Source organism: Salmo trutta, chromosome 9 (assembly GCF_901001165.1).
Source record: "Salmo trutta chromosome 9, fSalTru1.1, whole genome shotgun sequence".
Lineage (NCBI taxonomy): Eukaryota > Metazoa > Chordata > Actinopteri > Salmoniformes > Salmonidae > Salmo > Salmo trutta.
In genome coordinates, this window is record NC_042965.1 from 1,349,893 (window position 1) to 1,484,969 (window position 135,077).

General features: G+C 43.1%; 3 protein-coding genes across 19 annotated transcripts; 1 reads left to right on the plus strand and 2 right to left on the minus strand.

The window, feature by feature from the left end:
• Positions 1-17,550: 17,550 nt before the first annotated feature.
• On the plus strand, positions 17,551-49,465 carry LOC115199715 (ataxin-2). Of its 15 annotated transcripts, XM_029762068.1 has the most exons (27): positions 17,551-18,094; positions 22,189-22,327; positions 23,341-23,374; positions 23,651-23,710; positions 29,004-29,138; positions 29,418-29,489; positions 30,636-30,786; positions 31,954-31,968; positions 32,883-33,013; positions 33,158-33,249; positions 33,425-33,631; positions 35,276-35,442; positions 36,753-36,968; positions 39,139-39,318; positions 39,523-39,699; positions 39,916-40,023; positions 40,146-40,216; positions 42,174-42,487; positions 42,707-42,773; positions 42,942-43,088; positions 43,968-43,985; positions 44,569-44,641; positions 46,784-46,977; positions 47,143-47,272; positions 47,542-47,933; positions 48,048-48,204; positions 48,849-49,159. In XM_029762068.1, the coding sequence occupies exons 2-27, from the start codon at positions 22,302-22,304 to the stop codon at positions 48,866-48,868; spliced, it is 3,354 nt and encodes a 1,117-aa protein (XP_029617928.1). In that variant the 5' UTR covers positions 17,551-18,094; positions 22,189-22,301; the 3' UTR covers positions 48,869-49,159. The 15 variants fall into 15 exon arrangements, with proteins under 15 accessions (XP_029617928.1, XP_029617921.1, XP_029617923.1 ...); XM_029762061.1 differs by lacking the exon at positions 22,189-22,327; XM_029762063.1 differs by lacking the exon at positions 22,189-22,327 and having other exon boundaries at positions 44,569-44,635.
• A 946-nt stretch (positions 49,466-50,411) lies between these two features.
• LOC115199718 (SH2B adapter protein 3) lies at positions 50,412-111,824 on the minus strand. Of its 3 annotated transcripts, XM_029762079.1 has the most exons (9): positions 111,670-111,824; positions 95,107-95,199; positions 92,422-93,402; positions 58,949-59,050; positions 58,520-58,611; positions 54,303-54,394; positions 53,602-53,816; positions 53,292-53,457; positions 50,412-53,030 (listed from the first exon to the last, which is right to left on the minus strand). In XM_029762079.1, the coding sequence occupies exons 3-9, from the start codon at positions 93,373-93,375 to the stop codon at positions 52,690-52,692; spliced, it is 1,962 nt and encodes a 653-aa protein (XP_029617939.1). In that variant the 5' UTR covers positions 93,376-93,402; positions 95,107-95,199; positions 111,670-111,824; the 3' UTR covers positions 50,412-52,689. The 3 variants fall into 3 exon arrangements, with proteins under 3 accessions (XP_029617939.1, XP_029617938.1, XP_029617937.1); XM_029762078.1 differs by lacking the exon at positions 95,107-95,199 and having other exon boundaries at positions 111,670-111,823; XM_029762077.1 differs by lacking the exon at positions 95,107-95,199 and having other exon boundaries at positions 111,524-111,823.
• A 19,009-nt stretch (positions 111,825-130,833) lies between these two features.
• LOC115199561 (sesquipedalian-1-like) lies at positions 130,834-131,615 on the minus strand. The gene has a single exon (XM_029761903.1). The coding sequence runs from the start codon at positions 131,557-131,559 to the stop codon at positions 130,834-130,836; it is 726 nt and encodes a 241-aa protein (XP_029617763.1). The 5' UTR covers positions 131,560-131,615.
• Between the last annotated feature and the right edge of the window lie 3,462 nt (positions 131,616-135,077).

Consider the following 135,077-nt stretch of genomic DNA (forward strand, 5'->3'; position numbering starts at 1 on the left):
CAGCATACAATGACAACTTTGTTTTTAAGCAGTGGATTTCTAATCCATTAATATTATTGTTGGATCTAATATTAACAGCTAACATTTCGATGGCAATAATATATAGACATGCCAATAGTGGACAACCTTGTTTAACTCCTTTTGACAGTTTAAAACTCTGAGATGTAGCCATTATTTACTATTTGAAATATTCCATATATATAAACTCCAGCCGTACTTTATCAAAAGCCTTTTCAAAGTCAGCTATGAAAACCAGGCCTGGTTTCTCAGATATTTCATGGTGTTCTATTGTTTCCAGTACTTGTCTTATATTATCTCCAATGTATTGTCCATGTAAAAAAAAAACAGTCTAATTAGGATGAATAATATCCGACAAAACTTTTTTAATTCTATGAGCTAAGCATTTAGATATAATTTTTGCATCACAACGGTAAAGTGTAAGAAGCCTCCAATTTTTAAAATGGACTGGATCTTTATAAATATACCACTTGGATCCTGTCTCAGGAATAATGAAATCAGACCTTCTTGTTGAGTGTCCGATAATCTACCATTTATATAGGAGTAGTTTAAACACTAGCCAGCAGCATACCACCCTGCATCCCACTGCTGGCTTGCTTCTGAAGCTAAGCAGGGTTGGTCCTGGATGGGAGACCAGATGCTGCTGGAAGTGGTGTTGGAGGGCCAGTAGGAGGCACTCTTTCCTCTGGTCTAAAAAATATCCCAATACCCCAGGGCACTGCCCTGTGTAGGGTGCTGTCTTTTGGATGGGACGTTAAACGGATGTCCTGACTCTCTGAGGTCATTAAAGATCCCATTGCACTTATTGTAAGAGCAGGGGTGTTAAACGGGTGTCCTGACTCTCTGAGGTCATTAAAGATCCCATTGCACTTATTGTAAGAGTAGGGGTGTTAAACCTGGTGTCCTGGCTAAAATTCCCAATTGTTACTTCTTACCAGTTTTGCCATTACAAAAATTACATTTTGGCAAGAAATTATTATTTTAGCAAACAATTATTGTGATTCATCCTATATTGTCCCTAACATCTTTTACTCCCTCGCAACAGTTGTGACACACACAACCCCTTTCCCCCACAAGCAACCATACACTCAGATGCTCAACAGTTGCACCACCCCAGAGCCCAACTCAGATCCACCCAACCTTTTTTATTTATTTATTTCACCTTTATTTAACCAGGTAGGCAAGTTGAGAACAAGTTCTCATTTACAATTGCGACCTGGCCAAGATAAAGCAAAGCAGTTCGACAACATACAACAACACAGAGTTACACATGGAGTAAAACAACATACAATCAATGATGCAGTAGAAAAAAATAAGACTATATACAATGTGAGCAAATGATGTGAGATAAGGGAGGTAAAGGCAAAAAAATGCCATGGTGGCAAAGTAAATAAAGTATAGCAAGAAAAACACTGGAATGGTAGATTTGTAGTTTGAAGAAAGTTCAAAGTTAAAATATAAATAATATGGTGCAAAGGAGCAAAATAAATAAAATAAATAAATACAGTAGGGGAAGAGGTAGTAGTTTGGGCTAAATTATAGATGGGCTATGTACAGGTGCAGTGATCTGTGAGCTGCTCTGACAGCTGGTGCTTAAAGCTAGTGAGGGAGATAAGTGTTTCCAGTTTCAGAGATTTTTGTAGTTCGTTCCAGTCATTGGCAGCAGAGAACTGGAAGGAGAGACGACCAAAGGAGGAGTTGGCTTTAGGGGTGACCAGAGAGATATACCTGCTGGAGCGCGTGCTACAGGTGGGTGCTGCTATGGTGACCAGTGAGCGGAGATAAGGGGGGACTTTACCTAGCAGGGTCTTGTAGATGACCTGGAGCCAATGTGTTTGGCGACGATTATGAAGCGAAGGCCAGCCAACGAGAGCGTACAGGTCGCAGTGGTGGGTAGTATATGGGGCTTTGGTGACAAAACGGATGGCACTGTGATAGACTGCATCCAGCTTGTTGAGTAGGGTATTGGAGGCTATTTTGTAAATGACATCGCCGAAGTCGAGGATTGGTAGGATGGTCAGTTTTACGAGGGTATGTTTGGCAGCATGAGTGAAGGATGCTTTGTTGCGAAATAGGAAGCCAATTCTAGATTTCACTTTGGATTGGAGATGATTGATGTGAGTCTGGAAGGAGAGTTTACAGTCCAACCAGACACCTAGGTATTTGTAGTTGTCCACAAATTCTAAGTTTGAACCGTCCAGAGAAGTTATGCTGGACGGGCGGGCAGGTGCAGGCAGCGATCGGTTGAAGAGCATGCATTTAGTTTTACTTGTGTTTAGGAGCAGTTGGAGACCACGGAAGGAGAGTTGAATGGCATTGAAGCTCGTCTGGAGGGTTGTTAACACAGTGTCCAAAGAAGGGCCAGAAGTATACAGAATGGTGTCGTCTGCGTAGAGGTGGATCAGAGATTCACCAGCAGCAAGAGCGACATCATTTATGTATGCAGAGAAAAGAGTTGGCCCAAGAATTGAACCCTGTGGTACCCCCATAGAGACTGCCAGAGGTCCAGACAGTAGGCCCTCCGATTTGACACACTGAACTCTGTCAGAGAAGTAGTTGGTGAACCAGGCGACGCAATCGTTTGAGAAAGCAAGGCTACTGAGTCTGCCGATGAGGATGTGGTGATTAACAGAGTCAAAAGCTTTGGCCAGGTCAATGAATACGGCAGCACAGTATTGTTTCTTATCGATGGCGGTTACGATGTCGTTTAGGACCTTGAGCGTGGCTGAGGTGCACCCATGACCAGCTCTGAAACCAGATTGCATAGCGGAGAGGGTGCGGTGGGATTCGAAATAGTCGGTAATCTGTTTGTTGACTTGGCTTTCGAAGACCTTAGAAAGGCAGGGTAGGATGGATATAGGTCGGTAGCAATTTGGGTCAAGAGTGTCACCTCCTTTGAAGAGGGGGATGACAGCAGCTGCTTTCCAATCTATGGGAATCTCAGACGACACGAAAGAGAGGTTGAACAGGCTAGTAATAGGGGTTGCAATAATTTCGGCAGATAATTTTAGAAAGAAAGGGTCCAGATTGTCAAGCCCAGCTGATTTGTAGGGGTCCAGATTTTGCAGCTCTTTCAGAACATCAGCTGAATGGATTTGGGAGAAGGAGAAATGGGGGAGGCTTGGGCGAGTAGCTGTGGGGGGTGCAGTGCTGTTGAATGCAGTAGGGGTAGTTAGGTGGAAAGCATGGCCAGCCGTAGAAAAATGCTTATTGAAATTCTCAATTATAGTGGGCTTATCGGTGGTGACAGAGTTTCCTATCCTCAGTGCAGTGGGCAGTTGGGAGGAGGTGTTCTTATTCTCCATGGACTTTACAATGTCCCAGAACTTTTTAGAGTTGGAGTTGCACGAAGCAAATTTCTCTTTGAAAAATCTAGCCTTGGCGTTTCTAACTGCCTGTGTGTATTGGTTTCTAACTTCCCTAAAAAGTTGCATATCGCGGGGGCAGTTCGATGCTAATGCAGAACGCCGTAGGATATTTTTGTGTTGGTTAAGGGCAGTCAGGTCTGGGGAGAACCAAGGGCTATATCTGTTCCTGGTTCTAAATTTCTTGAAAGGGGCATGCTTATTTAAGATGGAGAGGAAGGCATTTTTTAAAAATAACCAGGCATCCTCTACTGACGGGATGAGGTCAATATCCTTCCAGGATACCAGGGCCAGGTCGATTAGAAAGGCTTGCTCGTTGAAATGTTTCAGGGAGCGTTTGACAGTGATGAGTGGAGGTCGTTTGACCGCTGACCCATTACGGGTGCAGGCAATGAGGCAGTGATCGCTGAGATCTTGGTTGAAAACAGCAGAGGTGTATTTAGAGGGCACGTTGGTTAGGATGATATCTATGAGGGTGCCAGTGTTTGCGGCTGTGGGGTTGTACCTGGTGGGTTCATTAATAATTTGTGTGAGATTGAGGGCATCAAGCTTGGATTGTAGAATGGCTGGGGTGTTAAGCATGTCCCAGTTTAGGTCACCTAGTAGCACGAGCTCTGAAGATAGATGGGGGGCAATCAGTTCACATATGGTGTCCAGAGCACAGCTAGGGGCTATAGCAGGCGGCAACGGTGAGAGACTTGTTTTTGGAGAGGTGGATTTTTAAAAGTAGAAGTTCAAATTGTTTGGGTACAGACCTGGATACCTTGAGGGAGGATATACACAGCTGGCTGTGTGTTGGGGTAACACCGTCAAGGATTCTGGTACTTGAACAGAATTGGGCCAAGTCACAAGGGAAAAGTGACTGGAGTACTTTGTGACTCCAGGGGACATACAAAACTGTCACAACGTCCACAGGTGGCGCCTCTCCCCGTTCGGGCGGCGCTCGGCGGTCGTCGTCGCCGGCCTACTAGCTGCCACTGATTTCCTTTTCTGTTTTCGTTTAGTAATGTCTGGTTAGGGTAGCACCTGTTTTGTGTTTAGTAATTAGTGGGGTATTTAGTCTGTCTGTTTTGTGTTTGGGGTTGTGCAGGATTGTTTCGTGTCTGCTATTGTAGGTTGGGGGATTTTTATTTTTTTGTCCATTTATAATATTTAAGCGTTGGGCATTAGGGTTGCGTCCCGATATATGTCAGAAGACTGTGTTAGTCTTCCTTTATTGGAATATTTTTCTCTGCCTTTTCGGCTTGTTATTTTTGGACTGGTTTTTCATTCATTAAAATAACTACGTGTTTCACGTACCTGAGTCTCCTGCGCCTGACTTCACCCCTCCTGCAGAACTATTATTCTGACAAAAACATCCGGAAAACCATGATGCAGAGACAACAAATGGACAAAACTTATGCCATCGGTGTCTCGGAAATCGTTAGGAAACACACAGCGAAACTGGAATTTATCAACAATACATCCACAACAAACACCTTGTCCTTATGCTGATGACAAAATAGATTAGGAAAAATGTAATGTCCTATTATAAGGCCATGGTCTTCATGGATGTCAACGTCTGTTAATATTTTGAATGTACAACGATACAGGATGGCTTAAAGCGACAGCTACCCTGGGTAAACTTTGATTTGACCCATCTACAGTGAAGCATGACAGATGTGCTTCTTTGTTGGAGATGCGGAATTATACAACGGGTGGGTCTAATCCTGAATGTTGATAGTTAAAACCGCATTCCAGCCGTTGTCTATTCCACAAGTTACCACCGGCTAAACCTATGATATTGAAAAGCATATTTACTCTGTTCAATCTCACTGCGCAATCCACTGTCTCATCAACCCTGCCAGGAAATGTATAAACTTGATCTCCACTATAATTGATCTCCACTATAATTGATCTCCACTATAAAAAGCATGTAGACATTATCTCCCATTTCTTTTAGACTAGCATTTGGTTTTCAATAGCAGAGATTTGTATAAACCATTCTGTCTCTCAGACCTTTTCAATATTGAATTGCGATCTCCACCGTCCCATATAAAGTGAATGTGTCCGAACGACACTGACAGCAAATTGAACTGGTTGTCAAAGCAACATACAAAACTGTTTTCAGTTCACACTAAAATGGATGAGTGGAACATTTATTTTGATATTTTTGGCGGTATGACTATGGATGAATGGGGAAAAGAGATGGCAATAATACCCAGGCATGCATATTTGGAGGATAGTGCATTGAATGACCTAGACCGCAACGGAAAAAAACACATTTAACAATACAAACTGGGCTGTGCGTTGCTTCGAGGGCTGGCTAGCAGGAATGAAAAATTGTTGACTTTAAAACTGTCACTAAGGAAGAGTTTGACCCATCAATCGGTCGCAGCTGGTGCGTTGTGAAGGAAACAAAAATGTCCACCTCGTATCATGTATTTATGGTGAACATCAAACAGCTAAGAAGGCAAGGAAAATATATCACAAACAGCCCACCCTCCCATCACCGATAAGGACATGGCCCAGCTCCAAAACTCCCAGGCTCTGAATCCCGGTACACCAAAGGGTCTGGTCCAGAAAGTGTGGTTCGACCTCCAGTTACATCTGGGTCCAGTTACATCATGTGCTACAGGAAAACAATATTATAACGCATTCTCTCTCTCTCAGATACGCCACTCGAATATAACAAGGCCACAAAGAATCATCTAGACCCAAGGGAGAGGGGCACAGAGTCAAAGAGGGGATTCATGTTCGAGCAGCCAGGGAACCCACTATGCCCGGTGACATCACTGGAGAAATATCTATCGAAATGTCCGGAGAACGCCCTTGCATTATACACTGCTCAAAAAAATAAAGGGAACACTTAAACAACACAATGTAACTCCAAGTCAATCACACTTCTGTGAAATCCAACTGTCCACTTAGGAAGCAACACTGATTGACAATAAATTTCACATGCTGTTGTGCAAATGGAATAGACAACAGGTGGAAATTATAGACAATAAACAAGACACCCCCAATAAAGGAGTGGTTCAGCAGGTGGTGACCACAGACCACTTCTCAGTTCCTATGCTTCCCTGCTGATGTTTTGGTCACTTTTGAATGCTGGCGGTGCTTTCACTCTAGTGGTAGCATGAGACGGAGTCTACAACCCACACAAGTGGCTCAGGTAGTGCAGCTCATCCAGGATGGCACATCAATGCGAGCTGTGGCAAGAAGGTTTGCTGTGTCTGTCAGCGTAGTGTCCAGAGCATGGAGGCGCTACCAGGAGACAGGCCAGTACATCAGGAGACGTGGAGGAGGCCGTAGGAGGGCAACAACCCAGCAGCAGGACTGCTACCTCCGCATTTGTGCAAGGAGGAGCAGGAGGAGCACTGCCAGAGCCCTGCAAAATGACCTCCAGCAGGCCACAAATGTGCATGTGTCTGCTCAAACGGTCAGAAACAGACTCCATGAGGGTGGTATGAGGGCCCGACGTCCACAGGTGGGGCTTGTGCTTACAGCCCAACACCGTGCAGGACGTTTGGCATTTGCCAGAGAACACCAAGATTGGCAAATTCGCTACAGGCGCCCTGTGCTCTTCACAGATGAAAGCAGGTTCACACTGAGCACCTGACAGACGTGACAGAGTCTGGAGATGCCGTGGAGAACGTTCTGCTACCTGCAACATCCTCCAGCATGACCAGTTTGGCGGTGGGTCAGTCATGGTGTGGGGTGGCATTTCTTTGGGGGGCCGCACAGCCCTCCATGTGCTCGCCAGAGGTAGCCTGACTGCCATTAGGTACCGAGATGAGATCCTCAGACCCCTTGTGAGACCATATGCTGGTGCGGTTGGCCCTGGGTTCCTCCTAATGCAAGACAATGCTTGACCTCATGTGGCTGGAGTGTGTCAGCAGTTCCTGCAAGAGGAAGGCATTGATGCTATGGACTGGCCCGCCCGTTCCCCAGACCTGAATCCAATTGAGCACATCTGGGACATCATGTCTCGCTCCATCCACCAACGCCACGTTGCACCACAGACTGTCCAGGAGTTGGCGGATGCTTTAGTCCAGGTCTGGGAGGAGATCCCTCAGGAGACCATCCGCCACCTCATCAGGAGCATGCCCAGGCGTTGTAGGGAGGTCATACAGGCATGTGGAGGCCACACACACTACTGAGCCTCATTTTGACTTGTTTTAAGGACATTACATCAAAGTTGGATCAGCCTGTAGTGTGGTTTTCCACTTTAATTTTGAGTGTGACTCCAAATCCAGACCTCCATGGGTTGATAAATTGGATTTCCATTGATTATTTTTGTGTGATTTTGTTGTCAGCACATTCAACTATGTAAAGAAAAAAGTATTTAATAAGATTATTTATTTCATTCAGATCTAGGATGTGTTGTTTAAGTGTTCCCTTAATTTTTTTGAGCAGTGTATCTCCACCCAAGGAGAGGAGAGCGTATCGGGACTCGATCTTGTACAAGTCAGAGCCGATGGGCGTGCATTATCTGGCAGAGATCTGCAGGCCAGCGGAATATGGAACGCCGTTTGGGTCTTAAAGCGCGTGGTCAAAACGCAATCTTTTTAATGGTACTGTGTAAAGTAAACAGGTGCAGGCGTTAAATTAACGCCTACACGAGTAAAATAAGCGTGTGCAAATGTGCTTGCAGGCGGTTCAACATGTGCTAAATAACTGGCTGCAAGCGGTCCTGCACACGTCAAGTTAACGCCTACAGCTGCTAAATATATACCTACACACGCTAACTTAAAGCGTTCTTTAATATGCTGATTTTACTAGCCAATTTCCCTAGCTCCAGATTTCACAGTTTGAAGGAACTTCCTTTTCCACTGCAAGCAGAGTTTGAACCTTTACAAGGTAACGGTTTTGTCTTTGAAATGAGGTTTTCACTGAATCGTAAAGTTTATCAGCTAGTTTACAGTGGAAAGATCTGTTTCTCATCACTGGCTATAAAATGCAGCTAACATTAATCTAGCACCAGGATCAGCAGTGCTTAGCATAAGCTAAGTCAGATACTTGCTAGGTAATTTAGCTAACGTTAGTAGCCTCAAACCCCGGCCATATTATATCATATAGTTAGCCTCAAACTTTGCCCGGTCATACTGCTAGCCGCAGTGAATGGTACTGTCTTGTGTTTTATTAAAAGCCCTGCTGAAAAAAACATGTAAACTATAACAGCCACGGAAACACATTGGACTGTGTTAATACTATCAAGGTAAATTACATACTAGCAAGATTGTTGCTTGAATGCAGGGCCAGGCATACATTGAATGCAGGGCCAGACAACGGAGATGCTCAAAATCTTGGTAGTTCTCGATTTTTGGACTATTGACTTTATATTGCTTTATCATTGACTTAAGGTAGACAAGCTACCTAAATGTCACTTATCTGCTAGTACTGAAGCAGGTCATGTTTTTGAGTTATGTTTTTAGCCCAAATCCTTGTATTTAAACAAAACAACAACTTAAGGTAGGCAACTTCTTCAGCCTGACAGGCTTTCATTTAAATGCAAGCATTAGCCGCGCTAGCTCGCGATTAGCATGAACACACAGAAAAGCTCACAAAGCAAATTTGGCTAGTGACAACCTTGTAAAACCTTTGCTAACGTCTAACGTTACATGTCAGCTTTCAAACAGAGTAGACTTTAATGTGGATGTTGACTTTTTTAATATTTATATTCCATTGAAGCTTATTAGGGTAAAATAACATCAGGCATATACCCAGTACTGGTTCAAAGGAATAGGGTTCCCATTCCTTCCGCTTTATTTTCACACAATTGTGTCTTGCAGAAGGGAACCACGAAGAGGAGCTTGGAGTGGGCAAGGGGGAGGCTGACAAAGCAGCAGAAAAGACCTGATTCATCAAGTATCAATTAATGTTGGTGATTCTCACCTGGTTGGCATGCATGCACAACATAACAAGGTATGCAACATTAAGCCCAATCAAATATCCAATGTTATTAAAACATGTATCCCATTTTACAGTCAAGCAACATTTGTCAGTTGTGTTAATGTTATGAACTACAAACAAGCTATGGTTCTTGGAGTCAATGAATCAATTGAAAGGGACAATTAGACATTTTTAAACTGTGCCAGTAAAGATGACAAAGTAATCTGCTCTTATGGTTTTGTTTACATTTTTTCCAGACACTTCAATCTGACACTCTTGTTAATGTTTGACGTCAGGCAAAACGTCTTTAGCCACCGTGGGACGGAGAGCCGCTGGTTGGCATTTGACTGCAGTGTCTGTACCAGTGAAGAACGTTAGACGTTAGGTCCCCATGATATCGAAGCTTCTTCCCATCTCCACTGCAGCCAGTCGATATCGATTTAAAAAAAACTGGAACAATAGATAGTGTAGCACAATGTACAACTCCAGTTTGCCTATTGTCCCAACAAATGTCAATTATACATTTTTACATAAGTCAGAGTGCATTTTATAGCTCTGCTTTCAACGCCATCCTGACCCACAAACTGGTTAACAGACTCAGGGCTCTGGGTGTAAATCCTGTAATAACAAATTAGATTTTTTACATTATTATAAAGTGTATCCCCAGAATGGACCCGACACTCCCATGGTACACATGACTACATGAAGGAGCTGTGGGACTTGACATAATGGTGATAGGACAACAGTCTCAGCGTAAACAAAACAAAGTAGATGGTGATACTTGACCATTCTCCCATCTACTGTACATTGACATGGAGATGATCAGCAGCTTCAAGTTCCTGGGCACCCTGATATCCTTTTCTGTCCTCAGTTACTTCACTCAAAGTCCCACTTGTGCTTCTCCACTACCCTCAAACTTGCTGCACCACGACCTATGTACCAAATACAGTGTCTTTTATTGCCATTACGTCCATATTTATGGTAAGATTTATTTATGGTAACATTGCACATATCGTAACAGTCCCTTGACATACATGACTTAACTACTTTGCATAATGCTCAGTTTACCCACTAAGAAATCATACATTTATTAAAGCAGCATTATTTATTACTGTGTCCAATTGATTCTGATTGGTTGTAACGTTTTTGAAAACTTTCACTACACAACTTTGTTTGCTGATGGACAGTCCTGTTGGAAACTTTCATAATATCAATTATTTTGGGACACATCACCAATTAGCATTGGCTACAGTATTCCGAACTTACTAGGTAGTCATGCAATAAACGTTTTGGATAATTCCCGTTACATGAATTCTTCAAATCAAATTGTATTTGTCACGTGCCAAATACAACAGTGAAATGCTTACTTACAAGCCCTTAACCAACAATGCAGTTAAAAAAAATCAAAATAAATAAGTAAATTATTAAAGAGCATCATTAAAAATAACAATAGCGAGGCTATATACAGGGGATACTGGTACAGAGAATGTGCAGGCACCGGTTAGTCAAGTTAATATATACATGTAGGTAGAGATATTAAAGTGACTATGCATAGATAGTAGCAGCAAATAGTCTGGGTAGCCATTTGATTAGATGTTCAGTAGTCTTATGGCTTGGGGGTAGAATCTGTTTAGAAGCCTCTTGGACCTAGAATTGGCGCTCCGGTACCACTTGCCGTGCGGTAGTAGAGAGAACTGTAGCTGTGGCTCCACTGGCAATCCCAGCCTAGGAATGCTGAAGCCCCTGAAGTAAAAATGAAAACCCTTCTTCATGGTTAAAGGGTATTAGATTCCGTCTCTCACAGTTGAAGTGTACCTATGATAAAAATTACAGACCTCTACATGCTTTGTAAGTAGAAAAACCTGCTAAATCGGCAGTGTATCAAATACTTGTTCTCCCCACTGTATATGGAAACTCACTACTCAAGAGCATCCCGTATCCTGCTTTCTAAGTAGAACTTTGTGGCTGACTCCACTAGGACATCCCTCTCCAATGTATGAATGTATCGCACTGGACCCAACATGACCGCTTCCTGTGCCTCGTCAACAGTTTGTGCTAACTGGATCTTAGATTGTTTATTGAACTGTGTTTTGGGACAAATAAGCAAAACAATAAACTGATTATCACTACCCTTAAAAGGATTGACTGCCAACAAAAGGAAACCAAATCCACATGGAAAAGTATTCATGAACTACAACCCAATTTTTTTTCAAACTTAGTGCAAATTAACAGTGACATAACATCCATCACAGTATAAAGTCACTTACCTTCTCCAACTTCTCTCTGAAGTCATACTCCACAATTTCTTTCAGTTCTGGCACAGGAGGTTGTAGGCCACACACTTGCCTGTATAGCCTCTGAAGAAATGTGGCTCTACACCCCCATGTACCAGACAGCAATCATACGGCCCACCTGCTTGTATATGCCATCATAGAGTGCTGTCACACAGAAGACAAGCAGTAAATAAAGGACACATTACATACAAAAATCAAATATCTTACTCAAGTCATATACATTGCCATAAACAAACGTGTCTTTGTTGGTGTAAAAGTGTAACATCTTGAGAGTTGCAAGAAAGGCAAAAAATGCCTATCAGGTCCCTCAAATATTGCAGAGGAATGGATGGCACTCATTAGCAGCCAGAGAAATTCGAGGGACCACCCTCAGCAGCTGCCCCTTTTCCGTCAGCATCCCTAAACCATGTCTATTTTTGCCTCAGGATTAAAGCGGGCTCACTTAAAGCCTCTCATTGCACAATCATAAATGTTGTCCCTCATCACGTTAATTCGGTTGGCATCTCATTAACTTCAGCAGTGTTTGGAGGTCAACACTAAAAGAGACATTCAGAATAACAAAGCTCAGATACTTCCCACAATTCATCTGTAATAACAAGACAATTATTTACAGGGATGATTTACTCATTGTCATTGTACCAATATCAATAGAAGAGTGTGGTGAAGGTGGACGATAAGCCTCAGGGAATGGTGGAGGGGAGGCCACAAGAAGTGGTGCAGAAGATGGGGGGTCACAGGAATAGGTGCTGCCACAAGTGTAGCCAAGTTTGTAGAAGTAGTCTGTAAAAGGTCATTTAAAGGCTTATACATTTTAAAAACATGGAGAAAGCAATAAAGCTGTTAAACATAATGTGATTACGTTCTGAATATGATTTACAGGAGAAATAAATGTAGCCGCATGCATCACTCACTATAAAATGTAATCAATGTATAGGTCAAGAAGACATTTTAAGGATACATGTAGCTCTATTTTTTTTAATAATATCTTCAATATGTATTACATTCAACAAGCAGACAGTGTTGTTTTCTCCTCCATGGTCCGTCCTAACTCTGGAGGGAACGCCATATCTGGAGACAGCATTCATGAAGCAATCCATTACAGTTCTGCTGTGATTGTTCCTGGAAGCACGGAGAAACAACAAGACGGCTGTACCCATCAATGCCACCATGTATGACTATCCTCCACCTAAATCAGAAAATACAGCACTGGTTGATACAAAAGCTGAAGACACATTAAATATACAAACATCACCATCCTCCTTTACCACTTAAATGCTGCATCAGGTTCCTGCCGTATATAACAAAGCATCAGACAAAATATTAAATTAACATCCAAAATGTGGAACAATGTTAATGAACAGTCTACCGCAGATCACAACTATAAGTACTTCCGTTAGCCCTCTAAAGGCTACAACAAGGGTTTGTTGTAGACTGTTTCCTGCAGCAGAAGATGTGTGATTACAATATCTCCTTAATTGGAAAAATAACCACGTTTATCTTGATGAGTCAAGAGGACAGACTCTCTTGTTGTTCACAATTAGGCACAAATACTTTGCTCCAACTGTTTTTGCCTCCGTATGTCCTCAATGTAAGCATGTTTGTTAATTTCATGGTGCAGATATTCTATCAATCACTGAAGTAGCAGAAACAATTATCCACATGAGTAACATATGGTATCAAGGGCCATTGCTTACTGAACTGTTAGTTGTTGATGAACAAGTTGATGATGAACAATTTGAGATGTTACAATGTACAACTTCTCAGTGATATAGATAATTGTGTCTATAACAAAAATACATCTACCTTATCAGTTTGTGGTTTCCATCAAGGTGCCATAACGAGTTTGGTCCAGCAACACGGTATGACCTTCTATGCAGCCTCTGCGACATGGCTCGGAGGGCAGCCGCCCTCGGGTTAACACAAAGCATGCTGTCCTGCTCCTGCTGACTCCATGACGACTGGTGTGTGTTTCTGTCAGGCGGTGGGTGTAGCTGGTGCATGAAGTCAGGCGCAGGAGAGCAGAGATGAGTGAACAATGCACTTTACTAGAGAAAATAGTACAAAGTAACAAAACAAGGAGAGGAACCAACTTCGGCGGAAGTTGTGACACCTTCACTCTGCGTCTCTGCACCCAGAGCCCTTAATTGTGATCGAACAGCCTCCGATCCACGTTTATCATTCCCAGCCTCCAAGTCCTTAATCTTTTCATCCAGAGCCAAGTCTGACATGTCAGAATATAACGGTGACAGATTGAAGTGTCTGGGGAAAAAAGTAACAATGGACAGGGATGAGGTAATGCATATCATCATAATCATTTTAAAGTCCTGTCTTGATTGTAGTCATTCTAAAATTGTTTGATTGGTAAGAAACTGGAAACCATGCATCTAAAGTCTGTAGTTTAAAGCATTACTCCCAAGCACAACTGACCTTAGACGACATTTGACTGTCGATCGGGACGCATGTAGAATATCTGCCATCTGAGACACACTGAAAGCACAGGACATCAGAAACCTCAGTTGCTCTTGAGCGATGGCATAACAAGGCGCACCTCTAGCTCCTCTCCAAGTCCGAGGAGCCCAGTAACTGGAAATGGCTGTGACAATAATACACTGTGTTTAGGCTACTTAATGTACTGTAACACAGCCCACCCCCCTCGATCCAAAAACACTTAAATTATAGTAACTGTCACAGATTGTGGCCAAGTAATATTTTTATAAAATTGGATTTTAAAGCCAAGACATAAATAGAAATGTTGACCAAAAACGAATAAAAAAATGGGGAGCAGGAGAACGAAGAGTGAAAAAACAACAACAAAACAACAGTAAACTTAACCACACCCAACATTTTTCATCCTCCCCTAGCCCACTCAAGGCTCCTCTGCATGGTTTCCATTCTGCTAAGATGTTAGTTTTGTGAAAATAGAGACCGTTAAAGGGACTGTGATTCCTGTTCAAACAGTGCCATAGTACTAACGTTAACGTTCCTGGTTTATGTCTGAAGTTTTTAATTTCTACATAGGCTTAGATTAAATATTCATATTGTTGTTATTTTGCCTAAAAATACAAAAACATGTTTGACGTCAGTACTCCTCGATCAAGCCAACTACCGTAATTTCCGGACTATTAAGCGCACCTGAATATAAGCCGCACCCACTGAATTAAAAAAAAATATATATTTTGAACATAAATAAGCCGCACGTCTATAAGCCGCAGGTGCCTACCGGTACATTGAAACAAAGGAACTTTACACAGGCTTTAACGAAACACGGCTTGTAACAAAAATAAATAGGCTTTAACGAAACACGGCTTGTAACAAAAAATAAAAAAATAGCAGTAAACAGTAGCCTACCAAGAAAGTCATTGCTCCAGACCAAGCTCCCATGCAGCAGCTCTATTTCCTTTTCCAACAGCCAGATCAATCGCCTTCAACTTGAAAGCTGCATCATATGCATTTCTCCGTGTCTTTGCCATGATGAGGGTGACAAAATGACTACCGTAATCAGAATGATGAAGTTTGAGCGTGCTCGATTTAATCTAAACAGTAAACAAAAAAGTTGTTTGACCTTAACCCGTTCGGCAATTTCATTGGTCTAATGAAAGCTTCATGCCGCCAAAAAACTGAGCACGTCACAGAATGTGTTTTTTTAAAATTTATTTTTATTTGAAAGCGGGAAAAATCCCTATACTAGCCACGTCATTGTTTAAGCCGCGAGGTTCAAAGCGTGGGAAAAAGTAGCGGCTTATAGTCCGGAAATTACGGTAGTAACTAATTTAGCATTCCAGCCATTTAAATACCAGCATTCATTACAACTATATATATATATATATTCTACATATACTAGCTAAATATAAAATACTCCCTTGGCCTAATCAGACTTACAATATTAGCAACACATAGGCCTAAGTTACTTGCACTGCTGTCTCAGTGTCTGAGCCTCCAACATAGCTGCATAGCCATACACAGATCCGTCCTTGTTAGCTAGCAGATCAACTTTATGATTTTAAGTAATAATAGTATTTAAAAAGAATCAACCTTGTTAACGTGGACTGAAGGGCATCAAGTCCAGGATTATCGGAGAGCAGAAGCCGAGTGCAGCCATTTAGGGTCTGTTTGCAGCAGATATGTAAGTTCCTTCTCGCCATCTTCAATTGTGGTGTTGTTGCATTAAACTGACTGTACACCGATTTAATGAAAGGAGGATTCAATTGTGGTGTTGTTGCATTAAACTGACTGTACACCGATTTAATGAAAGGAGGATTCAATTGTGGTGTTGTTGCATTAAACTGACTGTACACCGATTTAATGAAAGGAGGAGCTAGGGAAATTGGCTGGTAAAATTAGCATATTAAAGAATGTGTTAAATTAGCATGTGTAGGTGTATTTTTAGCAGCTGTAGGCATTAATTTGACTTATTTAGCACATTTGCACGCGCTTATTTGACGCGTATAGACATTAATTTAGCTCGTGAAGATGTTAATTTAACACGTGCAGGCGTTAATCTAGCGCCTGCACCTGCATGCAGCATTAAAAATATTGCGTTTTGACCACGTGCTTTAAGACCCAAACGGCGTTCCATAGCGGAAATAACTACATATACAAATCACAGCATCAGGACCACACAGTCCAGAAACTGGCCAATGCCTGTACCCACGCACATTGACCCGGTACCGCCTGACAGAATCCCCCGGTCTTCATTGCTGCGACTTACTTGCTAGTTGAGATGTCTGCTCTTCACTCCGTTATCAGTTTAGCCTACATTTCACTGATCTTAGTAGCAGAAAGCATTTTTGTCTGCAGTTGTCGGTTTGGCTATTTGTTTCAAGTGTATGTGGCGGTTCTAGCTTGTCTGGCGCCCTGGGCGAACCCCCCCTTCAGCACCCGCGCCCGCAGCAACCGGGGGCGCCCCATGCCGGCCCCGGCAAAATGCTGTCCTACTCCCTCTGTTTAATATAACACACATACATTAATTATTAATTTCGGTTGCCTATCCTGACGTGAAGTTTGTTCTTTATAAAGTATTTGACTCTGATGTGTGCCACACAAAGTATTTGACTAGCCACAAAATTAAGGAAATTAGAAGGGGGGATTCTGTCGGGGAGATTTTCGGCACAACACCCAAAAGGCTGAAGCAAGGCAGCAGAAGTAGTTGCAGATATTTCAACCAATACACAATCCAGGGGAATGTACAGATAAATGTGACACAATAAGTAGCTATAGCTACGTCAGCTGTGGTGGATAACAACGCGATTGTATGGTTTCATTTATTAAAATCAGCTCAAATGAACGTCATGGATTGTCTTTATTTTGTCTGAACAGTGTCCTGACAAGAGAGCAATTTTTTTTCTGCCATACAAAGTCGCACATCATAAGCTCATTGTTATGGATGTATCCAAATAAATCTTAACTAGAAAACAGCTTAAACAAATGCGCCTACTTTGCTGTTATTCTGGCTGCACTTTTTGACATGACTGTAAATTAGCCGTAGTTGGCTAGTTAGCAAGCAAGGGATAAGAACGTTATGTCAGTATGGCAATGGAACATTTAGAACGAACGACTGGGTCGCGTCTCTATTTATCAAACCTTTATTTTTAACTAGGCAAGTCAGTTAATAACAACTTCTTATTTAGAATGACGGCCTACGTCCCTAGCATCCCTAGATGTGTGATTTCGGGACTATATGTTTTGGAAGGATGAAATAGTACGAATAAATTGAGCAAAATAACGTTTAATGAAAATATGTCGATCATCATTTGAATATGTTGGTAACCCGTTGTATAAAAGTGATAATGCCCTCGAAGCCAGTGTTTGTTGGATATATTGCCACTGTTTGCCCCGTAACAATATATCCAACAAACACCGTCTTCAAGGGCATGATCAGTTAATCATGACATGTGCAAGCAGATTGCGTACGTCGTGTTTGGTTTAACAGGTTGTGCCAGGAAAGTAGGTGAATGACATCTTTTGTTTTGGGATGTTTTACAACCCCGTACAGTAGGTGGCGGCAATACACTGAGCGGATTCTGCCAATAAACCTCAAAGAAGAAGAAGCCGGCGTACGTTATACCTGCTCCTTTCGCTGTTAGCAACGAAGAGAGAATCCCCTTTGAGCAAATCGAAAAATAAATTGACCCGAGGTTCAAGTCACTAATGTATTACTTAAGTGTAATCGGCGCATATTGTATTTATTTTTAAAGAGGATAGCTAACTGTTCTGTTTTAATAGGCATTACACATACGTTAGCTAGCCTGCTATTTGCTAAGTAAGCTAATAGCTATCAAGGTTCTCTAAGGTTTTGAATCACATGCGCGAGTAGCTGAACTAGCAAGTTGGCGTTAGCGGTCATTAAAAAAAAGCTATCTAGCTCGCTAACTCAGCCTAATATTATATTTTCATCATTTGGTTGCAGTGGATAGTGTTTTTGAGATATTAGGAATACACCGCAAACGTTGTCGTTTATGGGATAATGTCAATGAAGCAGGCCGGTGGTAATCGCAAACCCGGCGGTGGTGCTGCCGCTGGGGCCGGACGACAGAATTTGGGCAGGTCGGTGATTTATTCAGTCGACATTTTAGTTAGCAAATATAATGCAAACATTTGAAAATTTACCTAAGCTAATTATGCTCTTAGTTACAGGAACTGACATTTCCGCGATAAACGTCAAAACGTGTGTTATGTGAATGCACATTTCAGTGGGGCCTGATTGCTTACTACGTCGTTGGTGGTGGTCAAGTTTTTAGCCAGCCAGCTAGCACGTTAGGCCTACGAATCATGCTGACACACAATCCAGCAGTATTGCGGTACTTAGTTATTTTGATAGCTCCATCTGTTAGTAGCTAACGAGTATTGAGAACATTAGTAAACTAGCAGTGGTTGCTGGTTTGTGTCCTTCGTCAATTCCTTCACAGGATAACCCTGTGACAAGAGGATGCATATACAGCAACGAATTAAACGTATATACTACATAACTAGATTTAGGTTAGCCAACTACCATTAATTCATGCCATTGTATCAGCATCAAATGGTATTATTGGATAAGTCGGCTATTTCTAGCTACCAATATGTAAGCCAGGGGTGTATTCATTACGGAAACAGTTTACCATTTCAGAACCAGAAGTAAAAGGAGCAAACGAAACAGAGGGACCTACCTGAATTTGTCCAATAGAAACTCTTGTTTGAGTTTCTGTTTTGAGTAAATGGCTTGTTGCAAAACGTTTTGCACAGAATCAGCAATGTGATAATTATACTGAACAAAAATATAAAATGCAACATGTAGTGTTGGTCCCATGTGTCATGAGCTGAAATAAAGGGTCCCAGAAATGTTCCATCTGTACAAAAAGCTTTTCTCAAATTTTGTGCACAAATTAGTTTACATCCCTATTAGTGACATATCTCCTTTGCCAAGATAATCCATCCACCTGACATTATACGCTGGGGACAATAAAAGTCCATTAAAATGTACAGTTTTGTCACAACACAATGCCACAGATGTCTCAAGTTTGTCCACCAGAGCTGTTAGAGAATTGAATGTTCATTTCTCTACCATAAGCTGCCTCCAACATTGTTTTAGAGAATTTGGCAGCATGTCCAACCTGCCTCACAACTGAAGACCACGTGTAACCACGCCAGCCCAGGACCTCCACAACCAGCTTCTTCACTTGTGGGATAGTTTGAGACCGGACAGCTGATGAAACAAGACTATTTCTGTCTGTAATAAAGCCCTTTTGTGGGGAAAAACTCATTCTGATTGGCTGGGCCTTTGCCCAATCATGTGAAATCCATAGATTAGGGCCTAATTTATTTATTTAAATTGACTGAATACCTTATATTAACTAACTCAGTAAAATTGTTGCATATTGGGTTTATATTTTTGTTCAGTATATGTTTTCATACAGGGTGTTACAAGAAAGCCCTATACATACGCTGCCATAGATTTTTAAAGTAACCTGTTCTTGGTGATGCTGCCTTTGTTCTCGGTTTGGTAAAAAAAAAGTATCTTCGAAATGTCCTTGGTTCAACAAAAAACACAAAAATATGAAATCCATGTTTTGTACAGAGTGAGAAATGCTTCTTGCATGTGGGTAGATATGTTGTTTGCACTGTGTGATGTGCTGTCATCTACAGTGCCTTCGTAAAGTATTCAGACCCCTTGACTTTTTCAACATTTTGTTACGTTTCAGCCTTATTCTAAAATGGATAAAATAAAAATCCTCAGCAATCTACACACAATACCCCATAATGACAAAGCGAAAACAGGTTTTTATAAATGTTGGCAAATTTATAAAAACATTTAAACAGATACTTAAATAACGTTCAGACCCTTTGCTATGAGAATCGAAATTCAGCTCAGGTGCATCCTGTTTCCATTGATCATCCTTGATGTTTCTACAGCTTGATTGGAGTCCACCTGTGCTAAATTCAATTGTCTATATAAGGTCCCACAGTTGACAGAGTAAAGACCAACCCATGAGGCCAAAGAATTGTCCGTAGAGCTCCGAGACAGGATTGTGTCAAGGCACAGATCTGGGGAAGGGTACCAAAACATTTCTGCAACATTGAAGGTCCCCAAGAACACAGTGGCCTCCATCATTCTTAAATGGAAGAAGTTTGGAACCACCAAGACTCTTCCTAGAGCTGGCCGCCAGGCCAAACTGAGCAACCGGGGGAGAAGGGCCTTGGTCAGGGAGGTGACCAAGAACCCGATGGTCACTGACAGCTCTAGAGTTCCTCTGTGGAGATGGGAGAACCTTCCAGAAAGACAACCATCTCTGAAGCACTCCACCAAATCAGGCCTTTATGGTAGAGTGGCCAGACAGAAGCCACTCAGTAAAAGGCACATGACAGCCCGTTTGGAGTTTGCCAAAAGTCACCATAAGACTCAGACCATGAGATACAAGATTCTCTGGTCTGATGACACCAAGTGTCACGTCTGGAGGAAACCTGGCACCATTCCTACGGTGAACCATGGTGGTGGCAACATCATGCTGGGGGATGTTTTTCAGCGGCAGGGATGGGGAGACTAGTCAGGATCAAGGAAAAGATGAATGGAGTAAAGTACAGAGAGATCCTTGATGAAAACCTGCTCCAGAGCGCTCAGAACCTAAGACATGGGTGAAGGTTCACCTTCCAACAGGACAATGACCCTAAGCACTCAGTCAAAAGAAAGCAGGAGTGGCTTCGGGACAAGTCTCTGAATGCCCTTGATTGGCCCAGCCAGAGCCTGGACTTAAACCTGATCGAACATCGCTGGAGAGACCTGAAAATAGCTCTGCAGCAACGCTCCCCATCCATCCTGACAGCTTGAGAGGATCTGCAGAGAGGAATAGGAGAAACTCCCCAAATACAGGTGTGCCATGCTTGTAGCGTCATACCCAAGAAGACTCAAGGTTGTAACTGCTGCCAAAGGTGCTTCAACAAAGTACTAAGTAAAGGGTCTAAATACTTATATAAATGTGTTTCAGTTAATAAGTAGACCAGATCTAGCTGCTATCACGTTGGTGTCTACTGAAGGGTTGGTTGTTTAACAAAACCGAAGCGTGCTCAACTATGGGGCAAAACAGACTGGACTTGGCTTAGATGGTTGCCAACATTTAAACTATATTTCTCCAATGTTTATTGAAAACATAAATACATTTGCACAATGAGAACTTCTCTCATGCATTGTTAGTTAGCTAGCGATTTTAGCCATATTAGCATTGACATGAAATCAGTCAAAAACACCCCAAAACAAGACCTGGTATCAAGAACAAGATGAATCTAGCCGAAATTAGTCACAATTTTCCACGTGACAGTTTCTTGTCAATGTTGGTAGTTATCTGGCCATCCAGAATTAACATCAACTCATGGACTAATGACCCATTGAAGCGTGCGCATAATTTATGAAGTTGTCAGCTAACCCATATATGGAATAACCACCCCGTTAAGCAGACAGCAACTGACAATTTTTTTTCAATGGTAAATGGCCTGAGTGAACTGTCTTCATTTATCCACCATCTTTGGCGCTACATCGCAATACTTTCTGGAACATGTCACGAGAAGCGCACTCGACAGACCAGACCGGGGTTTGGAAAGTAAAAGGGAGAAGAAAAATTAGTCTCTAGTTCATATTTTCTCTAATTCAAAAGGCAAAATCTAGATTTGAGCAAATGTCTTAAGTAGCTGAACCAGTCAGTACTACAACCTTGTGAAAGTGACAAACGCATGTTTTCATTTTTTGTCAAACTAATTTATATTGAAATAGTGCCTTTATAGTGCCTGCACATGCGCAGCTCAACACGTAATGACTGCTAGACCCGTTGATTTGTTTTCTTCTATTGAAGAAGCAGTTTCTTGATGTCTTCATACTGTACTGCAGGGATCATCAACTAGATTCACCCGCTGGCCGATTTTTATTCTTCTTATTTTTCCTGGAGAGAATGGTCAGGGGTCCGGAACATGATTACAAATAATTTGTAGACTGTAAATTGAACGCAAAAATCCCAAACAGATATTTGACTAAAACAATAATTTCAAACCTTGCTTACATTTGTATACAAGCACATATGTCTCTATTATGCATGGGAATACGTTGGAACAGATTTCCAAAATTATTATCACTTCGAGCTGATTTGCTAGTGTTTTTACACTCTTATGTCCAATAGAAAACCTGAGGGGCCTAATAAAATGTGGCCCGCCAGTTGGGGAACCCTGCTGTATCGTCTTTGATGTGGCCGCATCATCTGGAAAGGACTAGTTCCTGCAAATATGTTGGGAAATGCAAGTTGTCTGGCAGCTAAAATGGTGAGGGAACTTCACTCTGTGCAAAAATGTGGATTAAATATCTTGCCGAGTTTTCACTGGATTTTGTAGAACCAACTGCAACTGGTCACCGAATCGGGAACGAAGAAAGTATTGCCAATAACAGTTGGAAAAATGTATTGCAAGGCTTTTCATTAGTGAACCTCTAACACGGGTGTCAATCTTGTCCCACGGAGGGCTTAGTGTCTGTGGGTTTTGTTTTTAAGACCTAGACAACCAGGTGAGGGGAGTTCCTTACTAATTAGTGACCTTAATTCATCAAGTACAAGGGTGGAGCAAAAAGCAGCAGACACTCGGCCTCTGTGGAATGAGTTTGACACTTGCTCTAACGGATATGGAGAATCACAAATCCCGTTACCAGTTATGTAGCAAGGCTATGTCAGCACACCACCTTTCTACGCAACGTTTTGCTTTTACATCTTGTTGCAAGATGGAGGCTTTGGCACCGACAATTGCAGATAAAAATAGCCTAGCTACCTTCAATAGCTTGCTACTTTTTTGTTGTGAAGTCACAATCACAGCAATAGTGTTGCAATCATTTTGAAGTTGTAATATAAGTGGGTGCGTGCGAGTGAGATAAGCGGGGTGGCCAGGGGGTTTGGTTCAAAGAGAATTTAGAGACCGACGACGGGCTTTCAACCTTGGTGTTGGCGCTGCTGCTTATGTAAAATTGTGCCCTTGAAAGATGACATTTGTAAGAACTACCGTTAACCCGATGGGCTTGATTTCAGTAGCATTTCAGGCTATTTTAACAGTGAACTATTGGCAGGACTACAGTACGTCACAGCGATGCTTGTGTTTTTGGTCATGTTTCACTTTGTGTTTCACTTTCACTAGCATGAATGTAATTCAAGTCACATATTTCCTAATCCAGATGGAAATTATTGTGTGTGGGAAAGTGAAGTAACCACGGCATAGTTAGTGAGCTGGCAATATTTCTAGTGAAACTTGCCCTAATGACAATGATATTGACCATTATTTTTGTCTTTATTCAGGGGACGGCATAGTGCCAAAGGTACTTCGGCAGCAGTAAGTTAAGTTTAATCATTTATTACATTTTTCTATCCCAATATTTCTATTGGGCAGGTGAAGTTGGAAGATAGCCTAGATTGTGAAATTGAACGGCATCTTATTTACTATTGGTTTCTTTTCTAATGAGAGAAAAAAAAACGGCACACTGGTACGTACTCAGTTGCTTGGTTTGTCACAGGCTTTGTCCACAATAAGTGCAGATGTTTTCTTTAGCGTTATTTTGTTTTGGGCTCTCAGGTTTGAATTGTATGATACATATTTTTTGTCTTTCAGGTTGTCTTCAATGGTGTATATGCAAACATGAGGATGGTCCATGTCTTGACATCAGTAGTGGTATGTTCCCTCCTGTTCTTATTATTCTTAGCTACCCCCATCACTTTATACATGATCAAGGCTGGCAAAACCAAACTAATTGAGGACATATTTCCATAGACAGAGGTAGCAGAGCAAGTTATATATGGAAGTTGTCCGTACTCCTCATAACAGGGGAAATACTGGACATAGTTTTAGTTAATGGTCGATGGAATCCTGATGACAGCACGCTACAAGAGCTGTCGAGTCACTGAAGTGGTAACATGGAGTCAAAAATGTATTGCATAATCAAGCAAGCAATAGTCACATGTTTCTCCACAAAATCTGCACTTGCGATAATTACGCCATGTGTGATTGACAGATGATACATTTGAAAGAACAGAGGCATCTGTTTTTCGGAGTGAAGCTGCAATTAATAAATTATTCAGCTTTTTAACTGCATGTTTTTTTAAAACTCATTGTTTTAAAGAGATTCTCTGGTACTTTTGTATACTTTTTAGTCAGTAGTTCTGAAAGTAACGCTCATGAAACAAAAGGGTCCCCGAAAATTGCGTACTACATCACATACAGTTGAAGTCGTAAGTTTACATACACCTTAGCCAAATACATTAACTCAGTTTCACAATTCCTGACATTTAATCCTAGTAAAAACCACTTTGTGGTTCACCACTTTATTTTCAGAATGTACTATTATTCTGACATTTCAGTGATTTCAGCTTTTTTTTCTTTCAGCACATTCCCAGTGGGTCAGAAGTTTACTTGCACTCAATTAGTATTTGGTAGCATTGCCTTTACATTGTTTAACTTGGGTCAAACGTTTTGGATAGCCTTCCACAAGCTTCCCACAATAAGTTGGGTGAATTTTGGCCCATTCCTCCTGACAGAGCTGGTGCAACAGAGTCAGGTTTGTAGGCCTCCTTGCTCGCACACGCCTTTTCAGTTCTGCCCATAAATTTTCTATAGGATTGAGGTCAGGGCTTTGTGATGGCCACTCCAATACCAACTTTGTTGTCCGTAAGCCATTTTGCCACAACTTTGGAAGTATGCTTGGGGTCATTGTCCATTTGGAAGACCCATTTGCGAGCAAGCTTTATCTTCCTGACTGATGTCTTGAGATGCTGCTTCAATATATCCACATAATTTTCCTATGTCATTATCCCATCTATTTTGTGAAATGCACCAGTCCCTCCTGCAGCAAAGCACCCACACAACATGATGCTGCCACCCCGTGCTTCACGGTTGGGATGGTGTCCTTCGGCTTGCAAGCCTCCCCCTTTTCCCTCCAAACATAACGATGGTCATTATGGCCAAACAGTTCTATTTTTATTTCATCAGACCAGAGGACATTTCTACAAAATGTACAATCTTTGTCCCCATGTGCAGTCGCAAACCGTAGTCTGGCTTTTTTATGGCGGTTTTGGAGCAGTGGCTTCTTCCGTGCTGAGCGACCTTTCAGGTTATGTCGATATAGGACTTGTTTTACTGTGGATATAGATACTTTTGTACCCGTTTCCTCCAGCATCTTCACAAGGTCCTTTGCTGTTCTTCTGGGATTGATTTGCACTTTTCGCACCAAAGTATGTTCATCTCTAGGAGACAGAACGCGTCTCCTTCCTGAGCTGTATGACGGCTGTGTGGTCTCATGGTGTTTATACTTGCGTACTATTGTTTGTACAGATGAACGTGGTACCTTCAGGCGTTTGGAAATTGCTCCCGAGGATGAATCAGACTTGGAGATCTACACTTTTTCCCCCCCCCTGAGGTCCTGGCTGATTTCTTTTGATTTTCCCATGATGTCAAGCAAAGAGGCAGTGAGTTTGAAGGTAGGCTTTGAAATACATCCACAGGTACACCTCCAATTGACTCAAATTATGTCAATTAGCCTATCAGAATCTTCTAAAGCCATGACATAATTTTCTGGAATTTTCCAAGCTGTTTAAAGGCACAGTCAACTTAGTGTATGTAAACTTCTGACCCACTGGAACTGTGATACAGTGAAATAATCTGTCAAACAATTGTTGGAAAACCTGCTTGTGTCAGGCACAAAGTAGATGTCCTAACCGGATTGCCAAAACTATAGTTTGTTAACAAGAAACCTGTGGAGTGGTTGAAAAACTATTTAATGACTCCAACGTATGTAAACTTCCGACTTCAACTGTATGTGCACCACGTCATTGCTCTCATTCTCACTCTGCTGTGTGTGCGCAGCTTGCTAGCTGTCACTCAAATTGTTTGGGCTAAAGCTTATTGCCTGGAATTCAAATTGCTAGGCGGGTGGCCCAGGTGGGGGAAAATATAGGGAAAATAATGCCGCACAGCTTCTAGTAAACAGCTTTCAAACTATTGATTTGTGGCTAATTGAGGTAAGACTAATTCTGCGTGTATGAACTAGGGCTGTGCGACATGGCCAAATATATTGTTCCCATTTTTGAATGCATTTGAATATTTTTTTTTTTATTATAAAAGTTCTAAATATGTTTTGCATGACCCAAGGATGGCAACCAATGATATATAATTTGGATTGTTGATGCTATGTTTTGGCCAATGAGGCTTTGACGCCACATTGGCTCTCCTCAGAAAAACAATATGGAATTCTACAGTATTTCAAGGACAAAATTAAATGTTTAAGTATTTCTTTGTGGTAGTGCTTTTAAAAAAAAAAAATACTTTAAAGGAAATGTTTTTGCTCACAATGTAATTTAAAAGTATGCTTTAATGTTCTAATGTAATAGACATGGAAAAAAAACAAGTGGACATGAGTAAATTAATTCCTACAGCTTACCAAAATATTTTTTACAAGGGTAGGGGTGTGCCAAGATGGAGGCGCGGTGGCTTGAAAATAGTGCCCCCCTTCAGTCAGCTGTGTGTGTGTGTGTGTGTGTGTATATATATATATATATATATATATATATATATATATATATATATATATATATATATATATATATATATATATATATACTGCTCAAAAAAATAAAGGGAACACTTAAACAACACAATGTAACTCCAAGTCAATCACACTTCTGTGAAATCAAACTGTCCACTTAGGAAGCAACACTAATTGACAATACATTTCACATGCTGTTGTGCAAATGGAATAGACAGCAGGTGGAAATTATAGGCAATTAGCAAGACACCCCCAATAAAGGAGTGGTTCTGCAGGTGGTGACCACAGCCTACTTCTCAGTTCCTATGCTTCCTGGCTGATGTTTTGGTCACTTTTGAATGCTGGCGGTGCTTTCACTCTAGTGGTAGCATGAGACAGAGTCTACAACCCACACAAGTGGCTCAGGTAGTGCAGCTCATCCAGGATGGCACATCAATGCAAGCTGTGGCAAGAAGGTTTGCTGTGTCTGTCAGCGTAGTGTCCAGAGCATGGAGGCGCTACCAGGAGACAGGCCAGTACATCAGGAGACATGGAGGAGGCCGTAGGAGGGCAACAACCCAGCAGCAGGACCGCTACCTCCGCCTTTGTGCAAGGAGGAACAGGAGGAGCACTGCCAGAGCCCTGCAAAATGACCTCCAGCAGGCCACAAATGTGCATGTGTCTGCTCAAACGGTCAGAAACAGACTCCATGAGGGTGGTATGAGGGCCCGACGTCCACAGATGGGGTTGTGCTTACAGCCCAACACCGTGCAGGACGTTTGGCATTTGCCAGAGAACACCAAGATTGGCAAATTCGCCACTGGCGCCCTCTGCTCTTCACAGATGAAAGCAGGTTCACACTAAGCACGTGACAGAGTCTGGAGACGCCGTGGAGAACGTTCTGCTGCCTGCAACATCCTCCAGCATGACCGGTTTGGCGGTGGGTCAGTCATGGTGTGGGGTGGCATTTCTTTGGGGGGGCCGCACAGCCCTCTATGTGCTCGCCAGAGGTAGCCTGACTGCCATTAGGTACCAAGATGAGATCCTCAGACCCCTTGTGAGACCATAGGCTGGTGCGGTTGGCCCTGGGTTCCTCCTAATGCAAGACAATGCTAGACCTGATGTGGCTGGAGTGTGTCAGCAGTTCCTGCAAGAGGAAGGCATTGATGCTATGGACTGGGCCGCCCGTTCCCCAGACCTGAATCCAATTGAGCACATCTGGGACATCATGTCTCGCTCCATCCACCAACGCCACGTTGCACCAGACTGTCCAGGAGTTGGCGGATGCTTTAGTCCAGGTCTGGGAGGAGATCCCTCAGGAGACCATCCGCCACCTCATCAGGAGCATGCCCAGGCATTGTAGGGAGGTCATACAGGCACGTGGAGGCCACACACACTACTGAGCCTCATTTTGACTTGTTTTAAGGACATTACATCAAAGTTGGATCAGCCTGTAGTGTGGTTTTCCACTTTAATTTTGAGTGCGACTCCAAATCCAGACCTCCATGGGTTGATAAATTGGATTTCCATTGATTGTTTGTGTGATTCTGTTGTCAGCACATGCAACTATGTAAAGAAAAAAGTATTTAATAAGATTATTTCATTCAGATCTAGGATGTTATTTTAGTGTTCCCTTTATTTTTTTGAGCAGTGTATATAAATATATAAAAATCATTGGTGGCAACACATACAGTCAAAGGGTTTTTAATGAGGCTTTGTCCATTCTAATTGTTAATACTGTTCAATGAAACTTTAACAAATTTGGAATATAGTGGATACTTTGAATATAGTGTTTGACATGACATAAAATGAAAAAGCCAGGGAGAGGTTGTGACAGGGTAGGAACCAAAGTGTTGGCTGTGTTTCCCAGTGGACACTAATGTTATCTCTTATTGTTGCTAAAATTTTCATGCTTTGCCTATTCCTCTTCGATTTAGAATGTACCATTTGACAAACTGATCTAGGCATACACCAGTACTGGTATCGGGATGTATTAGCTAGCGATTAGCATTAGTGGCTAACATGATTTATTTTAGACAACTCGCTAAGAAAAGACAAACTAGCTGTTTACAGACAGTAACAAACGAATATTGTGCTTACAGAACACTTGTGGATTTATATTAAGACGCAAAGTGGAAAGCAGCATTGTCACCATCTGCAGCATTGCATCTTCACTGCATTCATTGACCATGCAGAGTCACTGTGAGTGGTTGTTGTGACTCGGGGTGGTAGCAAAGATGGTGGACAAATGAAGATAATTCACTCAGGTCGTTTACCATTGAAAACAAAAGGTCAGTTCCGGTGTACTTAACAGGGTGGGTCTCCCATAGACACCTATGCAATAGCAGCTGGGTCTGGTCTACTTAGTTAATTTACTTTCATTGAACCAGAAAAAAAAAAAAAACAGTTAGTGGGGTGTCTTGCTTTCTCTTCCATCTCTGGTGGTAGCGCAATAAACAGCTCTCCTTGAGTGACATGCGGCGGGGCTTGGTGTTTGGAAGGAGAGAGGGAAAGACATTATTGCACAGGACGGAGTGGCATAAGACACTTAACAAACCAAACATTGAAATACCGTTATACAAGGTAAAGTAAAAACCCAAACCAGCCCGTGCATCAATACCAGTATATAGTAAAATATGGTGTACTGCCCAGCCCTAGTATGAACTACACATTGACACATCCAGCCCAAAGCGAGAGGTTTAAAAACATACTTACTAGTCAAAGTTATGGAGCATGTCTTTAAAATGTGTTGTTCAGACTGCCAATGGAGTTATTCCTAGCATCAGGGCAAAGGTCATAGTTGAGTTAAACAAAACAGTATAACTCATGTGTATGAAAATAAAATGTTTTTCTAATTTTCAGGGATCCAAATGCGAACTGAAGGTTAAAAATGGATTGGTTTATGACGGAGTGTTTAAAACATATGGCCCAGAGGTAAGGAGGATCATATAAAACAATGGAAACTCTTCAACATTCACCACAGTGGAATACATACTGCTCCATCCTTTTTCCTATTAGGTGACAAGCCAATTAATTGTTGTGGCTGGAGCAGTGTTCTGTAACCTGAGGTCCAGCATATTCAATCTTTCTTGGTAATAAAAAAAGGAGGCTTACATAAAAAAAAATATATATTTTTTTTTTTAATGGACCTTAAGCTCTATTCGGATGGAATAAGTTTTACTGGGGGAGCTCAGGTAATGTAATTATGTACACGAGCACCAATCACCACGTCATTTTTGTCCTGTTCGAATCTGCCATGTCAGTCATTTTTACTTGGCAGGAAGGTTATCACAGCTCTAAACCTGTTTTTCAGCAAACTCCAAAGTTCTCTGATAATACTAACAGTATACTGTGCGAATTGTCATACCTGTGTTGAGGGATATTTAGAGTTTAACAAGTGCTGCACCCAGTTTGGTTAAGAACAAATTGATGCTTAAAACAAATTGCTATGCACATAGCCTACAGATAAATGATCTGTTTTGTCATATCAACATTCCTAGTGCCATACTTCTATTTTAAAAGATGAAGGGGACGATATTGTGCCAATTAATAAATTACCAAATACATCAGGTAATGAAATATCTGCATAGGTTACAGTTCATGGTTCTTATTGATATACATTTAGACTTTCTGAACTGAAGGTCATTAGGCCTATATTTGAAATATCTTCACGCCTAGAAGAGCCTCCAGGCTTCCGTCATAATGATCAATTGTGAATGAGGATAAAAAAGAATTACAGGGGTAGTTTGGTTAAAACAAATCCTGTCTGAATCATCCAATGGAGAAACTGATATGCTGGGGTAATTATTACATAACCAACGTTCTATAGTAATTAGTCCCATGCGAATAGGGCTTTGGCCTACATTCAACATTAGGTTCAAGTTTAACAGCATTGTCGTTAATTCATTCAGGGTAAATGCATTGCATGGCTCAGTTACGGACAGTGTTCATAATCTTATGTCAAGCACACAAAACCCAAATAAATGTAAAACATAACCATGCATTTCCTCCAGGAAGTAGGCGAACGCAAGCATTTACAACCATAAGTGATTTAGCTCTCACCACTCTTTGTCCACCCAGTGTGACCTGGTCCTAGATGCAGCCCACAGGAAGATCCCTAAGCCCAGCGAGGGCCCACGACAGGAAGACATTGTGGAAAGCATCATCTTCAAGGCTTCTGATGTGGTGGTGGTGCACTTCAGAGACGTGGACCTCAATTTTGCCAGTAAAAGTAAGGCCTACTGTCAAGACCTATACACTCCAGGTTGTCACTGTCCCCTAAAGTTGACTGGATGCACAAATAGATGTTTATTTGTTGGCCAATACAAAGATTGTGCTTAGGGTTGTTGTCCTGTTGGAAGGTGAACCTTCGCCCAGTCTGAGGTCCTGATCTGTCTGGAGTAGGTTTTCAACAAGGATCGCTCTACTTTGCTCCGGTCATCTTTCCCTTGATCCTGACTAGTCTCCCAGTCCCTGCCGCTGAAAAACATTCCCACAGCATGATGTTGCTTCGACACAATCCTGTCTCTGAGCTCTACGGACAATTCCTTCAATCTCATGCCTTGTTTTTATTGCTCTGACATGCACTGTGGGACCTTATATAGACATGTGTGTCCCTTTACAAATCATGTCCAATCAATTGGATTTACCACAGGTGGACTCCAATCAAGTTGTAGAAACATCTCAAGGATGATCAATGGAAAAAGCATGCACCTAAGCTCAATTTCGAGTCTCATAGCAAAGGGCCTGAATATTTCTGTTTATTTTTAATAAATTAACCAACATTTCTAAAATCCTGTTTTCACTTTGTCATTATGGGGTATTGTGTGTAGATTGATGAGGAAGAAAATGATTTTACCTTCACTTTTTCTAAAATGGATTGTCTGAATACTTTCTGACTGCACTGTATATCACCTCTAAACCTGTCAGGGCCCATACACTTCACAGTGAACTATGATACTCTTTCTGGGAGTTAGCATTGTAATCAAATCAACTAGTGATGTGGCACTGTGTGAAAGTTAGATCAGGGCTTCCCCACTTCCAATTCTGAAGCATTCCTGAGTGTCCAGGGATCTGATCTTGGATCAGTGTTCTTGTTCTAGCCGACCCAGTTTCCAGCTGACAAACGGCAAATGCCACATGTTAAGGCTTGCACACGTCTGCCGATCATTTTAGATGCATACAATATCTCCAAAACGTGATGGCCATGTGCCATATTGAACAGCTAACCCATAACCTTATCAGTAACCCATTTGGTTTGAAAAGGAAAGAAACATAACTAAGGGGTTGGAATGGAAACCTCAAGGTTGGGAACCCTAGGGGTAGGCTAGGTTTAGGCTACCTGTCTTCTCTCCACTGACCTTCTCTTCCATGTCTCTCTCTCCTCAAATGGGTGTAGTCTCTACCGACACAGGTAATATGTCTGTTTTCTGCTCTTGCACTTTTGTTTGTTGACACATTTTCATTTTGAAAGGGACTAAACTGTCATATCTCTAAAGCTTTGCGGAAATGCAAACTCTGCTAATGGACAATCCTCATATTGAACTTGTTTCAGTCAGACTGTATTTCAATGGAGGACCCACCAGTACCCCACCCGAATCTCGTTATTCTCTAAAGAGCTTTATTCTTTGACTTACATAATGGCATGGACTAATACCCATGTCTTTATACTGTTGATGTCAGAAACGACTCCTTTTGCGGGCGTCTGTCCATTAGAAGTTTGATGGGTGTACTGTTAGTTCTGCAGTAAAGTAAAGCCAGAGGGGTGATTTTAGAAAAACAAAGTGTGATTTGGACGAATCTATTGAATAAATGCAACTGAACCACATCAAAGTATTTACACAGGTGTACAACGCAAAGATTTGTGCTGAAATATGGCACTTTTCTCTTCTGATCTCAAGTATAAGAATCTGGCTTGTGCATTCTAACATTAATTTTGCTTATTCAATCAATTCTGCCTTATCCCATTTCCAGGCAGGCCATAAGTCAAATATTTCATCCTACATGACTGCAATCTAAGTGCATGTTTTTTGTTGTTGCTTACCCTCATTGATTTCTGTACTCATTCTCCCTAAGGTCCACCCTTTGGTTTTGCTACCTCTGGGTTGTGACTGTCTAATGGCTAGCCTGACATGATCACTGCCAAAGCAGAGAGCGCACTTGCACTGTGTGTGTGTGTGTGTGTGTGTGTGTGGTACCCTCTTAACACCTGCACATTGTATGTGGTACCCCTCGACACTTGCACTGTGTGTGTGTGTGTTTGGCCCCTCTGTTTGCATGCGTGTCTGTCTACTGTATATAAATGTGAATGTGTGATGTAACATGTAGACAACTTCACGGATACGGCGGTGAGCGGCAGAATCAACGGGGAGCACAAGAAGGACCTGGAGCCGTGGGATGGAGGGGCACAGCAGCAGCACGTTGTCACAGGCAGCCTGGAGTCCCTAGACACAGACGTGGTATTGCTTTCCATTTAGTGCTCTGCATGTACCGGGGTGTGTTCATTAGTGCACACCGTAGCAAAACGCTGTTACTCCCCACTCACCATCAGTTTACGCCATCTGACCAAAAACCTCTCCTCTCTCTTTTTCTTCTCTCTCTAGTCTAATGGATGGGACCCGAATGACATGTTCAAGTACAACGAAGAGCAGTATGGCATCATGTCGACCTATGACAGCAGCCTGTCTACCTACACGTAAGCAGCACTCGCTTCTCTCATTCCGCTCACGCCTCGTACGGGCACAGTCAAGTGTATCAAGGAGGAACTTGCCTCATCCACTACCAGTGTGTAGCACCCACCTAGCTTTGTTTGTGTGTTTGGGGACGGGTCTGTGTCTAAGGTTTGCCCTGTGCTGTGTTGCCCCATGCAGTGTTGCCCTGGAGCGGGATAACTCAGAGGAGTTCTTGAAGCGGGAGGCACGGGCAGCCCAGCTGGCGCAGGAGATCGAGGCCAGCGCCACCTACAAGGCCCGCGTGGCCCTGGAGAACGACGAGCGCACCGAGGAGGAGAAGTACTCAGCCGTGGTGCGCGGAGAGAAGGGAGAGCGTGGAGAGCGGGAGCCACACACACTCAACAGGTGGGTCTCTCTGAGGGGGGGAGTTCAACATAATTATACTGAACACAAATATAAACGCAACAATTTTAAAGATTTTACTGAGTTACAGTTCATATTTTTTATTTAAATTTTATTTTATTTCACCTTTATTTAACCAGGTAGGCTAGTTGAGAACAAGTTCTCATTTAAAACTGCGACCTGGCCAAGATAAAGCAAAGCAGTGTGACACAGACAACAACACAGAGTTACACATGGAATAACATGGAATAAACAATAAACAAGCCAATAACACAATAAACAAGTCAATGACACAGTAGAAAAAAAAGAAAGTCTATATACAGTGTGTGCAAAAGGCATGAGGAGGTAAGGCAATAAATAGGCCATAGTAGCGAAGAATTACAATTTAGCAGATTAACACTGGATACATGTTGGTCACAGATACCTTAAAAAAAAGGTAGGGGTATGGATCAGAAACCAGTCCGTGCCTCATGCAGCGCAACACATCTCCTTTGCATAGTTGATCAGGCTGATTGTGGAATGTTGTCCCACTCCTCTTCAATGGCTGTGTGAAGTTGCTGGATATTGACGGGAACTGGAACACGCTGTCGTACACGTCGATTCAGAGCATCCAAAACATGCTCAATCAGTGACATGTCTGAGTGTGCAGGCCAGAACCTGGACATTTTCAGCTTCCAGGAATTGTGTACAGATCTTTGCGATGGGCCGTGCATTGTCATGCTTAAACATGAGGTAATGGCGGCGGATGAATGGCAGGGCAATGGGCCTCAGGATCTCGTCACTCTCTCTGTGCATTCAAATTGCCATCGATAAAATACAATTGTGTTGTTCGTAGCTTATGCCTGCCCATACCATAATCCCATCGCCACCATAAGGACACTCTATTCACAACGCTGACATCAGTAAACCGCTCGCCCACACAACGCCATACACGTGGTCTGCGGTTGTGAGGCCGGTTGGACGTACTGCCAAATCCTCAAAAACAAAGTTGTAGGCGGCTTATGGTAGAGAAAGGAACATTCAATTATCTGCATTGTATTCTCTGCATTGTATAACAGCATTGTATACACATTTGTGAACCAAATCTGAGAGAAATAAGCTTTTTGTGCATATGGAACATTTCTGGGACCTTTTATTTCAGCTCATGAAACATGGGACCAACACTTTAGGGAAAGGGGGAAACCTTGTTAATTGTACAACTGAAATGTCTTCCGCATTTAACCCAACCCCTCTGAATAAGAGAGGTGCGGGGGGCTGCCTTAATCAACATCCATGTCTTCGGCGCCCGGGGAACAGTGGGTTAAATACCTTGCTCGGGCAGAACAACAGATTTTTACCTTGTCAGCTCGATGATTCGATCCAGAAACCTTTCAGTTACTGGCCCAACACTCTAACCACTAGGCTACCTGCTGGTTGTAAGGGTTTCTACAGCCATGTTCAGACAGTCACTCGTAACTCGCTCCTTTAGTCATGCAGGGTTAGCATACTGGCAAACTGCAGTGTCTTCAAGCTCTTGTTCCATTGAACATTTCAGAAGAAAGCTTGTAGTTTTATTGCAGGATTCCACCAATTCACAACTCTGATTTGACATTGTGGCAGTTGCATTAGTTTGTAACTTGTCCCCCTGGGTCTCTGATCTCTCCATAGAGAAAACAAGTACATTCCCCCGGGCCAGAGGAACAGAGAGGGGATGTCATGGGGAGCAGGTCGTCAGAACTCCCCCAAGTTGGTCCAGAGCAGCAGCGGACCTCCGCGGTCTGGTGCCCATGACTACAGCCCCAGCTCTGGAGCCGACCAGCGGGTTCTCAACGGAGGTGAGGACCCCCTGTACCCTAGAGCACAGAACAATAATGATACCACACAATTACTGAGAATGAGATGGCACTATTGTCAAAGCTAGAGGAAGTATGTGTGTCGGGTCACCCTGGGAGAACCACAATTGCTTTTTTTTTTTTTGAATGCAATAATATTTAACCATTTAACTAGGAAAGTCAGTTAAGAACAAATTCTTATTTACAATGACGGCCAAACACGGACGACGCTGGGCCAATTGTGCGCCGCCCTATGGGACTCCCAATCACGGCCGGATGTGATGCAGCCTGGATTTGAACCAGGGACTGCAGTGACGCACACCTCTTGCACTGAGATGCAGTGCCTTAGACCGCTGCACCACTCGGGAGCCATTTCCTTGATTCCTTGTCATCTCGCCTCCTTCTCAAAACCCATTAGATGAGGTCAGAGGGAAGGGACCTCTGACCTTCTCATCCAATGGGTTTTGAGAAGGAGGTGAGGAGAGAGGACATGAAGAATCAAGGAAATGCAATTGAGATTCTCACCCTGAGTGGGTTGTTACAGGCATCCTATAGTTATAGGGCAGTTAGTTATACGACATTAGTTCTCCTTGCATGGGTCCATCTCAGACTCCTGAATCTACACAATCCCTCGTTTTCAGCGTTCCTTGTTTTCAGTTCACCGGTATGCTTACGAGTCTTCAGAACAGTTTTTCTTGAATATAAATCCTTTCCTTTTCCGGAAATGCAACATTTGAGTTAAGACTTTCACCTGTAGGATTCAGGTTATTCTGACACAGAATAAGCACTGTGCAAAGTGCAAAGAATACTGTAATCCTCATTTAATCCTGCAGTGTGATTTTTAATTTGAAACCTTTCTTTGACAATGAATATCTCCATGGAATGTGCTTGTTAGTCCAGGCCTATGTTTAATCTGTGTCTGCGAAACTGGCCCATATGGATTTGGCCTCGCGTTTCAGGGACTAGGGTCATCCTCTCATCCAAAAACCTTCATTACATGCATCTCGTCCTACATTAACAATTTGAATGTCAATTGAGTTTCGTTTCCTGAAATGTCCTCTTGTTCTGCACCTGTTTAAGTTTCTTTGACCATTTTCAAGTTTATGCTGTTTTCATCAGAATCACTGGAGTTCTTTCTTCTTTGCTACGCTGTTTCTATCTCTCTCTACCTAAACCATTCTCCGCCTTCCCTTGAATCACCCTCCTTTTCCTCATAGACCTCATCCCTCCTATTTAGCACTTCTCCCTATTATTTGTCATTATTTAATATTTTGTCCTCTTTCTTTCTTTGCTTTCTCAATTGTCCCTATTAGGTACCACCTCGTGGCCATCTCCCTGCCCATCTCCCTCCTTGCGTCCTCCTTTTTGCTACCAGTCAGGGCCCTCCTCTCTCCCAACCAGGGTGGCCACACCCACCCGGCCTCCCTCCAGACCTCCCTCGCGGGCTTCCCGGCCCTCGTCTCACCCCTCCGCTCACGGCGCTCCAGCTCTCGTCTCCACTATGCCCAATAGACGCATGTCCTCCGAAGGTAGCTACCTCCCTCCCAACAGAGTGGCGAACACACAGAGCCACATGCACCGCTGGGCTCACTGGGCTAGCTGTGCTACTGCTCCTCTCGTAGTGTTTCGCTCACTAATCTCCTGATACAAGACGCTTGCTTTTGAGTCACGGCTTTGGACTTTGAGATTTTTTTGTTGTTGTTGTGTATTTTCGTCTTCACCCTACCTCTCTTTCCTCCTCTCACTCGCTGTTTCTCTCTCGTGCTCTCTTTCTCGCTCTCTCCCTCTCCTCAACTCACACAGATTGCATTGTGGTGTGAATTGTGTGTGGTGTTGGTCACTCATGGCAGTCTCTCCAGGGGGCTGTATCTCACTCACCGGTAACACTCCCATGTGTGGCATTGAAACCGCCAGGAACTAGTGAAAGTCTTGCTGTCAGGCAGACTGGTGAGTGCTTATGTCCACTGGGTGAATTGATGGCCATTGTATTGTTGAATGTAAATATGGTGTATGTGTTCATGATCAGTTTCTCCTAGGATTTGTTTTCAGCAGTGGTGACAGTTATTGTTGGGGGGGGGGGGTGCGTGTGGGCATGGCCAATGTTGCGGTCTCCAACCGAATAGTTGAGGCCCTCTTGTCTGCAGAGACAAAAATGTATATGTTTTAAAGCAAATTTCCTGCAATTCTACACATTCTGTCTGGGGCTCTGAGAGAAGAAATTATAGTTTAAAAGCAAATTTCCTGCAATTCTATACATTTTGCCATGGTTTATGCCGTGCTATCTGAGTGACTCAAATATTATAACAAAATCAATGGGAGCCCGATTCCACAACATTTTAGGAATTTTAGGTTCTCCTTGACTGTCTAGTTTTTATTTTGGTGGTTGTTAGTTCTCAAAGATGATTTTATAGAAAAATATATAGGTCCATTATTTTTTTTAAGTTTACACTGAAAATGTTTTACCATCATGAAAATATTATAAAATACATTTAATACTGTGCATTTGGAAAGTATTCAGACCCCTTCCCTTTTTCCCCTTTTTTTTATTTTTACGTTACAGCCTTATTCTAAAAAGAATTGAATGTTTTTCCTCATCAATCTACATACACTACCCCATAATGACAATGCGAAAATAGGTTTTTATAAATTTTTTCAAATGTGTAAAAAATAAATAACTTATCTACATAAGTATTCAGACCCTTTGCTATGAGACTCGAAATTGAGCTCAGGTGCACCCTGTTTCCATTGATCATCCTTGATGTTTCTACAACTTGATTGGAGTCCACCTGTGGTAAATTCAATTGATTGGACATGATTTGGAAAGGCACACACTTGTCTATATAAGGTCCCACAGTTGACAGTGCAAGTCAGAGCAAAAATCAAGCCATGAGGTTGAAGAAATTGTCCGTAGAGCTCCGGGACAGGATTGTGTCGAGGCACAGATCTGGGGAAGGGTACCGAAAAATGTCTGCAGCGTTGAAGATCCCCAAGAACACAGCGGCCTCCATCATTCTTAAATGGAAGAAGTTTGGAACCATCAAGACTCTTCCTAGAGCTGGTCGCCCGGCCAAACTGAGCAATCGGAGGAGAAGGGCCTTGGTCAGGGAGGTGACCAAGAACCCGATGGTCACTCTGACAGAGCTCCAGAGTTCATCTCGGGAGAGGTGACGGTCAAGAGCCTTGCGTCCTCCGAAACACACCCCCGCCAAGCTGCACTGCTTCTTGACACACTGCTCGCTTAACCCGGAAGCCAGCCGCACCAATGTGTAGGAGGGAAAAACCGCACAGCTGGCTACCAAAGTCAGTGTGCATGAGCCTGGCCCACCACAAATGACTACAGCGCGATGGGAAAAGGACATCCCAGCCAGCCAAACCCTCCCCTAACCCGGATGAAGCTGGACCAATTGTGCGACGCCTCATGGGTCTCCCGGTCATGGCCGGCTGCGACACAGCCCAGGATCGAACCTGGGTCTGTAGTGACGCCTTTAGCACTGCAAAGCAGTGCCTTAGACCACTGCGCCACTCGGGAGGCCCACAGCTAATTTGATTGAACCTTTTCCTTTGGCAGGGGCGTCCCTGCTATCCCTGGTCCAACAGACGGAGCACTACTCGTACTAATGGATGATTGCAGTCCCAACCTCCGCTTCTCCGCTTCTATCTAAATGATGTGATGTCTCACGACCATCTCTCTCCCTCCAGGCCCTCCCAGGATGTCACCGAAGACACAGCGCACCCCACGCACCCACAGAGTTCCCCCTGGGGGTAGAGTCCCTCCAGGAGTAGACTTCATGCCCCACAATGCTCCAGGAGAGGTGCCTGTGCCCCCGCCAACCCGCAGCAGCTCTTCCGGTGGCACCTGGTCTTCTGTGGTCAGCGGAGGTAAGAGACCACTCTGTCTCACAGGATTGGGATGGGAATGACACCCCCTGACAAAATAGCTTGGATTGTACAGAGATGTTACTCAAATAGCCACTGCATGGTCATAGTAGGCGTGTGTGTATTGTAGCTGTGAAGGCTATGTAGTGCAAGGGATGTAGTTCTGTGTGACTTTCAGTTAACAGCGTTCGTTGCTCTCTCCTAAAGCACACAGGCCTCGCTCCCCTCGGCAGAACAGCATGGGCGGGGCCTCCCCTGGCCCTTCCTCCCTCCCCTTGGCCCAGACTGGGACCACCCCCGTAGAACCTGCTAGCACGCAGTCAGCCTCATCACCCACTGCTGCTAGCCCCGCCCGGGATATGGCCGCCACTCCCTCAGCAGAGGGTAAGTCTGTTTTCCACATCCATGCAGACTGTTTTTAAACATTTTTATATGTAGAACATTTTGGGAAGAGTTGATACAGAATGGTAAAATTGTGACTCCCTTTTGCTGTGATTTAGTAGCTCAGGCTAAACCGTCTGAAACAAAGCAGTTTGCTAGGCCGCACTTGACGATAGAACTGAGGATGACTCTTTTCCTTTATTTCTTCCCTCGATATAGCAAAAGAGTCTCGGGTCCAGGAGAAGAGACAGAACTCCCCTACTGCCAACAAGGAGAACATGAAGCCCCTGGAGAGCCCCCCTAGTATCAGCAGACCCCTCTCTAAAGGTCTGCAGCGTGGACACAGCTCACTTTTTAGGAAGATTATATTTCAAAGTCTCAAATGAAACTGTAGCGGTGAAATGATCGATGTCTCCTCTCTCTCGCTTTATTTCTCTCTTTCGCTGCAGGACCCCCCTCCATGGCACCAGACCACAGAAAACAAATAGACAACTTAAAGAAATTTAGTGTAGATTTTAGGGTAAGTTAAGTGTCCTCACTATCAGGCATTTATTGAAGTGTCACTTTCCTTCATCAAGAAGTATTGACAGTAAAATACAGAAGTTGTCACAAAGAATCTTAAGGTGTTTCTCAATATGCATACTACTGTCTCCATGCTCTCATTCTCCGAGTGCATTCTCCGCAGACGTTCTCTTGAGAATGTTCTTATGTGGAGAATGCATAAAATATTACATTTGATAGGGTGTCCAATCAAAAATGTATATTTTTACTAATGGGTAAAATAATGTTTAATTGTGTAGATAATCCTCTAAGAAAACCAATGGTCCAAACCTCATGTCTCTTTTATAATCCGTTCAAAAGTTTTTACCCTTGCAGGATGGCCAGAATTTGGGTAACTAAATCAATGGAGGCCAGAGAAAAAGTGGTCAAAAATAAAGAAAATTGCATTGTGCCAGCTAGGCTGGATTCTGTGCAAGAATTAATGCTCCTGGCTACATGACAGGCTCACTTTCCTGTTGAACTCGTCATCTTCTCCGCAGGACATAAAACAATATAGCGGTAAGATGGATATCAACTTTGAGAGATGAAATAGAATATTTGACGTAGAATATTTTCATATTTTAGTACATGCTTTTCATATTATTTCAAAAATCCAGTTTTTTAAAATATTTCTCACAAAAACAAGCGGATCTCTGTGAGATGTCAATGGAATGCTGAGCATACAACAAGCTTTTTATTTTCAAAGCCTTTTCGATTGAATTCAGCTCGTGTCATGCTAATTTTTATGTTTGTAACCTGTTGAAACAACTTTTAAAGACGACAACCACAACATGTAAAATTCTCAAGTTGTTTGCCCGAAACCTGCACAGCTATGGCAACAGAGCTCGGTGCTTATAATCAGATATATTAGGTTACGAAATACGATTTTTCTGATATACACTACCGTTCGAAAGTTTGGGGTCACTTAGAAATGTCCTTGAAAGAAAAGCACATGTTTTGTTCATTAAAATAACATCAAATTGATCAGAAATACAGTGTAGACATTGTTAATGTTGTAAATGACTATTGTAACTGGAAACAGCAGATTTTTCTACATAGGCGTATGTACAGAGGCCCATTATTAGCAACCATCACTCCTGTGTTCCAATGGCACATTGTGTTAGCTAATCCAAGTTTATCATTTTAAAAGGCTAATTGATCATTAGAAAAACCCATTTGCAATTATGTTAGCACCGCTGAAAACTGTTGTGCTCATTAAAGAAGCAATAAAACTGGCCTTATTTAGACTAGTTGTGTATCTGGAACATCAGAATTTGTGGGTTCGATTACAGGCTCAAAATTGCCAGAAACAGAACTTTCTTCTGAAACTCGTCAGTCTATTCTTGTTCTGAGAAATGAAGGCTATTCCATGCGAGAAATTGCCAAGAAACTGAAGATCTCGTACAACGCTGTGTACTACTCCCTTCACAGAACAGCGCAAACTGGCTCTTAATGAAAGACCCCACTGAACGATTCAGAACATGAATAATCATATTTGTCTTGGTAAAATGTATTTTAGAACATAAGGAAGTGAAATTTAGAGTGGGTTAACAACCTACATTTGAGAGGCACTCACACTCCTCCCTGCTGTATTACCTCACGCCGGCTGCACCTCACTATTTACTGAACCTTTTTCCAGCTAGGACAATGGCAATAGAAACATAACACAGCAGGGAGGAGTGCGAGTGCCTCTCAAATGTAGGTGCTCCATATATAATATATACAAAGAAAATGTTTTACTTCATAATTATCAGCTAGCTGTTTGTGAATCGTAATAATTTATCTAGCCAGCTAGTTGAAAAAAAGAAACAACATAAAACTGTTATGCTGTCAATTCTTCGTGGATAGCCAACTACCAATTCTTCATTGCTAGACGTATTGACTTACTATCGGCTTGCGATCAAAACGCTCTTTCTCGCTTTCTTTCTCTCGCTCAGTTACAGTCCAGCTCTAACCCAGATCCACAGTTTGAGCAGATGATGACCAAGCCTCCACCAGATGCCGTGGGAGAGAAGCCCAAGGAGCTTCCTCTGGACAAGGGTTTGGAGGGGTCTGAGGAGGGTGCCGTGGCCCCCACCGGGAGCAGCAAGGCAGGCAGCCCTGGAGCACCATCCTCCTCCTCTACCCTCTGTACTGCCCCGGAGCAGAAGAGGGGGCCTGACGTGACCTCACAGGGTGTCCAGACATCTGCACCCACCTTCAGCGGAGGGGCCAAGCCTGAGGACAAAGAAGAAAAGGAGCCAGTCAAAGAGTGAGTGTCATGGCCACACATTTGCTCCCATTATTTCAATTTGAGTTGCTGTTTTAGAATGGGCCTCTTTGAGGGTAAGCACAAATAACGGAATGTGGCTCAAAACGACAACTGACCAGCGAAAAATGTATCATCCTGGAACTCAAGGGATTGCTCACTTTGAGGGAATAAATTATTTTGTCTCGAGTTAACTATGTGTTCTTTTTTCCCGGTCCGCAGTCAAATCATAAAGTCGACTCTCAATCCTAATGCCCATGAGTTCAAACCTAGGGTGTTCAATACTCAGGTTAGTTGTCTGACTGCCCCAGTAACATCATACCTATTCTCATCCTGCTTTTTGACATTGCCACTTGAGACAGACATTCCTTTTTAAGCTGTAGTGACTTTATAGAGTTTCCCTGTCGTGTGTGTGTGTGTGTGTGTGTGTGTGTGCGTGCGTGCGTGTGGCCTGCAGCCCAAGCCGGCCACCACTCCAACCCCCCCGCGGCCCCAGGGCCAGCCCAGCCCCTCCATCGTGGTGCAGCAGCCCCAACAAGTCTACAGCCAGACGGTCTGCTTCCCCCAGATGTACCCTCTGACCCCAGTCAGCCCTGGAGTTCAGGTGAGACACATGCATACACTCTCCATCCCACCTGCATGCCTCTGCAGCTCAGACGAAGAGTACTTGTGGAAGCTCAGACATACCCTTGAATGATAATTGGTTAATGATTGGCATGCAGAGTTCCTAAGCATCAAGGAAGATGTATGAGTGTTCTAAAATATTTAGTTGGCCTCCTTTCTCATCATCTCACTGTTGTCCTCTCCTCTCTGTTGCATCAACCCTGCATCTCTCTCCTTGGAAGGAATGTATCATGCAACAGGAAGAAATGAGGGAGGGGGGGTGTATTTGTGTGGTCCAGCTGAATTTGGATATGCAGTTGTGGCACGCACATGTTAGAGGCCCTCTCCTCTCACTTTGGCCTGTCTGGTCACCGTTTCACCATTCCCCACTTGACCAGTCTTCACCATTCCACAGCCATAAACTCACCGTGAAGTCATGTACAGTAGCCTACTGCTTGTTTATATTGGTTTGTGACATTTCCAGAGACTTTGGGTTGGTTCGAGTCGAGCTTGAATTGTTTTCTCTGAATTGAATCTCTTAATTGTTTTTTTTTTACTTTTGTGTAGCCTTGAAGATAAGTGTTTTTGTTATAGGGTAGTTGGAAGTAATGTACAATTCTGAGTGAATGCAGTTTGTGAGACAAGTTAATCTGTTGTGAAATATATAATATAATGGTGTGATGGTGATTTCTCTGGACTCGCTATCTCTAAGTGATTTATTGTTCAAAAATATATTTCGGTTTTGAAGTTGCTATAAGAAATTGTTGGTAATCCAACATCAGTCATTTGAGTTCAGAGAATCATTTCTGGTTAAAGAAAAAAACGAGCAGCTAAAGAATGGTTCTTTTTTTCTTTTCTCTCTTTCCTCTCTCTCCATTAGAAAAGCATTATCTGGAAGGTTCGTGCATTTCTTAAGCTATCTACTTGTTTCTTACCTTTTTGCCAAAATCCGTATGAGATGTTTTGCTTGCTTGAAAGTGTCTCATCAGATGTTGGTTTGCCAATTTGTTATTGCAATTGGCTACAGTTGTTATCAAGAACTTAACCTCATTCTTGTTTTAACAGCTTTCTTAAGTGGCATTCTTACTCTTTCTCCCAGGCCTAGAATAATATGACTAGTATTATGTCATTCTTGCTCACAGTTTACAAACACTGAAGCAGTGCAGAGAAATTCTCACGTCTCTATTTGATAAGCCTGCATTAATGTTTGCAGATAGAATAAGAAGTGCATGGTCAATGTTCATTCAGGTTAGTAAATGGGCTATGTTGGAACCCATTGGTGGACAGCTGCACTGTATCCATGTGGTCTAAGGTAAGTGCCCAGCCAACCTTTCTTCTCACTCCAAGTCCACACGGCATGCTGTGAACAAGGAGTGTGGCTGGATGAGAAGAGAGTCAAAGTTAAAAGGTTGGGGGGGGCGGAGAATCAATGGACGGTTTCAGTTGGTTAAACGTTGTCTTCTTCTGATCTCATCTCTCAGTCTCCAGCCATGTACCATGTCCAGATGCCTCATATGACGGTGAGCCAGTCCAAGCCCTACAGACCAGGTAAAGGTGAGAATGCTCACTGGCAATGCTGTCTGTCCCATGCAGTCCCCTATCTTCACTAATAGCACAGTTCAGCATCTTGGTATGTCAGACACACATGCGTATGGAGTCAAAGCATTCTAGCAAACACATAGTCAAAAGAGAATAAGACCACGTGTGCAGGTATATTTTTAGTTGTAACACCTGGCCTGCATGGGGTCGTAGCGGTGCTAGATATTGCTGTCTAGTCTGCTGGGGAGCTGCTCTGATTAACAGTGCTTTTGGAAACCATGTCATAGTGTAAATTCAGTACTGTAGACTAATATTGAATTTAAGAAGTCTGTGCCCCTCTGCACATACAGTTGAAGTCGGAAGTTTACATACACCTTAGCCAAATGCATTTAAACTCAGTTTTTCACAATTCCTGACATTTAATTCTCGTAAAAATTCCCTGTGTTAGGTCAGTTAGGTCACCACTTTATTTTAAGAATGTGAAATGTCAGAATAATAGTAGAGAGAATGATTTATTTCAGCTTTTATTTCTTTCATCACATTCCCAGTCGGTCAGAAGTTTACTTGCACTCAATTAGTATTTGGTAGCATTGCCTTTAAATTGTTTAACTTGGGTCAAACGTTTCGGATAGCCTTCCACAAAGTTCCCACGGTAAGTTGGGTGGATTTTGGCCCATTCCTCTTGACAGAGCTGGTGTAACTAAGTCAGGTTTGTAGGCCTCCTTGCTCGCACACCCTTTTTCAGTTCTGCCCACAAATTCTCTATGGGATTGAAGTCAGGGCTTTGTGATGGCCACTCCAATACCTTGACTTTGTTGTCCTTAAGCCATTTTGCCACAACCTTGGAAGTATGCTTGGGGTCATTGTCTATTTGGAAGACCCATTTGCGAGCAAGCTTTAACTTCCTGACTGATGTCTTGAGATGTTGCTTCAATATATCCACATTATCTTCCTTTCTCATGATGCCATCTATTTTGTGAAGTGCACCAGTCCCTCCTGCAGCAAAGCACCCCCACAACATGATGCTTCCACCCCTGTGCTTCACGGTTGGGATGGTGTTCTTCGGCTTGCAAGCTTCACTCTTTTTCCTCCAAACATAACGATGGCAATTATGGCCAAACAGTTCTATTTTTGTTTCATCAGACCAGAGGACATTTCTCCAAAAAGTACGATCTTTGTCCCCATGTGCAGTTGTAAACCATAGTCTGGATTATTTATGGCGGTTTTGGAGCAGTGGCTTCTTCCTTGCTGAGCGCCCTTTCAGGTTATTACATTTACATTTTACATTTTAGCTCTTATCCAGAGCGACTTACAGTAGTGAATGCATACATTTCATTTCATGCATTCTTTTTTTGTACTGGCCCCCCGTGGGAATCGAACCCACATCCCTGGCGTTGCACACACCATGCTGGCGTTGCAAACACCGTGCTCTACCAACTGAGCCACAGGGAAGACATTTTATGTCGATATAGGACTAGTTTTACTGTGGATATAGATACTTTTGTACCTGTTTCCTCCAGCATCTTCACATCGTCCTTTGCTGTTGTTCTGGGATTGATTTGCACTTTTCGCACCAAAGTACGTTCTGGCTGCTTATACTTGTGTTTATACTTGCGTACTATTGTTTGTACAGATAAACGTGGTACCTTCAGGCGTTTAGAAGTTGCTCACAAGGATGAACCAGACTTGTGGAGGTCTACAAAAAAAAAAATCTGAGATCTTGGCTGATTTCTTTGGATTTTCCCATGATGTCAAGCAAAGTGGTACTGAGTTTGAAGGTAGGCCTTGAAATACATCCACAGGTACACCTCCAATTGACTCAAATAATGTCAATTAGCCTATCAGAAGCTTCTAAAGCCATGACATGTTCTGGAATTTTCCAAGCTGTTTAAAGGCAAAGTCAACTTAGTGCATGTAAACTTCTGGCCCACTGGAACTGTGAAATAATCTGTCTGTAAACAATAGTTGGAAAAATTACTTGTGTCATGCACAAAGTAGATGTCCTAACCGACTTGCCAAAACTATAGTTTGGTAACGACATTTGTGGAATGGTTGAAAAACGAGTTTTAATGACTCCAACCTAAGTGTATGTAAACTTCCGACTTCAACTATCTCTTTCCTGTAATCCTGGACGTTGTGTTCCACTGGCTGCTGCAGTAGCCAACATGCCCCAGCAGAGGTCAGACCAGCACCACCCCCAGGGCACACCCACCATGATGCACCCGGCCCAAGCCGGGGGGCCGCCCATTGTGGCCCAAAGCCCCACCTATTCAGCCCAGTACTTCACCTGCAGCCCGCAGCAGTTTACCAGCCAGCAACTGATGCAGCAGATGCCCCACTACCAGTCACAGGTAACAATCTGCCAAAATTACAACTCGACTCACTTCTTTCCACGGTCCATAAAAGTATCACAAAAGATTGGCATGTATGCCTTTAAATCATTAGAAGTGTCTTGTGAATAGGTCACACCCACACACATGCACAAGCAATGTGTGTGTGTCCCCCCCCCCCCCCAGGCCCAGCATGTGTTCAGCCCGGTGATGCAGAGTCAGGCCAGGATGATGGCCCCTCCCAACCACGGCCAGCCCGGCCAGCTGGTCTCCTCCTCCACCACCCAGTATGGCGAGCAGACTCACACCATGTATGGTAAGCAACGTCTCCCTTCCTCTGTGTGTCACTCTATTGTCACATTGTTTAGTCTTCTGTCTGTGTGTACCTAATCTTGGCACTCAGAACAAAATCAGCTACTTAATTTAGGTTCTGGGACCGGAAGTAGAGAGATTTGTAATAGCGTTGCATACTCACTCCAGTTAAAAAAAAAAAAGTATGTTTATATAACTTTGTTGTGGTAAAGCAAACGCTCTACATTCAATCTGGTCCGTGCCAATAACCCAGTCTTTGTTTTGGGGTTCTAGTGTCACAAGGCCCCATGCCGCAGCAGTACCAGCACCCCCAACCCTCGGCCACGCCCACAGGCCAGGCCCAACAGGGCGGGCAGCATGGGGGAAACCACCCGGCTCCCAGCCCCGTCCAACAGCACCAGGCTGCAGCCGCGCAGGCCCTGCACATGGGCAACCAGCCCCAGCAGCAGATGTACCAGGCCCTGGCCCCCACCCCACCCTCCATGACCCCGGGGACCAACCCCCAGTCCCCCCAGGGCAGCTTCCCCTCTGCCCAGCAGGCCGTGTACCTCCACCCCCAGCAGATGCAGCACGGCTACAACCCCTCCCACATGGCGCACATGCAGCAGGTGAGCTCCACCTTCAGAAGCCCTTCACTTCACTCTGAGTACATACTATATGAACAGGTTAGTGGTCCCAGGAACAAAAACACAAAACTCTTTTATGGAGTCAGTAACAGTTATGTATCTCTTTCTACTAATGTGTTCTCTGTCTCTCTTCCCCCCCCCCCCCCCTCTTAGGCCCATATGCAGTCTGGGATGGTTCCCTCCCACCCTCAGATGATGCTGATGGCCACCCAGCAGCCAGGCGGCCCCCAGCCCCAACTCCCCCAGAACGCTCTCAACCCCATACCGGTGTCCTCCACTACACACTTCTCTTACTTGGCACACCCCCAAGGTACATCTCCACGTCACCCCGTCCCTATATGCCTCAGGGGTAGGACTCTTCCAATCACCTGACGGATGTCTCTGTACTGCTTGTTCAACTAAACACACTTCCAAGTATTAAATTGGGGCAAATGTTTGTTCAGCGCGTCAATGTTTGATCCAATTTTCCCCAGCCTTATTGTTAATGATACATTTAGCTGACAACTGAAATTCTTGTAATAAGTGCTATAAGGAGCCTTTTAGTCCATAACAGCTTCTACCCCCAAGCCATAAGACTGCTGAACAACTAATGAAATGTCCATCCGGACTATTTACATTGACCCCCCCCCCCCCTTTGTTTTTACACTACTCGCTGTTTATTATCTATGCATAGTCACTTTACAAATTACCTCGACTAAACTGTACCCCCGCACATTAACTCAGTACCAGTATCCCCTTTATATAGTCTCGTTATTGTTATGTACATTTGTGTTACTTTTTGATTAGAATTTTTTACTTTAGTTTATTTAGTAAATATTTTCTTAACCAACAGTGCAGTTCAAGAAAGAGTGTTAAGGGCTTGTAAGTAAGCATTTCACGGTGAGGTCTACACCTGTTGTATTCTAACCACGACTGGCCAATTTCACTGATTTCCTCCGTTTTGTGTCCCTCCAGTGCAACAGCACCATCAGTAGCAGCTGTGGAGGGTGCTACTGAGAACATGGACCCCTTATCCAGCCCTCGCTCTCTTCAAGGGTCTTGACACAGAGAAGCCACACAGATCTCGTCATGCTACTACACATATGCTTTCCTCTCCCAGTCATAAAGAATGTTTGACAGGTTGTTGCATTGGAGAGGTTTTATTGATTAAGAGTTCGATTTAATAACAGAAAGGATCCCTCGCTCTTCCCCACACACACACCTTTAAGAAACCTGCAGAGGGTCCCTAATGAAACTTGATTCAGCTTGCCAATTAAGAATTGAGAGAAAGATAAAATGAACGTTCGAGTAATTTTTTTTTTCTTTTTATCTGCACCTTTATGAAAATTCTTCCAACTTAAACAGTAACATTAATACTGTCTAACAGCTGCTGCTGCATTCAAGACTTCAGAACAGGTTTTAACCAAACTAAAACAAATTAAAACCAAGTTTGGCCTAAAGGACAAACATATATTAATTATGATGGCTAAAGTGATCCCACTTCTGACCTGACCATTATGTAACTTTTACTTTGTAGATAATATAATTTAAAACATTTGGGGGAAAAATAAAAAAAAGTTTTAAAAACCGGATAGCTGTATTGGCAGTCTTGTGTTTTTTTGCTTTCTATGTATAATCAAGTGTTCATTTTGTAATGCCATTTATTAATTACGTATAGGTTTGTCAGTGGCCTTGACAGATACAAATTGCAATTTAATTTCCAGTAAATATGCGTTGTAGTTAAATTGGTCCAAAGTCAGTTGCAAATGGCCAAGCAAGGTTCACACGTAAGAATGGGCATCAGCAAGAATCTGTGACTTTCTGGTCCCTATCCCGTTGATTTTAGAGGTTGGTATAATGATTTGACCATCCAGCTATGTTTACAAAATCTTTTTTTTTTAAGATCATCTGCAAGATTAGAACCTGTGACCTGAGCCCTAGCATACTGCACCAGCATAGATAAGGCTGCTCAGTCAGTAAGTCGTTAAGTATGTTGGAAAACAAAAGCCGCATTGGGTGTCAAACCCTGCGATTAACGCCCTCCAACCTACCATCCTTAAAGGCCTTTATTTGACGCTCACCTGTAAACTCCAGCCCCTGACCTGTCACTAAGCTCTGCCCACTGCTTTCATTCAACAAATCAATTTATCCCTGACTACTTCTGGATGTGGTCAGGATGATCCGATTACAATGAGTCTATACTGGTCTTAAAATGTCAGCAGAATGTGGATGGGATCAGGATGCAGGTTACCACCAGGTATAAACAAGGCTCATGTTTCACACATGTCCCTTGGGTTGTTCTTGGTTCACCCACTTTCACATCCCAGTTAAATTTGAACCCCAGCCCCCTCTGTTCACAGATCTGAAAGGACTAGACCGGTGAAAGCATTATAGGGCTATGTGCAGGAGCCATACAATGCTGTTTTATACCTATGTCTAATAATTTCAGAGCACACATTTTAAGACTTGTCAAAGTAATATTTGCAGAAAAACATGGAAGTGTGGAGCTTTTTCATAGTCACAAAAAAAATGCTGTGTTGTAGGTAAATTTTTTGGTTAGCTTTATATTACAAAAAGTCAAATATACAGTTGAGATAATTTAGAATGCTTATAACTGAGGGTAATGTAACAATTGATCAAAGATTGACAGATGGAAAGCTTTGGTGTGGTTTAATTAGCTTGGGGAGAATGGTATGTTTAGTGCTAATACATAACAGATAAATCAACAGTATTGAGAAGACATTAAATCAGTTGAACTTGAACAATGTCACAAGGCTTGACTGACCGGGCAAAATAAATGCATGTAAGCAAATGTTCTAATACATAGGCCTGAGGTACATTGGGGCCATTTGGAGTATAAAACTAACCTGATATGTGCAGACAGACAGGTGTTGAAGAGTGAGCAACACCAGTCTACAGTAGTGGAATGCACTAAGCTTGCCAGAACTCTTGGTGTGATTTGTGTTTTGCCAATATGATTGAGTGCAAAGACAATGTACAGGTTAAGCTATAATATAAAGCGTTCAATGTGCCATAGGCTAAATTATTGGAAATATCTCAGTTATTGCACTAAGTTCAAACACATCACGCCCTGAGATTCAAAGGGGTAAAGCAACAGCAGTTTTCAGGCAAGGCAGTCTTTCTGGCTACAGGTCAAAGGGACTGATAAGTCAATGATACCGTTGCTTTCCTTTTGCATTTGCAGAACACGTTGGGGTTTGGGATTAGTTTCAATTTAAGCACAGGAAACAAACCATACTTGTCTGCAATTGTCTAACCTTTGTTCCCCACCTAAACATTTGACAATGTCAGTTTCGATATTGAAAGGTATCTGATTAAAAACCATTGTAAAATTCCTTGATAGATTTTCAGTAGGGTCATGCAATGAAAAGACATCTCCTTTCATGGCAAGTCGATGTCCTGATCTTTTAAAAAGGAAATCAACCTGCCTTTGTGCATTTCTTAAAAACAGAAAGCCCTTCTATGATAAGAAATAAACATGACCATAAATACTGTAGGACATCTAGAGGGTAAGCTGCACAACTCCTGATTAAGGTTTCACTGCTAAGTTAGTGTTAGGCAAGGGAAAGAAGATGTACATACAGAAAAGTGACGGGTACTGGTATGTTAAAGAAGAACGTTTAATTAATAAACAAAAAATGTACACCAGAACGGTTGCTTACATAAAATGTGTTAAGGGGCCATGCACACAAGGGTTCTTAGTAAAAGCAAGGGAGTGCAATCTTTTCCTCACATTTTCTTTGGTGAAATTTGTCTCTTTCAAGAGCTCACTGATTAAGAAGCCATAGAAGACAAACATTCAAATGTAGCATTTGGAAACATTTAACTAGCAAAAAACAAATGCCTTCAGAAAGGACCAGCTTTGTCCTTGAGTCGTAGCGATGGAGAGAACAATGTTAAGATGAAAGAAGTTAATGCTATGAAGGTAAGGACTCTTCTGTTTAATGCTAACAGGAAATTAACATGCTAATATTCGCCCCATACACATTCAAGTTGTACAATACAGGTACAATGCTTGTGATACAACAGAGTTTTGCACAATGGTTGTGTAAACATTTTTGGGCAGACAAACTGTTGTATCGCGAACATTGTGTGAAATGTGTTGTGCACAGGGCTTGAGAGTCGAGGCTGTGGAGGGGAACAGGGACTCTGGAATAGGGTGTGTCCCCTCCCGACCTCTTTCTTTATGGGGTTAACTCCCTCGTTCAGTCCCGTCTCGGGAGGTTTAACGCCAACAGTGAGACTGAACCAAACCTACGTGGAAGGCTGCACACAGTTTGTTGGGTTCCTTTTTCAACACCTTCGATTTTCCAACAAAAATAGTCAGCGAATTAAAATACACGTTTTAAAAGTACACTGTGTACAGAATGTGTGCATTTCAAATACACAGGGTATCATTAGAATACACTATACAATGGAGTGTGTGTGTGGAGGGGAGGGAGTGTTGCCTAACGCTTCAGGGCCCTTAAACAGACCCCTATTAAAGGGGGAGGGAGAGGCAGTGAGGGTGCCCCCCTCCCCTGCCTGAGGGAAGACCTTCCACATCAGCGCCACTCACTCCCATGTAGCAACATCCCTTTAAACGACATCCGCTTCATAAAATGAGAATAATCATATCATATAACAATATTAAACACTTTCCTAAAAATACATTCATAATGAACTCTGTCACCCCCACCACGAAACAGACCTCAACTTGGGCATACACGTTCACTCATGAGTCCATCTGGCACTTGCTTGGAGTTTTGCGGTGACCTCTGGGCCGGCTGTGACAGGGAGAAAGGGAGTCTGCCGGTCAGAGGAACATGTACTGGTTGTCGATGGCCCGCTTACGGCCCCTGTCTGGCTCCAGTTCGTAGTCGGAGTCTCGCTGAGTAAAGGGTGGGTGGGGGTTGGGGTGACGCAGTAGGGGTCTGCGGCCCACCGACTCGCTCCGACGCAGGGGACCCGAGGTGGGGATGTCTGGGAGGGGTGCGGTGTATAGATGAGGGTGTCCGGGCTGGGGCAGGGGGCCTGGAGAGGGGCCTGCTGAGGGGAGCAGGCTGGGGCAGGTGGCTGGGCTGCAGTGGGCCAGGCTGGGCTCTGAGCTCCAGCAGTTCAGGGAGAAGGGAACCAGAACAGCCGCTGAAATCTGACCTGAGAGAGAGGACACAATGACATTATTTATGCTGACAAAGGGTTTCACTTGTAACATCCTGTGCGGATTCCCATATACTTTATATCCAAGTAGCTGTTTATGAAACATCTATAATAAAATAGTATTTTCTTTGTGTGTTCTTTAAAAAAAAAATACATTTATGTAAAGTTAAGTGTTAGCAGTAGCCCTAAGTTCAAAAGTATTGGTGGGTGCATGTGTTTGAGTCCAGTGTAAGTCAGGGGTCAGTGACGAGGGCTCACCTTGGGAGTTGGCCACCACGAAGCTTGAGAGGGTGACGTCACAGGCAGCGCCACACTCCAGGGGTATGGGGTAGAGGCGAAAGTGACTGAGCATGTCCATGACGGATGGGAAGCGCAGGTGCTGCACCCTACACTGACCCCACTCTGTTAGAGACAGACGCAGGTGCTGCAGAAAGAGAGAGGGGGAGGGAGATACATCGACATGAACAACAATGTCAATGATACTTTTATTCAGACATCTTCATGATATCAAAAACTAAGAAGGTATTCTTCTAGAACCTATGGTAGATCCAAGGTGTGTGCGCCCCACCTTGGCCTTGCTCTGGTAGTTGAAGGTGAGGACGTAGTCTCCGCGGCGAGTCTCACTCTGCCTCACTAGGAACACTCCGTGGCCCTCCAGGCCCAAGTTCTGGACCAGGTGGGCCGCCTTGACCCGCGAGATGGGCCCGTGGAACCAGGGGTATGAACACAGGAAGTGGTCAGTCTTATGGTACACCTGCTCCGAGGGGGCAAAGGTCGCAGATCCTAGTGGGGGGACAACAAGTGAAGTCTAAGAATAAAATGTAACGTGGTCATTTAGCAGACACTTTGATCCAGAAATAGCTCATCTTTTGGGGGGTACACACTGGATAGTTGCAGTGAAATGTGTTGTTCTACAGGGTCAGCCATAGTAGTATGGTGCCCCTAGAGCAAATTTGGGTTAATTGCCTTGCTCAAGGGAAAATCCACAGAATACCGATTACCTTGTTGACTCGGGTATTCAAACCACCAACCTTTCTGTTACTGGTCCAATGCTCTAACCCCTAGGCTACCTGTCGTCTTGCCGGAATGTTCATAAGATATACATGCAGCCCATGCAGGAATCATACCCACAACTCCTCAAACTGTTATAAGCGACTGGGCTAACCACTACAGCATAATTTCAAACATAAAGATACAATATCATCCGGAGATATTAATTGTTACACACTTCCAGGTTGGGGTCTGACCCTTCCTGTCCCTGACACCCACCCTGACTCCCTGACTCGGAGTTCCCTCTCCGGTTGGCCATCGCAGCATTGTCCACAGGGTAGGTTAGGAGCTCCAAATCCACGCTGCCAGACCTGTGTAATAAACAATGACTTCAGTTAGCAGCAGACTGGGCTAAAACGTTAGCCCATCCTTCTTGACATGACGCTGCCATCAACTGCACAAGGCTGAAATGTACTATTTAAATAAATCATTAGATATTTCCATTGTGTTAATGATGGCGGACTGATTGATACATTTTTTCAAGATGAGTGACGAGAAGAGAATCGTCTAGCCCAAGGGTGGGCAATTCCAGTCCTCGAGGGCCTGATTGGTGTCACAGGTTTTCCCCAGCCCCAGCTAACACGCCTGACTCCAATAATCACCTAATCATGATCTTCAGTATAGAATGCAATTTGATTAATCACCTGCGTATGCTAGGGATTTAGCCCATTGGGTATCTCACGACAACCCTATATGCCATGTCTTGAAATATGCAGACAGATGGATTAAAAGTTTACATTGTATACTGAACAAAAATATAAACGCAATATGTAAGGTGTTGGTCCCATGTTTCATGAGCTGAAATAAAAGATCGCAGACATTTTTCATACTCACATAAAAAGCTTATTTCTCTCAAATTTTGTGCACAATTGTGGTTACATCCGTGTTAGTGTGCGATTCTCATTTGCCAAGATAATCCATCCACCTGAAATGTGTGGCATATCAAGAAGTTGATTAAACTGCATGATCATTACACAGGTGCATCTTGTGCTGGGCACAGTAAAAGGCCACTCTAAAATGTACAGTTTTGTCACACCCCAAAATGCCACAGATGTCTCAAGTTTTGACAGAGTGTGCAATTGGCATGCTGACTGCAGGAATGTCCACCAGAGCAGTTGCCAGAGAATGTTATGTTAATTTCTCTATCATAAGCCGCCTCATACATTGTTTTAGAGAATTTGGCAGTACATCCAACCGGGCTCAAAACCACATGTATGGCATCGTGTGGGTAAGCGGTTTGCTGATGTCAATGTGAACAGAGTGCCACATGGTGGCGGTGGGGTTATAGTATGGGCAGGCATAAGATATGGACAATGAACACAATTGCATTTTATCAATGGCAGTTTGAATGCACAAAAATACTGTGACGAGAACCTGAGGCTCATTTTTTAATTTTTTTTAAAGGTATCCGTTTTCCCAGTCATGTGAAATCCATAGATTAGGGTCTAATTAATTTATTTCAATTGACTGATTTCCTCATATGAACTGCAACTCAGTAAAATTAAATTCTTGAATGTTGCATTTACATTTTTGTTCAGCAATACCTCTGACAGTTAACTTTCTAGGTCTGACCATAACTTTTGGACTTCATACCATTCACATTTATTCTCATTTATCAGGATGCGTACACCTCTACTGTTACTACAGTAGGTGGCAGCATGGGCCTCTCCAATCCAGCTCCTCTTTAAATATTACATTTCTCTCTTAAAAAAATAAAAATGTAACTCTTGCAAGAAAAAGAGATTGTCAGCAGATGTGGTTAAGTGTTTGAGAACCATATGCTTTTTTCCCCCCATCATGGAGCCCATGCATACAGAAGATAGCCCTATTTGATAAAAGACCAACGTCCATATTATGGTAAGAACAGCTCAAATAAGCAAAAAGAAACGACAGTCCATCATTACTTTAAGACATGAAGGTCAATAAATACGGAACATTTCAAGAACATTTCAAGAAAGACCCAGAGTTACATCTGCTGCAGAGGATAAGTTCATTAGAGTTACCAGCCTCAGAAATTGCAGACCTAATAAATGCTTCAGAGTTCAAGTAACAGACACATCTCAACATCAACTGTTTAGAAGAGACTGTGTGAATCAGGCCTTCATGGTCGAATTGCTGCAAAGAAACCACTGCTAAAGGACACCAATAATAAGAAGAGACTTGCTTGGGCCAAGAAACACAAGCAATGGACATTAGACCAGTGGAAATTTGTCCTTTGGTCTGGAGTTCAAATTGGAGATTTTTGGTTCTAACCACCATGTCTTTGTGATATATTATATATTGTCTTTTCAGTGACCAGGTATCTCATTGGCATTGACTAATTATATTGTTACTTCCTAGATAAGAACAGTTACTTGGAGACAATGGAGTCTAGATTGTATGGGGGGGGGAGAGGGAAATAATATTTTCTGAACTTATAAGATGGTCATGGGCATCATTGTATGTAGCCTAGTGTGCTTATCACTTTTTTCTGCTTCTTCCTCCTCAACTGGAAAGGCTTACTGCAGCCTGTTCAGGGATTCATCGACACTTGTGAACTCCATCCTCTGTGTTCCCATACCATGTGAGGATATTTAGAGTTCTTCTGTTTCCAGAAGGCCATTTTTGTTGTCCTATTCGTCCACGCGCCTGCCTTGTATATGCATATGACGATAGACTCCACTTTCCTTTTGAGGAAATCTACTTCTTTAACAACAGATTGTAACAGTTTGCTTGTTTTGGTGAGCGTTGAGAGCATTTTAGCTATGTTTTCCTGGATATCCTTTAGCCGTTCGTTGCTCTAATTTGCATCTCCAAGTTATTCTTTGTCTTTTCCTCTAACGGAAGCCATGGCTTGTTGGCGTCGCTTAACACAGATTGGTTCGTGGCTGTATATAACTGACCACTCACTCTCCTCCAGTTGCTTGGGGATATATTGATCTTTTGACTTTAGAGGCTTAATTTAAACGATATTGTCTGACTTCTACATAGAATCACAGTTTTGAGGGTACAAAACGGAGCTACTCACTCCCCATGCGTCCTATCGGTATGTGCATTGGCCTCTCCGAAAGATACTGCATTATTCACAAGAAAGTAAACATTTATATTACACTAGGTCAATATTAATCCAACAATCTGCTTATTCAATCATATAAACCACAAACGGGAGCTTTGGAGTTGTGGTTACACTAGGGGAGAAGTGAAAGAACGAAAGAACGAAAAAGAAAGAAAGAGGAAGCGGGAGAGAGGGATGGGGGCCATCGAGTCTACAGGAAGCAGCAGGACGGAGGCACACAAAAGCGTCAGGGCTCGGTCAGGAAGGATGTCTTGCTACAGTAAATCTTGAAAACGCTAGTGTTATTGTACATGATACCTCCACTCCACCCCCAATATCACACACACAGTCTGTCCGTCTGTGAAAGAGAGTAAGAGTGAGAGAGAGATGGAGTTTTTCCTCCTCATACATATTCACAGGTCCTCCACCCAGGAGGAGATAAGACGAAGCCTCTATATATTTCTCTAAGACACACACACACACACTAAAAATAGATGCACACATGCGCAAACTCATGAATGTGCACACTCATACAATCTTGAGTACTGTGACTAACTGCCTGATTTGGAAGAGCATGTTAACATACATGTTGAAAGCGCAGCCATGCCATCGATAGAGCACACAATCCTATCATCCGAAATAGGAAATGACAGCACTATGTTAATAGCTCACCAATCCCTACACACTTCAACCATTTTACAGGGTGTCCATTCTGATGACAAAAGTGTTACCATACTATGTGTCAGTACTGCATAAGAGTACTGAGACTGAAATGAGACTGAAATAACTATTGTACCTCTGACGCATTCGTTAGTCTTTGTCAGCAATTCCGACAGCTACAGAAGCTAGCTTGTTATAGTCTAGCAAATACAGCACTGCCTTCTGAGATAGAAGTTTAATGTTTGGCGCCCCAAATGAAAGGGGGTCCAACCGTTAGCAAGAAGATGATCATTTTTACTTACATTTGAACTCTCTGTGTGTGTGTGTGTGTGTGTGTGTGTGTGTGTGTGTGTGTGTGTGTGTGTGTGTGTGTGTGTGTGTGTGTGAGGCCTTGGGGGCTGCAGAGCTGAAGCCGTGCTGGACTGAAAACCAGAGTCTGGGGAGGGGAAGCGAGAGAGAATTCCAGACATCTGCAGAAATGAGAAAGGTCCTGAGATTCCCCCACTGAGACTCAGACCTCCCCCACACTTCCTCTTTCACAAGGCTGCGCCTGACACATAGCTCCCCACACACACACACACACACACACACACACACACACACAGAGAAACACGCTCACACACACACGCACAGAACACATGGAATAAAGCTAGAGGAAGAAAATACAAAATAGATGGGGAGGGAGAGTAGCATGTTAAATAACTAGTGTACTGATAACATTACAGTGTGCAGTGTCCCTCACCTGTTGATACATTCTTTAATTTCTGTTGTCCAGGAGCTGACTTGCTGGTTACTTTCCGTCTCAAATATGAGACTACCTGGATAGTGATTAACCTGGAGAGGAGACAAAACTAGTGGTAAAGGAGATTGTATGCACACACACACACACACAGAAATATGTGACAAACACACCCTCAAGAACAGGAATGGGAAGAAACAGACAAGTTTGGCAGAGGGTGTGTGTGTGTGCGCTTGCTTGCGTGTATACACTTTTGAGTGATGTTTCATGTGGAAGCTCACTGCTCAATGGGCACTATAAATCCAAGAGTGCTTTTGGATAGAAAAATCTGACTCCTTGGCTGAATGTGTGCATGGACCATGTGGCGAAGGGACACGACACAAGGCAGGAAGATGGATCAGCATCACTAGCAGGGGAGAGTCTCCTCCTCACCTTTAAAACAAACGTGTTCATGTTGTCGGGCATCTCCAGGCGGTTGCAGCGGCGGATCTCCAGGATGTCTGTGCAATGAACTGTCAGTTTGGGACTAGAGCCCTGGAAGATGGACACACCCACAGAGAGAGACAGAGAGACGACAGAGAGACAGAGAGACAGAGAGAGACAGAGAGAGACAGAGAGAGACAGAGAGTCAGAGAAGAAGCAGACATTGAAACAGAATGTCATGTTCTAGACCCCTCAAACACCACTCTGTTCCAGTAACACACCACATCGACGGAACTCCCTTTAAAACACCACATTCGTCGTACAGGTGTGTTTGTGCCACATTAAGAGAAGTTAAGCTAGAGTTTGCTTCTGCTTTACGTACATATTTGTTCGTCAGGACCATTTTAGTGAGTGTTTGTGGTGAGGTTATGTTTGTGTTGGTTTGGAGAGTAGAAATATTAGGTTGCATGAATTTTATCTATCGCCGTTTTGATGTTTTCCTTTTGCTCTACAGATCTCTCTGACAAGAGCTCCAGAACGTGATGGAGAGGGGTACCAGATGGTGGAGGAACTAGTGGGAAACTTACATTCACTGGGACATGCAGGTTGTGTGTGCGTGCGTGCCTCGCTTTCTCAGTGTGTCTAAAGTATGTGTGCCTGTGTGTATGAGTCTTTGCTCTTGAAAATCCAGCGTGGCTCTTACCCTGGAGCGTCCCTCAGTGGAGCTCTCTGGGCTGAGCACCAGGCCCCGTTCAGACTGGAGAGACCCAGAGAGTGGGCTGGAGGTAGGCTACTGCTCACGGAACACACACACTCTCCAGCCCAGCTCAGGAGGAGGAAAGGAGACGAGGGGAGGAGAGTTCACCATTTTACAAATTGAATCTCGTCGCTTTTTTTCCAGCGCAAATGGGTGGAGGGAAAGAAAGCAGAAGGTGCTCATTGTGTGCTGATGATAGCTAGGCTTTTGTGTGTGTCATGTGTGAGCTGTTCCACGTGCTGGCTGCCGGGATGGATGAAGTGCATGTGATATCAACCCCAGTCACATTGTTATGAGGAATCCTTATGCTATGTGAAGGCAGGTGTACCTTGGAGAGAGTGGGTGGAAACAATTTGTACTGGATTTGCATATGGCGTAGTCAGAACGGCATAACCCAAAATGTACATCTCCTCACTCTTCAGCCAATTACTAAGCCTAGATCTCCATTATTTTTGTAGATAATCCCTAAAAAGACAATGACATGAATCACCAGAATGTCTCACTATCTTTGCTCCTTTACAATAAATCCTAGAAATGGGGATATAACAGCAGAGCATAACAAAGCACAGTTGGTGCAACACTCAGGTCCTAAGAGGTGTATTCCAGAAGGCTATGTCAGATGAGTGTGACCCTATGCAAATGTGACAGTGTGTGAGCGGGAGGAATGTCTATGGATGCATCCCAAATGGCACCCTATTCACTATATAGTGAATTCATTTTGGGACGGGGCCTATGGGCCCTGGTCATAAGTAGTGCACTACATATTGAATAGTGTGCCATTTGGAATAATCACAGACAGGTTGGGCACATCAAAAGGAGATTCTTTCCCCCTCGTTTCCTTTCCTCATGAGTCTTAGTATAAATTAATAACACAGAGCCATTGTTCATCCAAACAGCTTTAGGGAGAAATTAAAAGTATTTGACTCATTGAAGGGATCTGAGAAGAAATTACTAACTGGCTCTCTGAGAAACCATCTCACTGACTGAGTGTGTACAAAAAAGAAGCAGACAAATGAGTGCGAGCCCACACACACACAGCTTTTCTTTCTGCCAACTCCATCAACCTACCTTCCACACACACTCCAAATAGTCCAAAATATTTTGTCTAATTATAAAAAAAACAGTCCTGTGGGCATGTGACCTGTCCCATCCACCATGCTGAGTCTGAGGGAGGATGGGGGTAATATATACCAAATGCTGAACACACACATACACGCTAAACATAGGCAAACACACACACACCAGCCATCATAAATTGGCCTACACAAATATCCACGATACAGCACAACGCCGAGCCTTTGTACCGACACTCAAACAAATGTACCTGAGGTTCAGTGCGCACTCCACATCTTTGTCAAGTATCAACAATCCAAGTAACCATTAACCCCAAACTGTCAGTTTACATACACTACATGAACAAAAGTATGTGGACACCTGCTTGTCAAACATCTCATTCCAAAATCATGGGCATTAATATAAAGTTAGTCCCCACTTTGCTGCTATAACAGCCTCCATTCTTCTGGGAAGGCTTTTCACTAGACGTTGGAACATTGCTGTTGGGACTCTTCCATTCAGCCACAAGAGCATTAGTGAGGTCGGGCACTGGTGTTGGGCGATTAGACCTGGCTCGCAGTCAGCGTTCCAATTCATCCCAAAGGTGTTCGATGGGGTTGTGGTCAGGGCTCTGTGCAGGCCAGTAAAGTTCTTCCACACCAATCGACAAAAGATTTCTGTATGGACCTAACTTTGTGCACGGGGGAATTGTCATGCTGAAACAGGACAGGGCCTTCCCCAAACTGTTGCCACAAAGTCGGAAGCACAGAATCGTCTAGAATGTCATTGTACAGTATGCTGTAGCGTTAAGATTTCCCTTCACTGGAACTAAGGGGCCTAGCCCAAACCATGAAAAACAGCTCCAGACCATTATTCCTCCTCCCATTAAACTTTACAGTTGGCACTAGAGGTCGACCGATTAATCGGAATGGCCGATTATTTGGGGCCTATTTCAAGTTTTCATAACAATCGGAATTTTTGGACACCGATTTGACCGATTTTGTATTTTTTATACCTTTATTTAACTAGGCAAGTCAATTAAGAACACATTCTTATTTTCAATGACGGCCTAGGAAAGGTGGGTTAACTGCCTTGTTCAGGGGCAGAACGACAGATTTTTACCTTGTCAGCTCGGGGATTCAATCTTGCAACCTTACGGTTAACTAGTCCAACGCTCTAACCACTTGCTTTACATTGCACTCCACGAGGAGCCTGCCTGTTACGCGAATGCAGTAAGAAGCCAAGGTAAGTTGCTAGCTAGCATTAAACTTATCTTATAAAAAACAATCAATCAATCATAATCACTAGTTAACTACACATGGTTGATGATATTACTAGTTTATCTAGCCTGTCCTGCGTTGCATATAATCGCTTAGGTACACGTTGCTCCAACGTGTACCTAACCATAAACATCAATGCCTTTCTTAAAATCAATACAGAAGTATATATTTTTAAACCTGCATATTTAGTTAATATTGTCTGCTAACATGAATTTCTTTTAACTAGGGAAAATGTGTCACTTCTCTTGCAACAGAGTCAGGGTATATGCAGCAGTTTGGGCCGCCTGGCACGTTGCGAACTGTGTGAAGACTATTTCTTCCTAACAAATACAGCCAACTTCTCCAAACGGGGGATGATTTAACAAAAGCGCATTTGCGAAAAAAGCACAATCGTTTCACGAATGTACTTAACCATAAACATCAATGCCTTTCTTAAAATCAATACACAGAAGTATATATTTTTAAACCTGCATATTTAGCTAAAAGAAATCCAGGTTAGCAGGCAATATTAACCAGGTGAAATTGTGTCAGTTCTCTTGTGTTCATTGCACGCAGAGTCAGGGTATATGCAACAGTTTGGGCCGCCTGGCTTGTTGCGAACTAATTTGCCAGAATTTTACGTAATTATGACATAACATTGAAAGTTGTGCAATGTAACAGCAATATTTAGACTTATGGATGCCACCCGTTAGATAAAATACGGAACGGTTCCGTATTTCACTGAAAGAATAAACGTGATAGTTTCCGTATTCGACCATATTAATGACCTAAGGCTCGTATTTCTGTGTGTTATTATGTTATAATTAAGTCTATGATTTTATAGAGCAGTCTGACTGAGCGATGGTAGGCACCAGCAGGCTCGTAAGCATTCATTCAAACATCAAGAAAACTGGGAAATCAAGAATAAACGAGCTCCGACTGGGAAAATACATTTTGAACGGTCATCCAACTCGGAATTGTAAATCTGGCCTCTTTCTAGAGCTACGACCTGAAGATCAATGACATCATCATGATTCAAACTTGTTTTTTTCCCCAGAGTTCCCAGTTGTTTTGAAAGCGGCATAAATCCAGAGAATGCCAGACTTTGATGTACCAGCCTTTGATGACACAATTTGCCCATTAAGGACCGCCGCGCCACCTTCCTGTTCAAGTGAGCGCAGCACAACAAGGTGAGTCCAAAAATGTATTGTATGCTGCTGCATAAATGATGTAATATGCCAGGGGACATATATACTGTAGCTAAGAAAGTAACACTAAGTGTATGTTGTGTAGTAAGATGTTAGTAGCCCATGTGCCTCACCCTAATAATTTGGTCTATTTACCCCTCTTAATTTCGCCTACTGTATTGACTTGGTGGTGCACATGTAGCCTTATAACCTGTTGTAGAGAAATGTAAATCATAGAATACTGTAAGAGCTTCATTGTCTGCTTATATGCCCCCTTGATTTATCCTACGGTTCTGACTTGGTGTACATGGAGAACACTAAGAACGGCCCATGTTCTGAATTCTATCGCTGTACATTTCAAAAGTGCTAAACAAATACTTTTATTGACTAAGTCCGTCCTAGCTCGCTCATTATTAATGTCTTAATCGAAATTACGGATTGCCTCTTATCCGCTTGTCGTCCCCTTATTTTTCCCCTGCCCATTTGATTATGGACCATTCTGAATCTAAATTTTACATATTAGTAAAGACAAAATTAAATTGAGAATAGCCTGAGGCAAGGAACAGAGGGCAAGCTTTTTTTGCTACTTTCTCAAATCATCAATAGCCTATAGTCCCACCATGTAGTCCATATAGTTTGTTGATTTCTAAGACATTCTAAGGTTGATATCATTCACAACTAAAATTGCCAAATAACTAAATCTAGCATATATGACCGGTTTCAAATTATCACTTTTACGTGCAATATGCGCACTTGCTACATAATGGGAAAAATATCCTTTCCATTTTATTCAGTTAAGTTCAATTATATGCCTCTTTAAAATTATATGAAAATAAAACAATTGCACGGGATTTATAAGCATACAGCCTATGGCATGGCGCATAGCCAGATAACATAGGCCTACAGTAGGCCAACTCATATTCTATTCACCTGAAATACAATTTCTTCGTATCATGTTGTTTCTTTAGACCCGACTAAAATAAAGGTTTTATTGTCATGTTGTACATTAAATTGGTTGTAGACGTGTAGATGTTCCAAAATGCCACATCAGCAGCTTATATGTGTGGAGGCCTATCAATTACCGTGAGACCAGCGGAGTTTTGCATGACAAAAAAAAATTCAAAATAAAAATCAGGACAGCCACAGCCCTAAATCTGGTGATGCTTTGTTTGTTTTGCCCACTAGAGAGTGAATTGCTTTCATGGAGGACTGGCTTGACTTGTGAAGATCACCACACAATTGCTTTTCATCATGAGCAAAAGTTTTCAATCCAAAATTGCTAAGAAAATATTGTGATCTATAATTTAATAAACACAAGAGACCAGCAAAATGTATTAAAGGATGTGGCAGTAGCAGGAACAGCGGCATCTAGTGTGAAAGTTCACAGTAGTTCATGGTAAATAAAGCAAGCAACTTCAACAGCTCATTTCTCTGAACAGGGGGAAAAAAACATCACCAGATTCACAGGGAATACATTACAAAGGATGAAGAAGCAATACTCCAATCCGCAGACCCATAACAAGGCCTACTTGTCAGACAGAGAACTGAGTACTGAACTGAATACTGTGTACTGGTTGTTGGGGTGGGATGTGTGGGTGGCTTTTTACTATTTTATTGGATTCCTCATGTCTAATGCAAATCAGATGTTGGGTACTATATTTCTTGAATATTATGTTAATCCTATAAATTAAAAGGGCTAATTTGGGGGCAATCATGAAGTTTAATTTCTCAGATATCTAAATTAATTTTCAATAAAACAATTTTGCAGCAATGCTAATATTATCTGTTTCTAAATACAGAAACGATTTCAGAACAATCAGGGATGGTGGGTGTCATGGCATGCTGAAATGTCATGGAATGACTCAGTAGAGGGTCTAGCGTAAAAAAAACTCCAGAGCTCTTCAACCTTTAATACAAACAGGAAAGAACACCAGAGAGGCTACATGTGACTGGTGTATTAAGAGTATGTGACAGGAAGGCTTTGTGAGGGTGATGACATTAGAAGCCTGTGAACACTTGAAAACTAATGTCTATGCACAAGGACTACTCAACAATTTCCACTGAACAGCATCACTCTGTTACCGTGGAATTGCCGTGGAATTGCCCTTACTGCTGTCTACTTCGAAATGCCAGACACCATCTCCTCGATTGTATACACGACGCATCGAAACTGTTTGTCCGTTTCCAAGCTTGTTTAGTACATTTTTGTGTACTTCATAAGGTATGCTCTGAGCCTGTGAAGCCACAAGTGATGAGCAAATAGAACATGGTGTAAGCAGTAAGAGATGTGACACAAATCAAGAGTTTGATGCGAAGCAAAAATTACTGGGTGACAGAGAACAGCACAGATGCAGAACGGGGGTCTCATGCTACTCAGTCAGCACCCATCCCAACCACATCTCACATCAGAGATCAGCTGCGTACCAAAACAGTGGCGGGGTGCCTTTTATTGTTGTTTGAACTGCAGAAAGCCACTCAATATGACGCTGAGAGACAAGTGAGTGCACGTCGGTCTTTCACATGTCTTTCAGCTTCAGTCACACACACACACACAACATGATATTGTGGTTTGAGGAAATTGCCAATTTAACCCACAGACACGTGGCAAAGCAAATACTCACACGATCACATTCACAAACATGCGTTAGACTACATAATAAGCCTAGGCCTATATAGGCCTACTTCATCTACACATTCGCAAACAAATTTAAGCTACACATACTGTATGTACAGGCTTCAACTTACAAGACAACACAAAAAAAGTGTTGGTGTCAGCTGTAGACCTTAACGGTCTGCACTTAAAAGGGATAGTTCACCCAAATTACGAACTGACACAAACTGCTTACGGGGTAAGGAAACCAACGTACAAGGTATGACAGTAATCCATGCTTTGGTTTAGTTTCCCTGGCGGTGGCTGGCACTGTTTCCAAACGCTAACATTTTAGCACAAATCCCATTCAAGTCATGGGGCCAATATTTGCATTTTTTCGTGTTCAAATCACTTATAAGTGACTTTGGTGAGCTTCACAATCAATTTGAGATACTTTCTGATGATTTGGACATGCTAAAGCATGTATTGCTGTCATCACACCTTGTCCATAGACTAAGATTCTTGTTTGTAATGAAAATCACTATATCAAATAAATGCAATGTAATAGACTAGGAAACCAAAATGTAATTTTGTAATTTGGGTGAACTATCCCTTTAAATACAAAGACATATTGGTTGTTCAGACCCACCCCCACCCACATGCTGAACCAGAGAAGAGACACAGGAAGTTTGGGGTCCCCTAGCGCCTCCCAGGGTCCCATTCTCAGGCCGTCTCCATGACAACACCCCCCTCACCCAGAATTCCGCTATCCCCTAAGAGGGTCAAGATCGCTGTCACTGTCCACCCGGGGCAGGACTCCAAGCCTGGTTTGCTCTAGCATTCCGCTGACTCTGGGGTTGTCGTCATCATCAGAACTGTCTCCAGAGACTTTCCAAATGTTCCCCTCCGCTATTAGTACACACACACACTCTCAATACAGGGGGATTTAATTTTCATATGCCACATTTGATTTAGATGTAATTTGGTTGACAAACTCATTAGATTAGGTTATTGAGAATTTGGTAGTTCATGTTTAGAATAGGTCCTTTACCACATCCACCCATGGCCTCCGGTACACTAGGCTATGTGCTTGCTAATCAGCTTCGGCATGGATGCTTTGCATTCTTCATGGTGAAGCAGGTTTTCAAACAACCCTACATCCTCAGAAGTGTCACAGAAAAGAAAGAGTGCTGTTCTCAGGAGTCTCTAAAGGGACCAGCAGCGAATAGAATGGTGATAAAACTCTGAATCAGATCTAGCGAGATATGACATCAGCAAGGATGTGGGGACAGCGGGGCCGAGGTAAAACTGAGAAGTGACAGGTTTCTAGGAAATATTTCAGAGACACCGTCTGTCAATGTGTGCCAGGGAAACAAAGTGACAGTGGTCAACAGAAATGAATAGACCCTATTTTTCAATTAGAATTTGTGTCAAGTATCTTCAAATTAAATTGTAATAATACATATTACAGCACATTAAAGGTTCTACACATAGGATTTTCAAAAAATGTTGCATTGTAATTTCAGAAAATGCCCAGAATATATCTGCCGCTAATAGTGGAATGATAGTGTATCACTGTATTACTTATACCCGCCAGTGTTGTGATTGGCTATGATATTCGCCTATTGATTTCTCACGCAGGACCGGATCTGTTGTCAAACTGGGAAACCTGTTGTGACTATGTTATCAAGTGGAAAACGCTCTGTCATTTCCTGGTTGCTAAAATTCTACACTGTTCCCTCAATTTCAGTTTATGTGAGAAAACAAGCTCTTTATAGTGTAGGGATTCATTGTGCCATCTAAATTGCTGTGAAATATCATTTAATAAGATGAAATACAATTTCTACACCAGTTTCAAAACGGTTTTGGTCCACCCGTTTTAAACAGTTGTAAAAAATATATTTTTTGTTGTGTTATTGTGTAGAAAGACTTCACAATTTAAATCACTGAAAACTTATGAATTCGGTGTATTGCTTGTAGTTTTGAATATTGTCCAGGTTTATATGATCAGGACTATTTTCTAAGTAAGAGAACATTAAAAATTAAACATTTATCCTGTCTTCTCTTGAGATTAAAGCCTTATTTACAGTTATACTGCAAGATATGAATTGCCACAATGTTTGTTCTTCAAATTATGTATTTTAATGAAACAGAAAAATGAAGTAAATGGCCCACATTATTATGAAAAATAAATGTACTTTTTTTGTGGGGGGTTTACGTTTTTCCCTGATTTTATAACAGAACATTGCATTTGGTCATTTTTTAAAGTCCACAACAATGCTTAAATCACATCAGGAGAACACTGGGAAGAATCTGAGAAATGTTGATTTTTAGGTGTAGTTACCCTTTAATTCAAGTGCACACCTAGCAAGAGGTTGTTTAGCAGGTGTTTTTGTAGCGCACATGATCGTAGAGTTTGCAAAACAAGTACCCACTGGATTGATGAAAATAATCATAATATTCTGTCAGGTAACCATAGGCTACTTTGTAGCCTTTCAATCTACCAGAAGACTGTTTGACTTAGCATCATCGCTAATGGCTACACAAAGTGATAGACGCTCGCACCGCACACAGACGGGCATTCTCGTTGTCTCTTCAGAAAGTTGCAAGAAATATCTATCTTGGGCAACTTAAATAATGTTCAATACATTTAGTTGTTCCTACAGTGATGATTCACCATCTTCATTAGGTGTTTTCATAATTTATCTGCAGACAATCACCAAAAAGCCAAGGCCTACCAGTAGCCTATACAATTTAAGGAGACAAATGAACGGCTTTCTCACCGATGCGATTCGGTAGTCTACGCTTAGTGAAGAGAAGTGTCACTCACTTTAGCGTCACTGTCTGGCAAGCCCCATCCTAGGAAAGGAAACCTGGGAAATCCTTTGGTTTACTTGCCCCGATGCGATGTTGCATGATTTATGAATGGCAAAGGGATATAGCAAATCGACTTTATTCAGTCAGTTCGACACTTTTTTATAAACTAGTCAACACTTGCTGTTCAGTTGTAACTCAACGCACAGTAAACAGCCTAGGCATACTATGCGCCACGACTCCGCGTGTCTGGCTATGTGATGAATGTGTCAGAAAACTGCTTGACTTGTTGTCTGCTCGATCCACACAGCAGACATTCTGGGCTAGGTTAGGAATGCTGTGTTGCACGTGTAGAGCGATATTTTTTGTGGCGTTATTACTACCTCTATCTACGTTATATAGGTATGCACGTCAGCTTTGACATCGGTTTTGCACATCGGCTTTAAACTAGACAGACATCGGGCCGATGCTAGTGTTTGCATTTTTAGCTAATATCGTCCGATTCCAAAATGCTTACTGATATATCGAAAATCCCTAATTACCATGAGCTGCTCATTTCTATTTCTCGATGGTACCCGTATCCAGGGCAGATAAAGCACAGTCCTATTGGGCCTCCCGAGTGGCTCAGCGGTCTAGCATTACTACAGACCCGGGTTCATTCCCGGGCTTTGCCACAACTGGTCGTGGCCAGGAAGTCCAACAGGACGGTGCACAATTGGCCCAATGTCGTCCAGGTTAGGGGAGGGTTTGGCTTTATGTGGCTCATCGCTCTAGCGACTCCTTGTGGCGGGCCGGGTACTTGCGGGCTAACCCCGGTCGCCAGTTGAACAGTGTTCTGGCTTCCGGGTTAAACTGGAGGCTCTTAAGGAGCGCAGTTAGGCGGGTCATGTTTTGGAGGAAAAACAACTCCAGCTACGCCTCTCCCGAGCCAGTTGGGGAGTTGCAGCGATGAGACAAGATCGAAAATTTGGGAGAAAAAAGGGGTAAATAAAATAACATTTTAAAAAAATGACTTGGTGCTTTTTTAAAGACGTTGCTGCTAGTGGTATTGCTGTAAGATGCGATTTATAAAATGTTTTATACTTGCTTTTAAAACAGCCTAGTTTGGGTTGTAAATAACTTATTTATTTATTAATTATGCGCAACTTCTTCAAAATCCTTCACCATTTCAGCAGGGCTCTCTACTCGTTAGGTTAAGTGTTCCCCACTACAAGCATAGCATGTGTGGATATCTTTGCGTGGGGATTAGCGGTTACCTTGTTCTATAAGGAGACCAGGGTGGGTTTTCTTTTTCATACCAGGCTTCAGAGTATTGTTTGTTTGTTTTTTTATTCTTCTTCAACTTGTTTTTTTTTTTTTTTTTGCCATTTTTGGAAACATTTTTAAATGGATCAGTTCTTGTAATCTGGCATCTATCCTTTCCCCACCTGACTTTACATGGCCAGGCCTAATCTCATGAGGGACACTTTTGCTAGCTGGAATGTTAAATCTTTAAAAAAGTCACCTAGTGAAACGTAAAAGGGTTCTTTCTCATTTATATCACCTTAAAGTAGATATGATCTTTCTTCAGGAAACATCTCTGCACTTTCGACCACTCTTTTAACAGGAGGGTGGATCGGTCAATCATTCCAATTTTCATTCTAAAACTAGAGGAGCAGCCATTTTAATTAGTAAAAACATTACACTTGACATTTCGAATGGTGAGGCAGACTCAGCAGGCCGTTTCATTATTGTAGTAGGAAGACTGTATAATACACCTGTTATCTTAGCTAACATTTATGCACCAAATTAGGATAACAGTTAATTCGTCACAAATGTATTTTCTCGATTACCAAATATGGACATACACCACCTAATACTAGGTGGTGATATGAATTGTGCACTGTTGCCCAATCTGGATCGTAGCTCTCCTAAGGTATCATCTTCATCAAACACAGTATCCACAAATTAACCCTTTAAGACATACGGCATATCTGATGCTTGGCGTTTCCGCAATCCCATAGCTAGGGAGTATTATTTTTTCCTCGCCAGTTCATAAGACCTTCTCATGTATAGATTACTTTTTCCTAGACAATAGATTTCTGCCACTTATTACTGAGTGTGATTACCAAGCTATAGCTATAGTCATTTCGGATCATTCTCCCTTTACTATGAAACTACTTCTACTTAACTCAGAAGAAACCTTGGTTGCTTTTATCTCAAAATTGTATGTATGTATTACCCTGCCGCTCCTGGCAGTGACTCCTCAGGAACCTCCCCAACTCCTGGTTCATCCTCTCCACCTGTCCGTTAGACTGAGGCCTATACCCAGAAGTGAGGCGGACCATGACCCCGAGCTTCCCCATAAAGGCTCTCCATACCGTGATGTGAATTGAGGGCCACAGTCGGAGACGATGTCCACTGGAAGGCCATAATGCCGGAAGACCTGCTGGAACAATATCTCAGCAACCTGAAGACCAGTAGGGAGACCAGAGAGAGGGATGAAACGACAGGATTTAGAAAATCTATCCACAACCACCAAAATGGTGGTGAAACCGTCAAAGGAGGGGAGATCAGTGACAAAGTCAATGGATAGATGAGGTTAATGATGCTGAGGCATGGGAAGGAGTTTCCCTGCTGGAGCGTGCCGGGTTGGTTGGAGCACATACGGAGCAGGAGTTGACGTCGTGAATAACATCCTGCGCCAAGATAGGCCACCAGTACTTCTCGGAGATATGGGTGCATTCAGGACAGGACCCTCTCCCGAGTCGTAGGAACAGGACAAGGCATCGGCTTTGGTGTTCTTTGAACCTGGGCGATAGGTCAGTGTGAAGTCAAATCTCGTAACAAAAAGGGCCCACCTTGCTTGGCGCAGATTCAGCCTCCTCGCTGTCCATATGTACTCCAGGTTCCGATGGTCAGTGAGGATGACGGATGGGTCCTTGACGTCCTCAAGCCAGTGTCTCCACTTCTCTGATGTCAACTTCACCAAGAGCTCTCGATCACCAACGTCGTAATTCCTCTCGGCAGGGGACAGATTCTTAAAGTAATACGCACACGAATACAATTTTTGTGGATTACCTTGTCGTTCAGACAGAACTGCCCCCACTCCCACCTCTGAAGCATCCACCTCCACCACAAAGGGTATCATGGGATCTGTGCGTTTCAGCAATGGGGCGGAGGTGAAATGTCCCTTCAGTAGGCAGAAGGCCTCGTCAGCTGATGGACTCCACACCAACCTACAGGGACCACCCTTGAGGAGAGAGGATGGAGATAAAGTTCCTGATGAAACGGCAGTAGGTGGCTGGCCATGACCTGACTGCATCTACCTTCTTGACATCCATCTTCACCCCTTGCGGGCTGATTTGGTAGCCTAGGAAGGAGACAGCCTCCAGATGAAACTGGGACTTCTCTGTCTTGACAAACAGTTGGCTAGCCAGGAGGCATTCCAGGAGCGATGTGAGCGATGTGATCCTCCAAGGTAGCCGAGTAGACCAGGATGTCGTCAATATACACAACCACCTGGAATCTGAGAATGTCCCGGGAACACCTTGTTGACGAATGCCTGGAACACTGACAGAGCATTGGCTAAGTCAAATGGACAGCCCGATGAGCTGTCCGATGGCTGCCGTCACCAACGGGAGAGGGTAACGGTACTTGGTGGTGATATGATTGAGTCCTCTGTAGTCAATACATGGGTGTAACACTTCATCCTTCTTGGTCATGAAGAAGAAGCCTGCAGACCCAGAAGTGGACGTGCAGATGAATCATTGTTGGAGTGCATCATGGATGTACTCCATGGCCTTGGTTTTAGCCACCGACAGAGGGTAGATGCATCTGTGCAGGGGGCGCAGAGCCTGCAAGCAGGTCGATGGCATAGTCCCAGGTGCGATGAGGAAGGAGACAAGTGGCACGGGTTTTGGAAAATACCTCCCGCAGGTCCTGGTATACCTCTGGGATGTTGGACTGAAGGGCAACCACAGGACTCAAACTGACATGGAACCACAGGGGATGAGCAAGAAGGTCCTCCGGCATTCTGGTGCCCAGTCTGTGATTTTCATCCTCAACCCATGAGATGGTGGGATTATGGTGTTGAAGCCAAGGGAGGCCGAGGATGATCTTGTGAGCTAGTGCACTGGTGATGAAAGGAATGTTCTCCTGATGGATGGACTCCACGGTGAGGGCGAGTGGTTTGGTGATGTGTGTGAGGGTCCCGGAACCTAGTGGCCAATTATCGAGGGCTTGAACCGGGAAAGGAGATGAGAGCGGGTATGAGGTGATGGTAAGAGAGGATGGGTTTGGTCAATAAAGGTCCCTGCGGCACTGGAACCCACTAATGCTGTAGAAACAGTACATGAGGGACAGTCAACTAGTGTGATCGACACCAAAAAGGGTTTGGCAGAAAGTGATGAAGAGGGGATACTCACACCTGCCCTAGGAGGTGGAAGACGACGTAACCGTCCCTCTGCTCTCGTGGATCCCGAGTTGGGACGTACCGGACACTGCTGGAGCCCTCCTTGACCACAATAGAGACAGAGCCCCAGCTTTATCCATCTGCATTGCGCCGCCGCGGGGGAGCGTGTTACCCCTACCTCTATGGGTTCAGGCTCTGATCCATAGTGTTCACTGAGGGAGGGAGAGAAGCGATGAGAGTACTGACGCTCGTGAAGTAGGTTATCCAGACTGATGGCCACTCATGCGATGAGTGCATCAAAGGAGAGGTTGTCGTTTTGACAGGCCAGTTCTGTCTGGACCTCGTTGCGCAGTCCTCTGAATGGCGTACGAAGCGCCGCCTCATTCCATCCCTGTATCCTGCACTGTCTGGAAGGTGAGCACGTACTCGGCAGTCGTCTGGTCCACTGCCATAGTTGTAGTAGGCGCTCACCCACCTCTCTGCCCTCCGGTGGATGATCAAAGATACCTCTGAACATAGCCATGAACACCTCATATGAATCCAGCTCCTCCTGTCCTGTCTCCCAAACGGCCATGGTCCATTCCAACGCCCGCCCAATCAGCAGAGAAACAACCGTGGCAACCTTGGACCTGTCGGCGGTTGGAGATTTCATCTGGTGCGAGGCAGCACTGTAGTAGGAAGCCACGGCATTTAGATGGGGTGCCGTCATATTCATCTGGAAGGGACATATGGGTGTCGCTGACCTGAGCGGGTTGTTGAATGGGCTGGTTTGCTGGATCGACTGGTGGTGGAGTATACTCTGCTAGTTGAAGTCAAAGCCTTTCGGGTATGTTCGAGACATGGAACACTGCAAAGAACCTCTTCCATAGCCTTCCCCAGTTGCGCCAACTGGTCGTGACGTTGACGAAGTAAGTATCCCTGTTCGTCAACCATCTGGGAGATGTTCTGATTTCCTGCTGCTTCCATTTGTAGAGGCAGCATTCTGTAACATAGACGCTGGGAGTTGAGAAGCAGGTGCAGGTGGTAAGTTTAATAAAACAACGAATATGGAACAACATTGGAGTAGCATCTTGACATGAAACACAGAAGCAATACTGCCTGGGAATGAACCTAATGGAGTGCCATATAAAGGAGAGGTAATGAGTGAGGAAATGTCCAGGTGTGCCTCATGATGAACCGCAGGTGTGCGTAATGTCTGATGCCATGTACGCGTGATTATGGTTGTTAGGATCGGTGGTTGGTAAACCGGCGACGTCGAATGCCAGAGGGGAGGATCGGGAGTAAGTGACAGCAGGCTCCTTCTACTTTATTGCATGTTTTGAACATGCCCAAAAATGACAGATTTCTGGATATCAATTTGAGACCTTTTCTAAGATACTGGAGAGACCTATAGAACGTTCTGCCTTTATTGCATTATTCAGTGTGGCACCACAGGAGGCCCCTTTAACTTCTTATGGGCAGGTGGGATGGTAGCGTCCCACCTGGCCAACATCCGGTGAAATTGCAGAGCGCGAATTTCAAATGGCAAAAATATAAATATTTAACATTCATGAAAATACAAGTGTCATAGATCAAAATAAAGCTTAACCTCCTGTTAATCCAGCCGCTGTGTCAGATTTCAAAATGGCTTTACGGCTAAAGCACACCATGCGATTATCTGAGGACAGCGCCCCGCATACAAAAACATTTTTTCAACCAGGCAGGTGCGACAAGAAAGTCAGAAATAGCGATATAATAAATTCCTTACCTTTGAAGATCTTCTTCGGTTGGCACTCCAAAAGGTCCCAGTTACCTCACAAATGGTCCTTTTGTTCGATAAAGTCCTTCTTTATATCCGTAAAAACTCAGTTTAGCTGGCACGCTTCATTCAATAATCCACCGGTTTCCCTCCTTCAAAATGCATACAAGATGAATCCCAAACGTTACCAATAAACTTATCCAAACAACGTTTATAAATCAAACCTCAGGTACCCTAATACGTAAATAAACTATAAAATGTAAGATGGAGAATAGCATGTTCATTACCAGAGATAAATAACAAAGAGCGCGCTTTCACCCACGCGCATGGAAACAATACAGCCAAAATGGGAGCCACTTAGAAAAACTACAACTTCTAGCTAATTTTTCCAAAAACCAGCCTGAAACTCTTTCTAAAGACTGTTGACATCTAGTGGAAGCCCTAGGAACTGCAATCTGGGAGGACTTCGCCTCATAATAAACATGAAAGCCATTGGAACAGTGGGAAGGCTGAATTCTTTTTTTTTTTTTTTTATGGTTTGTCCTCGGAGTTTCGCCTGCCATATCAGTTCTGTTATACTCACAGACATCATTTTAACAGTTTTAGAAACTTGTGTTTTCTATCCAAATCTACCAATTATATGCATATCCTAGCTTCTGGGCCTGAGTAACAGGCAGTTTACCTTCTACACGCTTTTCATCCGGACGTGAAAATACTGCCCCCTACCCAAGAGAGGTTAAACAGTTCTATGGGCAACATGCTGGCATTTACTACTCTTCTAGCTATTTAAGTGGAAGGATGGTTTCTTCCTACTTTTAACCATTGGAAAAGGAAGTTATGCAACATCTCAAGCTAGAGAAAATGCGCTACTCCGTCCTATCCTTTGTAGAAGACATGGACCCAGCTAATTTCACAACTCCATATACCAACCCAAATTAGAATTTGTATCATTTTTTAAACTTCTTGAATATTTTTTTTTACTATTTGATAATATTGCTCATTGTATATCATGCCTCATTTAAGTCTGGCTTTGGGTTGGTGCTCTGTTAGAGCATGGGAGGGGGTTGGGGTGGGTTTGATTTGGTAGAGGATCCGTGTGTTTTGATTTAATATGCACTTGAATAGCGACTGTAGACCACTTTACTGCATGTTCATTTTTCACTCATGTTGGGTAGGCTACTCTGGTTATTTCGCTATGTGACATTCCTCCCAACCTCTGTATGCCATGGGCTCTCCAACCCTGTTCCTGCAGCACAAGTGTTTGAGCAAGTGAAATCTGTTCGGGAACATCAAAAGTAACATGTTTTCACAACTAAACATATTTCAACTGTTGAAAGCCCCTCTCTCTGTGCACTGGAAAAAGGAAAGGAGGGGAGGAGATGGAAATACATGGTAAGATATTCTGTAGCTAAAGCTAATATGTCAGCCTAATAACTATGTTACTATGCTATTCAAAAAGCAAATACAAATGCACTATTATTGTAGGCTAACTGTGCCAAAAAAAAAAAAAAAAATGTTTTTCTACCGTGTGTAATATGCAGTAGGCTGCGTTTTTTATAACGGGACAATCATTTTAATTACGCTTTTTTGGGCTTGGATTCATATAGGCCTATGCATATACAGTGCATTCAGACAAAGTACTGAGTAAAGAGTCTGAATACATATGTAAATATGATTTCAGTTTTTTACTTTTAAATTTGCCAAAATAAAAACTGTTTTTGCTTTGTTATTATGGGATATTATGGGTAGATTGATGAGGGGGAAAAAAACTATTTAATCAATTTAAAAATTAGGCTGTAAAGTAACAAAATCTGGAAAAAGTAAAGGGGTCTGAATACTTTCTGAATGCACTTTAGCGTATACATAAGCTCTAATACATAAGCTCTAATATTGTTTTGAATTAATCCTCACCTTAGAAAGCGCTGTCCATTTCGTTGTGTTAGGCTTTGAAACAACATCCAAAATGACCATGTTGAACTTCTTTCTTCAAATTGATCAATCACATTGATGTGAGTTTTAACCGTTTTGATGTGATTTTCAACTGCATTTGGATTTATGACAGAGTGGTTAGAGGGATAATAGAGCCCTGAGTACCAGGCCATGAGAGAACTGATGATCGTTAGAGAGTTAGGTTCTACTAACATGTCCAGAGTGCACAAGAGGAGATTATCTTGACTCAACACGTAGAACATGATGGGAGCTATGATGATGCAGCCCAACTCCCAGTGCAGGCGAGCTTGCTTCATCCCGCAATAAGCCATTGTTTACAGATGGCTCGTTGCGGAAGCTTCTGTAGCCTGGCGTCCTTGATCAATGAAATCTAAACTATTCGGTTTCACCAAAATAAAGTTTCCAGTCAACAGAGGCACTATTCACTATTAAATAAGTAAAATATTAAATAATAACTATTTAATAATATTCACTATTAAATAAGCATTTAAAACATTTTTATCCAGGGTCGCCCATTTTATGCCTGTGGGTTGCCATTGTAGTCCATTCTAGACCACCCAGTCATGCGAGAGTAAGCTACAAGGTAATCTCCCACTTCTACAGACAGAAAATGGGAGACCCTGGATAGAAACGTGTTTTAAAATGCTTGTTTGATAGCAAAGGACACATTCAACATGTCAAATCGTTCCCAGAGATATGGGATATGCCTCTGTTGACTGGAAACTATATTTTGGTGAAACCGAATAGTTTTGATTTTTTTACTCAAGGACACCAGCCTACGGAAGCTTCCGCAACGAGCCATCTAAATAATGGAGCAACAGGCTAGCATGAGTAAGTGGAGCAGGCATGGTGCACGTTATAACAAGGAACAAGGGGTCGGCTGCACTGATATAGACTGTCTGGATCCGTGAGACACATTTGACAGAAGTAACGAAATTAACACAAATTCTAGTACCAGACCATTTATGTTCTAGTATTGAAAAAGTACAGACGTTTTGGTATACCGTGCAACACTAGTTCGCTGATGTATGTGTGTGTTGTGGGCAACAATGCTCATCGCTCTGTGATGGACCTGTAACCACAGTGCTAGTGCACGTGACCTTGCAGAGTTGCCTGTGGAAAGCCCCTAAGGGGAGCTTTGTCTCTCATCTAGCCTACCTCTGTCTCTGCAACCCCTTTCCTCTGCTCACTCAGTCTCTGGTAATTTTCTCTCTTTTAAATCACCTTTCCCCTTTCTTTCCCCCATCACTCTGTCTATGCCTCCCCTCTCTTTGGCTGTGTGGCCCTACCCCCCTGTGTGGGTGAGACGTGGTACTGTGTGTGGTTTACCGTCTTTAGCCTGTACACAAGATGAGCGGCCCCGTGTGATTGACTGATCTGCCTGAATAGCTTTTTACAGAGCCAGGGCCAGTGTACACAGACCAACTGACAGACAGAGCCAGACGCACCACCACTAAGCAACGAAGGCTGCTTTATCGATGCTGCACCTCTGGGCCTGTTTTGCCGGGGCCAGGCCCTGTTATTTTAGGAGCCCCGGTCAGAGGCCAAAACTGCAGAGCTGTACATGTTTCATTCTGTGCCCAGCAGTGTACAAGGACAAGGGAGAGCAAATGTCTGGAGTGTACACTCACAGCCTCCCACTTTTACCAGTCCTCCTTATCTCTGTTTGCTTCTGTGCTCGCACACATGCACAAACTTAAACGTGTGCACACACAAAATGTTGAAAAAGTCAAGGGGTCTGAATACTTTCCGAATTTACTGTATAGACCTATAGTAAGATTATTGGTAAGAGAGCAGCGTTTTGGTCCTGAGGTCAGCGCATGGAGAATGGACTGATTTGGACATTTTGGGAAATGGTTTAGCATGAAAGTGAGACTAACTAAACAAAACGAAAACCTCCACTCACAGTAAGTGTTAAAATGTAATGTATTTTTTAAAGGAGCAGAGGTCAATCAAATACACGTTTTGTTGACATCCAACATCAGCATTGACCGTTTACTTGACCGCTGCTGCTTATAGACATTTAAATACTATTTCAGTGACAGCAGGTTTTCCTAGTTTTTAATCACACAACATACATTACCAAAATGGCAGCTTGGGTGTTATGTGCAAAATGATCATGACCATTTTACTGTGCTACAATTCTGATAGAAACATGGCACGTTACATTCAGATCTATTTCCACCGGAGGACACTTGCCAGTCTACTCTAAGGCCACTGACACATGTTAAATGGCGGAAAGCCATACATCTCATTAAGCACATTTAAAAGCAACATTAATTAACCACACATTGCCCTTTGCACACAGTCACTGTTGGTGTGTGAACGGTTTCTCTCTCACATGTGGACATACACAATAATATGCGTAGTGTCAACTCCCATACAATGGCTAGCCTATTATTCCTTATTAAGCATGGACAAAAAGTGTAATTATAGCACATACAATGAAAATGGCGGCATTTTAATGAATTCAGGCATATTACTTGGCAGATAATACACTGGCAATGCCTTTATGCCTGCCTGGAACAAGCAAACTACATTTATAGATTAGTTTTGCCTACATAATTCTACAATTTCAAGGTTGCAAAATTGCTTAGGGTTTTCGAGAAACAGGACCTGGTAAGAGAAAGACAGTTGGTTTGATATCGAGACCCGAGTGATGAAAACTGAAACTGCAGTGTCTAGTAATCTCTGTGGATGATTATGAACTCTGCACGAGAACCACTTTAGCTGGTTTTCATTCGTCTGCGTGCGGTAGGCTTGTAGCAGGTGTTCTGATTTATACATTCCAGAAAATATGGTGTTTGGTTTAGGGATGTTAATGGTTGACCATTAATCGTTACTCAGTTAGCCGCTGAAAAAACATTTGACCGGTCATGCTTATCGGTCTATAGGTTGATTTGCATAATTTAGTGGAATTAAATAGACGCAAGTGTATTTTCGTTCGTCGTCGTATTTTATCACACGGCGCACAGCATACAGAGTCAAGTTTGAGGAGCGGAATAGCCTATCACCTGTCAGACAGCGCAAGAGCAGCTCCTCAAAAAGCTGGTACTGGAGTGAAACCTGCTTTTATAAACACAGTCATTGCGCAACAAATAACAATTCTAAATGCAATTGCGTGTTAAAACTGTATTCATGGCTACGATTAAAAATACATCATTTTTATTTCTCAATCTCAATTTGTAAAAAAAAAAAAAAAGCGCGCAACCCATTCGAGTGCATAGGCTATAGTCAACGGTAAACAGGCAATCAACGCGTCACCCACCACTACAATGTGAGTTTGAGGCAGTATACTTGTTTGAAACTTGAACGTTTTACTTTACCTCAAATAACGAGGAATGTCTTACCTTGCTTGAAATTAGCCTAGCCAAAATCAAACCGTAGAAATGTCAACTTTCTTTCGTTGTCCAAAAGCACAATCCTAATCATATTAGCAACTCATCCTGGTTGTTGCTATTAGATGATTCCCCCTCTAAATGTCTAACTGCAATTTTTGTTTATCTCTGCCACATATGGAACCGCTCGCATGAGGGGCGCTGTTTAGAACGGTGTTTTCCCGTGAATTGCATTTTGGCAAACGTTTGAAAATTACATTTTATTAGCTACTTCATTAAATCAAATCGGATTTGTCACATGCGCCGAAATACAACATACTTACATGCCCTTAACCAACAATGCAGTTAAGAATAATAATAATATATATTTTTTAAATGTATTTAAGAGCAAGAGCAAAGAGTCTGTGCGGGGGCACCAGTTAGTCGAGATAATTGAGGTAATATGTACACTACCGTTCAAAAGTTTGGGGTCACTTAAATGTCCTTGTTCTTGAAAGAAAAGCACATTTTTTGTCCATTAAAATTGTATTTTTTATTTAACTAGGCAGAACAGATTCTTATTTACAATGACGGCCTAGGCCTAACAGCCTTGTTCAGGGGCAGAACGACAGATTTTTACCTTGTCAGCTCAGAGATTCCATCCACCAACCTTTCGGTTACTGGCCCAACGCTCTAACCACTAGGCTACCTGCCGCCCCAAAATAACATCAAATTGATCAAAAATACAGTGTAGACATTGTTAATGTTGTAAATGACTATTGTAGCTGGAAACGGCTGATTTTTAATGGAATATCTACATAGGCGTACAGAGGCCCATTATAAGAAACCATCACTCCTGTGTTCCAATGGCACGTTGTGTTAGCTAATCCAAGTTAATAATAATAAAAAAGTATATTTGTTCATTAGAAAACCCTTTTGCAATTATGTTAGTACAGCTGAAAACTGTTGTACTGATTAAAGAAGAAATAAAACTGGCCTTCTTTAGACTAGTTGAGTATCTGGAGCATCAGCATTTGTGGGTTCGATTACAGGCTCAAAATGGCCAGAAACAAAGTACCTTCTTCTGAAACTTGTCAGTCTTTTCTTGTTTTGAGAAATGAAGGCTATTCCAGGTGAGAAACTGCCAAGAAACTGAAGATCTTGTACAACACTGTGTACTACTCCCTTCACAGAACAGCACAAACCGGCTCCAACCAGAATAGAAAGAGGAGTGGGAGGCCCCGGTGCACAACTGAGCAAGATGACAAGTACATTAGTGTCTAGTTTGAGAAACAGACGCATCACAAGTCCTCAACTGGCAGCTTCGTTAAATAGTACCTGCAAAACATCCGTCTCAATGTCAAAAGTGAAGAGGTGACTCCGGGATGCTGGCCTTCTAGGCAGAGTTGCAAAGAAAAAGCCATATCTCAGACTGGCCAATAAAAAGAAAAGATTAAGATGGGCAAAAGAACACAGACACTGGACAGAGGAAGACTGGAAAGAAGTGTTAGACAGACAAATCTAAATTTGAGGTGTTCGGATCACAAAGAACAACATTCATGAGACGCAGAAAAAATGAAGATGCTGGAGGAGTGCTTGACGCCATCTATCAAGCATGGTCGAGGCAATGTGGAAGATTTGTACAGGGTAAAAGGGATCTTGAAAAAGGAAGGCCATCACTCACAAGCATACCGTGTGGACAGCGCTTAATTGGAGCCAATTTCCTCCTACAACAGGACCCAAAGCACAGCTCCAAACTATGCAATAACTATTTAGGGAAGAAGCAGTCAGCTGGTATTCTGTCTATAATGGAGTGGCCAGCGCAGTCACCGGATCTCAACCCTATTGAGCAGCTTGACCGTATGGTACGTAAGAAGTGCCCATCAAGCCAATCCAACAAGCATGGGGTGAAATCTTCAGATTACCTCAACAAATTGACAACTAGAATGCCAAAAGGTCTGCAAGGCTATAATTGCTGCAAATGGAGGATACTTTGACATAAGCAAAGTTTGAAGGACACAATTATTTAAAAAAAACATTTAGAACCTTGTCAATGTCTTGACTATATTTCCTATTCATTTTGCATCTCATTTCATGTATGTTTTCATGGAAAACAAGGACATTTCTAAGTGACCCCAAAGTTTTGAACGGAAGTGTACATGTAGGTAGAGTTAAAGTGACTATGCATAGATAATAACAGAGTAGCAGCAGCTTAAGGGGGGGGGGGGAGGGGGGGGGCAATGCAAATAGTCTGGGTAGCCATTTGATTAGATGTTCAGGAGTCATGGCTTGGGGGTAGAATCTGTTTGGAAGCCTCTTGGACCTAGACTTGGTGCTCCGGGAACCGCAAGCTTTGCGGTAGCAGAGAGAACAGTCTATGACTAGGCTGGCTGGAATCTTTGACAATTTCTAGGGCCTTCCACTGACACCGCCTGGTATAGAGGTCCTGGATGGCAGGAAGTTTGGCCCCAGTGATGTACTGGGCCGTACGCACTACCCTCTGTAGTGTCTTGCGGTCGGAGGCAGAGCAGTTACCATACCAGGTAGTGATGCAACCCGCCAGGATGCTCTCAATGGTGCAGCTGTAGAACCTTTTGAGGATCTGAGGACCCATGCCAAGTCTCCTGAGGGGGAATAAGTTTTGCCGTGCCCGCTTCACAACTGTCTTGGTGTGCTTGGACCATGTTAGTTTGTTGGTGATGTGGACACCAAGGAACTTGAAGCTTTCAACCTGCTCCACTACAGCCCCGTCGATGAGATTTCATTACAGCATTTGCATGTTCAATAATAGGCAATAGCCTTTAAGACAATAGGCTTGCCATTATTCCATGTTTTCATTAAGCTCTTAATGAAAAATATCAGTTCCTTGTATGTATTCATAGCATTTTATGTTATTTTACTGTTTGGGGAAAGAAAATTGTTTGTTGATCGGTTAATGAAGGTTGGTTAGTCGGAACCAACATTGACAGAAATTTGCATCCCTAGTTTGGTTATCTATTCTCTTCAAATTGATATCGGTTTTTTTTTTTACCAAATAGTCTAGGCCTAGATCGCAAGAATATCATTTCATATAATATCATAAGGCCATAAGCATATGGAAATAGGCCTATATTACATTACATCCCAATAATGGATCATTGTAACATTATATAAATGCTATATTAAAAAGCAGAAAAAAACATTTCCCAAATAGCAAATAGTGGAACAATTCCACGATTTCATGCAAAGTTTGAGTCACTTCACATTCCTAGTTCCATAACGGTGTAGTGACTAGGCCTAAACAAGAAACTCACTGGTGTGCATACTGATAGCCTAAGACAGTACAAATTCACGTAGCTTTAACTTTGATTAAAAAGAACAAGAAGGCAGAGAGGGTTATTCTGAGTACTAAAGCATGTCTTTTTCATCACTCATTACGTTTCCTGTAACTCTTGAGGGCGGCTAATTGAGTAACTGTTTTCACTGGCTCAGGCAGCATTTTCAGATGCTTAGTTGTGGTATGCAGTGTGACTGAAATTAACGCTGCATGTTGCTTTGTGAGTTTGAAGTATAGGCCCTAACAAAAAACAGATGGCCGCTGAGGTTTGGTAGTATAAAAAGTATTTTCCATTGGGGCAATTCCGTGGGAAAGTCAACCTGAGCATCCACAAATAAAGTTAGTCATTTTCAAATGAAACCATGTTCAAATGTAACCATGTTCAAATGTATCTTTAAAAAAATATATCTATATGTTAGTTCAGGCTTTATTTGAAATGTTCAGTTAAGAAATTGTATGAATTTAGACCATTACAGAGTAGGATGTCAAGTCTCAAAAAAGTATTTTCAGTCAATCATATTTCATGGCTTTTAGAAAGGGCTCACAGAACTTGTTTTTCCACACTGTCCCCCAGTGTTAGTTATGAAGATGAGATGTTATTGAAGCAACTGGGACAAGCCATGTAACATTCATAAAGTACTTTTAGGAAAAGGTTTTGTCAAAAAAGGCACCTTACATCAGATCTTGAAACTTTCTCTGTAAAGCTATCTTCTATCAAGGTTTTATATGGTCTATAATTGTTTTTTTTCATTATCAGTATCCTTTTTTAGCGTATTGATATCCGTAACATCCATAACAGATCTGGATGTGATGGTTATTGATGCACCATATATTCGCTTCAGAAGATTGTGCATTCACCACATTGTGTGATTGTTCTGAGATGTATTCGTCAGACTTTCACTGAAGCAATTGTTGACATCTTGAAAATGATGTGTTGTAGCTAAGATTCTCTTGGAAACTATATGCTGAAATGTGTTTCTCATACATGGCAGTAATAGTTGAGATAGAAAGATGAGAAAAGTGTTAAATCAACAATCTTTGAAAAGTCCTGGAATGTCCTCTTCAAATGAAAGCCCCCCAAAATATACTGACTTTATCCTGTGTCCAGAAAAAAAATGCATTGGCAGTATTGACACATGCACTGTGCATTCGGAAAGTATTCAGACCCCTTGACTTTTTCCACATTTTGTTACGTTACAGCCATATTCTAAAATTGATTAAATTGTAGAAAGAAGTTGTAGAAAAATCTCAAGGATGATCAATGGAAACAGGATGCATGCTGAGCTTAATTTCATAGCAAAGGGTCTGAATACTTACGTAAATAAGGTATTTCTGTTTTTTTATACAAAAAAACTTTTACTTCTATATACAGTTGAAGCCGGAGGTTTACATACACTTAGGTTGGAGTCATTAAAACTCATTTTTCAACCACTCAACACATTTCTTGTTAACAAACTATAGTTTTGGCAAGTCGGTTAGGACATCTACTTTGTGCATGACAAGTTTTCCAACTATTGTTTACAGACAGATTATTCCAGTGGATCAGAAGTTTACATACACTAAGTTGACTGTTCCTTGACACAGCTTGGAAAATTCCATAACATGTCATGGCTTTAGAAGCTTCGGATAGGCTAATTGACGTAATTTGAGTCAATTGGAGGTGTACCTGTGGATGTATTTCAAGGCCTACCTTCAAACTCAGTGCCTCTTTGCTTGACATCATGGGAAAATCAAAAGAAAATCAGCCACAAGTCTAGGTCATCCTTGGAAGCAATTTCCAAACGCCTGAAGGTACCACGTTCATCTGTACAAACAATAGTATGCAAGTATAAAAACCATGGGACCACGCAGCCGTCATACCGCTCAGGAAGGAGACGCGTTCTGTCTCCTAGAGATGAACGTACTTTGTTGCGAAAGTGCAAATCAATCCCAGAACAACAGCAAAGGACCTTGTGAAGATGCTGGAGGAAACGGGTACAAAAGTATCTATATCCACAGTAAAAACAAGTCCTATATCATCGGCAAGGAAGAAGCCACTGCTCCAAAACCACCATAAAAAAAGCCAGACTACGGTTTGCAACTGCACATAGGGACAAAGATCGTACTTTTTTGAGAAATGTCCTCTGGTCTGATGAAACAAAACTAGAACTATTTGGCCATAATGACCCTCATTATGTTTGGAGGAGAAAAGGGGAGGCTTCCAAGCCGAAGAACACCATCCCAACCGTGAAGCACAGGGGTGGCAGCATCATGTTGTGGGGGTGCTTGACAGACAGACAGACAGGGGGGGGGGGGGGTATTTGATCCCCTGCTGATTTTGTACGTTTGCCCACTTACAAAGAAATTATCAGTCTATAATTTTAATAGGTTTATTTGAACAGTGAGACAGAATAACAACAAAACAATCCAGAAAAACGCATGTCAAAAATGTTATAATATGATTTGCATTTTAACGAGGGAAATAAGTATTTGACCCCTCTGCAAAACATGACTTAGTACTTGGTGGCAAAACCCTTGTTGGTAATCACAGAGGTCAGAAGTTTCTTGTAGTTGGCCACCAGGTTTGCACACATCTCAGGAGGGATTTTGTCCCACTCCTCTTTGCAGATCCTCCCAAAGTCATTAAGGTTTCGAGACTGACGTTTGGCAACTCGAACCTTCAGCTCCCTCCGCAGATTTTCTATGGGATTAAGGTCTGGAGACTGGCTAGGCCACTCCAGGACCTTAATGTTCTTCTTCTTGAGCAACTCCTTTGTTGCCTTGGCCGTGTGTTTTGGGTCATTGTCATGCTGGAATACCCATCCACGACCCATTTTCAATGCCCTGGCTGAGGGAAGGAGGTTTTCACCCAAGATTTGACGGTACATGGCCCCGTCCATCGTCCCTTTGATGCGGTGAAGTTGTCCTGTCCCCTTAGCAGAAAAACACCCCCAAAGCATAATGTTTCCACCTCCATAGTCTTCCCTGTGGCTCAGTTGGTAGAGCATGGTGTTTGCAACGCCAGGGTTGTGGGTTCTATTCCTACGGGGGGCCAGTACAAAAAAGAAAAATGCATGAAATTAAATGTATGCATTCACTACTGTAAGTCGCTCTGGATAAGAGCGTCTGCTAAATGACTAAAATGTAAATGTGTTTGACGGTGGAGATGGTGTTCTTGGGGTCATAGGCAGCATTCCTCCTCCTCCTCCAAACACGGCGAGTTGAGTCGATGTCAAAGAGCTCCATTTTGGTCTCATCTGACCACAACACTTTCACCAGTTGTCCTCCGAGTCATTCAGATGTTCATTGGCAAACTTCAGACGGGCCTGTATATGTATTCTTGAGCAGGGGGACCGGCGGGCGCTGCAGGATTTCAGTCCTTCACGGCGTAGTGTGTTACCAATTGTTTTCTTGGTGACTATGGTCCCAGCTGCCTTGAGATCATTGACAAGATCCTCCCGTGTAGTTCTGGGCTGATTCCTCACCGTTCTCATGATCATTGCAACTCCACGAGGTGAGATCTTGCATGGAGCCCCAGGCCGAGGGATATTGACAGTTCTTTTGTGTTTCTTCCATTTGTGAATAATTGCACCAAATGTCACCTTCTCACCAAGCTGCTTGACGATGGTCTTGTAGCCCATTCCAGCCTTGTGTAAGTCTACAATCTTGTCCCTGACATCCTTGGAGAGCTCTTTGGTCTTGGCCATGGTGGAGAGTTTGGAATCTGATTGATTGCTTCTGTGGACAGGTGTCTATTTTTTACAGGTAACACACTGAGATTAGGAGCACTCCCTTTAAGAGTGTGCTCCTAATCTCAGCTCGTTACCTGTATAAAAGACACCTGGGATCCAGAAATCTTTCTGATTGAGAGGGGGTCAAATACTTATTTCCCTCATTAAAATGCATATCAATTTATAACATTTCTGACATGCGTTTTTCTGGATTTTTGTTGTTGTTATTCTGTCTCTCACTGTTCAAATAAACCTACCATTAAAATTATAGACTGATCCTTTCTTTGTCAGTGAGCAAACGTACAAAATCAGCAGGGGATCAAATACTCCCCCCCCCCCCCCACTGTATGTATGTATGTATGTATGTATGTATGCACTGCTCAAAAAAATAAAGGGAACACTTAAACAACACAATGTAACTCCAAGTCAATCACACTTCTGTGAAATCAAACTGTCCACTTAGGAAGCAACACTGATTGACAATAACTGTCACATGGTGTTGTGCAAATGGAATAGACAACAGGTGGAAATTTTAGGCAATTAGCAAGACACCCCCAATAAAGGAGTGGTTCTGCAGGTGGTGACCACAGACCACTTCTCAGTTCCTATGCTTCCTGGCTGATGTTCTGGTCACTTTTGAATGCTGGCGGTGCTTTCACTCTAGTGGTAGCATGAGATGGAGTCTACAACCCACACAAGTGGCTCAGGTAGTGCAGCTCACCCAGGATGGCACATCAATGCGAGCTGTGGCAAGAAGGTTTGCTGTGTCTGTCAGCGTAGTGTCCAGAGCATGGAGGTGCTACCAGGAGACAGGCCAGTACATCAGAAGACGTGGAGGAGGCCGTAGGAGGGCAACAACCCAGCAGCAGGACCGCTACCTCCGCCTTTGTGCAAGGAGGAGCAGGAGGAGCACTGCCAGAGCCCTGCAAAACGACCTCCAGCAGGCCACAGATGTGCATGTGTCTGCTCAAACGATCAGAAACAGACTCCATGAGGGTGGTATGAGGGCCCGACGTCCACAGTTGGGGGTTGTGCTTACAGCCCAACACCGTGCAGGACGTTTGGCATTTGCCAGAGAACACCAAGATTGGCAAATTCGCCACTGGCGCCCTGTGCCCTTCACAGATGAAAGCAGGTTCACACTGAGCACATGTGACAGACGTGACAGTCTGGAAACGCCGTGGAGAACGTTCTGCTGCCTGCAACATCCTCCAGCATGACCGGTTTGGCGGTGGGTCAGTCATGGTGTGGGGTGGCATTTCTTTGGGGGGCCACACAGCCCTCCATGTGCTCGCCAGAGGTAGCCTGACTGCCATTAGGTACCGAGATGAGATCCTCAGACCCCTTGTGAGACCATATGCTGGTGCGGTTGGCCCTGGGTTCCTCCTAATGCAAGACAATGCTAGACCTCATGTGGCTGGAATGTGTCAGCAGTTCCTGCAAGAGGAAGGCATTGATGCTATGGACTGGCCCGCCCGTTCCCCAGACCTGAATCCAATTGAGCACATCTGGGACATCATGTCTCGCTCCATCCACCAACGCCACGTTGCACCACAGACTGTCCAGGAGTTGGCGGATGCTTTAGTCCAGGTCTGGGAGGAGATCCCTCAGGAGACCATCCGCCACCTCATCAGGAGCATGCCCAGGTGTTGTAGGGAGGTCATACAGGCACGTGGAGGCCACACACACTACTGAGCCTCATTTTGACTTGTTTTAAGGACATTACATCAAAGTTGGATCAGCCTGTAGTGTGGTTATCCACTTTAATTTTGAGTGTGACTCCAAATCCAGACCTCCATGGGTTGATAAATTGGATTTCCATTGATTATTTGTGTGTGATTTTGTTGTCAGCACATTCAACTATGTAAAGAAAAAAGTATTTAATAAGATTATTTCTTTCATTCAGATCTAGGATGTGTTGTTTAAGTGTTCCCTTTATTTTTTTGAGCAGTATATATATCACACACACACACACACACACACACACACACACACTTGAAGTCGGAAGTTTACATACACCTTAGCCAAATACATTTAGGCCTTGGCTGATTTCTTTTGATTTTCCCATGTCAAGCAAAGAGGCACTGAGTTTGAAGCTAGGCCTTGAAATACATCCACAGCCTATCAGAAGCTTCTAAAGCCATGACATGTTATGGAATTTTCCAAGCTGTTTAAAGGCAAAGTCAACTTAGTGTATGTAAACTTCGGACCCACTATAATAGTGATACAGTGAATTATAAGTGAAATAATCTGTCTGTAAACAATTGTTGGAAAAATTACTTGTGTCATGCACAAAGTAGATGTCCTAACCGACTTGCCAAAACAATAGTTTGTTAACAAGAAATGTGTGGAGTGGTTGAAAAACGACTTTTAATGACTCCAACCTAAGTGTACGTCAACTTCCGACTTCAACTGTATATAGACAGGTGTGTGCCTTTGCAAATCATGTCCAACCAATTGAATTTACCACAGGTGGACTCCAAGTTGTAGAAACATCTCAAAGATGATCAATGGAAACAGCATGCACCTGAGCTCAATTTCGAGTCTCATAGCAAAGGGCCTGAATTCTTATGTAAATAAGGTATCTGTTTAATTTTTTAGAAATGATCAAAAATGTATAAAAACCTGTTTTTGATTCATCATTATGGGGTATTTTGTGTAGATTGATGAGGAAAAACATTTAATCAATTTTAGAATAAGGCTGTAACATAAAATGTGGAAAAAGTCCAGGGATCTGAATACTTTCGAAGCACTGTATGTCAATCTACTATCCCCCATAGTACAAAAGGTAAACCTATTCTAAATATTCCAAACATGGTCTGGGACAGTTGTGGGATGCGATAGATTCATAGATCCCAAATTAATACAACCACTAGCATCAAAAAAACTTGTTTACGCAATGTGGCTGACGCAACAGATCAGAATGTTTAGCTTAAAATGTTGAAAAACTATTAGGCTATTTCTTCACATTATAAGCGCAGCAATGCACACATGGTAGTAGGCTATAAGCACGAAAGTTCCATTAGCGCAAAACACCATTGTCAAAAGTGACCGCAAATGCAATTAAACTTTTAGTTTAAATGTGCATTTATATGGTGAAAATTATCTTACACAAACGTGAAACTCACGCGCTGTGTATGTATGCCACTTAGGCTCTACATCCCTCGTAAAGTGGATTAATGAGCGTACATTTTAATAAGTTATTTGGACCCCTTTTGTTTAAATAATATTTGAATCAAAACCTATAGGCATATGGGCTAAGCTACATAGGGTGTGCGACTATGATTAGAAAAAGTCGCAAAAAAGGCTTTTTTTCTTATGCTGGGCATCATTCACAAGTGACAATATATATTTCACAACTGATAGGCTAATATTGTCACCCATTAGACTATTCGTGATTTAATCTTGTCTTTACATAGACTAAATACTATAAACTCAGCAAAAAAGAAACGTCCCTTTTCAGGAACCTGTCTTTCAAAGATAATTCGTAAAAATTGAAATAACTTCTCAGATCTTCATCGTAAAGGGTTTAAACACTGTTTCCCATGCTTGTTCAATGAAACAAACAATTAATGAACATGCACCTGTGGAACGGTCGTTAAGACACTAACAGCTTACAGACGTTCGACAATTAAGGTCACAGTTATGAAAACTTAGGACACTAAAGAGGCCTTTCTACTGACTCTGAAAAACACCAAAAGAAAGATGCCCAGGGTCCCTGCTCATCTGCATGAATGTGCTTTAGGCATGCTACAAGGAGGCATGAGGACTGCAGACATGGCCAGGGCAATAAATTGCAATGTCCGTACTGTGAGATGCCAAAGACAGCGCTACAGGGAGACAGGACAGACAGCTGATCGTCCTCGCAGTGACAGACCACATGTAACAACACCTGCGCAGGATCAGTACATCCGAACATCACACCTGCCTACAGGATGGCAACAGCAACTGCCCAAGTTACACCAGGAACGCACAATCCCTCCATTAGTGTTCAGCCTGTCTGCAATAGGCTGAGAGAGGCTGGACTGAGGGCTTGTAGGCCTGTTGTAAGGCAGGTCCTCACCAGACATCACCGGCAACAACGTCGCCCACGAGCACAAACCCACCGTCGCAGGACCAGACAGGACTGGCAAAAAGTGCTATTCACTGACGAGTCACGGTTTTGTCTCACCAGGGGTGATGGTCGGATTCGAGTTTATCATCAAAGGAATGAGCGCTACATCGAGGCCTGTACTCTGGAGCTGGATTGATTTGGAGGTGGAGGGTCCGTCATGGTCTGGGGCGGTGTGTCACAGCATCATCAGACTGAGCTTGTCATTGTAGGCAATCTCAACGCTGTGCGTTACAGGGAAGACATCCTCCTCCCTCATGTGGTACCCTTCCTGCAGGCTCATCCTGACATGACCCTCCATCAGCCATACTACTCGTTCTGTGCATGATTTCCTGCAAGATAGGAATGTCATTGTTCTACCATGGCCAGCGAAGAGCCCGGAACTCAATCCCATTGAGCACGTCTGGGACCTGTTGGATCAGAGGGTGAGGGCTAGAGCCTTTCCCCCCAGAAACGTCCAGGTACTTGCAGGTGCCTTGGTGGAAGAGTGGGGTAACATCTCACAGCAAGAACTGGCAAATCTGGTGCAGTCCATGAGGAGGAGATGCACTGCAGTACTTAATGCAGCTGGTGGCCACACCAGATACTGACTGTTACTTTTGATTTTGACCACCCCTTTGTTCAAGGACACATTATTCAATTTCTGTTAGTCACGTCTCTGTGGAACTTGTTCAGTTTATGTCTCAGTTTTTGAATCTTATTATGGTCAAACAAATATTTACACATGTTAAGTTTGCTGAAAATAAACGCAGTTGACAGTGAGAGGGCGTTTCTTTTTTTGCTGAGTTTGTGTGAAAGTTGTTTTGATTTAGAATGGACCATTATCATGCACCTGTATCGAAACCAGGTCAGCGGGATGTCATCTATGCACTTAAATAGCGAATGGAGGACACTTTTCCCTGTGGTTTATTTTCATGCCAGCTAGGTAGGCTATACTCCTGTTGTAAATATAAGCAATGTGCTTAATGTGTGTCTCTATGGGTACTACATCTATTGCAGTTACAAAGTTAACACTCGACGAGAGCCCAATATGGTTACTGCCCAGAGAAGGAAGATGCCAGCTGAACTGAAACGTTTATGTCAAGCTTTAGATCACCTGTATTTGACAGACAGTTTAGGTTGAGCAACCTAAACGTCACTTCCAAATTATCAGAGCTCCTGCAGCAGCAATTGCCAATAATAGGTGAAGCCCAGTTTAATGAAATAAAACCCCATCAGAAAGAGCCAGATGAATGTGATAGTAGAAGGGGAGAGCCCAGTTCAGCTGCTGGGACCAGGGGGCTTTACCTTGGGGGGGTCATAGAGCTCCAGCTGGAACCTCTCTCCTGCTAGGCCGTCTCTGATCTTCCTCACCAGTAGGCGGCAGCGCTCCCAGCGATGCTGCGTGTCCGAGATAGTGTCGTCAACCACCAGGTACCTCAGCTGCCCCTCTTTGCAGCTGCCCGCAGCCTGCGGCCCGCGCTTCACACTCTGCCTACTGCCAAACCTGCTGGCCAGACGGTCTAGGAGGTGGGCCGCCATGGACGAGGCAGAGGCAGTGGTCTCGGGGGAGGGGCTCACAGTCAGTGCTGACAACGATAAGGCCGTCACTTCGTCCAGTGTCCCTCCTGTTCCCCTGTCCCCCGACCCGCTCAACAGCAGGTCCTGAGGTGGCGGCAGGGGCTCCTTAAGAAGACAGCGCACGCTCTGCCTAATCTGGCTGACAGAGAAGTGCGTGACATCAGCAGCAGCGGAAGAGGGTGAGGTGGGGGTGTACCATTCAGACACAGGCCGCCGCTCCGACACAGACACCTCCTCCTGGCTGTGGCTCCGGACTGGAGCTCGAGCTCGCACCCCCAGGCTGGCTGATGAGCACTGGAGGAGCTGCTCCACCACCACGTGCTTCGGCTTTGGGTCCAGCACGGTGAACAGGGCCGGGGTGCCAGGCTGGCCCGCCTCCCGGTAGTCCAGCACCCCAGAGGATGTGATGCGGAGCTGGCCCATCATGGGCGACGGGGCCGATGCAGGGATCTTTTCGGCCACCTCGCTGTGGAAGTGCTGCTGGAACAGCTCGCTGAACTGCTTGGAGAAGCTGTCCGGTGGGATGACATCATGCTCTGGCCGCTCCCTGGCAAAGTTCCGGTAGTGGTTGGCTAGTTTCCGGGCCGTGGCTATGGCATGCAACTCGCAGAATTCCCTCCAGCCACACGGTGCTGCAACGGAAGCTGTGGTTGTCGCCTGATGGATAGTGTCACCATTCATTGCAGTAACCAGCACAGCTGAGAATCACTACAAATTAAAAAGGTGTTGGGGGACAGGGGAGGGAAGAGATGTATTATTAATAGGGGCCATTTTAATACATTCACTTACATTTTAAAAATATCTATTGATACAGATCCAAGACCTATTCAATCAAACTTAAAACCTTCAATTATCATTAAGGACCTCTGGTGCACCCAAAATCCAAGACCTTTGGAAGTCTAAGGGAAGAGTATGAAACAACACGTAGTTGGACATTTGGAAAAGGAGAGCAGATTTCTGATTTGATATACCATAAAACTAATTTAAAACAAATTCTATTTATTTACAGATTAAGTATCTGCTGCACCCAAAAAATGTCATTTGATTCATTGGGAAAACACACACACATACATCTCTCACACACACACACATTTATAAAGAAGATTCTGATAAATCTGAAGAGCAACCAGAGGAAAAAGTTACTAGATGATTGTAGTAGCCTCAGTCATAAACTATAAAAGCATATATCCTTAAAAAAAAACAATTAAAAAAGGGTGTGCTTGCTAGTCTTGAAATAATTGTTGTAGCAAAGTAAGTCTATTTACTTCTATGGCCATTGAAATGCAAATAATAAAGAGGGTGAGATGTCTAGTGTTCTTGCTTTCAGCAAGCACAATAATAAGGAGAAATTATCCTGCTAGCCTACCTTGAGAACAACTTCATTACACCTCAACTCCTGAGTGGCGCAGCGGTCTAAGGCACTGCATCTCAGTGCTAAAGGGGTCACTACAGACACCCTGGTTCGATTCCAGGCTGTATCACAACCGGCCGTGATTGGGAGTCCCATAGGGCGGCGCACAATTGGCCCAGTGTCGTCCGGGTTTGGCCGGTGTAGGCCGTCATTTTAAATAAGAATTTGTTCTTAACTGACTTGCCTAGTTAAATAAAAGGTTAAATATTTTTTTTTTACCTGAGTTACTAAAATGGCGGGGCAATAAAACCTGATTAGATTAAGTCCAAATCAGTTTATGCTTTACAGTGGAAGAAGGCCACATGAATGGAGCCAATACAGTAATGTGACAGTGAATGAAGGGCAGATAGAGGAAGTTGGCTTTAGCATTTCTCAATGGATGCCGCAAACAGCTGAGGCTTCTCCTTTTTCAAGATGAGAGCCCATGTTGTGGACTACTGTTGCCAATACACACACACACACACACACACACTAGGCAGTCATCTGTGGCCTCTCCCTCCCTCTAGACCGAAGACCAAGGCCTGTGAAACGCCAACATTCTGAGCTTTATTGTGATATTGTATAGACCTAAAGGTTTTAGCCAGAATTCATTGCCTTTGTGGAAATAGTCAAAGTCTCACGTCAAAGTCTCCAACTGCCTTCAAAAAACAAAAGGTCAAATGCTGTGGAATTTTTTTTATCAAATGAGATACCTTACAGTTACCAATGGGTGCATTGATCAAACCTCAGCTTTCTACTCTCATACACATTTTAACAGGAATAAGGAAATTAAACAAATAACTGGACGCTTCCTTTGAGTAATGGGTCAATGGACTGATGCATCCATCTCCCTAAAATAGAGACATTCAGTGACCCTTCTGAGAACGGAATTTTTTTCAAAAGACAATCTCTGACCAGGGTTTGTTTTTCAACATGGCTCCCAACATCAAAAAGCAACACAACCCAATGCTGGAGTTACGCACTTTCATGGTGTATTAAACAATCATTTCCTCATTACATACCTTTGCAGCAGAGTAAGGTCTACTAGAGGAAGTGGGGGCGAACCTTTCTCAACAGATCACAGAAACCACAGAATCAGGGGGAGTGGCCCAGCCCTGCATGGAGGGGAGAAAAAAAAAAAAAAGTGCGGTCTCTTGGACTGAAATCTCTAACCTAAATTTGACTGAGTGCCCCACTTTTTTCTGTTTCGGCTCACTAACAAACCATGTTTTTTTATATACCGTATAGGAGTCTGAGATGTCACTTTAATGTGTGTCAGAGGCATAGGTAGCATCCAGATATATTGTGTCACCAACCATCAATGCCCCACTACCCTTCCTCCCCACCCCAAAACCCTGTATGCATGCTCCCGCTGGCACTCCCACCCCTGTCGCGGGCCCCTAGATCACGGTTTCTATCAGCGTAGCCAGCTCAGTCATGACTCAGCAGCCTCCAGCACTGCAACACACACGTCCTCTCCTCCAGTGTGCCTGCCTTGCCCTGGCCGTCTCAGTCCTCCGCATTCTCTCTGGGCACACGGCTGAGCCCAGTGACACCACCCAAACCCTCCTCTCTGGGTCACCAACAGTCCATACTCACTGTGCCATCATGTTTTACTAGAGGCAGAGCAGAGACAACCCTACACATACACAGTAGTGTCATCATGTGATATTATCAGCCCTAGTGGATGCCCTCTTGCAGGGTGAACCTATTTAGATATCTGAGGTCATATCTGTGCTCACACACACACACACACACACACACACACAGTGTTTCTTGTTAGCCCCGGTGGGAACGGCGGTTACTTTAGGGCATGGAGAAGACAAAGGAGCCCTCACTGACTTGTTTACATCCTCAAGCCTGCTGCAGTGGGCCCAGTAAGAAGTTTATCCCAGGCAGATGACAAACACTCACCTTGAACATACTGTGACACAGAGATAAAGTTGACTGTTTCACTAAGGCTGTTTTTAGCAAGAGAAACCCCCCTCTATTCTTAGGCTACATAAGTAACTGTTAACGTAACCAATCCCCTGTTATCACACGATAATTTGAATCCAATCCAAAATTCTGTTGTCGCTTCTCCATATTGCACTGGTTTGGTGTTTGAATACAAGGGGTTTTCAGGAAAGAAGAAAACACTGACAAACTGGGAACACAGAGAACTATGTAAAAGCCACATTTTGGCCTGGGTCTCTGAGGGAGGGAGGGAACGAACCCAGGTGGCAGACTCACTGAGACAAAAGATAGCTCTAGCGGCTAGTTCTGCTTGGGCAGCAATCTCAGGAACAGGAAACCCTGCCCTGCCCGGGCCTGGCAACCAGCTCCAACAGAAACCCTACCCCTAGACTAGCCTGGAAACTGTGGGAGCCAGCTCCCATACAGTTCAATACCCTGAGCCAGAGAGGAAGCTGAAGTGCACACCAGCCAGCTTGAAGTCCACATACAGCAACGAAATCATATTGGTGTAGGCTATGTGGGAAAGGGATGGGATACGTAGGCTGTGTTCAGTTCTCTGTGTCAACTCCTTGTCCATACAAAGCAATAATCTAAAGTGGTCGCAAATTATAGTATAGACTACTAGTGGAGTATATTGTATTGGCAACTAGATCTTTTCTTTACCTCTCTAGTAGCGTCTGGGTACGTTACCAGTATAGTTGATTCCTCTTTGGCAGAGGAGCCATGAAGTCTACCCTTTGTTTTAATCCCCAGTCTTTCAACATGCTTTACGCACAACAATGCAAGCTCAGCCCAACACAATGTAGCTATACTTTAGACGCACAGAAGGAACACAAACAATTTCCTGGATTTACACTGAAATAAAACGCAAACAAAATAAAACGCAACATGCAACAATTTCAAAGATTTTACCGAGTTACAGTTCATAAGGAAATCAGTCAATTGAAATAAATAAATTAAGCCCTAATCTATGGATTTCACATTACAGGGAATACAGATATGCACCTGTTGGTCACAGATAGCTTTAAAAAAAGTAGGGGCGTGGATAAGAAAACCAGTCAGTATCTGGTGTGACCACCATTTGTCTCATGCAGCGCGACATCTCCTTCGCATATAGTTGATCTGGCTGTTGATTGTGGCCTGTGGAATGTTATCCCACTCCTTTTCAATCGCTGTGCGAAGTTGCTGAATATTGTCGGGAACTTGAACACGCTGTAGAGCATCTAAAACATGCTTAAATGGGTGACATGTCTGGTGAGTATGCAGACCATGGAAGAACTGGGACATTTTCAGCTTCCAGGAATTGTGTACAGATCCTTGCGACATGGGGCCGTGCATTATCTTTGTGAAACATGAGGTGATGGCGGCGGATGAATGGCACAACAATGGGACTCATGATCTCGCCACAGTATCTCTCTGCATTCAAATTGCCATCGATAAAATGCAATTTGTTCATTGCCTATAGCTAATGCCTGCCCATAACCCCAGCGCATCCATGGGGCACTCTGTTCACAACATTGACATCAGCAAATCGCTGGCCCACACGACGGCATACATGCTGTCTGCCATCTGCCCAGTACAGATGAAACCGGGATTAATCCCTGAAGAGCACATTTCTCCAGCGTGCCAGTAGCCATCAAAGGTGAGCATTTGCCCACTGAAATCGGATATGACGCCAAACTGCAGACAGGTCAAGACCCTGGTGAAGACGACAAGCAGGCAGATTAGCTTCCCTGAGACGGTTTCTGACAGATTGTGCAGAAATTATTTGGTTGTGCAAACCCACAGTTTCATCAGTCAGGGTGGCTGGTCTCAGATGATCCCACAGGTGAAGAAGCCGGATGTAGAGGTCCTGGGGTGGCGTGGTTACACTTGGTCTACGGTTGTGCGAACAGTTGGACGTACTGCCAAATTCTCCAAAATGAGAAATTAACATTAAATTATCTGACAACAGCTCTGGTGGACATTCCAACAGTCAGCATGCCAATTGCACACTCCCTTAACTTGAAATCTGTGATATTTCATGACAAAACTGCACATTTTAGAGTGGTCTTTTACTGTCCCCAGCACAAGGTGTACCTGTGTAATGATCATGCTGTTTAATCAGCTTCTTGATATGCCACACCTGTCAGGTGGATGGATTATCTTGATATCAGTCAATCACCACCTTCCGGAGACACCTGAAACCCCACCTCTTTAAGGAATACCTGGGATAGGATAAAGTAATCCTTCTAACCCCCCCCCCCCTTTAAAGGATTTAGATGCACTATTGTAAAGTGTTTGTTCTACTGGATATTATAGGTGAATGCACCAATTTGTAAGTCGCTCTGGATAAGAGCGTCTGCTAAATGACTTAAATGTAAATGTAAATGTAAATATCACCATTGATATTTAAATGTACATTTTTACTTCTAATTACTACAAAGATGACTGCCTGTCCACCTACAATTTAATGTCAAGTTAAATTGTCACGTATATTCTATTATCTATATTTCCATAGGTTTCCTATGGAGGATTGACAGTATAATTTAAAAACAGATATTCCATTCAAAAACATTATCCGAAGTGTGGCCCTCCAACCATCTTTAATGTTGAAATTTTTTATATTTATTAAACATGAGCATGTTGTCTCAGCTGATGGCGAAAACCTTAGATGATGTAAAATAGGCACTAATTGACGTTAAAAGGGTAAACAAATGACATACTTTTTATTAAAAACATTTTTATGCAGAGAACTATACACTGCTCAAAAAAATTAAGGGAACACTAAAATAACACATCCTAGATCTGAATGAATGAAATAATCTTATTAAATACTTTTTTCTTTACATAGTTGAATGTGCTGACAACAAAAATCATCAATGGAAATCCAATTTATCAACCCATGGAGGTCTGGATTTGGAGTCACACTCAGTGGAAAACCACACTACAGGCTGATCCAACTTTGATGTAATGTCCTTAAAACAAGTCAAAATGAGGCTCAGTAGTGTGTGTGGCCTCCACGTGCCTGTATGACCTCCCTACAACGCCTGGGCATGCTCCTGATGAGGTGGCGGATGGTCTCCTGAGGGATCTCCTCCCAGACCTGGACTAAAGCATCCGCCAACTCCTGGACAGTCTGTGGTGCAACGTGGCGTTGGTGGATGGAACGAGACATGATGTCCCAGATGTACTCAATTGGATTCAGGTCTGGGGAACGGGCGGGCCAGTCCATAGCATCAATGCCTTCCTCTTGCAGGAACTGCTGACACACTCCAGCCACATGAGGGATAGCATTGTCTTGCATTAGGAGGAACCCAGGGCCAACCGCACCAGCATATGGTCTCACAAGGGGTCTGAGGATCTCATCTCGGTACCTAATGGCAGTCAGGCTACCTCTGGCGAGCACATGGAGGGCTGTGCGGCCCCCCAAAGAAATGCCACCCCACACCATGACTGACCCACCGCCAAACCGGTCATGCTGGAGGATGTTGCAGGCAGCAGAACGTTCTCCACGGCGTCTCCAGACTCTGTCACGTGCTCAGTGTGAACCTGCTTTCATCTGTGAAGAGCACAGGGCACCAGTGGCGAATTTGCCAATCTTGGTGTTCTCTGGCAAATGCCAAACGTCCTGCATGGTGTTGGGCTGTAAGCTCAACCCCCACCTGTGGACGTCGGGCCCGCATACCACCCTCATGGAGTCTGTTTCTGACCGTTTGAGCAGACACATGCACATTTGTGGCCTGCTGGAGGTCATTTTGCAGGGCTCTGGCAGTGCTCCTCCTTGCACAAAGGTGGAGGTAGCGGTCCTGCTGCTGGGTTGTTGCCCTCCTACGGCCTCCTCCACATCTCCTGATGTACTGGCCTGTCTCCTGGTAGCGCCTCCATGCTCTGGACACTACGCTGACAGGCATAGCAAACCTTCTTGCCACAGCTCGCATTGATGTGCCATCCTGGATGAGCTGCACTACCTGAGCCACTTGTGTGGGTTGTAGACTCCGTCTCATGCTACCACTAGAATGAAAGCACCGCCAGCATTCAAAAGTGACCAGAACATCAGCCAGGAAGCATAGGAACTGAGAAGTGGTCTGTGGTCACCACCTGCAGAACCACTCCTTTATTGGGGGTGTCTTGCTAATTGCCTATAATTTCCACCTGTTGTCTATTCCATTTGCACAACAGCATGTGAAATGTATTGTCAATTAGTGTTGCTTCCTAAGTGGACAGTTTGATTTCACAGAAGTGTGATTGACTTGGAGTTACATTGTGTTGTTTAAGTGTTCCCTTTATTTTTTTGAGCAATGTATAATATAGTTTGACAACCCTGTTTGTAAGCTTTTAAATGATATCAACTCTCAACCCTTTATCTTTTCCAGTGATGAATATATGGATGTGTCATAGTACAGTAGGGTATACAAAATGGGTCAACATTGAGGACCTCGAATGTTCTGGCATTCAGGTCCAAAAAGTCACTTTCTGAGCACTTCTGCAACGGGCAAATAGGTACGGATGGTTTCGTTCAAATCAAAAAGTGATAGAATTAAAATTGATTTACCCATAGCAGCGTGAAGTAGGGGTGCTGGGGCCCATGATAAATTAAAATAATTTGGGCAAAATTAGACCAAAAAAATACTTCCCACAAAATTATATTACTCCTGTCTAAACATAAATAAATAACATAATTCAAAATTACTACACCAGAGAGCACAATTTAGCCACAAAGGATCAATAGCTTCTCAAACTGGCTGTGGATTAAGTTTTATAACAAGCACTTAAAGTCGGGAAGGCCGCAATTTGGGAAGCACTCGCACCTTATATAGAACAGCTTGATGCATTGTGGCCATAGATACAGTTGAAGTCGGAAGTTTACATACACTTAGGTTGGAGTCATTAAAACTCATTTTTCTACCACTCCACAAATGTCTTGTTAACAAACTATAGTTTTGGCAAGTCGGTTAGGACATCTACTTTGTGCATGACAAGTAATTTTTTCAACTATTGTTTACAGACAGATTATTTAACTGTATCACAATTCCAGTGGGTCAGAAGTTTACATACACTAAATTGGCTGTGCCTTTAAACATCTTAGAACATAACAGAAAATGTCATGGCTTTAGAAGATTCTGATAGGCTAATTGACATCATTTGAGTCAATTGGAGGTGTACCTGTGGATGTGTTTCAAGGCTTACCTTCAAACTCAGTACCTCTTTGCTTGACATCATAGGAAAATCAAAAGAAATCAGCCAAGACCGCAGAAAAAAAACATTCTGGGTCATCCTTGGGAGCAATTTCCAAACGCCTGAAGGTACCACGTTATTCTGTACAAACAATAGTACGCAAGTATAAATGCCATGGGACCACGCAGCCGTCATACCGCTCAGGAAGGAAACGCAAGGAGGAGGGGAAGGAGACGCGAGATTAACGTACTTTGGTGCAAAATGTGCAAATCAATCCCAGAACAGCAGCAAAGGACCTTGTGAAGATGCTGGAGGAAACAGGTACAAAAGTATCTATATCCACAGTGAAACAAATCCTATATCGACATAACCTGAAAGGCCGCTCAGCAAGGAAGAAGCCACTGCTCCAAAACTACCATAAAAAAAACAGACTACGGTTTGCAACTGCACATGGGGACAAAGATCGTACTTTTTGGAGAAATGTCCTCTGGTCTGATGAAACAAAAATAGAACTGTTTGGCCATAATGACCATCGTTATGTTTGGAGGAAAAAGGGGGAGGCTTGCAAGCTGAAGAACTCCATCCCAACCGTGAAGCACAGGGGTGGCAGCATCATGTGGGGGTGCTTTTCTGCAGGAGGGACTGGTGCACTTCACAAAATAGATGGCATCATGAGGCAGGAAAATTAAGTGGATATATTGAAGCAACATTTCAAGACATCAGTCAGGAAGTTAAAGCTTGGTTGCTAATGGGTCTTCCAAATGGACAATGACCGCAAGCATACTTCCAAAGTTGTGGCAAAATGGCTTAAGGACAACAAAGTAAAAGTATTGGAGTGGCCATCACAAAGCCCTGACATCAATCCCATAGAACATTTGTGGGCAGAACTGAAAAGCGTGTGCGAGCAAGGAGGTCTACAAACTTGACTCAGTTACACCAGCTCTGCCAGAAGGAATGGGCCAAAATTCAACCAACTTATTGTGGGAAGATTGTGGAAGGCTACCCGAAACGTTTGACCCAAGTTAAACAATTTAAAGGCAATGCTACCAAATACTAATTAAGTGTATGTAAACTTATGACCCACTGGGAATGTTATGAAAGAAATAAAAGCCTTCTATAAATCATGCCCTCTACTATAATTCTGACATTTCACATTCTTAAAATAATGTGGTGACCCTAACTGACCTAAAACAGGGAATTTTTACTAGGATTAAATGTCAGGAATTGTGAAAAACGGAGTTTAAATGTATTTGGCTAAGGTGTATGTAAACTTCAACTGTATAATCCATAGAAGGATTTTGGAACCTCTAACCCTGACACTGACTGTTAAACTCATGGGTACACTAGCAATGGCTGCCAGACCTGATTTGAATGGGAACTGCCATCTAGGGATTATATTTTTTATTGTTGATTGCAGCTGTTAGTTTGCCTTTCACAAACTTCTAAATACAATCGCAAGAAAAACATAGGCCTACCATTTGGAAAGCAAATGCCTACTGCTGAAAAGAGAAGACTAATAAAAAAACAAACAAACATTCTCAGCACTGTTTTTCAAAGTACCTTATCTTGAGATATTGGCACAAGCACATCGGCCATCACCGGTGAGTAATTGGGTGAGTCACACGGAACCCAAACTGGCGGCGCACGTGCGCCATCGTGCATACATTTATTTTGTCCCCCTACGCCAAACGCGATCACTACACGCAGGTTAAAATATCAAAACAAACTCTGAACGACATTCATTTGGGGACAGGTTGAAAAGCATTAAACATTTATGGCAATTTAGCTAGTTAGCTTGCTATCTAATTTGTCCTATTTCGCTAGCTTGCTGTTGCTAGCTAATTTGTCCTGGGATATAAACATTGAGTTGTTATCTTACCTGAAATGCACAAGGTCCTTTACTCCAACAATTAATCCACACATAAAACAGCCAACAGAATTGTTTCTAGTCATCTCTCCTCCTTCCAGGCTTTTTCCATCTTTGAACTTATATGGTGATTGGCATCTAAACTTTCATAGTATTACTACACCGACCGGCAACACAGTTCGTCTTTCAATCACCCACGTGGGTATAACCAATGAGGGGATGGCACGTGGGTACCTGCTTCTATAAACCAATAAGGAGATGGGAGAGGCAGGACTTGCAGCGCGATCTGCGTCAGAAATAGGAATGACTTCTATTTTAGCCCTTGGCAACCCAGACGCTCCTTGACGCGTACAAGCAGTGTGGGTGCAATAATTGAATAACATAGATTCCTACATTTATTTTGCAACATGAGCGGTGTGGTCAGCCTGTCAGTGTCACTGGAATGTTTATTTTGTAGCCTATACTATATCTTCAGTGCCTTCAGAAAGTATTCACACCCCTTGACTTTTTCCACATTTTGCTGTGTTACAGACAGAATTAATAATGGATTAAACTGATGTTTTGTCACTGGCCTACACACAATACCCCATAATGTCAAAGATGAATGTTTTTTAAATTTTGTACAAATTAAAAATGAAAAGCTGAGTCAATAAGTATTCAACCACTTTGAGTCAATAAGTCAATAAGTATTCAACCACTTCTTGAGTCAATAAGTATTCAACCACTTTGTTATGGCAAGTCTAAATAAGTTCAGGAGTAAAAATGTGCTTAAGTTACATGTTGTATTATTTTTTAATGACTGCCTCATGTCTGCACCCCACACACACAATTATCTGTAAGATCCCTCAGTCGAGCAGTGAATTTCAAACACAGGTTCAACAGCGAAGACCAGGGAGGTTTTCCAGTGCCTCGCAAAGAAGGACACCCATTGGTAGATGGTAAAAATAGAAAAAGCAGACATTTAATCTCCCTTTGAGCATGGTGAAATTATTAATTACACTTTAGATGGTGTATCAATACACCCAGTCATTACAAAAAGGTACAGATGTCCTTCCTAAATCAGTTGCCGGAGAGGAAGGAAACCGTTCAGGGATTTCACGATGCTCCTTAATGGCTGTGATAGGAGAAAACTGAGGATGGATTAACAACAACATTGTAGTTACTCCACAATACTAACCTAATTGACAGAGTGAAAAGAATGAAGCCTGTACAGAATACAAATATTCCAAAATTATGCATCCTGTTTGCAACAAGGCACTAAAGTAACGAAGAAAAAAATGTGGCAAAGCAATTAACTTTTTGTCCTGATAAAAAATGGTTGTTTGGGGCATACTCAATACAACACATTACTGAGTATCACTCCTCATATTTTCAAGCATAGTGGTTGCTGCACCATGTTATGGGTATGCTTGTAATTGTTTTGGACCGGAGAGTTTTCCCAGGATAAAAAAAAAAAGAAACGGAATGGAGCTAAGCACAGGCAAAATCCTAGAGGGAAAATTTGCTTCACTAGACACTGGGAGATTAGTTTACCGTTCAGCAAGACAATAACCGAAAACACAATGCCAAATCTATACTGGAGTTGCTTACCAAGAAGACAGTGAATGTTCCTGGGTGGCCGAGTTACAGTTTTGACGTAAAGTCTGCTTGAAAATCTATGGCAATACTTGAAAAGGGTTGTCTAATAATGATCAACATCCAATTTGACAAGGCTTGAAGAAGTTAAAGAATAATTGGCAAATAGTATACAATCCAGGTGTGCAAAGCTCTTAGACTTATGCAAAAAGAAACATACTTTTCTTAATGTAGTGTATGTGGACACCTGCTTGTTGAACATCAATTCCAAAATCATGGGAAATTCATATGGAGTTGGTTCCCCTTTGCTGCTATAACAACCTCCACTCTGCTGGGAAGGCTTTTCACTAGATGTTGGAACATTGCTGTGGGGGACTTGCTTCCATTCAGCCACAAGAGCATTATTGAGGTTGGGCGATTAGGCCTGGCTCGCAGTCGGCGTTCCAATTCATCCCAAAGGTGTTTGATGGGGTTGAGGTCAGTGCTCTGTGCAGGCCAGTCAAGTTCTTCCACACAGATCTCAACAAACCATTACTATTTGTGCACACGGGCATTGTCATGAAGAAACAGGAAATGACCTTCCCAGCACAGAATCGTCTAGGATGTCTTTGTTTGCTGTAGCGTTAAGATTTCCCCTCTCTGAAACTAAGGGTCCTAGCCCAAACCATGAAAACAGCCCCAGACCATTATTCCTCCTCAACCAAACTTTAAAGTTGGCACTATGCATTTGGGCAGGTAGCATTCCCCTGGCATCCGCCAAACACAGATTATTCCGTTGGACTGCCAATTGGTGTAGGGCGATACATCACTCCAGAGAACGCATTTCCACTGCTCCAGAGTCCAATGGCAGCGAGCTTTACACTACCCCAGCTGACGGTTGGCATTGCGCATGGTGATATAAGGCTTGTGTGCAGGTGCTGGTCTATTTCATGAAGCTCCTGACAAACAGTTATTGTGCTTACGTTGCTTCCAGAGGTTGTTTGGAACTCAGTATTGAGTGTTGCAACCAAGGACAGACGATGTTTACGCGCTACACGCTTTACAGAACGGGACCGCCGAGTGCTGAGCTTGTGTGGCCTACCACTTCGCGGCTGAACCGTTGTTACCCCTTGTCGTTTCCACTTCACAATAACAGCACTTACAGTTGACCGGGGCAGCTCTAGCAGGGCCGAAATTTGACGAACTGACTTGTTGGAAAGGTGGCATCCTATGGCGGTGCCACGTTTAGTCACAGCTCTTCAGTAAGACCATTCTACTGTCAATGTTTGTCTATAGAGATTGCATGGTTGTGTGCTCGAATTTATACACCTGTCAGCAACAGGTGTGGCTGAAATAGCCAAATCCACGAATTTGAAGGGGTGTCTGCCTACTTTTGTATATATAGTGTAGCTGTGATTGCTGCCAAAAGGTCATTCGAACATGTATTGACTCGGGTGTGAATACTTTTGTATACTTAACGAAAATATAAAACGCAACATGTAAAGTGTTGGTCCCATGTTTCATGAGCTATAATAAAATGTTCCCAGAAATGTTCAATACGCACAAAAAAGCTTATTTTTCAGATTTTCCTTTCTAAGTGACCCCAAACTTTTGAACGGTAGTGTATGTAAATAAAGTATTTCAGTTTTTTATTTGTAATAAATTGGCAAACGTGTGTTTGCTTTGTCATTATGGGGTATTGTGTGTAAATTGAGGAATAAAATAATGCATTACATTTTAGAATGTATGTTCCATGTGGAACATGGAACATTTTGCATGTTCCAAAATGTGGAAAAATGGGTCTGAATACTTTCCGAATGCACTGTACCTCAAAGAAAGTTTAACGGTGTACGCCTGCCGAGTGGCGCAGTGGTCTAAGGCCGTGAGAGTCTGGGTTCGAGTCCAGGCTCTGTGTCGCAGCCGGCCGCGACTGGGAGACCCATGGGGCGGCACACAATTGGCCCAGTGTCATCCGGGTTAGGGGAGGGTTTGGCCGGCAGGTATGTCCTTGTCCCATCGCGCACTAGCGACTCCTGTGGCGGGCCGGGCGCAGTGCACGCTGACACGGTTGCCAGGTGCAATTAAAATAAGACAAAAAATATATATATATCAAAAACAGTGTGCACAGTTTTAGGAGACATGACACCAATACCTTTACATTTGTTTAACCAACTGACTGATTAGGGCACCTGTTTTCTGTTAGTTGTGGGGCAATTCCATGGTAACAGAATGACAGACTCAAAACAAAATCCATTGATTGCAAAGTTAAACAAAATCATGGATCCGTGATCTGTACTATACAGAAATTCATAATTATGAATGTCATTCTCTTCATGGTTACATGTCCTGAATAGGTACACAAAAGGTACATTATCCTCCTTTGCATGTTTGGGTGTTATTCTACACATTATTTTTTACGATGCATCGTTAAATAGTCAATGTCTGACGATGTCACACCCATTTCCCAAAACACCACACAGTGCACTTGTTACAAAGTGGAACTTAACTGTCGTTACAGGAGCTGTCCCGTGCTGAAAATTATTACAGAAAATAAGCTAAAGAGTTCGCTGTAGCTGAAATCTGTTGGAATCTTCTTTAATACAGTTTTCCCATCAAGAGAAGAAATGCTCTGTAGCCTATTATGTATTTAAGTGTTTGTGTTGTTTGCCATGTGTTAATTGTTTTCTTGTTATTTTGTATGAAACGTATATGTCAGTTCTGCATTTCTGTGAGCAAGAATGAATAAAGCCAATGTCAGTTGCTATTTAGAAAATATCAACTTCACCTAAAAATAGGATATGATGATATTGCTTTTTGTAATTGCTCAACAAGCCTAAAGGCAGGCATGAATTGTGCTTCAAGTAGACCTACAGATATTCTATAATTAAACATGAAGCAGCCTGGCCTAGACTACAAGTTAAGCGACACTGCCATAGACGAAATATGTTGACCTTTAGGTTATTGGTTAGGCTACAGTGAAATGCGTGAGCTTTCAGATGAGTAGCCTATAAGGCCTAATAGATACAAATACTGCTCTGCTTGGAGAAGAGGGGAGGAGCAACCACAGAAGAAATAAAAACACGAGGGAATCAAGCTGTACGAACTCATCCAAAGGACATTGACTTCTCAAACACTGCAGAAAGCTAACCCAATACGATGCCCTGTCCACCTTATTAATATGATGCCCTGTCCATCTTATTAATTCAGCCACTTAGATAACTAGCAAGTTCAAATTTGGAGTCGCGCTAACGTAGAATTCTGAAGAAAAAAAAAAAAAAAAAAACTGGTCAGTTCGCCTAATGCCACAGTCACGTCATGTCAGTTCACCTTCAACCAATCAGATGACCAAATGTAATCCAAAGTGTAGCATTTGCCAACTTGAGTTTTCTAGCTAAAATCGGGGCTCTTATGCTTAAACGTTGCTGACGCCAGACAGATCTTACAACACCTAAATAGGTATTTTAAGTATCAGCTAACTGCATAATATGTTATAGAAATGCGTCAGTCGATGATGTGGCATGCAACCATTGGTAGCCTAGTGGTGTTGGGACAGTAACCCAAAAGTTCCCCTCTTTGAATTCCCGAACCGACACCTGTCGATGAGCAAGGCATTTAACCCCCATTTGCTCAAGGGGCACCGTACTTCTATGGCTGACCCTGTAAAACAACACTTTCCACTTTTCTTTTTTGCATCACCTCGCCTTGGTGAGGTGAAGCATCCACTAAGAGTACTCCTTAGTGTAACATCACTGTTGCTTGCATAATTAGGCCTACAAATTCTGCCATGCATCGACATCTCCATGTGGAGCCCTCTGTGCAGTGAGTGGTGAATTCACAGAGGTTGTGGAGCCTCTACAGAGTAGTCTACTACTAGTGGAGTGCAAATCCAGCCTTAGCCCATCCATAGTTTTTGAGAGAACACTGATAAGCCAGTCCAAGCCAACCCAAGGGATATTCAGTTTGGATTAGATACCAAGTGTGGAGGGGTGTGACCACTGATCTTTAATTTTAGAGGCCCACCTCTTGAAATCAAATCACATTTTGTATTTGTCACATGCGCCAAATTTTATGTTATTTAACTAGGCAAGTCAGTTAAGAACAAATTCTTATTTACAACGAAGGCCTCCTGCAGGGATCGGGGCTGGGATTTTAAAAAATATATGAGGACAACACACACATCATGACAAGAGAGACAACACAACACTACATAAAGAGAGACCTAAGACAACAACATAGCATGCCAGCAACACATGACAATTCAGCATGGTAGCAACAACATGACAACATGGTAGAAACAACATGGTAGCAGCACAAAACATGGTACAAACATTACTGGGCACAGACAACAGCACAACAAGGTAGAGACACAATACAACACGCAAAGCAGCCACAACTGTCAGTAAGAGAGAGTCCATGATTGAGTCTTGGAATAAAGAGATTGAGATAAAACTGTCCAGTTTGAGTGTTTGTTGCAGCGCCATCCAGTCGCGAGCTGCAGGGAACTGAAAAGAGGAGCGACCCAGGGATGTGTGTGCTTTGGGAACCTTTAACAGAGTGTGACTGGCAGAACGGTGTTGTATGTGGAGGATGAGGGCTGCAGTAGATATCTCAGATAGGGGGGAGGGGGGAGTGAGGCCTAAGAGGGTTTTATAAATAAGCATCAACCAGTGGGTCTTGCGACAGGTATACAGAGATGACCAGTGTACAACAGGTGTACTGTAGACCTTATACTGAAATGCTTACTTACAAGCCCTTAACCAACAATGCAGTTTTAAGAAAAATAAGTGTCAAGTAAAAAATAGATAAGTAAAAAATTTAAAACAAAAGTAACAAATAATTACTGAGCAGCAGTAAAATAACAATAGCGAGGTTATATACAGAGGGTACCGGTACAGAGTCAATGTGCAGGGGCACCGATTAGTTGAGGTAATTGAGGTAATATGTACATATAGGTAGAGTTAAAGTGACTATGCATAGATAATAAACAGAGAGTAGCAGCAGCTTAAAAGGTGCTTCAACAAAGTATTGAGTAAAATATCTGAATACTTATGTAAATGTTATCTTTTTTTGTTGCTAAAATTTCTAAAAACCTGTTTTTGCTTAGTCGTTAATGGGGTATTGTGGGTAGATTGATGAGGTAAAAAACGATTTAATGCATTTTAGAATAAGGCTGTAACGTAACAAAATGTGGAAAAAGTCAAGGGGTCTAAATACTTTCCGAATGCACTGTATATTTGCTCATGTTTGGTGGGTCTGGCATAGCCTGGAATCCAAACTGATTATCGCTCAGATTTTTACAGAAATAGTCAGTTAGTCTAATGTCGCGTTCACGTCATGTCAGTTCACCTTCAACCAATCAGAAGACCAAATGTAATCCAAAGTGTAGCATTTTCCAACTTGAGTTTAGGTAAGACTGGGGTTCCTATGCTTAAACGTTGCTGACGCCATACAGATCTTACAACACCTAAATAGGTATTTTAAGTACCAACTAACTGCATAATGTTATAGAAATTTGTCAGTCGATGATGTGGCATTCAACCATTGATAGCCTAGTGGGTATTGGGCTAGTAACCTGAAACGTCACGGTTTCGAATTCCCGAGCCGACAAAGGTGAAAAACCGATCGATGAGCAAGGCATTTAACCCCCATTTGCTCAATAGGCACCGTACTTCTATGGCTAACCCTGTAAAACAACATATTCCACTGTACTTTTTTTTTTTTTGCATCACCTCGCCTTGGGTTTGCACTCCACCAAGCATTCTCCTTAGTGAAACATCACTGTTGCTTGCATAATTAGGCCTACAAATTCTGCATTTCATCGAAATCTCCATGTGGAGCCCTCTGTGCAGAGTGTGGTGAATTCACAAAGAGATTGTGGAACCTCTACGGAGTAGTCTACTTCTAGTGGAGAGAAAATCCAGCCTTAGCATCCATAGTTTTTGAGAGGACTCTGATCAGCCAGTCCAAGCCAACCCAAGGGATATTAAGTTTGGATCAGATACCAAGTGTGATCTTTGCATGTGACCCCAAGCAGCAAGTGACCTATTTTAAGAAATTGACAAGCTTGTGCAGTAGCACAGTATACAACCACCCTCTGAGCAACCAGAGGATGGGTGTAGGCGATTTTGTGCTGCTTGGTTATCTTCAGTAGGTTTCACCATTGCAACATTTTGTTCAACAGGGCAACATTTTGTAGAGCGTTCAGATAAACATAATGTAGAAGAAAATGCATGTCTAGCAAACAAACATGTATGCATGACAAGTAAGAATTGTGCCAGCTGAGTTTTTTTAATTCCATGTCTATCTGCAAAGTTCACTACATTGCACCCTTCTGAATGCGACCCTGGAGTTCAGAGAGCACCATTTCCATTTACCCAAACGACATGTTCATTAGGCAAATGTTACAAATAGACATGATTCCTTATTCAACATGTCAGAGGGATGTGAGTTCTACATAACTATAACGTTACAGAACTGCACTGAACGTGCCCTGGTGTAATGTTTGTGGTATTGTGTTTCAGTAAAAACATCACCATTCAGCAAGGTTGGCTGTTTTACTAACTAAATAAATCCAGTTCGTGGTCTAACGTGGTTGTCTTTCTGAGAACAAGTTTGCTAGTTAGCTATCAAAATGCTTTGCAAGAAACTACCCAAAGTAGTGGCAACTAGTCCTCACCTCAGTGATGGAGAGGACAGCTCTTTAAATGTCATACAGAAAAGTATACTAGATAGCTATCAACAACAAAACATTTGGAGTTCGTTATCAACCTTTCCCGAAATTACTTTCTGAACAACTTACTACAAGCAAGCCACCATATTCTTTATGACACTTATTCTAACGATTGGAGTTTTGAGCACTACAGAAACAAGACCAAATTTGACACGGCTCTTGACAACATACTTACGTTCTCTGTTATTTTGTTGGATGAGCACACGTAGCACGACGACGTACCAAAAATGTGACGTAGCATAACCCATATGCGTTGAGAAACATTTATAATAACTAAAAACAACCTCGGTAAATAATAATAAATATGTATTTAAAATGTACCTGCATGCCCAAAAGCCCGTTGCTTTCTCTCTCATTTTGAATGCGTGCAACAGGCTACAAACTTTCAGGAAGGAAATTGACTGGTGTGACGCCAGCAACATTAGCAATATCGTGGTGATCAGTTCCGGGTGACGTTCCGGCAAAACCTTCAAAATAAAAGTACGGACCTAAAAGAAAGAAAAAGTACAAACGGCGGTGAAATTAATTGTGAATTCTTAACGATTCATTAATGACATTTCGGCCATTATTATAAATTGTTGGTGAAATAATTGCTGGTGAAATAATTATTTTATTTACTATTGCATAATCAGTATCTAACTCAGAGGAGGCTGGTGGCTAAAATGGAATAAATAGAAAGGATTCAAAAATATTGTCAAACAAATCCATATGTTTGATGTGTTTGATAACGTTCAATTTATTCCATTCCAGCCAATACAATGAGCCCGCCCTCCTATAGCTACTACCACCAGCCTCCACTGAAAACTCAATAGAGAACAAAAATTATGTCTGTGTCAAACCCATGGAAAAATCCAGGGCCGGATAATCTTGGGCCATGGGCAAGATCATTTTAGAGGCCCCCCCTCTTCAAATAACATTTTTTTATTGTCACATGGGCCAATTTTATTTTATTTAACTGTTATTTGACTAGGCAAGTCAGTTAAGAACAAATTCTTATTTACAATGACGGCCTACCAAAAGGCAAAAGGCCTCCTGCAGGGACGGGGCTGGGATTAAAAATATACTTTTTAATAAAATATAGGACAAAACACACATCACGACAAGAAAGACAACACAACGCTACATAAAGAGAGACCTAAGACAACAACATAGCATGGCAGCAACACATGACAACACAGCATGGTAGCAACACAACATGACAACAACATGGTAGAAACACAACATGGTAGCAGCACAAAACATGGTACAAACATTATTGGGCACAGACAACAGCACAAAGGACATGAAGGTAGAAACAACAATACATCACGCAAAGCAGCCACAACTGTCAGTAAGATTGTCCATGATTGAGTCTTTGAATGAAGAGATTGAGATAAAACTGTCCAGTTTGAGTGTTTGTTGCAGCTCGTTCCAGTCGTGAGCTGCAGGGAACTGAAAAGAGGAACGACCCAGGGATGTCTGTGCTATGGGAACCTTTAACAGTGTGACTGGCAGAATGGTGTTGTATGTGGAGGATGAGGGCTGCAGTAGATATCTCAGATAGGGGGGAGTGAGGCCTAAGAGGGTTTTATAAATAAGCATCAACCAGTGGGTCTTGCGACAGGTATAAAGAGATGACCAGTTTACAACAGGTGTACTGTAGACCTTATACTGAAATGCTTACTTACAAGCCCTTAACCAACAATGCAGTTTTAAGAAAAATAAGTGTTAAGTAAAAAATAGATAAGTATAAAAAATAAAAAACAAAAGTAACAAATAATTACTGAGCAGCAGTAAAATAACAATAGCGAGGTTATATACAGAGGGTACTGGTACAGAGTCAATGTGCAGGGGCACCGATTAGTTGAGGTAATTGAGGTAATATGTACATATAGGTAGAATTAAAGTAACTATGAATAGATAATAAACAGAAAGTAGCAGCAGCTTAAAACCTGTTGAGGATCTTATCCCGATCTTATCCCGGTATTGGGATTCATTGTCATGTGACCATGGCGGGGAATTCAAAACTGCAAGAGTAATCATTTCAAATAATCAAATAATCAACTATTTTCCTCCTTTTGAAAGATATATCTCCTAAATCTAACCACGCTGTCCGATTTTCAGAGGCTTTACGGAGAATGCATAAAGTTAGGTTATGTTAGGAGAGTACATTGACAATAGCTGTGTGTAAAGTTTAGCCAATTCAAAGAAGGGCATCAACAGACAGAAAACTAGCTAGAATTATGCACTTACCTTTGACAATCTGCATCAGATGACACTCATAGGACATTATGTTATACAATACATGCATTTTTAGTTCCATCAAGTTCATATTTATATCCAAAAACAGCATTTACAGTCGCGGTGAAATTCAGAATTTTTTTCGGCTCGAATGCTCCCAGTGAATCCAGCATTACAAATCACGGAATTACTATGCGAAAACATTGGTAAATTATAATATTGTCATTCAAAGAATAATATATTATCATCTCGTAATTGCTACCGAATGGCCAGATCTCAAAATAACTTTACTGGGAAATCACATTTTGCAATAAACGTGGTACTATGCTATTAACAATAAGCTAAGCTATAAGCTAAGCTATACAGTTAGCATCTTCTAATATCGATAATAACATTGTAAATATCCCCTTACCTTTGATTATCTCCATCAGAAGGCGCTGCCAGGGATCCCAGGTCCAGAACAAATGCGGTTTCTTTTGACAAAGTTCATAATTTATGTCCAAATAACACCAAATAGTTAGCATTCAGTAGGCTCCCACAAAACGTGGTGGGTTGTGTAAAGTCACCCGAAAAGCTAAAAAAAACCTAGTAAATAATCTATTTACGTTTGTTCAAACATGTCAAACGTTGTTTAGCATTAATCTTTTGGTCCATTTTTAACGTGAAACATCAGTAAACGTCAGTAATATTTTCACACAACCTATCAAGTGTCTAGAATAAACGATTATGACAAAGACACTCTTCTCAGATTTATGCGCAGGCGCAAAAAATGAAGTGATGACGTGTCAACTTACAAGCATTCTAATTCGGTCTGTATTCATCACAGATGCTTCAAACAACTTTATAAAGATCGTTGACATCTAGTGGAATCCGTAGGAGTTGCGAACTGAATCCTTTCTCACTATGGTATCTATAAAACAATGACACTAAATAGTACAGTCACAAAATTCACTTTTTTTTAAATCTATTTTTTGCAGGTTTTTGCCTGCAATATGAGTTTTGTTATACTTACAGACACCATTCAAACTGTTTTAGAAAATTCAGAGTGTTTTCTATGCAAACCTGAACAATAATATGCATATTCTAGCTTCTGAGTTGGTGTAGGAGGCAGTTAAAAATGGGCACATATTTTTTTCCAAAATTCTCAATACTGCCCCCTAGATCAAACAGGTGCTTCAACAAAGTATTGAGTAAAGTGTCTGAACATTTGTAAATGTGATATCTTTTTTTGTTGCTAAAATTTCTGAAAACCTGTTTTTGCTTTGTCATTAATGGGGTATTGTGTGTAGATTGATGAGGGAAAAAACTATTTAATCAATTTTATAATAAGGCTGTAATGTAACAAAATGTGGATAAAGTCAAGGGGTATAAATACTTTCCGAAGTAAAATAACAATAGCTAGGCTATATACAGAGGGTACTGGTACAGAGTCAATGTACAGGTACACCGGTTAGTCAAGGTAATTGAGGTAATATGTAAATGTAGGTAGAGTTAAAGTGACTATGCATTGATAATAAACAGAGTAGCAGCAGCCTAATAGAGGGCGGGCAATGCAAATAGTCTGGGTAGCCACTTGATTAGCTGTTCAGGAGTCTTATGGCTTGGGGGTAGAAGCTGTTAAGAAGCCTTTTGGACCTAGACTTGGCGCTCGGTACCGCTTGCCATGCGGTAGCAGAGAGAACAGTCTATGATTAGTCTGGCTGGAGTCTTTGACAATTTCTAGGGCCTTCCTCTGACACCGCCTGGTATAGAGGTCCTGGATGGCAGGAAGTTTGGCCCCAGTGATGTACTGGGCCGTACGCACTACCCTCTGTAGTACCTTGTGGTCGGAGGCCGAACAGTTACCATACCAGGCAGTGATGCAACCAGTCAGGATGCTCACGATGGTGCAGCTGTCAAACTTTGGAGGATCTGAGGACACATGCCAAATTTTTTCAGTCTCCTGAAGGGTAATAGGCTTTGTCGTGCCCTCTTCATGACTGTCTTTGGACCATGATAGTTTGTGGGGGATGTGGACACCAAGGAACTTGAAGCTCTCAACCTGCTCCACTACAGCCCCGTCGATGAGAATGGGGGCCTGCTCGGTCCTCTTTTTCCTGTAGTCCACAATCATCTCCTTTGTCTTGATCACGCTGAGGGAGAGGTTGTTGTCCTGTCACCACACAGCCAGGTCTCTGACCTCCTCCCTATAGGCTGTCTCATCGTTGTCTGCGATCAGGCCTACTACTGTTGTGTCTTTGGCAAACTTAATGATGGTGTTGTAGTCGTGCCTGGCCATGCAGTCATGAGTGAACAGGGAGTACAGGAGGGGACTGAGCACGCACACCTGAGGGGCCCCCATGTTGAAGACCAGCGTGGCAGATGTGTTGTCACCTACCCTTACCACCTGGGGGCGACCCGTCAGGAAGTTCAGGATCCAGTTGCAGAGGGAGGTGTTTAGTCCCAGGGTCTTAGCGGCAAAGAGAACAAAATGCAGTTTCAAAGCTAATTTCCTGCATTTCCACACATTTTGCCATGGGGCTGAGAGAAGATTTTGCCGCATTAAAGCCAATTTCCTGCAATTCTACACATTTTGCAATGGCCATGTTCACATGCTATCTGAGTCACTCAAACATTATGACTAAATCAATGGGTGCCCCCTGGAGTTCAGGCCCCTGGGCATGTGCCCTGCATGCTCAGTCGGTAATCCGGCAATGGAAAGATTGAATGTACTCCTGTCATATTGGACTTCACTGCACAGAATGTCCTATACTGTAGGTAGGCTTAGTTGTTACTTGTCGACGAAAGCCGACTCCAAAACCTCTCTCCTGAAGTGGACAAGTCCACAGGTCTCATTCGAGTTGGTGCCAAACTCCGGAGGGCTGAGACTCTCGAACCAGACTGATTGTCTTACCAAGCAGGGAGGATGAGGATGGACAGTTGGCAATTGTTAGAGGATGGAAATAAAATATAGTGCCATATTTTGGGCGCTTTTGTCAAATTTCCCCTAACCTAACAGTCCCCCTCATCCTATCACCAACCACCATACCCTGTCCAATCCCCTTCTATCAGAGGTGGGACTTTGGCTCCACCAACAGGTCAAATACTTGCACCTGTCCCCAATCAGTGTGGTTGACCAAATCCTTTGTTTGCATGTCACCTTTTATCTTTTTGTTGTTGTTGTTGTTGTTGTGAACAATTGTTTTTAATGGATCACAAGAGCAACACAATCATTAAAAAAATTAACAATTTCATTTTTGAACAAACACACCCTCCCACCCTACCCATCCCAAACATACCCCTGGCAGCCCCACCCCATCCTCATCCTCGGACCACTCATAATGTAAAAACAAAAAATATGATTTTTTTTGTTTGTTGTTAAAATTAAATTAAAATAGACAACACACAGTATATTTGAATACACGATACACAGAAAATACATTTGCCAATACAACACCATCAAGAAAACATTTTAAGTCACCTTTTTGTTTTTTGATGTGTTTACGTCAAAGTTGTTCTTATTTCTTGATTTATATTATCATTTGAGAATATGTACTGTTATTATTTGATCTATTTCAGTGGAGACTAGTGGGACGAGCTATAGGAGGATGGGCTCATTGTATTAGCTGGAATGGAATTGATGGAACGTTAACAAACACATAAAATATATGGAAACCACATGTTTCAGCCATTACAATGAGCCCATCCTCCTATAGCTCCTCCCACCAGCCTCCTCTGATATATTTGTTTTCCTTATGCATTTGTTTTACTCATGCTTGAATCCACTGCCAAAGTTTCTTCCCTGTAGTATTCCTTTGTTATATTGAGATTCCTGAGAATACTTATTTGCATTTGTTTTACCTTACATGAAATTACCACCATGTATGTTCTTTTCTTGTTTCCTAGTTAACTATCCCATCCTTAAATCATCCTGACCTTATCATCCCATAATATCCCTTCTACAATGATAAACCGGGCAACAGGCCTTTTAAAATGCATCCATCTCTGTGTTTTAATGGACACACCACCATGATAGCTTCACCTCGAACCAGCAACATCAAGATACAGTCCTTTATTCAATCACTACTCTAACCAGTTTTTACACTACTGTTGCTGAGGTTAGTTTTGCTACATTGCGTGAAGATTTGCACTGAATGAGTCGAATGTCACCTTTCTGCAAAACGGTGCACACCATTCTTCAGAGTTCCTGCCCAATTGCAGATGCATGTCAAATCTTACAACGGCTGGATAGGTATTTAACATAGCAGCTAACCACATCATATGATATAACAATCTGATGCTCGACTGCCCAGTCAATGATGTAGCACACAACTGTTGGTTGATGCAATGCAACGCCTGCAATGTAGTCGGGCTGCTGAACATGGCGCTGCAGAAAATTCATGTCTATGGCATAGCCGTAGGTTGACGATATGGGTATTATACCTTTTCAACAAAACCTCCTATCATCAACCTATGGTATCTGACTCCAATAAATACCCATTTTTCTCCCAAATTGGTAGTTACAGTTTTGTCCCATCACTGCAACTTCCATACAGACTCAGGAGAGACATGTGTCCTCCGGAACTAGACCCAGCCAAGTAGCACTGTTTCTTGACACACTGCTCACTTTACCCAGAAGCCAGCTGCATCAATGTGTCAGAGGTAACACCGTACAACCAGTCAGCTTGCAAGCACCCGGCCAGCCACAAGAGTGTGATGGGACAAGAACACCCCGGCCAGCCAAACCCACCCCTAACGATGCTGGACCGCCTCATAGGTCTCCCAGTCATGGCCAGCTGTAACACAGCCTGGGATCAAACCCGGGTCTATAGTGCCTTAGACCACTGCGCCAATCGGGAAGCCCGATAAATCAGATTTTTAAGATGAATAAAGACTTTCTAAAGTGCCAAATAATCAGCATTTTGACATATCCCTCCAGTTTTTTCGACTTCTATGTAGATTTTAAACCACTTAACCAAAAAATGTCCCCAAGCTTTCACTATAATTGTAAAGCCCTAGTTAGTTACTTTGTTGCTTTGACATTTCTGAAGATTATTTGTTTCACATGATTAGTGATTAATTTAGGTTTGTCGCTCATTTTAAAGTCAACCCTGTTATGTGAACTGAACTCTCATTTTAATATTGTGAAAAAAATCATAATTAGTTTTTTTCAAAAGAAACATTGAACATTAGTAGGTCCTGTGTGGCTCAGTTGGTAGAGCATGGTGTTTGCAACACCAGGGTTGTGGGTTCGATTCCCACGGGGGACCAGTATGGGAAAAAATGTATGAAATGTATGCATTCACTACTGTAAGTCGTTCTGGATAAGAGTGTCTGCTAAATGACTAAAATGTAAAAATGTAATAAGTAGTCAAATCATAGTGTGAAAGCAGGTGAGCTGGTTCTACTCTTTTTGGCCATTTTCGTGTGTTTTGTGGTGGAAAACTGAGCAGGTCGGGCATAACATGTCAAACCTGATACGCATAGATAGATAGGCTAGACATGTTTTAACAATTCCACATTTTTTTGTGAAGCTTGCATTCAAATAGCCCATTATGTTGAAGAAGTGTCCATTCCACCTGTCAGAAGGGGAGTTATGGCTGATTAAGATGAAAACTTCAACCCTGTTACTTTAGTTTGCACTTACTATAGTAATTGCTCTTCATTTGAAACCTCTTGAGATGGGAAGAAATTCTTTTTTATGAATTTGACCCGTATAGCCTATATATAATCATGTTTAATGAGAATGTAACATAAAATACTCCAATACTATGACGTTCGTATGCCGTTTATTCGCAGGACTTTTATTTTGCATATCACAGAGATCAGGGCATGTTTGTAGGCAACTGTTGGTTGGCTTTTCTGGCTTCACACAGAGGAAACTCTACATGGAAAAAAGTTGGCCTCATTTCCGCTGTCAAAATTGCTGTGGTCGAGTGCATGTTTTCAGGTTTCACCAGTAGGAGGACACTGGAGGAGGACACTGGAGCTCAGTACCGGCACCTAAAATGTTCTACTGCTTGAGCTCCTGTCCCTCTTACAGAATATTAGCTCAAAAGTATTGTGGCTCTCCTGCACCTTAATATAAACAGTGCTGGCACCCAAAATGAGTACCAGCACCCAGGGGCACAACTTTTACTGGGGACGTGAGATCTGAAATTCTGAAATTGCATTTCTGTCTGTCCCCCTCATTGGAATGTGATACAAAACGAGATGGGTGTTCTTTAGGACCATGCGGACGCCTCCGAGCGTCGGGTAGGCTGTTTGAAGTGTTTATCTGACTGGATTAAAAAAATATATATATATATACAAAAAGAATGTCCCTCTCACTTCTAAAACCAAAGTTGCGCCCCTGCCAGCACTTATTTCAGACAAAGTCAAGCACTGGCTTTCACCCCCAGTAGAAGATTAGGCTAGCTTATGCATTAAACATAAATGTAATTATTTAAATTAGCTAATAAAACACGTTGATTTCGAATTGATATGTTGGGGAAACAGAACAAGTGAAATGTACAAGAATAAAGTTAAAAAAATTATTCAATGCTGTATGGTAAGTTATTTGAATGATTATTTAGACTATCATATTAGACTTAAAATTTAGTGTTAAAAAACAACATATTACGTCCTTATAACACTAATAAATAAAAACACGAATTGTCTGTAGATTTGGTCATACAATTTATAATATTCACCCATTCCATACAGCTTTCATACCCCAATTTGAGTAGTCACCTAGACATTTCTTTGGAGCGACATATGGTGGAGTGAAATGTTTTGATTTCGTGATTTTGATTCAAGCCGTGCATTTATGTTTCATGACTCACATTAATTTAAAGAATAAAGGGCTAGGGTCCTTCAATTTCCACCTGACTGACGTGCCAAAAGTAAACTGCCTGTTGCTCAGGCCCTGAAGCCAGGATATGCATATAATTGGTATCATTGGAAAGAATACACTGCAGTTTGTAGAAATGTTAACATAATGTAGGAGACTATAACACAATTTATATGGTAGGAGAAAATCCAAAGAAAAACCAACCAGATATTCTTTTTGAGAGCCCATGCTCTTACAATGGGACATCCTGAAATCTAGCTCTCAGGATGCAATTCCTATGGCTTCCACTGGGTTTCAGCACTCAATGTTCAAGGTTTCAGGCTTGTTTCTTCCAAAATGAGGAAGAATAATACGTTTTACCACAGGGATCCAGACTTGGAAATTTGTGCATTCGCGCGCGAGGAAGAGGACCTGTTAATATCATTTTCCTATTGAACATACTTCTTTCCGTATGAATTATTATAGTTTAATTACATTTTAGGGTATCTGAGGATTAAATAGAAACATATTTTGACTTGTTGAAACAAAGTTTAGGGGAAGATTTTTGCATTCCTATCTTGGCATGTTGAACAAGTGGATTACTCAAATCGATTGCGCCAACTAAATAGAGTTTTTGGGATATCAAGAAGGATTTTATATAACAAAACGACACTACATGTTATAGCTGGGACCCTTTGGACAAATCAGAGGAAGATTTTCAAAAAAAGAAAGTGAATATTTTATCGTTATTTGTGAATTCATGAAAAATGTGCTGGTGGAAAAATATTTTGATGTGGGGCGCCATCCTCACACAATCGCATGGCATGCTTCTGCTGTAAAGCCTATTGTAAATCGGACAGTGCAGTTAGATTAACAAAAATTTAAGCTTTTAACCAATATAAGACCCTTGAATGTTTCTAAATGTTTAATATAATTTCAACTGGAAGTCCCTCTTGGTGTAGTTGGCCAGTTGGTGTAGTTCTCTTCTCCCCTCTCTGTTCTAGGTGTGCAGTGTACCACCAACCCATTCACTGCATATGGAAATACCAAACAACAAGCAATTTAGAGCTCAAATCTCTGTGTGTGCCTACCCACGTACACGTGAAGGATACTTCCGGTTTGGAGCGAGCAGTCGCACTACGCTTCACTACGCTTCACTCCACAGGTAATATTACACTTCACTACATTACAACGGTTTGATTTGTTTGATCCGAGCAATTCTTTTCTTAGCTAGCTACATAGCCGTCTTTGTATCAAAGATAATCGTGTAGCTTAGAGTAATTATCGAAGTTAGCTATCTTCGTCCTCCTAACGTAGTCATCACTGCTAGCTAGCTAGTCAACACTGCTAGCTAGCCAACCAGCCAACTTCCACCGACTAGCAGCACTGTAGAATCTATTACATTACAACGGAACGACTTGACTAGTGTAGTGTTAGTGAGCCAGCTACATAGTTGTCTTTGCATCTAAGATAATTGTGTAGTTTAGAGTAATTATTAGTAACTAGCCAGCCGCGACGCCAGACTTAGTCAACACACCTAGTCTTCATTAACCCACTGCTAGCTAGCTAGCCAACCGCTACCGACTAGCAGCGCTCTAGACACTAATACTTTACAACGGAACGACTTGATTAGTGTAGTGTTAGTGAGCCAGCTACATAGTTGTCTTTGCTGTCTTTGCATCTAAGATAATTGTGTAGTTTAGAGTAATTATTAGTAACTAGCCAGCCGCGACGCCAGACGTAGTCAACACACCTAGTCATCATTAACCCACTGCTAGCTAGCTAGCCAACAGCTAGCCAACCGTTACCGACTAGCAGCGCTGTAGATACCAATACTTTACAACGAAACGATTTGACTAGTGCAGTGTTGGCTAGCTAGCTACATAGTTGTCTTTGTCATAGCTCGATAATTGTGTAGTTTAGTAATTACCGAGGTTAGCTAGCCAGCTATTGCCGTCCCCCGCGACGCCATTTTTCCAAACCCAGCCAACTAGTAACACTGTAGAAACTAAATACATTACAAAGGAACGTCTTGATTAGTGTTATGTTAGCTAGCTACAAAGTTGCTTTTGTATCATGACAAGGTGTAGTACTGAAACTATCGAGGTCACCTAGCCAGCTACACCTAGCCGGCTACACGGTCAAACAAAGTCAACAACGCAGCCACTGCTAGCTAGCCTACTCCACCAGCCAGCAGTACTGTATCATTTTCGTCATTTTAGTCAATAAGATTTTTTGCAACGTAAGCTTAACTTTCTGAACATTCGAGACGTGTAGTCCACTTGTCATTCCAATCTCCTTTGCATTAGCGTAGCCTCTTCTGTAGCTTGTCAACTATGTGTCTGTCTATCCCTGTTCTCTCCCCTCTGCACAGGCCATACAAACGCTTCACACCGCGTGGCCGCTGCCACTCTAACCTGGTGGTCCCAGCGCGCACGACCCACGTGGAGTTCCAGGTCTCCGGCAGCCTCTGGAACTGCCGGTCTGCGGCCAACAAGGCTGAGTTCATCTCAGCCTATGCTACCCTCCAGTCCCTAGACTTCCTGGCGCTGACGGAAACATGGATCACCACAGATAACACTGCTACTCCTACTGCTCTCTCCTCGTCTGCCCACGTGTTCTCGCATACCCCTAGAGCATCGAGCCAGCGGGGTGGTGGCACTGGAATCCTTATCTCTCCCAAGTGGACATTCTCTCTTTCTCCCCTGACCCATCTGTCTATCTCCTCATTTGAATTCCATGCTGTCACAGTTACCAGCCCTTTCAAGCTTAACATCCTCATCATTTATCGCCCTCCAGGTTCCCTTGGAGAGTTCATCAATGAGCTTGACGCCTTGATAAGTTCCTTCCCTGAGGATGGCTCACCTCTCACAGTTCTGGGTGACTTTAACCTCCCCACGTCTACCTTCGACTCATTCCTCTCTGCCTCCTTCTTTCCACTCCTCTCCTCTTTTGACCTCACCCTCTCACCTTCCCCCCCTACTCACAAGGCAGGCAATACGCTTGACCTCATCTTTACTAGATGCTGTTCTTCCACTAATCTCATTGCAACTCCTCTCCAAGTCTCCGACCACTACCTTGTATCCTTTTCCCTCTCGCTCTCATCAAAAACTTCTCACTCTGCCCCTACTCGGATGGTATTGCGCCGTCCCAACCGTCGCTCTCTCCTGCTACTCTCTCCTCTTCCATCCTATCATCTCTTCCCTCTGCTCAAACCTTCTCCAACCTATCTCCTGATTTTGCCTCCTCAACCCTCCTCTCCTCCCTCTCTGCATCCTTTGATTTTCTCTGTCCCCTATCCTCCAGGCCGGCTCGGTCCTCCCCTCCTGCTCCGTGGCTCGACGACTCACTGCGAGCTCACAGAACAGGGCTCCGGGCAGCCGAGCGGAAATGGAGGAAAACTCGCCTCCCTGCGGACCTCGCATCCTTTCACTCCCTCCTCTCTACATTTTCCTCTTCTGTCTCTGCTGCTAAAGCCACTTTCTACCACTCTAAATTCCAAGCATCTGCCTCTAACCCTAGGAAGCTTTTTGCTACCTTCTCCTCCCTCCTGAATCCTCCTCCCCCTCCCCCCCCCCTCATCCCTCACTGCGGATGACTTCGTCAACCATTTTGAAAAGAAGGTTGACGACATCCGATCCTCGTTTGCTAAGTCAAGCGACACCGCTGGTCCTGCTCACACTGCCCTACCCTGTGCTTTGACCTCTTTCTCCCCTCTCTCTCCAGATAAAATCTCGCGTCTTGTGATGGCCGGCCGCCCAACAACCTGCCCACTTGACCCTATCCCCTCCTCTCTTCTCCAGACCATTTCCGGAGACCTTCTCCCCTACCTCACCTCGCTCATCAACTCTTCCTTGACCGCTGGCTACGTCCCTTCCGTCTTCAAGAGAGCGAGAGTTGCACCCCTTCTGAAAAAACCTACACTCGATCCCTCCGATGTCAACAACTACAGACCAGTATCCCTTCTTTCTTTTCTCTCCAAAACTCTTGAACATGCCGTCCTTGGCCAGCTCTCCTGCTAGCAGGAGCTATCTCTCTCACGGAGAGCCTCTCTCACGGAGGCTCTCCGCACTGCTAAAGCTAACTCTCTCTCCTCTGCTCTCATCCTTCTAGACCTATCTGCTGCCTTTGATACTGTGAACCATCAGATCCTCCTCTCCACCCTCTCCGAGCTGGGCATCTCCGGCGCGGCCCACGCTTGGATTGCGTCCTACCTGACAGGTCGCTCCTACCAGGTGGCGTGGCGAGAATCTGTCTCCGCACCACGTGCTCTCACCACTGGTGTCCCCCAGGGCTCTGTTCTAGGCCCTCTCCTATTCTCGCTATACACCAAGTCACTTGGCTCTGTCATATCCTCACACGGTCTCTCCTATCATTGCTATGCAGACGACACACAATTAATCTTCTCCTTTCCCCCTTCTGACAACCAGGTGGCGAATCGCATCTCTGCATGTCTGGCAGACATATCAGTGTGGATGACGGATCACCACCTCAAGCTGAACCTCGGCAAGACGGAGCTGCTCTTCCTCCCGGGGAAGGACTGCCCGTTCCATGATCTCGCCATCACGGTTGACAACTCCCTTGTGTTCTCCTCCCAGAGTGCTAAGAACCTTGGCGTGATCCTGGACAACACCCTGTCGTTCTCCACTAACATCAAGGCGGTGACCCGATCCTGTAGGTTCATGCTCTACAACATTCGCAGAGTACGACCCTGCCTCACACAGGAAGCGGCGCAGGTCCTAATCCAAGCACTTGTCATCTCCCGTCTGGATTACTGCAACTCGCTGTTGGCTGGGCTCCCTGCCTGTGCCATCAAACCCCTACAACTCATCCAGAACGCCGCAGCCCGTCTGGTGTTCAACCTTCCCAAGTTCTCTCACGTCACCCCGCTCCTCCGCTCTCTCCACTGGCTTCCAGTTGAAGCTCGCATCCGCTACAAGACCATGGTGCTTGCCTATGGAGCTGTGTGGGGAACGGCACCTCCGTACCTTCAGGCTCTGATCAGGCCCTACACCCAAACAAGGGCACTGCGTTCATCCACCTCTGGCCTGCTCGCCTCCCTACCTCTGAGGAAGCACAGTTCCCGCTCAGCCCAGTCAAAACTGTTCGCCGCTCTGGCAGCCCAATGGTGGAACAAGCTCCCTCACGATGCCACGACAGCGGAGTCAATCACCACCTTCCGGAGACACCTGAAACCCCACCTCTTTAAGGAATACCTGGGATAGGATAAAGTAATCCTTCTAACCCCCCCCCCCTTTAAACGATTTAGATGCACTATTGTAAAGTGGTTGTTCTACTGGATATTATAGGTGAATGCACCAATTTGTAAGTCGCTCTGGATAAGAGCGTCTGCTAAATGACTTAAATGTAATGTAAAATGTAATATCCATAATTTTTATGATTATTTACAGTGGGGGAAAAAAGTATTTGATCTCCTGCTGATTTTGTATCTTTGCCCACTGACAAAGAAATGATCAGTCTATAATTTTAAATGGTAGGTTTATTTGAACAGTGAGAGACAGAATAACAAACAAAAAATCCAGAAAAACACATGTCAAAAATGTTATAAATTGATATCCACGATTTGTTTCACTGGGATTTCACAATCCCTGAGCAGTTTTCTTCCTCTCCAGCAACTAATTTAGGAAGGATGCCTGTATCTTTGTAGTGACTGGGTGTAATTAATAACTTCCCCATGCTCAAAGGAACATTCAGCATCTGCTTATTTTTTTTACACATATACCAATCGGTGTCCTTCTTTGCGAGTCATTGAAAAACCTCCCTGGTCTTTGTGGTTGAATCTGTGCTTGAAATGTACTACTCAATTGAGAGACCTTACAGATATTTGCGATGTCTCATCTGATAATTTGACATACTCCAAATATCATATCATTAAAAAGGGAAATGTAACTAGGTATATAATCAGTAAGTACAAAAATGATCTCCTAGTGTCAGAGAAATTGATGTAATAATAATATAATAATGAGTAAATTACAACTGATCATCTTTCACCCAGCAACAGTGAGGGTTAGTCATAATCACATCTGTATCACCACTTCCAGCCTCACATTCCATCCTTCTCTAGAAGAAATCAATAAAATAGTATAGTTCAGCCAGGTCACAGTTCTTTTTGTTGTTCCTTGTCCTACATGACAAGTAACACACCAGTGTTGTCTGAAGCTACCAGGTTAGGATGGTGTGACCGGGAAAGAAAAAACGCAGAAATATCTGGTTATTCCATTATCGGTAATTATATTTGTATTTTTTTTAAAGGTGCAAATGATAATACTATGCGTTAAATCTGGCTAAATGTCACAAATTACCAAAATTGCACTGAGATGTGGCTTTGGCAAAAACAAAAGGCAGATATGAAGGCAGAGGGTACTCTGTCATTATTAGACAGGCCAACATTGTGTGTCGAATCGTCAATGACAGGTTTGGGAGGAAAATCATAAGGCACAGGTTAAAGAGAAAGAACAATTTCCAAAATATGTAATCCATAGCATGAGCATAATCATTGTGGTTTAAAGAAATAATGGTCCCCATTTCAAGACTTCTGGTAAAACATCATAAAATGCATATTTTCAACAATGTACAGTACCAGTCAAAAGTTTGGACACACCTACTAATTCCAGGGTTTTTCTTAATTTTTTTGAACTATTTTGGACATTGTAGAATAGTAGTGAAGACATCAAAACGATGAAAACTACATAGTAAGCAAAAAAATGTGAAACAAATCACGCAGTCTCCTCTGAACAGTTGATGTTGAGATGTGTCTGTTACTTGAACTCTGTGAAGCATTTATTTGGGCTGCAATCTGAGGTGCAGTTAACTCTAATGAACTTATCCTCTGCAGCAGAGGTAACCCTGGGTCTTCCTTTCCTATGGCGGTCCTCATGAGAGACAGTTTCATCCTAGCGCTTGATGGTTTTTGCGACTGCACATGAAGAAACTTTCAAAGTGCTTGAAATGTTCCAGATTGACTGACCTTCATGTCTTAAAGTAATGACGGACTGTCGTTTCTCTTTGCTTATTTGAGCTGTTCTTGCCATAATACGTACTTGGTCTTTTATCAAATTGGGCTATATTCTCTATACCACCCCTACCATGTCACAACACAACTGATTGGCTCAAACGCAATAAGAAGGAAAGAAATTCCACAAATGAACTTTTAACAAGGCACACCTGTTAATTGAAATGCATTCCAGGTGACTATCTCATGAAGCTGGTTGAGAGAATGCCAACAGTGTGCAAAGCTGTCATCAAGGCAAAGGCTACTTTGAAGAATCTCAAATATAAATGATATTTTGTAGAAAATAGTGAAATAAAGAAAAACCCTTGAATGAGTAAGCGTGTCCAAACTTTTGACTGGTACTGTACGTACCGATATACTGATTTCTATCATCTGTCAGATATACTCAATTCAGTAACATTCAGGGGTCATCCTTTGTGTATTAAAAAAATGGTAGAAATGTCATGTCCTGACCAGTATAAGGGGTTATTGTTTATTGTAGTTTGGTCAGGACGTGGCAGGGGGTATTTGTTTTATGTGGTTGGGGGTTAATGGTATATGTATTTATGTAAGAAGGGTGTTTGATTTATGTGTTCCGGGGTTTTGGGGTAATGTTCTTGTTTTGTATTTCTATGTTTTTCTATGTTGTGTATTTCTTTGTTGGCCTGGTATGGCTCTCAATCAGGAACAGCTGTACATCATTGTTGCTGTTTGAGAGTCATACTTAAGTAGCCCTGTTTTCACCTGTCCCTTTGTGGGAAGTTGTTGTTGTACTGCTGTGTGTTAGCCTGCAACACTGTTCGTTCGATCGTGTTCTTGTTTTGTTTGTTACGTGTTCAATAAAAGTCATTATGAGCACTCAACCCGCTGCGCCTCGGTCCACTACGTACGACGACCGTTACAGAACTTTCCACCACCAACAGACCAAGCAGCGGGCCCAGGAAGAGGAAGGATCCTGGGCCAGGGAGAGAAGGGAGTGGAGGACATTTTGGACATGGGAGGAGGTAATGGCAGGGGACAAGACCCTGCCATGGAAACAGGTGGAGACAGCGAGGGAGGAACGGCAAAAGTGGAGCGAAGAGCGAGTCGGATGCATGAGAGGCAGCCCCAATACATTTTTGGTGGGGGGGCACACGGACAGATCGGTGGAGCCGAGGATGGAATCAGAGCCAGTCGGGGTGAAATTGGAGGTGAGCGAAGCAGAGACTGTAAAGGAGTTGATGGGAAAATTGGAGGAGAAAACTATGAGAGAGCTGCTGTGTTGGTGTTTTAGGCACGACATTCGCCCTACGGAGCGTGTCCTAAAATTGATGTCACCTGAGTCAGCTCTCCATACTTGTCCTGCTAGCCGTCTGGTGAAGATAGTACCAGGCCCACGCACCAGGCCTCCAGTGCGTCAGCCCAGTCCAGCTCGTCCTGTTCCTGCTCCTCGCACTAGCCCTGAGGTGTGTGTTTCCAGTCTGGCACATCCAAAGCCAGCGCCACGCACCAGGCTTCCAGTGCGTCAGCCCAGTCCAACTCGTCCTGTTCCTGTTCCTCGCACTAGCCATGAGGTGCGTGCTTCCAGTCTGGCACATCCTAAGTCAGCGCCACGCACCAGGCCTCCAGTGCGTCAGCCCAGTCCAACTCGTCCTGTTCCTGCTCCTCGCACTAGCCCTGAGGTGCGTGTTTCCAGTCTGGCACATCCAAAGCCAGCACCACGCACCAGGCCTCCAGTGCGTCAGCCCAGTCCAACTCGTCCTGTTCCTGCTCCCCGCACTAGCCTTGGGGTGCGTGTATCCAGTCTGGCATCTCCAGTACCAGCCCCACGCACCAGGCCTCCAGTGCGTCAGCCCAGTCCAACTTGTCCTGTTCCTGCCCCTCGCACTAGCCTTGGGGTGCGTGTCTCCAGTCTGGTACCTCCACTACCAGCCCCACACATCAGGCTTTCAGTGCGCAAACCCCGTCCTGACCTTCCGATGACAGTACCCCATCCAGAGCTTCCGACGACAGTACCCCGTCCAGAGTGTCCGGAAACAGTGCCCCGTCCAGAGTGTCCGACGACAGTGCCCCGTCTAGAGATGGCCCACAGTCCGGAACCGAGTGAGACGGCCCACAGTCCGGAACTGAGTGAGACGGCCTACAGTCCGGAACCGAGTGAGACGGCCCACAGTCCGGAACCGAGTGAGACGCCCTACAGTCCGGAACCGAGTGAGACGCCCTACAGTCCGGAACCGAGTGAGATGGCCTACAGTCCGGAACCGGCGCAGCCAGAGTCGCCCTACAGTCCGGAGCTCCCAGAATCGTCCTACAGTCCGGAGCTCCCAGAATCGTCCTTCTTCCTGAGGTCTACAGCGACGTGCCTCAGCCAGAGGTATTTAGCGGGGGTGGACAGGTTAGGTGGTGGACTAAGGCCAGAGCCTGAGCCACCTCCACAGTAGGAGGATTGGGAGGGGGGGTGTAGCACGGGAACCGTCAATGACTGCAGCCACCCTCCCTTCCCTCCGTTTAGTTTGGGGGGTTTATTTTGTGTTTATTTTTGTGGGGGGGGGGGTACTGTCACGTCCTGACCAGTGTAAGGGGTTATTGTTTATTGTAGTTTGGTCAGGACGTGGCAGGGGGTGTTTGTTTTATGTAGTTCGGGGTTTAATGGTATATGTATTTATGTAAGAGGGGTGTTTGATTTATGTGTTCCGGGGTTTTGGGGTAATGTTCTTGTTTTGTATTTCTATGTTTTTCTATGTTTTTCTATGTTGTGTATTTCTTTGTTGGCCTGGTATGGCTCTCAGTCAGGAACAGCTGTACATCGTTGTTGCTGATTGAGAGTCATACTTAAGTAGCCCTGTTTTCACCTGTCCCTTTGCGGGAAGTTGTTGTTGTACTGCTGTGTGTTAGCCTGCAACACTGTTCGTTCGATCGTGTTCTTGTTTTGTTTGTTACGTGTTCAATAAAAGTCATTATGAGCACTCAACCCGCTGCGCCTCGGTCCACTACGTACGACGACCGTTACAAGAAAAAAACAATGATATAAAACGTGATAAAAGAGCTGATTCTATTGTAGTTTAAGATTTAAAAATACCAAATAACTAGAAATGTGTAAATACAAAGCTTTTCCTTGAAATACCATACTCTCATATAAAATGAAGTTACAGTAAAGTCATATGACAACACATCATATTACCGATGGCCCATGACAGCTAAAACTACCAGGAAAGTGCTGCTTTTAGCAAACCAGCCAGCTTCCCAGACTGCCCCAAGACAGTGTTTGGAATTACAAGGACACACTCTCTGACATTAAAATCAAGGTATTTTGGGGTGAAACAATTGTGCGAGGTGACAAGTACCCTTTCTACTGTTGGGCTGTGAGGTGGGAGGGAGGGGCGCCTAACTAGCTCTGAAGCCACTTCACCCTCAGTTCAGTAACCTATTTTCTGTACCAGTCGTGAAATTTGGAGAAGCAAAACTCAGGAGAGAGACGCAAAACTCAGGAGAGAGAAGCACCCCTACTGCGCGGAGGCACAGGCGGAGGCCTGACCACATCGCCCCCTCCGTTCCCATTTCTGTTCCCCTCCCACGGCACACCAGAGGGGGGGCCCTCTGCGCACCCATTGACCTGAGCAGAGGGCTTACTCTCTTTAGAGGTGCCTGAAAGGAGTTGTACCTCCTCCTGAAGGCTGTGGGTATGAGTCTCCCCCTGTGCGACAGCTGAACCTGTAACCTGGGAAGAGGGCACCAGGGGAGCACTGGATGATGTTCCTGATTTGGAGCGTGCCACCGCCACAACCTTCCTGGAGGACTTGGGCCTGCCCTGCAGCCCTCCAGGCCCATCCTGGATCTCCTCCAGCTCCCGCACCACCAGGCGCATGTAGCCGAAGCTGGCTCGTGACACAGCCTTCATCCAAGATTCCATGGCTGCCTGGTTCTCCGCCGCCATCTTGTAGACACACACCTTGGCGCAGTCAAACTTGATGGTGAAGGCGAGCTCTTCAGCTGACTTGCAGAGCATCACGGTGCAGCCCTCCAACACGATGACGCCGATGGGTTCCTGGCTCTCACACTCCTCAAAGTAGAACAGCATGTTGCCCTTCAAGATGAACCATTGCCTGTGGTAGGCTATGTTCCACTCCCCCTTCTTGAACAGAAAGCCCATCATGTCTGGCGGCGAGACGCAGGTGGCATAGTGAGCCACGCTACATTCGTTCAGCTTCATTATTCTCCCTCCACAGGGGAGTCCTTAATAAAAAAACAATGTACAATACAGTATCTGGTTACTAGTCAGACTCATCAATAAGATGATGTATTAATTATTTAGGTAAACATCTTTCACAATACGGTTTAGAGGCGTCTAGGATTAGACTACTGTAAACAAACGTCTTGTCTACCCATTTGTAGGTTACAAGTAGTGTAGTGCAACGTCTTGAATTATTTGGATTTGTTTACGAGATGCCTGGGGTCATGCAAGAGGTCACTGTAACGGTCTCTGCTATCTAGAGCCACTTAGCCTAATGGCATTGACGTAATATGATTGGACAGGTGAAGGCGAGTGCTCTGCCACATACAGTAGCTTTCACATGTCCAGACAAGTCTTTTCAGTGATGCATTTTTTAAGTATTAGGCTACTACAGGGTTAGGGTGCAAAAATGTGCTTTTACATTTAACAGCATTTTCAGTCAATTGGTGCGTCGAAGACTGGATGTAGACTAGGGGTATCCTCATAGGTCTATCTCATATCCAGTAAGTGAATCCTTCACAGTCCAGTTTAACCTCACAACAACAGTCTTGGAGCTCAGAATTCAACGTCCCTCCTCTCACCTGATGCTGGAGTTGAAACAGAATATAGCATACTGCAAAATGTTACACTGTCATTTCAGAAACAAATGATAATTTCACACCACAGCTTTTTTTTGCCTAGAACACCCAATACGCAGTGGAGGTATACTGTAGCTATACGCTCTACTCACACATGAATGTTTCAGGTATAATGTTATCTTAACCTTTCCTGGTTTAGCTGGCTTAGTTTAGATTAGACTAGCATTTCCAAACTCAGTCCTGGGGACCCCAAGGGGTGCACATTTTGGTTTTTGCCCTAACACTACACAGCTGATTCAAATAATCAACTAATCATCAAGCTTTGATTATTTGAATCAGCTGTGTAGTTCTACGGCAAAAACCAAAACTTGCACACCTTGGGGTCCCCAAAACCGCATTTGGGATTACGCTGAATTAGAATAAAGGTTAGGGTAAGGGACAGGGCTAAGGCTAGGGTAATGGTTAAGTTTAGGGTTAGAATAAGGGTTAAGGTTATGGTTAGAGCTACGGTTAGTAGTAGATAGTTAAGGGAGTATGCTAGGCACATGATCAGCGTAATGAATACACCCCAGTGTTAGCTAGTCAATCCAACCAGGGAAAGTAGAAAAAAGACAATGGTCACAACAAAAACTTTAGTTTTCTGCCCCTACTATATGCCTAGCTAAATGTTTTTGGTCCAGACAGTAAAAATTATCCAACTTCAGCAAGTGCAGTTTGCTCACCGTAAAACAGGGTAGCCTACTTTATGCTACGTTGGTAATTAAAATTGTATTTATTTTAAATTGGGTATGACAGTTGTCCCATGTCCATCAAGGTTTTTTCTCATACCTTGCAGTGTTGTTGAAGCCAGAGACAGAAGAGGAAACGAGACATCGGACCTCTGGGGGTCTACATCCCACTCTCAGTTTCAATGGAAGTCAATGGCTTCTCCTCTCCTTCCTTAATCCGAAGACCAATAACTGGATAAGTGCTTGAGGAGTGTGTCAATTGGAAAATGCTATAAGGACAGAATCTATAAAAAAATGTGGTTAGGGTAAGGGTTAGGGTCAGAGTTAAGGGTTTTGTTAAGGTTAGGGTTAAGGTAAGGGTCTGTTTTAGGTTTATGCAAGCTGGTTTGAAAAAAGACTTAAGTCGATGTCCACACCCCCGCGGAATTCTAATTAGCATAATCAAATAAAAAAACATAAAATCTGTCAGTTAAAAGATAGAGATAATTTTTGTTTGCAGTGGATTCATCTCTTCAGTAGGTCCTATGATTGAGTGTAGTCTGGCCCAGGGGTGCGAAGGTGAACGGCAAGGCACTGGAGCGACGAACTGCCCTTGCTGTATCTGCCTGGCCGGCTCCAACTGGGATTCTCTGCCTCTGACCCTATTGCGGAGTCTGAGTCACTGGCTTACTAGTGCTCTTCCATGCCGTCCCTAGGAGGGGTGCGTCACTTGAGTGGGTTGAGTCACAGACGTGATCTTCCTGTTCGGTTTTGTGCCCCCTCGGGCTCGTGCGGTGAGGTGGAGGAGGTATTCGGGGGCTATACTCAGCCTGGTCTCAGAGTTGTAAGTTGGTTGTCTGTTAATATCCCTCTAGTGGTGTGGAGGCTGTGCTTTGGCAAAGTGGGTGGGGTTATATCCTGACTGGTTGGCCCTGTCTGGGGGTATCGTCGGATGTGGCCATAGTGTCCCCCGACCCACCCCTGTCTCAGTCTCCAGTATCTATGCTGCAATAGTCCTTGTGCCGGGGGGCTAGGGTCAGTCTGTTATATCAGGTGTAATTCTCGTGCCTTATCTGGTGTTCTGTGTGAATTGAAGTATGCTCCCTATAATTCTATCTCTCTCCCTCTCTCCCTCTCCTACCGGAGGACCTGAGCCCTAGGATCATGCCTCAGTACTACCTGGCCTGATGAATCCTGGCTGTCCCCAGTCCACCTGGTTGTGCTGCTGCTACAGTTTCAACTGTTCTGCGTGAACTATCTTAATTTATCCACCATCTTTGGTCGAAGCGTGAAGTATGGGTAACTGCTTGGGGAAAATGACTGCCCCCTCTCATTGAAGGTACAACATTTCAAGGTGACATTGTTAGCAGAAAACAGGATCCCTTATTATAGTGAATAGAAAAATCGCAGTCTTCGTGGTCAATCTTCATGTAAATAAAAACAAAAATTGGAAGACAATCACGGTACCAATAATTGCTTATAATACACCCATTATAAGTCCTTGAACTGATGATAAAAAAGAGCACACAGAAGTAGTTATAAGGATATCTTTGTTGCTAATGGCAGCCTACAGTGCCCCGGTCGGCCTTCAACTTGAGTTACTCAATGAGAGGAGGCAGTACTGAGCTAGCCTGCAACTTCACTTCCTGGAGTAGCTCAAACTGCGCATGTTATGTCTCCATGAGACGCCATCTTAACCGACTTCATTTGGCTTCAATGCGCTATTGAGTCTTCAGATAGGAATGAATGGTGTCCCGTGATCGATGGCTTTGTCCATTCATATATTGATAAGAGAATTATCTAATGAAGGTAAATGAATCAATAATTCATTATGAATTAGTAGTTATGTAGCATGGATAATAAACTGTAGGTCAATGTACTGAACGTTAGTCCCATCAAGTCTAGACATGGGTGTGTGAGATACCAGGAGGAGCCTTCAAGGTTCTCCTAATCTATGGGGAAAGGAACCACTGTTCCAGGTAGTGCTGGAACAGTGGTAGCAGGTCAAGGAAGAGATACCGTTCACCTACTGTCTGTGCGTATGTGTGTGCATAGGTTATCTACTTTTGGGTGTGGATGTGTGTGCGTAAGCGGGGAGAGGATAAAATGAACATCTTTGTTATTTGGACATCAGAACGCTCTCTGAATAAACTGTACAAGACCTTTTGCAGAAAGCTGAGTCCTTGCCTAATTATTAACCCAGTGTCTTACA

What these genes read in the sequence shown, in the direction of transcription:
- LOC115199715 (XM_029762061.1), top strand. Translation starts at nt 18,015, where the DNA reads ATGTCAATGAAGCAGGCCGGTGGTAATCGCAAACCCGGCGGTGGTGCT. An exon ending in ATGTCTTGACATCAGTAGTG is followed by an intron (nt 23,711 to 29,003) that starts GTATGTTCCCTC and finishes CTCTGGTGGTAG; the next exon opens with CGCAATAAACAGCTCTCCTT. An exon ending in CGCCACTCCCTCAGCAGAGG is followed by an intron (nt 39,700 to 39,915) that starts GTAAGTCTGTTT and finishes CCCTCGATATAG; the next exon opens with CAAAAGAGTCTCGGGTCCAG.
- LOC115199718 (XM_029762079.1), bottom strand. Translation starts at nt 93,375, where the DNA reads ATGAATGGTGACACTATCCATCAGGCGACAACCACAGCTTCCGTTGCA. An exon ending in TGAACACGTTTGTTTTAAAG is followed by an intron (nt 58,612 to 58,948) that starts GTGAGGAGGAGA and finishes TCTCCTCTCCAG; the next exon opens with GTTAATCACTATCCAGGTAG. An exon ending in ATTAAAGAATGTATCAACAG is followed by an intron (nt 54,395 to 58,519) that starts GTGAGGGACACT and finishes TTTATTACACAG; the next exon opens with GTCTGGCAGCGTGGATTTGG.
- LOC115199561 (XM_029761903.1), bottom strand. Translation starts at nt 131,559, where the DNA reads ATGAAGCTGAACGAATGTAGCGTGGCTCACTATGCCACCTGCGTCTCG.